The sequence below is a fragment of the Sceloporus occidentalis genome, unplaced genomic scaffold, assembly GCF_023333645.1.
Source record: "Sceloporus occidentalis isolate IW3139 unplaced genomic scaffold, rSceOcc1.0.p SCAF_3, whole genome shotgun sequence".
Classification (NCBI taxonomy): domain Eukaryota; kingdom Metazoa; phylum Chordata; class Lepidosauria; order Squamata; family Phrynosomatidae; genus Sceloporus; species Sceloporus occidentalis.
The window spans coordinates 30,871,825-30,990,825 of record NW_028316983.1 but is presented as its reverse complement, the minus strand read 5'-3'; the positions used below and the strand labels follow the sequence as shown (position 1 = coordinate 30,990,825).

The window sequence follows — 119,001 nt, the reverse complement described above, 5'->3', positions numbered from 1 at the left end:
GGTCTGCAGTTGATTTGACTAGCCTACGAAGAATCTAGTAACCTGAATTTCCATGGTGGCTACAGAAGAAGAAAAATATTTTGGTGGTTTGTTTTTATTTTTTAGTAAACTACTTTCTACCAAGCAGGCTGGCAGAATAGAAGCAACACTTCAGAGTGGTCTTATCTTTCTCTACAGCCATTTCAAAACCACAAGGACTAGCAGAAGACCAATGGCACAATCTTATTTACTTGGCCACTGGCTTACATGGAACTCCCATCACTCAAAGTGATTTGTGAAATAACAGAGCTGAGTTAACCAAGAAAACATAGAATTTCTAAGGACATAGACACCACAAAGCATTTATTTCTTGAATTCTTCAACCATTTCTTACAAACATTTTGTGAGGAGGAGGGCTTCCCTTACTATACAATGTTCATTCACACACTCCCAAATGTAGCCTTAAGTCTTAACCAGGTACCAGTAATTGTGGCCTTCTAGAAGTTGCTGAACTGCAATTCCCATTATCCTTTGGCTATGCTGGCCAGGGCTTATGAAACTGCAATTCAACAACATCTGGAGGGTTGCTCAGTCTCTTACAACATGGCTTGCTTATTTATTTATTTATTTATTTATTTATTTATTTATTTATTTCAGACTACCTTGCCCTACCTGACCATACTGTGTTCCAAAACCACTAACAACCCCTCCTATAAGCTTTAATTTCCTCTGCCACACCTGTGTCCCTGTACCCCATCACTCTCTTCTACAAAAATGACAAGCAACAACCTGCCAAAATTACATACCTATGCATGCCACCCTCAGGTCCAGCAGTTATTTTCTCTTTAGATGTCACTTATTTTGTTTCTACTATCACAATTTTTGTCATTTTTTTTTCACTCCCCACAAACTGAATAGTTAGCAATATTTTTCACATGGCAGCTAAAGCTATATGAGCAACATGGTGTCAGTGGTTGCATGGGGAAACAAATCCAGGTTGGCTAGAGAAGAGAAGTGGCTTCAGTTCATTAAGGCCAAGGGTACAAATGTCCAGGCATAGGTGACTTTCAACAGGCCATTAAAGTTACCTCTTAAAAGAACAATCCTTTCTCCTTGCAATTTTGTAAATAAATATAGTCCAAAGATCAGTATTTGTGTATGCCTGCCATAAACCAGGGAAAATGGTGGATCTCTTAGGTATGAAGGAACTAGTGGGCCCAGTATCTTGTTTAGTCCTCGCACAGCTTTGCTACTGCAATTCCTGGCTTATAGAGTTCCCAAAACTTCAAAAAGTGCAATCACCAGCTGCCCTCAAAGAGGTGGGACACCTCTAATTTTACGGATGATGTTTGCCAGTCGCTTGGCTAGGCCTCCTCTGTTAGGTTCTTCCACTTGGAAGGTTCTGGTCAGCAAGTTATAGAAGGAGCCATAACATACAGCTACCACAGTGCAAGTCAGGCAGATGACATTGTATGGCATACTGAAGTCTGGTGTTGGCAGGTTTACTAGCAGCGGTTCCGTGTACAGACGCACAAAGTAGCTTGAGCCCTCAGAGGAAGGAAACCTGGCAGGTCAAAGGGAGAAGGATAATATCAGCTGAGGCTTTAGAGTCAGATACTGTTGTGGTGCAATCCTGCAGTTGTATCATTTCAAATGGCACATTTGGAGATCATGTGGGAGAAACAGAACGCCATTTGTTTGAAAAGCAGCTTCCAACTAAAACTGCCAGACTAAATTTGCAAATGGAAAGTTATGATATGCAAGTGCTTTTCAAAGAAGCAACACTTACCTTCCACTGTGCCACATCAATAACTGAACTGATCCTCAGTCTCAGGCAATTTCTGCTATGTATAACTCCATGAAATACTGTATTTCCCCAAATTTTAGCTTATATAAATATACATAGGTTAGAAGACACAAGGACATATTCACTATTAAAGAGTACAAGATGTTTTATTAGTACTCTGGAAATACTAGTTACACAATGAGCACCATGAGTTCAAGCAATGTTTAGGCCAGGAGTGAGAGACCTCCAGCCCTGAGGCCTAATCCACTACAGAGATGCCCAGAATACATAGCCTGTAGAGTATTGGGGTATCGCCATCTTGTCCCCAGAAAAGAAATTGTGTGTTATCTCCAATCAATGATTTGAGAATAATGATCAAAGATAGCACCGGTTATGTAACGTGCTCACTTCACCCCAGCATTGCGAATGTGCATGTAGGGGGAGAGGGATAACACTCAGCAGATCTTGCAGAACTACTGTCTGTCAGTAAAGACCAATCTGGGCAATACTGTCAGGTAGTATGACCTCAAATATAGGCAGCTTCATTGGAACCCCAGAACAGTATCAATTCCATGCAAGGTATTTTTTGCCATCCATCCCTTATCCCTTTTAAATGCACTCACAATGAAGCAAAGAGTGGACTTAGCTCTTCCTCTTCTTCTTTCATTGCAATGACACTTGGCACCAGGGAACTCAGGACAGATGAACTACAGTTCGAGAGAGGGAAAGAAGCTGAATACAATCTTTGCACCTTTTGAGATTAGAAACAATTAAGAGTCCCAAGATAGCACAGCCAGACCCAATGGAAACAAACTCAGACAGTGTCTGGCTAAGGAATACTGCAGCTTTACCTTACATAAAAGCCATGGTTGGGGTCAGGAGTGTATTCTGTCCACTTCAGCAAGGCTCTCTCAAACTGGATGGTGATCTTTGTGACAGAATTTGCTGGCAGCTGGATCAACATCTCCAGAAGATGGGGCCGCTGCCGATCTTTAGCAGGCTGATAGTGGATATAACCTAGCATCAAAGACATGTGATCATCACACAACACTTTGTCAAATACATAAATAAAAGGCTTCCTGGATGTTTGAGTAACACTCTTACACAGCCCTGGCTGACCTCCCAGCATCTCTACAGTGACTTTAAGCAAGAAGGATGAACTCTGAGCATAGCAAATTTCTCTGCCAGTCTGTTTTTTCTTGTTTGGAATATCAACTCTTGTGGACTCAGATTAAGCACAGTCAAGAACAGAAAAACAAACTGAGGTCATAATCTGCCTGTTTATCTGATGTGACAGAATCCCTCTTCAGTTTGGCCCTAGTTCCAGCCTTTCACTTCCTATCACTTATTTTCTCCTTTTACCCTCAATAGCTCTCCCTTAATCTGGTATTCAGGCCTCAAGATGAAGACTATACTGGACAAATGACGATGTTGATCAATGGGTTCAATGTGGTAAAGTGTGAGCAGTCTTCCCTTCTCAGTCTTAAATATAAACAGTCAGACACAGTTGTAGAAAATAACAGTATTACATAACAATTAAGTTAAACATGAAATCCCTGAACTCTTTCCACATTCCCAGCTCCCCAAACCCTATTAGGATCTTTATTCTGTCTTTGACTGCCTTAACTAACCCTTTTTCATCATGCTCCTTTGTGACTCTTTAACAGACCAGCCCATATGTCCTTTCTTCCACAGCCCCTGCTTCACAGCATTCCATGATCTATAGTTGGCTGGCTCTAACCAGGCTTGCCCAACCTCTCACTTTACACTTGAGGGTAAACTAGTTGAACTCGCTGGCTTCCAAATAAGTCACTATAGGAGTACACGCCCAGCCGCAACCCTATGCACACCTACACTTATGAAACATGGACCTCAGATTTAAACATACCAGGTCTCAGAGCCAACGTCAGCATGCTACAGAAAGGCTGGGAGAGGAACATGCTTGTGCAGTTCTATCCTCATACACTATGGCTTCCAAAATGTTTGGTTGTAACAAACACATTTGTTCCACTCAGTCCAGATCTCAATGTCCAAATATCCATGGAGAGCTACCACATGGACAGTGACCAATCAAAGGTAACAAAGAGTCTACAGTGACACATGTGCACTATTTGCTTCTACAAAGCAAAATGCCTTTCTTTCCACCAGCAGCATGGCATGAGAAGGCACACATTAGAGAGGCTAAATCTTACTTGGTTTATTTTCCTTTCCTTTTGTGATAATGGTCAGTGTGTGGATGTAGAGCCTCAGATACCAGGGCACTGTCTCCAGCAGCAAAACAGGGAAAGCTCGGTATGGGTGTGTGTTATAGACAAGGGTGCTGATTTCTCCTGTCTGAAGGCCATAGCCACTCACATAGCGTTGAGTGTGGAGCACAGGTGCTGGCAGATCCACTGCAAGGAGAAGATGAAAAAGTGGATTAGAATTCAAGCTGCAGCAGCAGTATCCAACCCAATGCCCTGAGAGCACTCGTCAGAGAATTTCTGGACAGAAGGACAGTTCTTGTCACCTATTGTGATATTAAAATGAAGGCTGATCCTACTTTGCAGGGAAGATCCAATAGTGTACTACTATTGATGGTTATCTACTTCCTTTGCACACTCTCACAATCTGTTAGAGATAGCCAAGAAACCTTCTGGCAGATCTTCAGATAGTACAGTGGGTTGGGAGGAGGATGAGGGGGGGGGAGACTCCTGTAGTTGGTAGAAGTATGGGGTTGGATCCTGGCACTCACAACCATCTTGAGGTCGTTTCCATTTTAAGTGCACATTGAGGCTGCGAGAACCATTGAAGAGTAAGGGATTCAGAAGGTCATAGACTGCATAGGTCCTCCTCTCTCCTTGGACAGATGCTTCATGTACAGACAAAGGAGCTGGGGAAACCTCCATAAGTTCTTTCTCCTGAAAACATAAGAGAAACCACCATTAGTAATAATACTAATATATATATAATATAGATTTATTTGTATCCCGCCCCATCACAGGGAATCCAGGTGGCTAACAACAGTAAAAGTATAGTGGACCCTTGTTATACACTGGGATTTGGTTCCAAGATCCCCTGTGGATAACAAAATCCGTGTATGCTCAAGTCTCATTAAATATAATGACATAGCAAAATGGTGTCCCTTAAAAAAAATGGAATATCAAGGTTTGATATTTGAAATTTATACTTTTTTTGAACATTTTCAAGCTATGGATGCTTGAATCTGTGTATTAAAAATCAGTGTATAAGAAGGGCCAACTGTAATCATAAAGACAGCAAACCCAGTAACATATAATCCACACTAAAAGGTACAATATAGATATTTTAGACTACAATTCTCATACTTCCCAGCTAGCACAGCAAATTGTATGGGATTATAAGAATTGTAGTTGAAAAGCTCTGGAAAATATCAAATGCCTACCCATATCCTACATGTTCAAATGGTCTCTCAATATGAATACTCAGCACTCAGTGCAGCTTTCATCAGGGCTCTTTCACTTAAATAGAAGTCAAAGTAAAACCCATTTCAGGACATGGCTACAATGGAGAATGCACATGTATACCAGCTAGCAAAATTCTGATTAAATAGTAAAGACAGCAATGGCCAAAGAAATAAACTAAAGCATTATTGAAAAAACTGCATTAAATACCAGGAAGGTACCTAAAGAAGATAAGTTAACACCAGACAATAAGATTGTTTAACTTAATGGAAGTGAGATAATAAATGGGTGGAAAAGAAGAGGTTGAAAGATCCCTAAGCATAACCTCAGAGAGGTTAGGAAAGGTGGGTAAGAGATGAGGTGCATTCCAGTTACTAGAATCTACTTAACAATACTGCTGCTACTCTCTCTAAGCTATCTTTAATTCTTTAAGTGATGAGTACTCTTCCATTCCCAGCAAGTTATGCTATGGAAACAATAAATGAAACTCAGTAGAAAGTGTATTTGAATGCCTTCTCTTATCATGGATGGTCTAGTCTTACTAGAAGAATATGGTTGAAAATGAAAGTTTACCTGGCCTCTACTGGAAATGTCAACATAAACTTTGCTTTGAGACGCCAGAGGACATGCTTCAGTAAGAGTACGAGAGAAAATCTTAAAGAGGGACCAATCTGCAGGGAAACATAAAAGTCTGTTAAGAGATGACTAAAGAGCAACAAAAGCAGCCATTCTCAATATTAGAGGGCAAACTCATTTACCTTTCTTTCCATGGCCACTAGCAAAAGAATCAAAGACAACAGTGAGAGTTTGTCTGAGTTCCCATGACACAGTGAGGCAAGAGGCATCCTAAAAGTAAAAACAGAAATATGAAGTGTATTCAAATGTTAAAAAATAACAACAGTTTCTATATTGCAATGCCATTCCCCGAAAGAGAAGAACATATTTTCCTGTTCTAAAAAATCTGCTAGCTATGGCAAAATATACACAAATGTACATAACTGAGGTTCTGGGTTTTTTTTAACCTTAAGACATGCTCAACACAGGAAAACAAAACAAAACATCAGATAGCTTAAAGATGGTTTGGGAGAGTTGATGAGAAGGATGCAAAAAACTATCATTTTCTCCCACTTTTGCAATTTTTAAACTTTAAGTTCTTTCCATTCTTGACAGAAATACATTTGAAAATGCTGGTAAATTCTTCAAAAATCAGTTCAAACAAAGTTCTCCTGCATTTGCAGCAGACACGTTCAACAGGTACCATGTTCCAGCCTGAAATAGATAAAGTATTCTCAGCAACATTTTAGCATGTTTTACCAGCCTGCCATATAGAGGGCAAAGAAGAGGAAACTTGGGGAGTGGTAGCAACCAGCACCAATATAGATTACTACAGAGGAATTCAACCCCAAATTGCTGTTTGGTCCTAGACAGACAAATATATTTGTTTTAGTTTTCCCACTTTTTTAAAACACAAGTTTCTTCCATTATGAATATGAACAAACCTCTGAATGTTGGTAATTATTTATAGAAATATACTGAAAATTCTCACTCATCTCAACTTAAACCTTTGCATCCTTGAAAGAAATGCAGATCGTCATTCTGGAAGATGGATCCATTAGCTCCATGCCATGATCCCACTTGCCAAAGTACCCATATCATCCATAGTTATAAGGGAAGCAGTTTATAAGAGACTAAGCATCCACAGTTAATAAGTGAAGTCAGTTTTGGAGATCTTGTCCCCAGCTCTTCCAAGCTATTGATGTACTAAGGACAGCCAGACTCACCCTGCAAATGGGTCGGATGTGTACAGCCTGGGAGTGATAGCTGCTGTGAAACAAGCGCTCAGCCTTCAACAAAACTGCCAGGCCAGCCTAGGGAAAAAAGGAAGGGAAATGACTTAACTGCTACCCTATAGAATTCAAGCCTAGGAACTATGCAGTCAGTGATAACTATTTGTCTCAATGTCTAACTACTTGCTTCAGATATGAAGGAATAACTCTGAGCCCACAGTTGAACGTGTCCAAATGTATTTTTCCCCAGGATAAAAATGGGAGGGGGGAGTTACACTATGTGGTGGTTCAAGGTACCATATCCACAAGATGTGGCCCTCACCTTGGAGCTGCATGGCAGCAATTTTTTCCAGGGGGTGAGGTTCTCAGTGCATACAACTTCACGGGGCAGCACAGCATACCGTAGGAATCGATGATCTGTCACTAAGTGAAAGAACAAAAGGATGAGACTACTGATAGCCAGTTATGTGTCACTTAACAGCTCTCTCAAAGCACTTGAATGATTCCAACCTCTATTGGGGGGGGGGGGGAATGGAGTCTGACTAGCTCCCAGTAATGCAAAGGAGCACCTGTGTTTATTTGCAGAGATCAAAGAAACATGAAAGCATCACAAATTCAAATAAACTGGTGCAAGGTTTATGACAGCAAAAACATGGAGAAATATTTCTATTCCATCACATATAAAATGGTGGGTGAAAGTTTTGGAAATGTTAAACACTAACAAGACTTTCAGAGTTTATCAGCAACAGCAAAGAAAAATTGGGGAGGAGGGGATTGACTGGTCACCTTTTTTTCTATTAAGTTAAATTACCACTTCGATATTTAATCACTTTTTGATCTTCAAAATGTTGTAGCAATCTTAACAAAATTATGATCATAGATATATTTACAAATACTTACAAGATTATGCTCCTTATAGATTGCTAAAGCATTTTTTTTGTAAATACAGTTTAGTTATCTCATGTTTTGGTATTAATCCTTTTGTACTACCAGTGCCAATCTAATGAAAGGAAAGGAAATATAAGTTTGAACCCACGATTGCTAACAAGTCAACATAATAAAAAATAAAATAAATAATAAATAAATTTTTTATTTATATCCCACCCCTTTGAGGTCAATCGGGGCGGCTAACAATAATAAAATACAATACAATATATACAAAAACTTCCCTCTCCCCCCCTTAAAAAGTTATTAAATCACTTATAATTAAAACCAACAAATTAAACAACATAACACATACACACCATTACAAAACAGACAAAAACAAAACAGCAAACTGTGGCAGCAATCCACTCAAATTTCCAGAGAGGACCTTAGGGACTGTCATGAGAAGAGGGTTCTTGAGGGTGGGATTATCTATCCAGGAAAGGCCTGCCGGAAGAGATCCATCTTGACAGCCTTTATAAAGCCGTCTAAAGATGTCAGTTGACGGATCTCGTCCGGCAGGTCGTTCCACAATCTGGGGGCGACAACAGAAAAAGCCCTCTGGGAGGTAGCCGAAAGCCTAGATCTTTGAGGCTGCAGCAAATTCCTCCCAGAGGACTGGAGTGTGCGGGGAGGATTATATGGGAGGAGGCGGTCCCTGAGATAGTTTGGACCCAAGCCATTTAGGGCTTTAAAGGTGATAACCAACACCTTGTACTGGGCCCGGAAACTAATAGGCAGCCAGTGGAGGGACTTTAATACCGGAGTAATATGGTCCCTCCTCGATGTTCCTGACACTACTCTGGCCGCCATATTCTGCACTAATTGCAGTTTCCGAATCAAGCACAAGGGTAGCCCCATGTAGAGCGCATTACAGAAATCTAGACATGAGGTTACCAGCGCGTGTACAATAGTCTCGAGATCCCTTACTTCCAGAAAAGGGCGCAGTTGGCGTATCAGCCGAAGCTGATAACAGGTGCTCTTGACTGTCGCATTTACCTGATTTGTCATCAGGAGCGACGAGTCAAGGAGCACCCCCAGACTGCGAACACAGTCACTGGAGGAGAGTGTGACCCCATCCAGGACTGGGGATTGCAACCCAATTCTTGGTTTCGGGGCTGCTACCATGAGCACCTCCATCTTGTCCGCATTCAGTTTCAATCTGTTTTTCCTCATCCAGCCCATTACTGCCCGAAGACATTCACTGAGAGAAGAGACGCCATCAGAATTCGAGGCCGACGAACGAGACATGGAGAAATAGATCTGGGTGTCATCAGCGTACTGATAACACCCAGCTCCATAACTCTGAATAATCTCACCCAGCGGCTTCATATAGATGTTAAATAACATCGGGGACAGTATAGCACCCTGTGGAACCCCACGGGTGAGCTCCCTTTTACTGGAGCAGCTGTCCCCGAGCAGCACCCTCTGGGACCTGCCCGAGAGGAAGGACCGGAACCACTGCAATGCAGTGCCTCCGATACCTAACCCCCTCAGCCGGTCCAAGAGGATGCCATGATCTATTGTGTCGAAAGCCGCTGAGAGGTCTAGGAGCACCAACAAGGTCACACTACCCCTGTCGATGCTCAGACGCAGATCGTCGGTCAAGGCAACCACGGCAGTCTCAACCCCAAAGCCTGTCCTGAAGCCAGTTTGAAATGGGTTGCCCTGGTGCTGTATGATTCAATCTTACTGACAGTCAGATGACCTGCTTTCCTCTGAAGGTAGTTCCTGAATAGTTTATATTGTGAATTATCTTAATATTAGATCAAATTTTTAAATAAATAAATAAATAAATAAATAAATAAAATCCACTGAAGGACATGATGAAATGCAACTTCTAGAAATCTAGAAATCAACTGAAGAATCATACTGAGGATGGAGCAAGCTTATTTTCTGATGCTCTGTAATGCTCTGGAGACTAGGACACGGAGCGGTGGATTCAAGCTACAGGAAAAGAGATTCTACCTAAACATTACGAAGAACTTCTTGATGGTAAGAGCTGATCAACAATGAAAGGCACTGCCTCAGAATGTGGTGGAATCTGCTTGTTTGGAGGTTTTTAAACAGAGGCTGGATGGCCATCTGTCAGAAGTGCTTTGATTTTGTCTTCTTGCATGGCAGGCAGTTGGACTGGATGGCCCTTTTGGTCTCTTCCAAATCTATGATTCTGTGTCCTGCCTCAACTATGAACACACTAGGTCTGAATATGTAATATTTGGCCCACTAGATGTTTTGGAATACAAGTCCCACACTTTCAGCACAGACTGACATAAAACAGATTGTTAAGAATTACTAAATGAGTGTACAAGAAGCACTGACATCAGTAAGAAAACACAAGCACAAACAAGTCACCAAAGTTTTGATAACAGTTTTGTCTCCTCTACTTGCTGGTTGTTTATTGGCTCCTTTTTAAATATATATTTTAACTTGGCATTGTTATGTATTAAGGGCATGTATATTTATGCTAGGTTGAATTTTTAAATGTTTTGTTGCTGTACAGAAATTGCACTATTGTAGCATCTGTTGTTGTTGTGTGCCTTCAAGTCGTTTCTGACTTATGGTGTCCCTAAGGCAACCCTATCACGGGGTTTTCTTGGCAAGAGTTGTTCAGAGGTGGTTTCCCATTGCCTTCCCCTGAGGCTGACAGGCTGTGACTTGCCCAAGGTCACCCAACGGGAATCAAACTCTGGTCTTCAGAGTCATAGTCCAGCACCCAAACAACTATGCCAAGCTGGCTCTCACTGTAGTGTTAGGGGATTTTAATTATACTATCAGAAACAAATACAATATAAGGAAACTTTTTATTTATTAGTTAAAAATCAGAAATAAATTCTCAGTTATTTGTATTCAAATACCTTGTTATGATTTTGTCTGAAGAGATTTCTTTAATTAGCTAACACATTGTAAACCACTTAGGGCATGCTTAAGAGGATTGATAAGCAGTATAGGAATGTACTTGCTATTGCTACTGCTATTGAATGTGTTTTTGAGTAATGGTGATATCAGATAATGTGTTATTTTCATTTATATGATACTGAATAAAAATAATATAAAAAAGAAATAGCACTATTGTTATGTTTTAAATGATACTTGATGACTCCAATACTTTGTTTTTATAGTGTGTCTTGTTAAATATACAGATAAATAAGATGAATACAGTTTCTTACCATTTGCTAGTCCCAAGGGTTTGAAGGATGCTGTTGGAGTAACAGTGTTGGTGGAATCAATGAAGTTCAAGGAGGCACAGAATATCCCTGAGAGGATATTACTAAGGTCTTTCCAAGCTTTGTCAACACTAGATGAGAGAAAATATAGCATAAGCAGTTACATATGTTCGGGGGGGGGGGGGGGGGGGAGAGAGAGAGGATTGCCTGAAACTTACAAGACGTCTTTTATCATCCCTTTTGAAACTAAAATCCAAAACACACTGAAGAAATAATCCACTTTGAGACCACTTTAACTGCCCTGGCTCAATGCTAGGGAATTCTGCGAACTGTAGTTTTATGAGACATTTAGCCTTCCTTGTCAAGAGAGCTCTGGTGCCACAATAAACTACAATTCCCAAGATTCCCTAGCACTGAGGCAGTGCAGTTAAAGCACTCTAAACTGGGTTATTGCTGCAGTGTGTTTTGGACCTACAGTATATCTGTTTTAAAGTTTAAGATGTGGTTTAGGCTGAATACATTTCAGGTGCCACTGCGTATCTCAGAAAAAGCAATATATAAAGGCTGAAGAATAAATGGAAAATGTGGGTTCCATTCTCATTTGACTACTACATATCACGAGAGTGCTACACATTCACAGTGCTGATATGCAAAGATTACCCAATCTTGTTAAGTGCTATGCAACAGCCAATGGATCATCTATGCCAACCTTTCTGACCCTGGTGCCCTTAAGGTGTGTTGGACTACCACCCCACATCATCCCCAGTTAACACAAATTGGTTGGAGATTATGGGAATTGCAGCCCAAAACATCTGAAGGGTATTGGATTAGGGAAGGCTATTGTACTGTATTGTAAACAATAAGCCATGAGGCAGAAGTTTTCCAGCCCTTCTGGAGGCTGTCTCTAAGACAACCTGTTTGCCACATCCTGTTCTTAGAAGCATTTATGTGGACCCCGAGACCTCTGCTGGACACCTTAAGGCTTTCCCAACACAAAAATTGAGGAACTATCCTAGAAAAAAAAATCAGAAACGCAAGAAACAAAAAATGCCCAAAAACCTAAACTGGGAGTGACTTTCATTTAGGGTTCTGCTGGGCGTAATGCACTATGGATGCCGGCCGTAAAAGCCTTCAACTTCAAATTGTTTTCTTCTTTTATCAGTCTTCCAAAATACATTTTTCCTCCTAGTCCGCATATGTTACAGGTCAGGAAATGGGGAGCAGGAGCCAAAGTCTAACAACCTTGTATGACTGCCCGTTATTGAGAAAGAGGGCCCATTAAAGAAACAAACAGCAGCTCAGGCACTTACTCAGTGACAGAGTCTTGAAACCAGACCCAGAGCTCAGCCCCAGCAGGAGCCTGCAAGTAAGGCTGCCCCCAGCTCCGCGTACGCCAGAAGCCTTGAGTGAGAGAGAGGTGCAACTCACGCACAGAATATTTGGAAATGAGCTGTCCCAGGGCTTTGGGGAACAACCGGTAATGAGAAACTGTAGAAAAGGGAAGAAGAAGAGCAGAAGTTAAAACAGAATCCCTTGGCCTCCAACCTCATCTGCCCCAACACCCAACCCACTACTCCACCCAAAGACCCTAGACAAGTATCTTTTTGGGATTACAACATCTAGTATCCTCAGCCACTACAGTCACGATACTAAATAAGGGATTATCTCGCAAAAAATCACTTTTCCAAGCCCTGAGTCCTTCCCATCATGCAGTCCAATTCCATGCTCCAGGTAGGATAAGCCTTACTACATTCCCACTGACACTCCTGCAAGCCAGGGGACAGGAATCATGTAGTCCTTCAGATGCTGCTAACTGAAACTCCCAGCATTCCTCACCATTGGCTAGGCTGGGTAGAGGTGCTTGGACTTCCAGTCCAACAGCATCTGCAGGGTTACATGATTCCCATCCATGCACCAAACTGACCAGGTCAGTACGCCTTCTTCGACTTTGTGCATTGTTCCTTGGTACAGGGTTCTCTTAGGAGAACATAATAACCCTAAAAGTAGTTCACAAATAATGTTAAACTAGAAGTGAGACTCTGGCCCTCTAGATGTTTTTGGACGGAGAAACCCACAACCCCTTACAATTGGATACACCCACTAGAGCTTGGGAGTTGACGTATCAACATCTAGAGGATGAGATAGTCCTATCTCTATTCCCAAAGATGAGAACTAACATTAGTCTGGTCTAAATGAATTCTATGGATTTCTTATTTCCAATTACCAATAAACACATTTGGGAATTATTCTGTAAAACAGATATTATCACACAGCATTTTGAACTGCAATATCAACAAATGAAGAGATTGTAGACAGTGTGTTTGAGAGCAAGGGGGTGATCCTTTGTATATGTACTTGGAAGTAAATCTGATTGCATTCAAGATTCAATAGGATATTACTCAATACTACAGTGCAAGGTAGTTCTGTTGACATCCCAACAGAGATCTGTTGTTCCTTAGCTTTGTATTATTATTATTATTATTATTATTATTATTATTATTATTATTATCCCACCTTTCTTCCAAAATTGAGACTCAGGGAGGCTTAAATATTAAGTTGTTTCAGACTTATTCCCAAGCATGCCAATGTGAAGACTGCACAGAAATGCCTCCAGGTAAGAGTGCCAGCATGGCACAGTGGTTTGAGTATTGGGCTATGACTCTGGAGAGCAGGGTTCAATTCCCAGTTCGGTCATAAAACCCACTGGGTGACCATGGGCAAGTAACACTCTCTCAGCCTCCAGAGAAGGCCATCGCAAACCTCCTCTGAAGAAACTTGCCAAGAAAATGCTATGACAGGTTCACCTTAGGGTCCCCATAAGTCTGAAACAACTTGAAGGCACACAACACACAAGACAACATACTATAGCAGTTACAGCAGAAACCTATCAACCATCAGATGTTGTTGGAACCAATACCCATCAACATGATTAACAGTGATAATGCTGCCCATGTCCATCCATCATCCACCTCACCATATGACAGGTTTTAATAACCTGTTGGCTTCCATGTGGACTGGCTCTGAATTCCCATCATCCCCTGTTGGAGGAAACCAGGTTAAAGAACGATGATCTTTTTATTGAGGACATATCTGTGGCTATTTCCTTGTGTGCATGTGTGTGTATTTAAGTCTCTCTGTCCACAGACAGAAGGCAAGGAGGAACTTAAGCCCAATATTCCCCTATTTATTCAAGTTAAAGCTCCATACAGAGAGAAACTTCCCTTCCCTTAACAAAACATATGAAAATGACAGAAGTGTGTTGGTGAGTTTTAAACAGGAATTTGGGGGGAGCCAGCTTCAAGCCTCTGCTAAAATTGATTTGTATGATTTTGTATGTTATTCTGCTTTAGGTGAATCTATCTCATGGGGTTGTTGTGAACTCACTGAAATAAAGCAAAAGGTTTTAGTTTAGCAAGTGCAAGAATGACACCCCATTTCCCACAATAAGTCTGCTGCACAATAGCTGTATGCTCCACCAACTCATTCACATTACAGTGTTATAGCACTATTATTCCACTTTAATTGGCATGGTTCCACACTACGGGATCCTGTGACTGGCAGTTTAAGGAGTGGCATATACAGGTCTTAGCCAGAGGGCTCCAGTGCCCCCGAATTACAAATCCCAAGGGCCCTTTCACACTAAGCCATTATAGCATTCTGATTCCAGTGGCTGCATCCTGTGAAATCCTTGAATTTGCAGTCTGTGCCTTGTGTGCCTTCAAGTCACCTGTTGACTTATGGTGACCCCATGAACAGGGTTTTCTTAGGCAAGGAATCACAGGTGTTTTCGCCGATTCCTCCTCTGAAATATAGCCTACAGCACTTGGCATTCATTGGCGGTCTCCCATCCACATACTAACTGACTGACTCTCCTTAGCTTACAAGGTCAAAGGGGATTTAGTGCCTTTAGGTTATTTAGGTCTGGATTTGCAGTTTGGAGAGTGGAGACCAGGATTCGAATACCAGCTTGGCCATGAAACCCATTGGGTAACCTTGAACCACAGAATCATAGAGTTGGAAGAGACCACAAGGCCCATCCAGTCCAACCCCATTCTGCCATGCAGGAAATCACAATCAAAATGGCCATCCAGCCGCTGTTTAAAGACCTCCAAGTAAGGAGGCTCTACCACTTTCTAAGGGAGTGTGTTCCACTGTAAAGCAGCTCTCTGTCAAAAGGTTCCTCCTAATGTTGAGATGGAATCTATTTCCTGTAGCTTTGAATCCATTGTTCCGGGTCCTGTTCTCTGGAGCAGCAGAAAACAAGCTTCCTCCCTCCTCAATATGACATCCCTTCAAATATTTAAACAGGGCTATCATATCACCTCTTAACCTTCTCTTCTCCAGACTAAACATCCCCAGCTCCCTGAGTCATTCCTCATAGGACATGGTTTCCAGACCCTTCACCATTTGAGTCGCCCTCCTTTGGACACGCTCGTTTCTCAATGTCCTTTTTGAATTGTGGTGAGAGCTCCAACTGCCTGCCTGAAGAAGACAAGCCCTCCCTTGTATTGTTTTTAAATTGTATGGGTGGGTTTTTGTATTGTTGGGCCATGTATTGGTTTTGATGGTGTTTTTGTAAACCGCTGTGATCTACAAGGAATAGCGGTCTAGAAATAAAATTTCATTCATTCATTCATTCATTCATTCACAGAACTGGACACAGTATTCCAGGTGGGGCCTGACCAGAGCAGAATAGAGTGGCACAATTACTTCCCTTGATCTAGACACTATACTTTTATTGATGCAGCCTAACATCGCATTGGTCTTTTTAGCTGCAGCATCGCACTGCTGACCCACTTGGACTCCCAGAGCCGTGTCTCCTTCAGCCAGGTGTCGCCCTTCCTATATCTGTGCATTTCATTTTTTCTTCCTAAGTTTCTTACATTTCTCCCTGTCGAGGTTCATTTTGTTAGTTTTGGCCCAGCTTTCTAATCTAGTAAAGCGGAATCATAGCGCTATAACTGCGCGGTGTGGACGCTCACCGCCCTCGCGCTGCAGGTCCGAGTCCCAGCGAGTCCGGAACTGGAAGGTGGCGGCCAGATCCCCGGAGGGAAGCGGGCTGAGCAGCAGCTCCTCTCGCAGGGAATCCGGGGAAGCCGCCTCCAGGACCCTCAGAACTGAAACCAGCAGCAGCGTCGCCTTGGCCGCCTCCATCTTCCTGTGCCCAAGCTCCGCCCACCACCGGCTCCTGCTAGCCAATGGCGGACGAGAACAAAGCGGACCAAACCCCCTTAAGCCCCGCCTCTGCTCTCCCAACAGCCAATGGGAAGGGGCTTTTCCTGAGAGTCAATCGGAGCCACCAGAGATAAGAAAAATGTAGACGAATACCTCCATCTCTGGATAGGAATATTCCGGGTCCATAGTGGAGAAGTCATTGGTGAAAGACTGAAGAGGTTATCTTCACTGAGGAAACAATCCAGTTTGATACCGTTTCAACTCAGTGCCATGGAACTGTTGTGGCACCAGAATTCTTCTGTGGAATTCTGGAAGTTGTAGTGTGTTGTGACACCAGAGCTCTCCTTTGGAATTCTGGGAACTGATGTTTTGTGAGCTATTTAGCCTCCTCTGTCAGAGAGCTCTGGTGCCACAGCCAACCACAGTTCCCAGAACTCCATAGCAGTGAGCCAGGACAGTTAAAGCAGTGTCAAATGGGATTATTTCTGCAGTGCAGGTGAAGCCTGTAGGATGCTAGCCTTGGGGGGCAAACTTTTAATCTTGGAAGCAAGGGATGCACATTTCATGCATCTTGTCTCTGGTAAAAGAACAGGTGTTCTGTCCTATTATCTGTAGTAGGAAGAAGGCCCATGAGGATGTACACCTTGTTTACAAGGCAGATAGATAGGGCTTGTGAAATGCACCTGGAAATACTCTTAGGTTTAGAAAGATGGCATGAGTCCCCTCTTCAGCTGCATCCACACTGGAGAAATAAACCCGGTTTGGCACTGCTTTAACTGGCCTGGCTCAAGGCTATGGAATTCTGGGAGTTGGAGCAAAGCTCTGCTCTGGGCCCACAACCAACTCCAACTCCCAGAATTCCATAGCCTTGAGCCAGGCCAGTTAAAGTGGTGCCTGTGCCCAGAAACAAACTGGTAAGAAACCATTGCAGCACTTCACTTTGTGTTTAACAGCTGATGCTCCAAATCAGATCCCTGTTCCAGGCAAACACTTCTTGGCCCCAAGGAAAGGCTTTGTGAAACCTTAGGAGTTGAACACATGATGGCCAGATCATCATTAATTGCGGCAATGAAAATAAAAAGCAACAATAGTGCTGTATGTCTCTATAGTTTCACATAGCCATGCAATCACACAATTAAAAATAATAGTGCAATGGTGTTTCACACACATCCATAAATGAGTTGTTAGCATATCGCAAGTGATCATTTTGCGCATGCGTGGTTTCGCAAATCCTCTTCCCAGCCACACAGAAAGAAGACCGCAAAATAAAATTTAATACTCCAGCACAGTGTTTTAATCCAGTGTTAACTAAATTGTTTGCTCCATAGCTCAAGAAAAGACTGAAATCCACTGCAAAACTAATCCTGGCAATGAGAATGGATTGCGACCACCTCAATGCATTCTGGGTATCTCTAGTTGCTTTTGCAATAGCAGTAATGAAGTGCAATTAACTTTCACACTATCAAAATTGCGCTTCATTCCTGCTATCGAGTTCCCTGTGAAAGGTTTGTTGTTGGAGCATTGCGGGTTATTCACTGGAGATTGTGTGCAATGTTGTGTGAAAATCTTCCTTGCACTTGCACGATTTAGTCAGGATACTCTTTTTTCTTCCCTCTTTTTCCCCTGTGTGATAAAGTCCTTAGATTTCTGTGGAGTCAAGAGTGCCAAACCGGGAACATGTCTTCATCAGCACTTTTAAAAAATTATTTTCTCTCTGTCGGTAACATTTATGTGCTAGGCTGATATATTGTCTCAGCAGACCTCTCTAGGACATGCATTTAACTAAGAATACCCAGGTTCTCTTGAATAGTACAACAGGTGGTTCCAAGGCTGCTCAAGTGACACTATGAGACTTGCCAAAGACATCCAGGGTCAAATACACAGAATAGTTTATAATTTTGGAAAGTCTTTTCCTGGCAATAGCAAATGTTTATCTGTGATGGATCCAGGCTGGAGAATCTATGCCTGAAAGAAGTGGAAATAACATGAGGTACACTAAGGTAGGTCAGAGGTGTCCCATGTGATTGAAAGAATGAACAAGAAAATGAAGTCAGAAACTCATGTTAATCCAGAGAAAAAGAGAAGAGATGCGAAGATTCAGGACAGTGATGGCGAACTTATGGCACACGTGCCAAAGGAGGCAGTCAGAGCCCTCTCTGTGGGCACATGTGCCGTTGCCCCAGCACAGAGTTTGCCAGAATTTGTTACTAAAAAGCCAGAGGGACACAGAACTTTGCAATAAATAAATGGGTTTTGGGTTGCAGTTTGTGCACTTGGCCTCTAAAAGGTTCACCATCACTGGTTCAGGATAACAAAAGAAACACCTTTTCAGTGTTTGGGATTCCAGTGTTGGGAACAAATATGCAAAGTTTTGAGTAACACACAGTACTCAGACTGAATGGTTAAACAGAATTTGAGAACAAATGCATCCAAATAGTTCTAGATATGTGCTAATTTTGTCCTTGCATACCCACAGCCTTAAACTGGGAGAGTTAGAAGATACAGATGCAATTCTAAATATATTTACAAAGCATTCTATTGGTTTCAGTGGAGTTTATGTAGCACTGCAGCCTTAGGTCCTGTCCTCACAGGCCAATAAAATGTCCTTGCCCTGTTCCCATGGCAGCCAGTCCAGACAATGCAGGGGTCAAACCCTAGTTCTGGTACAAACTATCCAGACAACATTTGGCCAGTTCAACACCATACCCAAGGTTTAAAACCCTTATAACATTTTGTTTCTTAAAAAAAAAACCTTTTACCCTGGATCCTCCCAGAAGATCCTGCTGCTGCTGCTGCAGGTGTCATGCTCTGAGGTGCTCAGCCATGTGATTGACATTGGGTGCCTCATTCTGACCTCAGAGCAAGTGACTTGCACCACGGCAGTAGCAGCAGACAGTACAGTGGGACATGCATGCGAACAGCCCAGCCTTGCAACAGATTGCTCACTGTAACAGAAATGTCAGAGCAGAATACTCTGAGCTGCTCCCAAAGTATTCTGACCCACGCAGGCACGATTTGAATTAGCTTAAGCCTTAAAGCAAGGGTTGGATATAAAGCAGGAGTCATTCCATTTCAACTACCTCTCTCTTCAGCTATGGCCATGGGCCATACTGCCTACGAGTTTATCACATGGGAGGGAATCAGCCAAATCCCATGCAGAAATGGGATTTAAATCCACAAAAGCAGGATCCTTTTCAAATGCATTGAGCATTAATCCTACATTAACCCACACAGAAAGTGGATAAAATCGGCCACTTTTTACTTTTGGGAAAATCCTGAAAGTAAAAAGCAGCCGATTTTGTCCACTTTCTGTGCGGGTTAATGTCGGATTAATGCTCAATGACCCCAATGTGTCTGAAAACAATCCTGCTTTTGTGGGATATTGCTGGAACTTAAATCCAGTTTCTGCACGGGATTTGGGTACTTAGCCTACTATTTGATAAACTCCTATAACTTACTTATAGTCCAACAACATCTGGAGAGCCACACATTCTTCACCCTAGGGTTAAATCTAGACCATTTGCTTAGATGTTAAGAAAGACCTCTGCTGTGAGTGTGCTTTCCAGTTCTCCACAATTTATTAAAACAAAAGAAAACACAGTCATGCTGGATTATGAGAAAAGAAAAGGAAAATCTACAGTTCAGCAATACCTTTATCAGGACAAAAAAGAAAGTTCAGAAAAATGTGCAGGTGTATAAGTTATCCAGACCTTTATTTTTTGTACTACATAGCCTGTTAGAAGATCCTGGAGAGTTTGGGGCTCTCAGACTGCCCCAAAGGGATGGGCTGGAGGTGCCTACTTACCCTCTCGAGGGACGCTGTAGCAGCCAAACTGTGCAGCATCCCTCCGGACCAAAAAGAACCCAGAAAAACCGGGTTCTGTTTGACACATGGGGATGACGTCATCAGTGCACCATTGGTGCACTGTAACATGTCCATGATGCAAGCATGGCACCCGGAGGTGTGGATGTGGCACCGCAATCGCGTCATGCATGCGCGCCATGTATGGATGGTGCCATGTAAAGATGGCACCAGCCATACTTGTTAGGTTCTGGAGCATGCAGACGCTGCGCACTCTGGAATCCTAAAATTGGCCCCAGGCCGCCACAAACCCATGGTCTGTTCTGGGCCTTTGAAATCTTGCACATGTTTTGTGGTATTCTGGCTAATCTAAAGTATTGCCCAAATGTGGATTTTTACTTAATTTTTCCCCCCACTAGAGGGCAAGCATGACCATCTTGTAGATCTCAGTTTAGACCTGTACTGTAATGAAATGTTCAACAGTGCATCAAACTAGTTTTATGTTACATACGTAAGCATAGCAGCCTTCATTTGAAGTAGCTAAGCTTTCCACAGTGGTGCACATAGATATTTTAGATGATTGACTTAATGGTCCCATGGGAGAGCACTTGTCTTTAAAATGTACTATTTCCTTTATGTCAAAATGGGGGGAAACCACCAGACCAGCTACATCAGGGGTAGGCAACCTGCGGCCCACGGGCCGGATGCGGCCCGTCGAGGCCTTGGGACCAGCCCCAGCCCGGTCCTGCCGCCGATTGCCGCCGGGGCCTTTGGCGTCTCACGCAAGGGGCATGGTGGGGCAATTGTCTATAGAAGCCTCAGAAACATGCATTTATCTTAACATTTTTAAAAAAATCAGCAATTTTATCCGCGTGTCCTCCATTTTTTATTTAAAAAGTACCCTCCTCTTGAAAGTTTTGTCCTACATTTGTCCAGGCTTATTTATTTATTTAATTTTTTAAAAATTATTTAATTATTTATATTTTTGGCTTCGGCCCCCGAGTTGTCTGAGGGACAGCAACCCGGCCCCCGGCTCAAAAGTGTTGCCTACCCCTGAGCTACATGATAAGACAGCTGTTCTTTTTGCTAAGAGAGGTGTGAAATAGAACCCCTGTAGATATGAAGGGCTGACTGTATCTGCAAAAATCTAGATTATACAGTACAGTCTTTCTGGATAGTCTCATTATAGCCATAACATCATTAAACGGAAATACAGACCGAACAAGTGTACTTTATTAATTAATTTCTGTTGACAAAATCTGATGCTGTACCCATGAGTGGTTTTCCCAGTTCAAATAATTTCTCCAGAAGGTTTTGCAGACTTTGCACTTTACTGTTCTAGCAAGCACAGATTTCTTTTGACTGGGCCCTAATCCACAGGGTTTATACCCCTAGTATCAGAAAATGTTTCTTCCACTCTTATCTTTGGGCTAGGCTAGACAAAACAGTGGTCACCAAAGCCAAAGCCTGTCATCTAGAATCTCCTCAGAAGGACTTACCTATGTCTTGATGTTACAGTGTTGTATACATCCCACCTTCATTCCATTACATCTCTTCTGATGGTGTAAGGGAATGCAGGCTATCATGATGTCAGGAAACGCATAGGTTCTACCAAGTGGTATGTAGTGTGCAACAACCATATGTTTAGAATGATATCTATATTGATCTTCTGTTTGCTGTGCCAACTTTTATTTTCCTGCCCTGTGCTCTCATTTATATCCAGTGATGTTATTATGATAACGCATAACTTCTATCATGAATTTTCATCCTTTTAGAAGGTTAAAATGCAGTACTTTGATTCTACTTGTGCAGGCTGCTCTAAAAACCGTTACACTAGTTGTACACAACCCTCATTAACCATAGGCAGTACAGTCAGTGGTAGGGGATGATGGAAGTTGCCAGCCAACAAGGTGTTATACTTAGTCTATACTGTCTAGCTGTATCTCTCCAGGATTTCAAGCAGGAAACTTTTCCCCTTAAAATGCCAGGGATTGTACTTAGATCCTTTTGCGTGCAAAGCACCATCACTGAGTTACAACCACATCCCCAAAACCTGTTAGCCTTCTCTCTTCCTCCTCTGCAATCCTCCACTCTGATAATTCTGATGAAAAACTCTCTTCCGTATATGGGATATTCTCCCAATGAACTCACCACCTTTACAGTAAATATTTTTCTCAGGACTCTGGTAAGAATAGAAGAGTTTAAATTTCTCTTCTGCACTAATCTGATTGTTAATTGTTACTCTTTTGATAACCAGATGCACAAGAGGACAGGATTCCTTCTCAAGAAAGGGGAATCCAAATAAACATAAGGAAAAACTTCCTAATAGTAAGTGTAATAGTAACATTAGAACTGACCACCTCCAAAGATAGTGGACTCTTTGTTGGCCACATTCCCACTTACAAATAAATCACTTTGCGATCCGAATCAATGGATCAGTTCAGCAGCGGAGTGTGATTTGCCCCATTGCATTTTCTTGCTGCAAAGTAAAATAAAATAACCCATTTGTGGTTCACATTGATGAATGAATCAATTCAAAATGGACCCGCTCCAGCCGACCAAAGGGCAAATTTAAATCAATTCCGATCCACATCTGGTTCACACTTGGGCAGAATCGATTTATCCAAAAAGATGCGGAAAAAATCAGCATCAAAAAGATGCAGGTTAAATGGGTCTAGCCCATGGCCTCCCTCCCCGAATCACTTCAGTGATTCGGTTCAAGTGTGAACCAGGGTCATTTAAACTGCTTCAAATCGATTTGCGAACCAGTTTAAAATGTAGTGGGAATGAGGTCTTTGTTGGATTTTAAAACAGATGTTACATGACTATCTCTCAGGGATGCTTTAGTGCTAGATTCTAGCACTAACAAAGGGCTAGGCTAAAGATCCCTTGGGATCATAAAATGATGCACCATTCATAGTAATGTGGAAGAAGGAATTTCAGCAGGTATCCATCTCCCATGCATATGGCCACTTTAATTTAGCACCAAGTCAACCTTAGCTCTTAGCAGCCATTGTTGTTGTGTGCTTTCAAGTCATTTCTGACCCATGGCAACCCTAAGGCAGTGAGCATGTGACCCAAGGTCACTCAGTGGGTTTATGTGGCTGAGCCCAAATTTGAACCCTGGTTTCCAGAGTCCTAATCCAATGTTCAAACCACTACACCATGCTGGATCTCTTAGCAGCACTTGTGTAATGGTATTGCCAATTACTACTCTTACAAACAGTTACTTATTTTTTTCCTGTACATCACTGCCATTTGACCCAACTTTTTAACCATGCACTATATAGAGCTGTCTAACAGAGAATAGCATTTTATGCATCAGAACAGGTGGACACTAGCTCATGAAAGTTTACATCCTGACAAATAAATGTATTTGTCTTTGTGATTCTACAAGGCCCTGTTACTTTCCTATGGGGGTGGGGGGGCGGGGGACAGCAGGCTAAATGCTTAAATGAAGTTCCTGTTATAAGAGCTCTGATGCAAATCCAGACTGTTTTCTTTTCTTTGCAGTGCAGCAGTTGATCCTTTTCGCACTTGTATTTTTCCACTGGCTTCCTCATTGTTTAGGGTGGGTTGTCTCCCTGGCTGCCAAATTTCTCTCTCTGAACTCCTTCCCCACCCACCTGTTAGTCCCCTGAGTCACTTCCTTTTTTTCAGTCCTGCTTTTTCTGTTCAACCTTTCACTGGAAAGCAATTTACTATTGCTGTGTTTGCAAGCAGACTGGGAAAGAGCATGACTCATTTGCACCTGGATGGAAGCACTGATGCTAGAGTTTGCAGCCGGGACCCAAGAGGGCAGATTGATGTGTTGAGTCAGTGGCTATGCCAGGGAGCTTCCCAGGAACAGGGCCGCCCAAAATTATTTATAAACCTGGTTCCTTTTATTTTATTTTATTTTTCTTGAGATTATTCCACTCTTTCTGTCACAATAGTTTTTTTTTTCCATTTGAAATAGTGTTGCCACCTGCCTGGTTGAAACAAAATGGAGGTTTTCAAGTAGCCCCAGGGCTACCACGTTCTAATTTTTCAGTATGGGAGGGAAAGCACACAAACTACATTGGTATCATGCATTAAAATTGTGTTTACATCTGTTTTCCCCTGTATGCACACATAAATTTTAATCAGTCATGGCTCCCAACACAGGCCAGCCCAGCAAAGTAAATGTATGATGATCTACATCATGAGGAATATGTGTCCTCTAAGTCTTGGTTGCATCCCATCATTCCTTCACAATTAGCTATTGTGAACTAGATGGAAATTGTAATCCATCATCTGGAAGGCCATACATCCCCTAGCCATGATCTAAACAGTTTGCTTTCTGCTTAATAAATTTGTAGTGTTTGAAGTTACCCTATTTTACACTTGTGCATGTTAAAACAGCCTCTGACTTGAGCTTAGAATCATAACAGACGATGGAGAAAGTCAGTGTCTCTCACCCTCTGTTACATATCCATAAACCGACATAATTTCATGTCTCAAAGCTGACTTGATTATGAACAAAGTAGATTTTGTTGAGTGCTGTTAATGATTATTTTGATACAGTATTGCAAAGATGCTGTTCCTATATCATCTCTCTCTAGGATAGGTTAGGTGCTTCCATCTATGCTTTAAATACCTTAAATTATGGTGCAGTTTCTTAACTTTAAGGTTCATGGCTTTGGTTTGCCTTTTGGAGTTGGTGCTGCATGCACATTGGGACATTAGTATCAACTGCAATTTGGTTCCAGGACCCCCTGTGAGTATTAGAATCCATGGATGCTCAAGTCCCATTAAATACAATGGTTTAGCGAAATTGTGTCCTTTCTATAAAATAGCAAGATCAAGGTTTGCTTTTTGGATTTAAATCTTTTTGTAATATTTTCAAGCCATGGATGGTTGAATCTGTGGATATGGAGGGCCAGCTGTACTAATTAGGATCATGCCAAATTGTACATGTAACAAATTATACATGTAACGAGTAGTGTTGCCAACCCAGATGCCATTCAGAGGAGGGTTAATTTGGGGCACTTTGACTATGTTTCAATGTTTGAGTGATCAATAAATGTTACAGCTGCAGGTAAGTGGCAGTATTTCATCCACAGCAATTTCACAGTGAGGTTATCAACAGATAAAAGCAATTAGATATTCAGACTTTCCGATGGAGATTTTACTGTTTGATTGCCATGCTCATTCATAGAATGTTACCAGAACAGAGTTCCAGACAACAACATTTTCCATTTGTGGACCTCTCATGTTTTCCTACGACTTCTTCCATTTTCTTTCTTACTAGTTAAAATGAAGGGGGAATTGGAACAACTGTGTAATATAATTTTTACCGTTAGTGCTGGAAGCTGCCTTTCAGGAAACACCCAATCAATTACAGGAATAACAAAATTCTCCATCTCCCATCAACCACTGGCCCTGCTGTCTGGGGCTAATGAGGGTTAGAGTCCAATAACACCTGGAGAGCTGCAGACTCCCAAATCCTGGATTAATAGTCTCCATCGCATATGCAAGCCATCATAGTTTAGTGTGGTTTGAGTATTGGGCTAGAATTTTGGAAGAGCAAGATTTGAATCCCTGCTCAGCCATGTGAACCCACTGGGTGACCTTGGGAAAATCATACTCTCTCCGCCTCTGAGGAGGGCAATGTCAAACCTCCTCAAAACAAATGTTGCCAAGAAAACTCACAATTTGGACCGAAGCAACTTGAAGGCACACAACTCCTCCTCCTCACATTTCCTTCCTGGATTTGATTTTATTTGTTGGTGTGCTTTTGCTTGTTTGGTGAAAATGGACATTTGAGGATCTGAGTATTGGCATCAATGTTCCATGATGGCAAGAAAGATCCTGGGGCATATATTATAATGCAGAAATCTTCAAGTCCCCGCATGGTGAGAAAAACAGAGAAACTACTTGGTTTGGCAATGAATCTGGGAAATCCTCATTGCTGCTGATTGAACATAGTACCTTAAGTTATGCAATTTGTTTTACCAAAGTGCTATAGCCCCTCCATACACTGCCATGTCTTTATGATGTTTCCCTTCATGTGTGCCTAATGAACATTCTGCATGAATTAGTATCAGATTTGACCATTTACATTTTAAAACTCTTTGAAAGTAAGAATGTTTACAATTAGTGCTGAAAGAACTTCACTTACATTGTTTCAGAAATACTTTCAAAATTCATGTAAAATGGATCAGTATTACTGTGGCCAGACAGTAGAAGAGGGAGGCTAAGGGGAAGAGGTGGGAGCTTGCTCCATAAATTCATGCTAAAGAAGTGAGTTCCACCAGAAATTCTCTTGATCCCACACTTTTGGCCACTACACTATAAGTAAAGGGACTTGTGTTTGGGCAGCTAAAAACTTGTCAGATGGCAATATAAAGCTACAGTATTCTTTTACTAAAATATTAACCTGTCAGTCCTGTACAAACTTTGTGATCTACCAAGCTGAATGCAATCCACATGCTATGTAGAGCTTATAAGGGGGTTGATGATCCATCTATTCAGTGATCCGATGACAACAGCAATATTGATTTTTTTTTTGTTATAGTGATATTCCACGTTTCTTCTGAGAACATCCATAGTTATTCTTCTCCCCTCATCAAAACAATGCTGTAAGACAGATCAGACCAGGAGAGAGCTACTAGCTCAAAGTCACCCAAAGCATTTCACCTCAGAGGAGACTTATACCTGGATCTACTAAGTTCCAATCCAGCTCTCTAACTACTATACCACACGATTTTCATGAGAGATGATAGGAGGCATAGTTGATATGGATTGCATTCAACTTGGTGAGTCAGAAGCAATACAAGTCCCTTCCAAAAAGACATGTTACTATGGCACCACTTGACTGAAATCCATTTTTCTTTTCATCAAGCCATTCTTAGGTTTTGTACCTTCCTGACATGTACTGCATGCTTGCAATGTGATAATGCAGAATCAGATGAAAGAGCAAGTAAACCAAAATCTTTCCCTCAACTCCCAGTACTGCCCCAACCCAAGTTCCTAGGCCTGTGATATAGTTTAGCCATCTTGCCTTCATCCTTACTAGCCCCAAGGCTTCATTGGTTCTTTCTCAATAAAACACAGCAACACGGTTGCTTGTTTTGGAAAGGAATATAATTATCTATTATGTTACAGTTAAACATTTGTCATGTATGTATGTATGTGTGTGTGCGTTTTGGGATTCAGGAGACTGCAAGTTTGCATGAAGATCTTGCATGAAACAGCTGCAGCTGGGCCTACAGCAAACTTGAACCACCAGGGTGAGTGAAGCAGGGGTGTTAGCCATGAAAGCTTGGAGAGTTAGATTTGTGTGTGTACACACGAGATAATTTTTTGCAGTCCCCTTACTTCACCCTGTTCTCCCCTTGCTTCTTGCTTTCCCCATGCACTGACTATTCTGCAGAGGGAAAGGCTTCTTTCTAATCCTCCCCAGCTAGAACCATTGGGATAGAGGGAGCTTCAGTGGGGTTTACTCAGTGGGAGTCAAAGAGCCAGCCAGACATTTTCACTCAGCATTCTCATGCTGGCAGGGTCCATGTGATGGGGTAGATGCAGAGCATGGCCAAAGAATAACACCCCTTTGCCCTGCTAGCTTTTGATCTCCTGTTCTTCAGGGCCATCTTGCTGTAGCTCTTCCTCATCTGATTGTACCACGGGGGTCTCAGCCCCTTCCTCACTGGTATCCAGGCTGTTCAGGTCTGTAGAGGCTGAAGATGTAGACGAGATCCTGGATTTGACCTCACCAGTACTGGGCACTTGCAGGGATATTTCTTCTTGGTAATGGTTGGAATCTGGCCAAGGAGAGAGGCAAGAAAGGGAACAAACATCTGATGAGTATGCTAGCACTTTGCTGCCCCTTCTGCTCTGATGACCTACTGGTTAGCCAAGCTAGGCTGTCCTATCCCTGCACCTTCTATTATGTTGCAGAAGGAAATGTAAGCACTGCTGCAGCTTTTCGATGGTACTTAGACCCTGCTGGCAACTGCAAGTGGTTAATCGACAAATATATCACGCTATTAATAAAAAATGCTAATGTTCCAACATTTTTTTACTGTTACTGCAGCACTAAGTAGTACTATTCCACATGCACACCACCCCTGTACTTTCTCATTATTTTTTGCATGCACATTCCTTGCAAAGCTATCTTAAACACAGCAGAAATAGCCACACCTGTGTTGACATTTTAGTTCAAATGTGATTCGGTCATGGAAGTTTTTCTAAAGCTTAATTCAATCACAGAAGAATTCCATAGTCCATTCTAGGACATCATTTGCCAAGCTGGTTCCACCATATGTTTTGGACTACAACCCCCAGCTTTCCTGACCACAAGTCATGCTGCCAGGTGTTATTGGGTGTTGATGTTTAAAAAAAAAATCTGGAAGGCACCAAGTTGGAGAAGGCTGCTTCGGGTGATGCCCACATAATAATATATTAGAAGGCATTGTACAGTTAGCTGTTCATATATGCAGGGATTCCATTCCAGACTCCCCTACAGATAATAAAAAATGTGGGACCTCAAGTCCTATTGTTCCCAGTAGTGACACAGCTATGTACATGCACTGCCATTGGGGTGAATGTAGTGGGGCAATCCACGGATGCTCAAATCCATGGATGGCAAGCCCGCAGATAACTGTAATCCACATCTAAGATCAGATGCACACATCAGACAGGTTGTGCAATTAAAGGTATTGAGACTATTGTTCCTTAAAGCCACTATGTAAAGGAGGGTAAGCACTTTGTGGCCCTCAAGGATGATCCTGCATGGCAACTTCCATCATTCTTCCAGTATTGGTTATGCTGGCTAAGGCAGATGGGAGTTGCCGTACAAAATTTTGAGAACCTATCTAAGCATCAAAGAATAAAATGGAGGTGCAACACATTTTCACATGGATGCCTGGATAAATCTTTGTCTAATCAAAAGAGTCATATATAGTAGTATCTTTTTTATTTGACCATATCTGACTTAATTTAAAATATTATAAAAATATTTAGATATTTTCCAGATGTTGCACTGCACAGAGCTTCTTTATACAGAGAATATACACAGAAAATTGTAATTAGAGAAGCAGCCCTATCTGGGCCTCTGTGTTTTCTCCTACCCCCATGCCCACCCATTGCTCAGAACTTAGTGATTTTTTCCCTTTTATCTGTCCCAGTGACTAGGACATGTCAAATTTCTAAGAGTGTCTTGCTCAGCAGGTTGACTTCATTTTGCACTGTGCAATTTACAGGTATGGAACTGGCAGAAGTAGTAACAGGATTATTACATGACTATCTTGGCATAGCTACAGGCACAGAAGGAAAGGGGGGGGTCTGCTGCTCTATACACATATATTGCTTGTCTGTGGGGTTTGCTGCATACCACACAATCTCATCTGTGTAGAGAATTCAGCTGTATAAGACAAACTCAAGAAGAAGGAAAAGAAAACAATTTTCTGCCCTTCTGATATGGATGTATAATATCCAAATATGTGCAGGATATCTTGCACACTACAATGTTTGCATACCCAGTGATCCAGAAGTGATTCTACAATAGTTTCCATAGCTCCTTGATATCCCCACTCCACAGTTATTATGCTCCAAGCCTGTTTACCCATGTACAATCTAAAGCCCTACTCTTTTCTTCTCTTACTTCACTCATTGCCAAAATAATAGAAAGATATTTGAAAATTTGCATTTGAAAAGGAGAATGAAGTTCAATGGAAGACATGAAATTTCACTGAATTTACATATTCCTTCTTAGCTGTTGTGTTGATGTTATCGTGGCACAGAACATGCCACCTCAAGGTGCCATATGGTGCATATAGCTCAAAATGTTGTGTAATAACTGTCCCCTGTGTTGCTGATGATCCAGGCTGCTAATGAATCATTAGCAACAGAAAGCACTGCCTGTGCGACACAGTAACCCACTGAGATTGGGCAGGTTGAGTCAATGACCCAGTAACCCTTCCACCAAGAGCAAGGTTGCCTCTTTGGCCAGAAGATGCCCTTTTTGAAACCCTGGCCTCATATCATTATACAAACCACGTGCCTTGCATTCTTTCTCCATGTTTGGCAACGGGTGCTTTTTGTGCATGGCTTGTGAATAACGCAGCTTGGAGAGCTCATCAGTGAGGCTATTTAACTGGAATGCAGGAGGCTCTTCTGGTAAAGCATTTGAATCACACTCAGCCTGAATCACTAACAGGCTTTTCTTGCTTTTCTGTTGGCCTTTCCCTGGACACAGCAGCAAGCCTCCCAGAATAAGAATGACCATAGTGGGGATGAAGTTTTAAGTTCTTACATATATCTCTTTTTGCACATCTTAGAGCATGCACAGATTCAAAACATTCATGTAGTAATGCTGGATGTCCAGTGATAAGGTATCAACTTATGTGTCCAAAATAATAAGCACTGGCTAGATGATGGAATGGTACTTTTGTTTCTTTGCATTTCATTGTTATTTTAATGCTTTCTTTTTATGGGATCAAACATCCTTTCTCTTGGTTGGGGTGGTGCGAAAGGTGGTGCCTTTAACTCAGTGGGTGGAATTTCCAGCCTTTTCCTCCCAGTTTGGCCCAACATTGTGCAGTGATATTCGTATCCATGCAGTAACATTAACTGAGTTCACAAAGTGATGGAAGACATGACCTGAGTCTCTCCTTGTTGAAGAATAAGTTTGATTTGAAGTAAACAGAGTTGATATTTACAGACTAGTAAATTCAGGGAAAGGGAGACAAAATCCAGTACCTTGCTGATATGATTGAACAGAATAACCTAACACCTGTTTTTGTACCAAACACTAGAGCTTGTTTGGTATGACATAAGGTGATTATACTCTTCATGGCACAGGAATTAAGCATTATCACTAGCTAATATCTGGTAATGTATGTGTGTGTTGGGTGCCCTCAAGTAGTTTCTGACTTATGGCAACTCTAAGGCGAACTTATTATCCTAATATTTCTTAGATTGTACGCCATAGGCAGGTTTACTCTTATATATTTATTGTAATTATGTACAGCGCTGTGCAAATCTACAGCGCTATATAAACAACAACAACAACAACAACATATCATGGGGTTTTCCTGGCATTATTAGTGGCACAAAAATGTTAGACAAGAGAAATCTAGTGAACACTGTTTGCTATAAGCCCATCACCAGTAGCCAGGTAACTGGGGACTCACCACTGGCCAGGAGAGGCTCAGAAGGGCTACTCTTTGTTCCTCTTTTTTGTTACAACAATTATTTTAATTTCATGTGTTACATTTATAAGCCCCCTTCAATGAGCACCAGGCATTCTACTTAGCTGTCCTTCCCCACTTCATCCTGACAACAACATCATCTGAGTAGTTGGCCTAAGTAAGGTTTTTCACTGAATTTAATAGATATGTAGAAGCTAAAACCTGCAGTCTCTAGTGTTTCAGTCCAGCACTCTAGCTCTTACACCATGCTCACTATCAATGTTAATTGCTGCTTCTTTTCTGAAAGTCCTATATATTTCTAGAGTTTAGAAGGGAGGTGTTACAACTAACAAATTTATACACAATGCACTATGGGAGAAGAGTAAGAAAAAGACGATGAGGGTTCAATCCGCTACTTAGTGCAAGTCACATTCTTTCAGACTGGGAAGGCAATCCGAAACCTCCTCTGAATAAATCTTGCCAAAAAAGACTCTAAAAATGATAGGGTAGCTATAAGTCAGAGTTGACTTGAAGGCACACAACAACAACAACCAAAGCCACCTTGAATCCCATTTTGGGGAAAAGGCAGGATATAAATTCAGTACATACATACATACCTAAAATGTAATAATATATAGCATTTTTATTTCTTTTCTATTTCCATTTTAGGTGTAAAAAGTAACATTAACACATTCCTTCAAAAACTTGGGAGGGAATTCCAATTTTCTATTTTAAAAACATATATTTATGTAAAAAATGGAAAAGATATGTGTTAGCAACACATTACTTCATTAAAAAGTAACAGATAGTACTAATGTACAACTTCATAAAAATAACACCCCATGTTCTACATCACTGTTTATTCGAGAGGAGAAGGGGAGGTAACAAGAAAGCATCACTGTCTAGCACTGTCTAGTAATAAGCTTATAGTTGCTAGGCAGCAAACTCCATGTGATTTCCATTATAAGAAGGATAAACAGAGCTTTGCATTTGTCCATTCACACTTAGCACATCAGACTGAGAAGGCACACAGGGCTCTGCTATGGTGAGATATGTTGCATTTCTTCACAGGCATGCAAACTAGCACATGCAAATCTGTGTTTTCTTTAAAACGTGGGTAATGCATTTCCTCTCCTTTCCAGAAACAGTCATGGTGCCCCTCCTGCCTAAGTTGCAAGAAACATCACTTACAGTTCCCTGCAACTAGACTCCTGGTTCCAAAGAAGGGAAGGGCAGGTTGCATACCTGTTCACCGTAGTTCTTTGACTGGTCATCTTTGAACGCACACCATTGGGTTATCCTGCATCTGTGTAGCGCATATTCCACAAAAAAGCTTTCCTAGCTATTGTAGAAGATTCTAAAGATGCACTGCACAGGCATATTTGAGTCACAGAGACCATGGCAAACCTATTAAATACTGGGACAAGAGGAGGTCCCAGTGCACCAGAGATGGGCAACCTGTGGCCCTAGTGCTAATTTCATGAGGTCTTCAGGTTAAAGTCCCAAACCCAATGTGATGAGGAGGAAGAAAGAGAGGGGGGATTTGGCTGGATTCAGTTTGGAGAGGGGGCAGGTGGCAGGTGAAGACTTATTATTTCTGTGTCAGGTAAAGACTTATTCTGGCAGATTGTTGAAGGGGAAAGGGCCTTCCATAATGTACTCTACTTTCTATTTGTTGTTTTCTTCTTAATGCTTATGTTTGGTTTTAATTGTAATGCTTATGCTCAGTTTTAAGTTTATTAATTACATTTTAAATTTTTGTATTATTATTATTATTAAACTTTATTTATAATGAGGTGATTTTTTAGCTATCTAATTGTTGCATGGCACTTTAAGTTCTAAACTTGGGGAAAACGCAGGATATAAATAAATATAAGTACTGTATAATAATTAAAAATCTCTCCCTTCAGGCTTTTATGTTCCCTCTGAACTTGGTTGCAATCCTCGTGTTAAATGGGGGTAGTGATGAAAGGAAGATGGAATTTGCCCCAACAATACACTATTGTGACCTATCACTGTTATAATGTAATGTATCTTGGCAGTGGCTTGGTCTTGAATGTACATCTAAGATCCATTAGGCTTACAAAATACCTGTTCATGGTGAAGATGAAATAGTACAAGAACTAGTCTGAAGGTATGGATGAAAACATCTTTCATTTTTGGATTCTTCTTTCATTATGACAATGTAGAATTTCATGGTGAGTGCTTGCACTTCAAAATATACCACTGCACCACTGTTCAGAATATTAATATGTTTTGTTAAGAGACCAAATGGTGAGCCAGTGGCATGGGAACCGTGCTTCCCTTTCTTTGCTGGCCACTGCATCCAGTCTGGCATTTTCACTTGCTCAGAAGATTATAAGTGATGGTTCCTTAAACCCATTCATTAACACATAGCTCCCCACTGCTCAAGTACATAAGAACAAGCAGACCTGACACGCAAAACACTATAATCCCCCACCCATAATGTGGCCATTCTGGCTTGGACATTCTGGCAGCTATAGCCCTGAAATGTTACTTTTTAATTAATTAATTAATTAATTAACCAAAATGATCCATGGGAATATCTGCAACACCCAAGTTTGGAATAAACAACCAGAATAATCCACTGATGAAATAGTCAATCACATTTGGTGCTTAGTCTGTCATCAGTTCTTGTTCAGATATGTTCAAATCAGTGTGGAGAGCATCAGAAATGAACAAGAGTTACTTTTAACAAACTTAGGATGGAAAGGTTTTGGAAAAGGGAAAAAAGGACTGGGGAGAACAGGACTAGTGATAGGCAACACAAAGTGATCCAAGCCAAATAAAGTGAGGCATGGAGATAAAACAACAGGAAAAGGGAGGGGAAAGTGCCATTGCTATATACTAGTAGCAGAGTGTGAGTTGATCATGTGCTGGTTTTTAAATTAACACAGTGACATGTGATGGCTTCTGGGTTTAAAGTAATTGATTTCAGGCATTTGGATTTCTCAGCCAGACATGAGAACTTATATATCAAAAGCCAATCAATTGATTTCATTTTAACATGCAACTCATAAAGGCTTCTGTCTTCTGCTTGGTCATTTGATAATATGCCTTGCAAGCGAGGATTATTCTGCCTACATTATGCATCCATCTAAGAGGCAACAACAATCTCACTTGAAATATCAATTCTGACTCTTTTTGTGCCATAGCATTTCACTACAAAGCAGAATAGAGCATTCATTGTTTGCTGTCAAGCAAAATAGTCTTTTGTGCAGATGAAAATACATAGGTACAATACATAGATACAAGCATCAGTTCCAGACATAAAGCTCTTCATGGGGTTTTGTTTTTCTCTGTCACACAAATGGAAGAAAGACCAGTGCCACAGACTTGAGGATCTGATCCATGCAACACATCAGTCATAATCTAAAATTAGGCACATTTTGGTTACCTGTGTTTCTAGCCTTTGCTCATTGCTGGAGAAGAAAATCTGAATGCAGGTAGGATCTATCACAAGCATAGAAATTAAAGGTGGCATTAGGCAGTAATTCTAGTAGTAAAGGTGTTCAGTTTCTGTCTAGCCAAGTCCTGGTTGGGATTTCTAGCTCTTTTCTTTCATATAGAGCTGTACTGCAAAAAGTCCCACAAAGATCTGGATGTATCTAGAAGCTGATGGGAATGGATATGGGAATTGCTCATACCTGGCAAAAGAGTGGGTACATTGTTGTTGTCCTCTGTCCCACAGCTAAGGAACACATCCACAGTGTCTTGGTCTGAGAGGTCCATCATGTCCATCTGTTCCAGCATGTCCACATTCACCTCCATGGAGGAAATGCTGCCCAAGGGAGCTGGCAAAGACAGGAAAACCATCAGATGCCATGCAGCAAGATGAATATTCATTACCTACTAGAATATACAACACCAGATGTCCATGTGATAAATATTTACCCTTGCCAATCTAGAATTGGATTATCATGTGTCTATTTCCTAAACAAACAAAACCTCAAAAGCATGCAAAAGTAATACAGAACCGCCATGCAAGTGGAACAAAACTTTCCCATAGTCTCATGCACTGTGTATTTCAGAGCCTGAGACAGTTACTTTTTTTTATTACAACTCCCAGAATCTGTCAACAGGTATGCTGGGTAATGAGTTCTGAAACTTGTACAATGGGATCTTGATATCTGCTGGGGCTTGGTTCCAGAACCCTCCGTGGATAACAAAATCTGTGGATGCTAAAGTCCCATTAAATACAGTGGTGTAGTGAAATGATGTCCCTTATATTAAAAAGCAAAATCAAGGTTTTCTTTTTGGAATTAATTTTTTTTTTAAAAAAAAAATATTTTCAACCAGTAGATGGTTGAATCTGTGGATAAAGAATCCATGGATACAGAGAACTGACTGTAGTCCAAAAAAAGAGTAACCTTTATACACTTTGGTCTATAGTACCTTTAGCATCACTTACGTCTCCTGTGTTCTATCTGCAGATGGGATACTGGGAAGAAGAAATCAACATCATGCTGGAAAACCTCCTCAAAGAATCTCTGCCTCTCACGTAGTTTGAGCTGTTGTTGCTGCAGCTGCTCTGCATCGAGTCCCCGCTGCCCATTTTCCATGTCGGCTACAAAAGGAACCAGAGAAAAGAAAAGTTTAGGCAGAGAACAGAGGAAATCAGAATCAGCATCTTTTCAGCTTCTCTGAAAGATTGTATCTCCTTATATGAGTTGGCACAACTCATTGAGATCATTGAGAGAGGGCTTTCTCTCTCAAAGGGATGTTTGGTAAGGCACATCTGGTAAGGACATGGAAAAGAGCCTTCTTGGTGGCTACTCCTGAGTAAATCCCTGGCCATTGAACTAGGGATTCCAGCTTGGATTTGACCTCACAACAACCACTGTTTTCTTTTGTTATGATAAAAAATATTAAGTAAGTTATAATTCTGATATTGTTTAATTGTGTTTTAAGGGAGGTAGGAATGGATGGTCTTGGGAATGTACAATTTTAATGTTGTAAGCCACCCCGATTGCGTTACATAGAGGAGTGGGATATAAATAAATTATTATTATTATTATTACTACTACTACTACTACTCCTAGGTTATGGAAATCCTTCCCACAGGAGATTCAATTGTCCCCTTCACTGCTCTTTCAGCCAGCAGAGAAATACTTTTTTATTTAGACAGACCTTTAGCTCTTGTCTCATGTGGCAGGTGGTTATTGTTTTTTAATGTGATGTGTTGTGCTTTTTTTCTTTTTTGTTATGTTGTGCTTTTAATAGATTTTAAAAAATGTTTGGGGTTAAATGAGGTTAAATGCCAGTACTGCAACCACAGCATTTTGAGTTCAGTCCCAGAGGGATCCAGGTTGAGTCAGACTTCCATCCTTTCATAGGTCAGTAAAATGAGTACCCAGCTTGTTGGGGTGAATTGGCTTACAGATTGTAAACCACCTAGAGAGTCCTGAGTTCACTATGAAGTGGTATAGAAATGTAAATGCTATTGCTTTCTCCCATCTGTAAGGAAGTATCATAATAAAATAAAAAGAGAAATTTTATTTATATTTTCCCACCTCTCCCAGATGGATCGAGGCTGGATTACAAGCCGATAAAATATACAATTCACAACAGTAAAATACAATAACAATTTACAAATAATTTCTTTAAAACAAGTTCTGTCATAAAGCAAGGGAGGAATAGAGATATACAATCTTGGTCAAAAGTGGAATTATATTTTTTATACTAGGTCAGGTCAGTAAGCTTGCCGGAAGAGATCCGTCTTAACTGCCCTCCTGAAAGCATCCAAGGATTTCCTCATCATGCCATTGTTTCTTCAAAGCAGCAATGATAGCTTGTCCAGACAGCAGCTATCCATATTGTCCATATCCAGAACAAGATTACTCGGGTACAGATGTAATAGAATGATACCCTCCATTCTTGAACAAATAGTATAAGCAGCATATAGAGCAGACAGAAGATTATAGCAGTGTTAGAGGCACTCTGATGATGGCTAGGAAAAGTATGGCATATAGGCTGGATGTAGCTTGCAACACACTTTTGTGGCCCTTAGCCATCTGATCCCTCAAAGCTCCCAAAAACCCAAATTTGTGGTGGTGATGATGGGGGGAGTGTTGATTAATCAGCAGAAAAGGATCTGTCACTGATTTAAGAAGGCTCCAGAAATGAGAAATATTTTTCATACTCTACTTCAAAGCCTCAAAGATTGCCTGGATGAACCCAGAAATAGCATGCTTATATATACCCTTGGTGTAGTTGCTGAGAATGACCTCTGACTGTAATTTTCATCAGGGTTTTTTTTGTTGTTGTTGAGGGGGTGTGTGTCCAAAATGCAGTGGTGTGGCCTGCTATGAGTGTGCGGCAGTGGAAACTGAGTTTTGCTGCAGTTGTCCACTCATCTAAGCCATCCTGTGAACCAACAGACAATAAGATTCACCCTCATCTCCCTGTCATGCCGCTGGCACAGTGCACCTCCTTCCTACCAGAGGTGAGAGAAATTTAATCTCCTCCCTCATAATATGAGTGCCTCACCTTCTACCTCTATTGACCAACCCATGAAACTAAAAACAAACAACGGTAGTAGATATTTTAATATTTGCATTCCAATGCTGAAGTGCATGCCAAAAAGAGACAAGTAAAGAAATATTAAAACATTTAATCATGCCATGCTTCAAGGCTGAGCAGAAGAGTTAAGTGTTGCCAGATATCTGGTGAGATCTCTTTCCAAGTCCTTTGATCTCCGTTCTGCTTCAGCAAAGTTTCTGTTAATTAATTTGCAGCATTGCTGAGATATTTATTCTAAGGAGTTCTGCTTGGAACTAGCAACTCAGGTTCTGCTTGGCTTAAGATGCTGAATGAAACTGCTTGATCAAAACAAAGAGTCATCTCCTCCGTAAGCAAATTGAGCTTACACAGGAGCTTGAGCTGTGCCGAAAAGCTTTTCACTATGACATAGCACCAGAGACAACTTATTGCCACCAATGTAAGTTCTGGGAATTGACTATAATAAATAATTAATAAACTAAGCAACTTAGTTTCAAAGGAAATGGAGATCCACCCTTGGATACCTAGGAGAAAATAGAAAGACTGGCATGTCTGCTTGTTTCCTAGGTTTTTAATGAAAAATAATCCGTTCATATTTGCCTCAAGTCCTACAGTCCGTCCACTCATTTGAACAAGCAAATAGATAACCAAGTTTCTGCCTGCTTTTCTAAAGCATTCTTTTAATTCCTTCCACAAGGCAGAACTGCAAGATTGCCATAATATGGAAAAGTACCTGTTTTCATCAGGAAGCACAGCAAGCCCAGTTTGTAATGAATAGGATGGGGACAGAAGTGGAGGTGAATCCCCAGGCAATGATCAAAGCAACAGAGGAGAATGAGGAACAAGACAGAGTAGCCCCTGGACCACAAACAATACAATGCCCTCTAGGCATCAAAAGCACCTCACCACCTCCCACTCAGTAATGAAACTAGTATAAGGAAAATGTGATTACTGAGCTGGGCAGTGCCATAACCAAGGAAACCAAACAAACAGGGAAAATTCTAATTGTTTCTGTGTCAAGCTGAGCAGGCTGGTCTGTTGCTTCAAGGCAACCTTCTGCCATGGAGTCATGAGTCAAGATTATAGATAAAGCAGAGTCTTTCTATTGGGACCAAGTTATTCACTCCAGGTTCCATAATGAATCCAGGAGATCATGTAGCAGCTACTTAACTGAGCCACTGGACTCAGATAGGGCTTGTGCTATCTTAATACAAATCAGTCAGCTAACAATCATACAACTTTCCTATATCAGAAACTACACCAAGGGTATATACAAGCATGCCATTGTTGTGTGCCTTTAAATAATTTCTGGCTTAAGGTGACCTATCTCCAGGTTTTCTTGGCAAGATTACTTTCAGAGGGGATTTGTCCTTGCTTTCCTCTGAAGCTCAGAGAGTGTCACTTGCCTAAGGTCACTCAGTGACTTTCTATGGCTGAATGACAATGCGAACCCACAGTCATAGTCCAATGCTCAAACCATGTTGTCTCCCATATATAGAGGCATAACTCACTTAACAAAGTGTTTTTACATCTGTTCAGCTCCCACCTTTTCTTCCTCATCCTCTGTTTAGCTGGAAATTTTTTTCAGCATTATCAGCACTGGGTAGATAGTGAAGGAGGGCTGCAGAAAAACAGACTTTTAGTGTCAGGTACAGTAAACCATACAAAAAGTCTGAGCTGGGAAAGAATGGGATTCTGCACTGTCTGATTTTACTGCAGCCATGTGTGCCTGCCTACAACAGACAAGATAAACAGCAGCTGCCAACAGGATCCCTTAATAAACATGTGAACAGCAAAACAGAGAAAAGGGAAGAGTGGATATGCCTTCCTCTGAAACTCCCTCCAGCATGTTAAAAATCAGAGATGTATAAGTATGGCCATACACAGAAACCATATGAAAAATAAGAGACTGGTGAAAGAAGCCATCCCTGGATGCATTTTTCAAGAAACTTTCAAGCAGTCTTTAGAAGGGTCAAAATGTTTATATTTACTTCTGCAAGGCTTACCTGACCTAGTTGTTCCTTTTATATGTGTATAATGTTACTTTTGAAGAAAAACTGTGCTGAAACATGCTGAACTGCTCTTCTTCCTTGTAGTGCAGGAACCTATCCCTATTCATTCCATGTTATTTCTGCCTTTAGTACTATATTTTCTATTCAAGAGGTAATGCTTACGGATGCATCCACTTTTAAAACTGAGGCATGTACTAAATTTTAAACCGAGATATGTACTAAATTAGATGGAGCAGAGAAGCAAAAAGCTGGTATATGTGAGCAGGAGGGGGATGAGTTAAATTCAAAATGCAAAATGGAACAAGAAGAATGAAGTGAACAAGGAGGACAAGGAAAAATGGCATTTGGTTCCAGGACCCCCCATGGAAACCAAAATATGTGAATACTCTAGTCCAATTAAATAAAAAGGCATTGTAAAATGGTGTCCCTTATACAAAATGGCAAAATCAAGATTTACTGTTGATTCGAAGGCTTTCAGGGCCGGCATCTATAGTTTTTTGTGGGGTTTTCGTGCTATGTGGCCATGTTCTAGAAGAGTTTTCTCTTCATTCGCTGAAGATGCCAGCCACAGATGCTGGCGAAACATCAGGAAGAAACTTTTCTAGAACATGGCCATATAGTCCCAAAACCCCACAAAAAACTCAAGATTTACTTTTTGGAATTTATATTTGTTATTGAATATTTTCAAGCTGTGGATGACTGAATCCATGGATAATGAATCCGTGGAAACAGCAGAGCATCTACCATGTGGAACAAATGTGATACAGAAAGAATTTAATCTCTCTTGCTTATTTTCTCAGACTCTAGTTTCCTAGAGCTAGTAACAGGAATTTACTCTTTTGGATTGCAGCTCCTAGAATTCCCCAGGAGGCATGGAACTGTAGTTCAAAAAAAGAACTTTCCCAAGCTCTGGTAATAATGCCCAATCATATATCATGCAATACATCCAGCATATTTCAAATCAAGAAATTATGGAACATAATGATGGAGTGGTCAGTAAGAGAATGCATGAATTGCATGGAGAAGGTCCCAAGCTTAGTCTCTGGTATCTTCACTATAAAAATATCAAGTGATGGAAAAACTTATTTCCAAGACACAGCAGGTCATCTAATAATCCAAACAGACTAAGGATTGGAAGAAGGTAGATATGGCTGTATTAATAAACCTTATGGTGATTTATGGCTTCCAAATGTTTAACAATAGCAGCAATACAATGAACCTCCTCTCCTGCCCCCTGTCCTGCCAAACTCTGTGTTTATGTATGTAGAGAGATCTTGTAGCTCCTTTGAGACTAACTGAAAGAAAGAAGTTAGCAGCATGAGTTTTTATAGACTTTCTCAGATGCATTTAGTTATGCATCTAAATAAGTAGACTTAAGTCTATGAAAGCTCATGCTGCCAACTTCTTTCTTTCAGTTAGTGTCAAAGCTGCTACAGGATCTCTCTACATATTGATTCTACAACATGGCTGTATACAGCATGGCTGTAGGTGTGTGTGTGTGTGTTCCTTCAAGTTCCCTGTTGACTTATGATACTTAGGTTACCAAGCATGGATTTGTGTGTGGAAGAACAGGGTTTCATTAAGTTCTGGTTTTTAAAAGAACTCAGAATGTTTTAATTATCTTTGGTAACAGGTTCTGGTTTATGGATCTCAAAGTGCTAATTGAAAAGAAAAGTAGTTCTTACAAATCTGAAGTCTACTTACTCTTGGAATATAGGCTAAATCAGAGGAAGAGAACTCTTTCTGCCCCCCTCCACGTTGGAATTTAAATTTCAGCTCCCCAAAACCATAGTAGTGTGGCTAATGGCAAGGAATAAGCAGGCTATGGTCCAAAATATCTGTAAGGCCAAAGATCTCCCACCCCTGGGACTAGTGAAATTCATGTGGCTGCAGTACAAAGCAAAGCTTTCTCTAGTGGATCATCTATCATGTGGAATTATCTCCCATCAAGCAGGATCCCAGGGTGCATCTACACTGCAGAATTAATGCAGTTTGACACCACTTCAACTGCCATGGCTCAATGCTATGGAATTCTGGGATTTGTAGTTTTGTGTGGTATTTAGCCGTCTCTGTCAAAGGGCTCTGGTGTCACCACAAACTACAAATCCTAGTATACCACAGGATGCAGCTATGGCAGTTAATGCAGTGCCAAACTGCATTAATTCTTCAGTGTGGCAGCAGCCCCCATGTTTGGCATTTTTGCCACACCTGAGCATTTTCATGATTATCTTCCTTCATTGCTTTTTTCATGTTATTGGTTTTTTCCAATGTTATCATTATTTTAATAATTGGCATTATTAACTGTTCTAAAATAATTAAAGTGACAAAATAACAAGCTAATGTAAAGGCTTCCTCCTATATTTCTACTTCCAACCAATGATGGACAGGATTGCTCAGTGTAGTGAGCTGATATGGTTTCCTGCCTCTCCAACCAGCGCTGATTCTCTTCATTCCAGCAAAGCCCTGATGATCACTGGAATCCATTACTAACAGGCTAGACCAGTCAGCTGCCTAGCCCAGTTTTCTCACAGAAAGTGCCCAGCAATTAAAAGCAGGAGCAAACAAATGATGAAAGAAGTTGACGAAGGGGATTTAGATTGCTTCGATAACAGTCCTGCTTCCCTAGTCTAAACATTACTGGTAGGGTTGTTTGATTTTACAAAACCATCAAATGATGAAAACCAGCAAGGTCTTTTTTGCGGCTTTAGTCCCAAAACTGTTGATAAAGATAATAATAATTTTTTTTAAAAAACCTTTCACTTCCCACAGAGATCTAGTTCCAGAGTAGTTTCATGGTTTGGACCAAAAAAGAGAGAGAGAGAGAGAGACAGGGAGGAGTCCTATAATTTTTCCCAGCTGGGTGCATATTCTCTTTTTTTCTTGAAAAAATAATCTGAGCCAAGGTAACTGAAATTCTTCTCTAGAAAAGCTAGATTGTGCAATGCACAAGGCACATAGATTTTGCAAAATTTACTCCATTTCCACCAGCTGTGAGGAAAGAAACAAAGGCTCCATTCCCACTGGCCCATTTAACGTGGGTGGAACTGGGTAGATCCGGATGCCCCTCCCCCAAATCTCTCCATTAGCAAGTGCCCACTAGATTTGAGGGGCATTTTAACCCGAATGCCTTATCGGGTTTAACTTGAAGGCACCTGCTGTCAATCAAGCGATCATCATAGGTGACATTTGCAGGGACATCGGAAGTGTGCTTCCCCCCTCCTTTTTTTTAAAGAGCCATGCACAAAATGCCCCAAGGTGCGCAGATTTTGTCAAAATTTAAAATCTCTTGTGTGTGTGTGTGTGTGTTGTGGGCATTTGGGTCAGTGCAGGTTATGATCTGCCCTTGGCCCCATTTTCAACCCCAAAATGCAAGCTAATGCATCCTGTATCCCCCACTCCTTGCCACCCCAGAATACCTCATACACAGGTAGTAGTAGTAGTAATAATAATAATAATAATAATAATAATAATTTCCTCACCTCGGAAATGCCAGAAAAGGATGCGATTGCCATGCATTCTTTTTTGCTTTTAAAAGCAACTCAGGGCTAGCCCTGAAGAGACAGTAGCAAAAGCATGTATCATTTTGCCAGTTGCCTAATTTACAAGAGCAACAAATGTAACATTCGAATTGTAGGATTGATTCGCAAAGGAAAAAAGTCTAGCCCATTTGCAACATTTCCCCTTTGCTGGAAGCCAGCAAATAGAAGGGAAAGTGAACAAGCAGCTAGCCATGTTCTATCTATCTATATATCTGCCTCAAGAAAAAAAAGCATGTGCATATTTTGTCAAAAATAATTTTAAAAAATAAAAAAGGGGGGGGAAGGTGCCTGATGGGAGCTCCGTTTGTGCCCTGCCTTTGACCTGACCTGACCTGACCCTTTTCCTCCTGCTAAAGGAGCTTTGCCATTGCCTTCCACTGAGGCTGAGAGAGAGTCACCTGTCAGTTCCAACTGACCCATGGAATCAATTGGGAATAAAAGGGAAATGCAGCGCAGGCATTCTGACTGTAGCATCCTCATACAATAATAATAATAATAATAATAATAATAATAATAATAATAATAATCCAGGAGCAAGAGGAAATAAAGCACAAGCAAGCACACAGATATGTCACCCAAAAAATCATGCGCATAAATTGTCAAAAATAAAAGCCTGATTTTACAGCCTGATTTCCCTACATCCCTCCTCCGGCTTGGCCCCGCAGCCCAATTTCCCTTGGCATTCCTCCTCCTCCTCTTTCCTTCCGACCCTCCCCTCCCCTCCCAAGCTGCCCTGGCTCCTTCATCCTCCTCCTCCTGCTCCGTTAGAGAATGCCCTCCATGGCTCCCTTCTTCCCACAGCTCCTCCCTCCTCCTCCTCCTCCTCCTCCTCCATCACTTTCTCCACTCCCCCCTGCCCTCCCTCTTACAGCCCTTTGCAGCCCAAAAGTCACCCTGATTTCCCCTTTTGCCTCCTCTCAGCCTCCTGTCTTTCGGCTCTTTCCTCCTCTTCCTCTTCCTCCCCCTCCCCTCGGATGAGGGGAGGGAATGCTCTGACCTCTGCCTGCCCTCCGACCCTAATCCCTCCCTGAATTTGCCCTGATCATGATTGAGGGCAAGTTCATATTTTGCGGAACCCGGGTCTTTTCAGAAAAGACAGATTTTAGCCTGATTCTGGATACCTCAGGGTAAGGGGCATTTCCTTGTGCAAGCCTCGACATGGATTGTGAAAGAATTGGGCCCAATATGAACTTCACATGCAAATTTCGAATCCTCAACCGGGTTAAATGGTAGTCTGAATGGGCCCAAAGTGAGATGAAGGCACCAAAGCCTCCCCACCAGACAACCAAAAAATATAGACCACATCCATGGCTTCAGAAACATCACCAGACATCACTACCCTTCAGATGTAAGATTAACTTTGTAGTGGAAAGGACTAGAAACTTGCCTTTTAAAATATAAATGACAACAACTACACAGTATTCCATTAAAAAGATACTCCATTCTGAAATTAACAATTCCTGAGACTTTTTTCCCCTAATCCTTTCTGAAAGCAGGGCATGCCAAGATAATGTTTGACTGCCTAGCATTTTCCCCAAAACTCTTATTATGTCTTAATTTTAAAACCACTCTGTTTATTCTAACTGCTGCCTAGTCTCAGAACCATACTTATTTTTTGTTTATTTATTTGACATTACCTATGTGGATATGCCACACTCTCACAGAAGGTTACTGGGTCACCTCACACTACTTTGCAAAGGACAATGATCCCTTTGAAGGTATTCTCTAAATCTATTTAAGCTCCTCTCAGAGCAGAGAGCCTTTCAAAGATAAAAAACAAAACCATAAGAAGGGAGACAGGGATCTGGACATCTCCAGCTGGGTTGCTTGCAATGTACTATATTACTATTTAAACTAGAGCAATGTGTTCTACATATGCCTGTACATCTATGCATATAAACTGAAGTTTTTATATTAATATGCAGAATGGTTTTAAAAATACAATGGGTCCTAGATATCTGCTAGGGTTTGCTTCCAGAACACCCCATGGATACAAAAATCAGGTCCCATTATATACTATGGGATAGTAAAATGGTGTCCCTTATATAAAATGGCAAAATCAAGGTTTGCTTTTTGGATTTTTTAAAATATATATATATTTTCAAGCAGTGGATTGAATGGATTGGATCTGTGGATGCAGAATCCATGGATAAGGAGGGCTGACACAACAGAGGTTGGAAGTAATGTATTACAAAAAATTGTTTCCAATTGCCCCCAAGTAGACTTTGACTGATAGAGACACCTCTGTCCTTATCTGCTCTACACAGGTCCTGCAGGCCCAGGACTGTGGCTTCTTTGAGTCTATCCATCTGATATGTGGACACCCTTTCTTTTTACTGCCCTCCACCTTTCCTAGCATTTTTGCCTTTTCTACTGAGTTATTCCTTCTCATGATATGTCTGAAGTATGACAGTCTCAATTTGGAAATCTTGGCTCCCTCTGAAAGTTCAGGCCTGATCCATTCTAGGACCCATTTGTCAGTATCATCAGTACTCTTCTCCTGAATCACATCTCCAGTTAATTGATCCACCTTTTGTCAGCTTTCCTCTTCATCCAACTCTCACATCCTTACATGTTGGGCAATACAATTGTTTGAACTATCCTAACTTCACTGTTCAGTTTTATGTCTTTACACTTTATGATCTTGTTTACTTCCTGCATAGTTGCCCTGCCCAAGCAGTCATCTTCTAATTTCTTGACTGCAACCTCTGTTCTGATGAATGATTTAGCAAGGTAGGGGAACTTTTTTTTACTATTTCTATTTCTTTGTCATCTAAATGGAATTTATGTAAATTTTCCATTGTGATTATTTTTGTTTTCTTAATGTTCAACATTAAGCCCATCTTGGTACTTTCTTCTTTTACTTTCTTTAATAACTGTTCCAAGTCTTTGTTGTTTTCAGCTAGTAGTATGGCATCGTCTGCATATCTTAGATTGTTTTATTACTTCCTCATAAATAATTTTTTTCCTGAAATTTCTTGTTAATGTGCTTCCAAGCCAACTCCAACTTATAATGATTCTTTAATAGGGTTTGCTTGGCTGAGGAGGTTTGTCAATGCCTTCCTTTAAATCTGAGAGTATGTGCCTTGCCCAAGATCACACAGTGGATTTGCTCAGCTGAGCAGGGATTCTCAAATCATTATATCTTGCTCGCTCATTCTCTGAAATTACTAAGGAATAACACACCTATGTTACAACTGAAATGTAACTTGGGATAAACTTCACTTCTTTTAACTGTAACTATATTTGTAGTTATTTTGAAAATTACAGAGTAACTGTGGCCTCACACTTAAACATGTTTCTGGGATAGTCTGATAACTTGCAGCATTCTGATATTGTAAAAAAAAAAAAGTTATAGCTATGTACTTTCTTTTAATTTTATTTATTATTCATAATAGTAATATTTATTTTTAGCCCACCTCTCCCTATGGATTGAGGTGAGTTACAATATAAAAAGGATGTTTTGAATAACATGAAGAGAAATGTTGCCATAATTCTGTAACTCAGGTGCACACCTTCAAGCCACCTGTTATCATTCATGGCAACCCCATGAATTTAGAAACTGGGGCCGTGTGTGACTCTAACTAATTACTTTTTAAAAATAGCTCCAAGTTCATTGCTGAAGTAGCCCCCATGATTTCATACACATTGCTGGATATCATCCACCACAGGTTGTTTCAGATGGGACAGCAGCCTAGCACATCAAATGCTCAGGTTCATCCCTGCAACAAGTACAGTAAGGGGGTGTTCCCACTTGGCAGATAAAACGGATTATATTGGCGCGATTCTGATTCGGATTATGTTCCGGGAATAATTCAAATTTTTTCCATCGTTTCCATTACCAAAAGGGGCAAATTACCTCAATTCATTTAGACCCTGTTTTCGTTCCCATTTATTTTAAATCGCTTTATTTTAAAGTGGATTAACTTGCTCCCCATTCCCATTTGTGTTCACAAGCTGTCAATCAAGCGCATAGGCTTCAGACGTCACAAGTCTAGGGGTTTTTTATTTTTAGGGCAGCCAATGAAAATTGGCTGCATCCAAGGCTCTTCTGTTGTGTCTCCCCAGACTAGAAGGAGGCTTGGCAAATCGGATCAAGGAGGAGAAGGCAGTGGGCTTCATTATTGGGGAGAGAATCTTTGGAAAAGAGAGAAGATAAGGCTCGATCCCCCCCCCCCTCAGATCCCTGGACATCCAGGCTTTCCATTCCTCAAAATCACTTTGCCTTCCCCATTGCTCCCTGGGCTGTCTGGGGGGGGCGATCAAGCAGGCATGTCCTGCAAAGCCCATCTGCTGCTCAGGCGCTCAGGTAGGCAGAGGTGAAAAAAGAATAGTTTAAAATGGTGTTCAATGGGTCTCCTCACACATCGGTCTATGAATGTGGAGCAGAAGGGAGGTTGCAATCCACCAGGGGAAAGTCTATGCGAATTGAAGAAAATGGCACTGGCAATGCAGATAGAGAACAAAAAGGTGACACCCCCTGGCCAGCCCCTTGAGCACTGCTCTTCCCATCTCCAGGTTCCCAAATCAGACACCCTTTCATTCCCATTTGGATACCGCGAATCGTACCCCGGTTTCAAAAATAACCCACGTTATAACCTACAATTTTTTAAAACCGGTTTATAGGTGTCTAATTTGAATTATACGATATAATTCGATTTTGAATCGAATTGCAGTGGAAACGATTCCAGGGCATTGAGGAACTAATTTGGGCATCAGTGGTAATGACACCTCTTAATTCGCTTCATGATCCGCTTTATAGGCAAGTGGGAACGCAACCTAAGAATACTGCTCTTTCGCTGCTGAATAACCACAGCCACTTATATTAACCCTTTTTCCAAATCTAGGATTAAAAGTCTGGGTTTCAGCTCAGAAGCAATTGCTTCCAGACACGCTTCAACCCTGGCACCTGCAATTAATCCCAACTCTTATTCCATGATTAGATAATCCTATATTAGCACACAACACAGCTCAGAGCTGCTCCTTCTGTCCCTCGTCCTTAGCAGACCAAATCCAACCACTGAGGAAACATACCAAGACTACAGGCCATAGAAAAGGGGAGGCATCTGGACAAAGAGAGATGGGACTGGTTGGTACCATGATTGTGTCAGTACATGCCAAAGCTTGCACAAAACATCTTATGTTAGGAGCCGGAATCAAAAAGATGTGTTGGGACTTTTTCCCCAGATAAATTAACTGGCCTGCTGATAAATTCCCCTGATGAGATTTCATTAGCCATCTGGGCAGCTGGCCATAAGTACTGAATTGCTATTATGTAACCCATGCAAATAACCATAGGGTTAGATGAACAGCTGACAACGGGTCCCAGTTACCCCATGACTGCAGTGAGGGTCAGAGACAGTGTCGTCTCACTTCCCACTTCCCTTCTTTTTTGTTTACTACCCTTGCCATTTATCTTGGGCCAGATGGGAAGCACAGAGGCTGTAGATGTACATTTCATCTTTGCTGAGACAGGACCAGAAAAGAAGAGAGCGTACCATTCCCCTTCTCCCCGTGTGACTTATGGTCTTACGCTTGCACTGCCGGGTGCTACGATTGCCTCATTGGGATGGCATGTTCCCCACGACTGTTACGCATTCCTGTACAATGCTGGTCCTTGTGTGCTAAAATCTGTCTTTAAGGAGAGGCGGGGAGGGGACAGAAATACCTGCTGCTTAGGATTTTCTTTCCCATGGCTTCCAACCAATGGGGCCCCAGCCCCATGTACATTGACACAGCTGGGGGAAATGCAGTACCACTTCTCCCTTGAGCTGACATCCCACCATGCAGCCACTTGGATTCTAAGAGCATCAAATGGCCACCAAGCTCCCTACTGCCTGTTAATCCTTCCAGCTTTTGCTCCTAACTCATTAGCCATTACACACTGAAGTTTGGGTCTGAATGTAAGCAAGGAAATTGCAAGGAAGGGCTAGGGTTGGAAATGAGGCCTTGGGATTCTAATTCCTCTATTCATTGTTTGTCTGCAAAAAATTTACAAAGGGGACAAAGATGAAAGCTGGTGACATGAACAACTGCTTCACCTGTTTCCAAGGGAAGAAGGGCACCAAACTCAGATAACAGAAAGGTCAGTGTCAACCATTTCTAATAAATAATCATACTCCTGGGTGTATGTGTGCTATACACAGCTTCTTGTTTGTTTCATTCAATTTTAATCCTACCATTCCATTGAGAGCCAGTATGTGCAGTGCTTTGAGTGTTAGACTATGATGCTGGAGACCAGGATTCAAAGCCTTTGTCAGCCATGGAAACCCACAGAGTGACTTACAAGTTACATTTTCTCACCCTCAGAGGAGGTCAATGGCAAATCCCCTCTGAACAAATCTGACCAAGGAAACCCCGTCTTAGGGTTGTTGTAAGTGAGAAACAACTGGAAGAAACACAACTACAACATCCTTCCTCCACAGAGCTCAGGGTGGAACAAATGGTTCTCCTTGCTTCTTTTATCTTCACAACAGTCCTGTGAGGTGGACTAGGGTGATGGATGGTGGGACTGGCCTGGGGTCATTCGATGGGTTTCATGGCAGAGTGGAGATTTGATCTCAGGATTCTTTGGCCCTTTTCTAATCTACTAACCACAACCATAACAACAATGGACAGTAACCATTGCCTGCACCTCCTCCCAGCTCCAGTGTTAGATAACTGGGCTCCACAGCAGTTAGGACATTCCAATATTTTGTTGGACTGCATTTCCACTCAGCCCCACCCATCCTGGCCAGCGGTAATCAGGAGTAGGGCTTCATTAACAGCAGGAAGGCCATGAGTTCCCCAGCCCTGAATTGAACTCTTACTATGAATGCAGATCTCCCTGGTGGGATACATTGCTGACCCAAACCTTTAAAAACTGGAAGTTGTTAATTTATTAGATCAAGTTGGCTACTGTCCACAAAAGCTTATGATATAATACTACCTGATGGCCTTTTAAGGCCTCACAAAGCTCTTTGTTGTTTTTCTTGGAATTTGTTATCTGGCTATTGTTATCTGGCAATCATGTATCACTAATAATAAGTCATTCAAGATGGTTTCATCATTCCCCTGCTTGGTACACTCCCCACAATTTAAAATACACCGAACAAATGGAATCACCAGCTTTTTTTACATTAACATTCCAGGCAGAACAAAATGGCATATTGTCTTGTGGAAGGTTCAGTGAACAGAGGGATGGAGCTAGACACACAAGTTCAAATCCCACTTAAGGCATAGGTTGTGTTCTACAAATATTTTTTCTCTTGGTTTCCCATCTGTAAAGTAGTAGTAACAATGACTTACTAAGATAAGGCCTATATCGTGGTAAGGCCTATAAAGGAAGATGATGACACACGGAAGGTTTGCAACAAAGATTAGAAGTCACCTGGGGCCAAGTTCAAATGTCCATTCAATCTTGGTTGGTTATAGGTTGTAAAAATCACTAAGCCCATCTATGCAAGACACTTTACAGAGATTAAAAGTTCTATATAAATTGTAAAAGGGATGAAGATGGCTTTCCAGTAGTGTACAGATTCAGCCCTCAAAATCCCTTATCCCTGATATGAATGCTAAATTCAAAAGTTCAGAAATGTTCCTTTTTGTACTACAAATCCCAGACTCCCTCAGCCAGCATGGCCACTACCCATGATGGCTGGAGATTCTGGTAGCTCAGACAAGAGAAATGTTTCCAAACTCTGCTAAATTATACTTAGCCTTATAAAGGTCAGGCTCTTCTTTCATACAGAGGGCCATGCAAATGCACCTTCCAATGCTATTGTCCGCAAAGGAACTTATCTTCAGCAGCCTAGTGCTTCTGAAGAAGGAGGTTCTTTTGAGATATCATGACTTTTTATTTTCAAAAGTAACCCTGAGCACAGGGCCTTATAGCCCTACATTTCCCCCCTTCCCCTTCCTGAAGAAAATAGTCAACAACAGAAATGAGGAGTGGGAAGACCTGTACAGAAGTAGTGTACTAAGAACAAAGAACAGGATTAACCCAGAGTTCAAGGGGGGTGAGTGAGATGCCTAGATTCTTTGTGTAGCATTAACACCAGTAAGTAATGCCCTATTTTGGCCAAGCGTTGACAGGATTGTCTGGTTGCATTTCCGCTGGGAGTGGTAGCATTTGTCATTTCTTCCTTGTCCTGCTGGATCCTGAATACAAACACCCTCTGTGCACCAGGCAGTGTGAATGAAAGAATGAGGCAGAGGGGGAGGCTTGTTAATGTAGGCAGAAATCCAAGAGAAGAAGGGTAAGGCTTTTCTTCATTTTCAAGGCTCTTAAAGCTCCCAACTGCTTAAAGGGCAAACGATGCTGAAGGAGCCCTGGGGGCTAAGAAAGAGTCCCAAGTGCAGATACAGAGAACAGAGGTATAACACTTCGGGTGCTGCAAAGGCTGCAGATTCTGTGGTTGGTTAGGAAAAATGATGAACCACATTTGGCTATCTAGCCTATGGTTCATAGGTTGCCCACCCAGCCACAGTATAAAACAAAATGCTTGCATGTGTGCAAAAGCAAACTATTTCTCAGGCTCCATTACTGTTGCCAGAGCAACCTTTTGGAGCATCATAAAACATAACTGTTTATGCTCTTTGCTGCTCATAATGGCACTTCAGATCCCTGCTCAGCTGTGGAAACCCATTTGCTGACCTTATCACATAGGGAAAATCGGGGGTTTAAACACCAATTATCGCGTGAAAATTGCACAATCATGATTTCCTTTCGCACCAGTAGATATAACAGCATCCAAAACAACATTGCCAGAATGAACCTTACAGGATTGCAGTTCTGAGTCTAGTGATACATTGATGAAGCCTTCCTCAATTTAAGAATCTCTAGATATCCTGAACTACAACTCCCATCATTTCTAGCCCCAACTATTATAGATAGTGATACTGGGAGTTGTAGTGCAATGCATCCAGAGGACACCTGGTTAGGAAAGGTGTGCCAGTGCATTTCAAGTTCTGAAGGAATTTTTAAAAAAATAAACACAAACAAACCTCCACACACTCCACTTTAGTAATCTTTAAAATTATCCTATAAATAGATTATTATTCCCATACTACAGATGGAAACAACAGTAGTTTGTTTAATGGTCACTTTTCATGTTCATAGCCAAGGTGAAATTTAGGCTTTTAGTTCATATTCTTAGCTTCTAATACTACAATATCATACAGAGATTAGGATCTCTGCCAAAGACTGTGAAAGTGGTATTCCCATGGTTCTGCACAAGCAAAAGAGTTCAATATGCAAATTCTGTACTAAGGAGAGAGAAATTCTGTAACATATAAGTGTTGCACAGATTTCTTCTTTTGCATAAATTTATGCTATCTATGCTGTTCATCAGGAGGTGCAAGAGCTAAACCACACACTGAAGATCCAGTATGCAACTGTGGAAATATTGCTATGGCCTACCTCAGGCTCCCAAAACTGTCCAAGACATTAAGATATTTTCAAGTTATATTTAAAATAAAAAGAAGAAACAAAGAAAAGTTTTTATATGTTTTAATTACGATCTCTTGAAGAAGCCCTAGTGACCTCTCAAGGAACCTTAAGGTTTCAGGGAACACTGCCTGAGAAATCCTGATCTAAGCAGTACAAATGTTATTTGTCATTTGGAGGAGCATCTTATAAAGCTTCGGCTAGGTTTATTTAACTCATTTAATTCCAGTTGTTAATTTCATCACAGGGTTCATAATTTATATCATGAAAAGCATGAAAACCAAACCCTATTTGATTTTATTCTGCACTTGGATGGTAGTTGGAAAGACCAGTTCCTCGGAGAATATGCAGAATGCACTACCATCATTGCCTGAAATATGCACTTGGACTTACAGTAAATGGCACAGGCTTCCATCTAGGCTCAGATACCCTTTTTCTTTAAGTACTGTATTTAGACTACTGGTTTAATCCACTGTAAGGCTGTTCCGGTGCCCTGTAGGAGACCTTCAAGAGAGCAACAAGATACTGGAAATATCTCCCAAAAAGGAATTTGTTCAAAAAGGAATTCTAATCCACAGCTAAGGCGAGAATATTCCTTATGGATTTATTGTTCATGGGAGAAGCACGGCCCTTTTAAGGTTGAACTAGGCAGGGATAGTGATGACTCTGCTCTGCCTGGACAAAACATAACACACAGACTCTGACCTGGTTTGTTGTCCTTGATGTTCTGGGAGACTCTTGCCCTCACGCCTCATCCTTGCTAATGCGCTCGTGGTTTTATCCTACTCGTCATTCTATATAAAGTAACTCCTGGCCCTGTAAATAGCAGGGTCTTATGATGTAGTCTCTGCTGGGGAGAGAGAGTTGGGGAGAGGGGGAAATATTTTTAGCTCTGAGACTCGAGGGATTTGAGGATTGGCTAGCCTAGCTTTTATTATGAATTTGTGACAGAGAGAGGGTCACAGGGTGCCACCTCCTCACCCCGTTCTCTTTCCTTCCAACTCTCTGCCAAAACCACTGCCTCTCTTGGCTTCTGTGCCTCCTGCACTTCCTTTCACGGTGGTTTGGATTATTTTATGCTTTTGCTGCAGCCTCATATCCCAAAGGAAGGCTGCGGGAAGCGTTTCGATGGGAGTCTTTTTGATGAATTCTCTCTCTCTCTGGTTTCAGGCCAGTTCATTCTTGGAGGCTTTTGTATCTAATGATCTGCTTCTCCATCATTCCCATGGAGGAGGAGGAGGAGGAGGAGGAGGAGGAGGAGGAGGAGGAGGAGGAGGAGGAGGAGGAGGAGGAGAGTTTTTAGGAAGACTGTTGCTCAGCCATGTTTCTCTAGGGAACAATACAGACTAGATTCCTCAGGATCAGTGCTACCGTATTACTCTTTATAACCTATTCTTCAAGAAAAGGGCTTTAAACCTGAACAGAGAGAACTGTCAGCATAGATTCCATCCCACTTCAGTTAATAAAGAATGGCTGCTCATCTCTCAGATATTACTTTAACAGCCACAGTGGACTAGTGCCAAACTAGAATGCTGTTAAATGCATCTTTGGATTTTACGAACAGTTAAATAGACAATTCAGATATATTCTTCCTGGGGAAAAAATATCAAAAATATTTAGTATCAGGGATAGTGTGTATGTGGGGGATGCATCAATGAAGGAAATGAAATATATCATACTTACGAAGACAGGCATTGCATGGGTTCCTTGTGGCAAAGGAAGTTGACAATGAGCAAAATGTTGTGTGCAGTGTGAATGACTGTATCCACACTGCAGAAATAATCTGGGTTTGACTCTGCCTTAATTGATTTGGCTCAAGCTATGGAATTTTGAGAACTGGACCTGGTGGTGGCCCCAGAGCAGAAATCCCAGAATTCCATAGCATTGAGCAAGCCAGTTAAAGCGGATTATTTCTGCAGTGTGGATGCAGCCACTGGGAGCCATATGAATATGGCAGAACTGATAAAAGAATGCACATGAAGCAAAGGTGATGGTTCAGAAGAAAGAGTGTCCACAAGGCAAATGGAAAAGCATTCATTCCACCTGTCATCTCTTCACGGGGGTGGGCAAGCATCTTGTCATCACCACTTATTTATATGTATTTATTTAAGTGTTAATGGATTTATTTGGTGATGGTAATGGAAGCCGCACCACTCCAGAGCAGACCCTGGCAACAGCTTCTGTACAGACCAAGAGCCGAGCAACATAAAATCCTTGTCATCTTGAGGAAGCTGGGAGGGGAAAAGACATGTAGATAAATTATGGGGATTAGGCAGAACAAGAACAGAATGGGCCTACCTCCTTAACCTTTGTTTTTTGAGCTGCTGAAATTTCTGAAATTAGGAAGAGTAAGGTAACTGCATCAGGTGGTAGTGGGAGCCCCCTGGCCAGTTCCCTCTCTTGGAAGACAGAGCTGTATGTGCCACATGTCCTGTTCCACAAGCATGCTGTCCCCAGTTGAGGTGGTGGAAGATATTACCCCACTGAGAGTGTTGACATTAAGAGTAAATTGCTGGTCTCACTGGCTTCTCTACCTGGAATGGAGGAGATTCCATTTTGTTCATGCTTCAGGCACTAACATGTCTTGTGCTGGGATGGGTTGTAGAGGAAGGTATGGTTTGGCTAAAATGGAGAGTAGGACTTGTGTAGCTTGTTTAGAACCTCCTTGCCTTTCCCTCATCAAGATTCAAGAACTGTCCTAAAGGAAATAGCGATCTACAGCTTGGTGCATGTGAATCCAGACATACATACATCCCAAGGTCCACCTTCTCCCACATTGTCAGAGCTATAGACCTTTCCTCGCTGGAAAGAAATGCTTTCAAAATGTGCTTTAATGGTGACAGGGCAGTGATGGCCAGCCTTATCATTAGGCAAAGTGACTGAAATGCCTCAAGCAGGACATGGTGGGTGGGACAGGAACACACACACACACACACTTTTCCTCCTGCAAGGGTTGTTCAACAGTGGAATAAATAGCCTTGGAAGGTGGCAGACTCTCCATCTTTGGAGGTCTTTAAACAATTTGGATGGGATGTTTTAGTTGTGAATTCCTACCAAACAAAGGGTTGGACCTTCTGGTCTCTTACAGCTCTAAGATTCCATGATTCCTAAGTATGCAGTTATTTTCTTTTCTTGGAAAACACAGATATATCTGCCACAGGGATGAGTCTGCCACCGCCTCCCAAAAACAAGTCTGCTGTCTCAAATACGATGGAAAGAAAACACAATCTCCCCACAAATGTTGAAATAATATTTAAACAAGAGATCATTTAGCATCTTTATATTGGTGAAGGAGTGCCATTTTGTCTTTTGCCTCAGGTGTCAAAATATCTTGGGCTGGTCCCCTGGATGTTGCCAAGAAATGACAAAACTGTACAGATGCAGGTGCAGGCAGAGGCTTCTCTGTAAGTCTTCACAGACATATACGAGGGGTGCGAAATTGCTGAGATTTACCGAGCTTTAATTACAGAAAGGTGGGGTAGTGATATGAATGCTGGACTGTGACTCTGAAGGCCAGGGTTCGATTCCCAGCTTGGTCATGAAACCTGCTGGGTGGCCTTGGGCAAGTCACGCTTTCTCAGCCTTAGGGGAAGGCAGTGGCACACCTCCTCTGAACAAATCTTGTCAAGAAAACCCTATGATAGGGTCGGGTAGGGTCGCCATAAGTCACAAATGACCTGAACATACACAACACACAAAAGGAATGAAGTGCAAAGCTGTGTGTGTGCTTGTAAGGTGAAGCCATACAAAATAGATGTTTTTAAAAGAGAGAGAGAGATCATGAATTCAGGCCTCTGAGTCAGTTCAGCTTGGCAAGAGAAAAGAATGCTGTGGGCTGCTGTTTGCATGACATTCAATACTAATGGGGTGACTACAGTTACAAGACAATGGTGAGGATGGTTCCCAGCTGTTGCTCATTACAAAGAGGTGTGAAGCCTCTGAGCTCTGCCTAGAGCAGCTTCTACACAGTAGCTGAAGTGAGCGCCATATTCCAGCTGCTTCGCCCATGTTTCTCCTCAGCAAGATCAGGAAGGTGATGATTTAGACTGGGATTAAAATAATACAGTTGTCTGTCTCTGTGTGTGTGTTTTCAATGGAGAGATGCTGGCATGACTTGAATTCTAATCAGATGCAAAGGCCCCTCACAAGTGTCCAAGGTGGGACCTGAGTGTTGGGAGGGCCCATCTGTTCTGTTCAATCCATAGATGGGGCAGGAGGGAAAATCCAGAGTGGGGTTAGAAAGATGCTCCCTCTCCAGGTGATCAGACCTCCTCCTCTTCCAGAACATATCCTACATTTCAGCCTTCTGTCCAGGAGGAATTCCAAAAGGTCCTCCATTCTGTGCATGACTCAGAAGCATGAATTTGTATTTCTGTGAGTGTTTTTAGCTTTTATTTGGTTATCTCCTACATTGTTCTAGAATGCCCTACATGTTGTGGTGCTCCTGAGAGTCGCGTGGGCCTCCCCTCCTCAATCAGTTGGTGGATGTGGATAATGTAAACGCTTCAACCCATTTCACAGAAATAAACTGAAGACAGGGAGGGAGGGAAGAAGGGAGGGGGAAACACAAGCAGGTTTGTGCCCTATCCCCCTCCCACCATCCAAACAGCTGTTCTTGAGTCCCAACCAGGGTGATGAGATGTCCTCCTTTTCCAGGACATGTCCTGCAGTCCAATCTCCTGTCCAGGAGGAATCCCTATAATGCCCTCTATTTTGAGTATCAATAAGAAGCATGAATTTTCGTTTCCATGAGTGTTTGTAGCTTTTCTTTGGTTATGTCCTCCCTTTTTCTGGAATGTCCTACATTTCGGGGTGCCTTGCCCACCTTTGCGGTTAGGACATCTAGTCACTCTGGTCCAGAGCAAGCAGATGCCCTCCTTTTCCAGGACATGTCCCACCTTCCAAACTTCTGTCCAGGAGGAAATTCATAATGTTCTCCATTTTAAGAATCACTAAGATGCATGATTTATATTTCTATGAGTGTTTTGAGCTTTTCTTTGCTCAGGTCCTCCATTTTTCTTAGAATTCCCTACATTTTGCAGTGCCTTGTCCTCTTTTGCAGTTAGGACAGGGTGACAAGATGTCCTAATCACAAAGGAGGACAAGGCCCTGCAAAATGTAGGACATACAAGAAAAATATAGGAGATGACCACATGAAACCTCAAAACTCTCATATCAATGCAAATACATTCTTCCTAGCCCTGCTCCAAATGGAAGACCTTTTGGACTTCCTCCTGGACAGGTGGTTGAAATGTAGGACAAGTCCTGGAAAAGGAGGACGTCTGGCTACCCTGAGCCAGGGTGACCAGATGTTCTCACTTTCAAGGAGGTCAAAGCACCGCAAAATGTAGGACATTCAAGAAAAGGGGGGAACATGACCAAAGAAAAGCTGCAAATCCTCATAGAAATAGAAATCAATGCTTCTTACTCCTGTTTCAAATGGAGGACCTTTTGGAATCCCTCCTGGACAGGAGACTGAAATGGAGGGCAGGTCTTGGAAAACAGAGGATAGATGTCCTACCTGCAAAGGAGGGCAAGGCACTTCGGAAAGATAGGACATTCCAGAAAAAAGGGAGGACACGGGCAAAGAAAAGCTCCAAAATCCTCATAATAGAAACAGATATCCATGCTTCTGAGTCCTGCTCCAAATGGAGGACATGATGGAATCCCTCCTGGCTAGGAGGTTGAAATGGAGGACATGTCCTGGAAAAGGAGGACGCCTAAGATGTCCCAACTCCAAATGGAGAGTATTATGGAATTCCTCCTGGGCAGAAGGTTGGAAGGTAGGACCTGTCCTGGAAAAGGAGGACGTCTGCTCGCTGTGCACCAGAGTGACTATTTTTTGCATGCACATTCTTATTTCCTTTTTCTTATATAACATAGAAATCAAATCGATCCGTCCACAAATCAACTGATTCTACTGATCTTACCTTCCTTTTTTTTTCCCCCATGGAGACGAGAGTGACTAGCTGCCCTAACTGCAAAGGAGGGCAGGGGCACCGCAAAATTGTAGGACATTCCAGAAAAGGGAGGACATGAGCCAAGATTTTTTTAAAAACTGGAAACCTTCACATCATAAAGGCAAACCTATGCTGCTTAGGGGTACTCAGAAGGTGATGGGATTCCTCCTGGACAGGAGGCTGAAAATAGAGGACTGGTCCTGGAAAAGGAGGACGTGCTTGGTTTTAACCCACCCCCTTACCGGGAGTAGATCCAGATCTGGTCCCCCTTCCCCTGATCTCAATCCCTGACCAAAGGGGAGACTTACAGGGCAGCCTCCTGCTGTGACCATGAGCTTCAGCAGGGCTGGACATGGCCTCCAGAGGGGAGTCTTCCTCTGTCCCGAAGGATCAGCCCCTCAGAGGCCAGCAGCCCTCCTTCTCCCCATCTTCTTCTTCTGCCCAGGGAGTGGTCCAGAGCCCAGACTGGCCAGGAGATGCCTCTCCCTCTCTGCCTGTCTCTCTTCTGGCTCAGATGGCAGAGGAGTCCAAGCAAAAGCAGAGCAGTACCAAGTGCTGGAACCGCAGGGGAGGAAAGGCTGTACCACTGCCAAGCTCCAGGGCTGAGCAGGAGGAGGAGGAGGAGAAGGAGGAGGGTGCGGACCACACCAGGGTGACACCCTCAAGGGCTGAGTGTGTGTGTCTCTGTGTGACACCACTGCTCCTCAAACACCTGCCTTTGGGCAGAAGCTGGATGTTTATTTTTATTTCAAAAAATAAATGAAAAATTTATCAAGAGATCACAGAATTGTAGAGTTGGAATAGACCCTAAGGGCCTCCCAGTCCAACCCTATTCTACCATGCAGGAACTCTCCATCAAAGCATCCCCGACAGATGGCCATCCAGCCTCTGTTTAAAGACCTCCAAGGAGGGAGACTCCACTACACTCCAAGGAAGGAGTGTGTTCCACTGTCGAACAGCCCTTATTGTCAGGATGGAAGTTCCTCCTAATGTTGAGGTGGAATCTCTGTTCCTGGAGCTTGCATCCATTGTTCCAGATCCTGTTCTCTGGAGAAGCAGAAAACAAGTTTGCTCCCTCCTCAAAGCTCCTTCTTTTTCCAGACATGTTCTCCATTTCAACCTTCTGTCCAGGAGGAAATTCAAAAGGCCCTCCATTTTGAGCAGAACTAGGCAGCATGGATTTCTATTTATATGGGTGCATTTAGCTTTTTTGTGGTCCTCCATTTTCCTTGACCGTCCTACATTCCATAGTGCCCTGGTGTCCTTTGGGTTGGTGTCACCCTTTGCGGTAACTCATAGTGCCCCCCCCCCCGGGTTGACCTCCTTCATTTCACAACATACAGAATTCTTAGCAACGCTCTCTTTTTTTGCACTAATTTTACTCATAAATCATACATGCATTTTTAAAGTATGCTTACAAAGAAAAGAAACAGACGGGAAGGGAAGGGAAAGTACAACATATTCCAAGTTCTCTCTGTTCCCTGCTTCTCCTTTCTGTTTCTCTTCCTTGTAACCAGACTTTTAACATGCAAATTGAAGTAGGCATATACATTGGTATAAGCTGGCCACAGTTCCAAAAATATGTTTTCTAGGATATCTGTAAAATACAGATTTATGCATAGCTAAAGCAGTAAGAGAGCCAGTGTGGTGTAACGGTTTGACTGTTAAACCAGGACATTGAGAGACCCGGGTTTGTATCCTGACTGCTCTAACCTACTGGGTGATCTTGGGCAAGTCACATCTCAGAGGAAGGCAAGCCCAAACCTCCTCTGAACAAATCTTGCCAAGAAAACCCTGTGATAGGTTTGCCTCAGGGTCACCATAAGTCAGAAACGACTTGAAGCACACAACAACAACAACAAAGCAGTAAGATCTTCAGAGTGACCGCTGAATGGTATACAGTGAGTGCTTACCTTTCCAATCTATCTCACAATGACTGATGAATCAAGTTTCAACTGCCAGTCTGCTCCATATGTGCACATGGGAATTGTAAGGATCTGCTCCTTTGCTTTAGGCAGCAAAATATCTCACCAAAGCTCTGCTTATTATTATTTGGAATAGGATAAAACAGAATAAATATAAGATTATATAGTATAAATAACACAGCCTCTAATGCACCAACAGAGAAATGAAAAAGGGTGGACTATTTAGTAGTTAGTTCTCTATCGCCTCCCAGCCTACAAGTGCTCCCAAGGCAATGAACAAATAAAAGCCAATTAAAACAACCCTGAGATAGAAATGTTTTAAAAACACATGAAAATACTATTTACAAAACTCCTAAAACCAGTCTAAAAACAATCTTGGAATTTTTGAAACAGTTTTGAAACAGCTAAAACAATAATTTCAAGACACAATGAAGATTATCGCACTGGGGTTAAAATGTTCCCCAGTGCATTCTAACGGGGGCGAGCACGGAGCGTGATGGGAACCCAATGGGGCCCAGAACGCTAGTTTACTGCCCAGTGGAACGCCACCGCCGCCGCGCATTCCCATCGGGCTCCAGGGGACGCCATTTCTGGGGACGCTTTGAAACTGTCCCCAGAAATGGTGTCCCCTGGAATCTGATGGGAACCTGATGGGAACGCTTGGCGGCAGTAGCGGCGTTCCACTGTGCAGTAAACTAGAATTCTGAGCCCCTTCGGGTTCCCGTCACGCTCCATGTTCGCCCCCGTTAGAATGCACTGGGGAACGTTTTAACCCCAGTGCGATAATCTCTGTCATGCAGTACCGTACTGTTTTGGCTGCTTGTCGGAAGCTAAAAGAGATGAGGCCAGCCTAACTTCCTTGGGTAGGGAGTTCCACAAATAAGGCTCTACAACAGAGAAAACCCTCTTGTGTGCACCCACCAACCTAACTGCAAGAGTGTTGGGGTATACAACAGGGCTTCCTCTGAAGATCTCAAATGTCTGGCAGGCCCATATGAAAGGAGGCAATCTTTCAGAAATCTTGGCTTCATGCCATTTAGGGCTTCATAGACAGCTAGCATGGTATAGTGGTTTAAGAACTGGGCTAGAACTCTGCAGACCAGGATTTGATTCCTTGCAGAGCCATGGAAACCCACTGAGTGATCTTGGACAAGTCACACACTCTAGGCCTCAGAAAACCCCTTGGTGCCTCAAGGTCACCATAAGTCTGAAACAACTTGGAGGCATACAACAAGAACAACAACAACAACAAGGCTAGTATCTTAAATTGAGTTCAAAAGCAAATTGTAAGCCAGTATAGTTCTTGTAGGATTAGTGTTATATGATGAAATTCATGGGGTCGCCATACGTCAAGAGGCAACATGTAGGCATGTATACACACACAAAGGGCACTGCTGACACCAGTTTGGCTGCTGCATTTTGCACTAGAGGCAGCTTCCAAACACTTTTCAAGGGCAGCCCCACATAGAATCATAGAATCATAGAATCATAGAATCATAGAGTTGGAAGAGACCACTAGGGCCATCCAGTCCAACCCCCTGCCATGCAGGAAATCCAATTCAAAGCATCCCTGACAGATGGCCATCCAGCCTCTGTTTAAAGACCTCCAAGGAAGGAGACTCTATCACCCTCCGAGGGAGTGCATTCCACTGTCGAACAGCCCTTACTGTCAGGAAGTTCCTCCTAATGTTCAGGTGGAATCTCTTTTCCTGTAGCTTGCATCCATTGTTCCGGGTCCTGTTCTCTGGAGCAGCAGAGAACAAGCTTGCTCCCTCTTCAATATGACATCCTTTCAAATATTTAAACAGGGCTATCATATCACCTCTTAACCTTCTTTTCTCCAGGCTAAACATCCCCAGCTCCCTAAGTCGTTCCTCATAGCGCATGGTTTCCAGACCCTTCGCCATTTTTGTCGCCCTCCTTTGGACACGCTCCAGTTTCTCAATGTCCTTTCTGAATTGTGGTGCCCAGAACTGGACACAATATTCTAGGTGGGGCCTGACCAGAGCAGAATACAGTGGCACTATTACTTCTCTTGATCTAGACACTATACTTCTATTGATGCAGCCTAAAATAGCATTGGCCTTTTTAGCTGCCGCATCACACTGTTCACTCATGTTCAACTTGTGGTCTACTTGGACTCCTAGATCCCTTTCACACGTAGTTTCATTCAGCCAGGTGTCACCCATCCTATATCTGTGCATTTTATTTTTCCGCCCTAAGTGCAATACCTTACATTTCTCTGTGTTGAATTTCATTTTGTTAGCCTTGGCCCAGCTTTCTAGTCTATTCAGGTCATTTTGAATCTTGATCCTGTCCTCTGGGGTATTAGCTATTCCCCCTAATTTGGTGTCATCTGCAAATTTGATAAGTATGCTCCCAACTCTGTCATCCAGGTCATTGATAAAGATGTTGAATAGCACTGGGCCCAGGACAGAGCCCTGTGGGACCCCACTGGTCACTTCTCTCCAGCATGAAAAGGAGCCATTGTTGAGCACCCTTTGGGTTCGGCCGGTCAACCAATTACAGATCCATTTAACAGTTCCTTTGTCTAGCCCACATTTTACAAGCTTGTTTGCAAGAATGTCATGAGAAACCTTGTCAAAGGCCTTACTGAAATCAAGATATACTATATCCACAGCATTCCCTTCATCTACCAAGCTGGTAATTTTATCAAAGAAAGAGATTAGGTTTGTCTGGCATGACTTGTTTCTCTGAAACCCATGTTGACTTTTTGTGATTATGGCATTGCCTTCTAGATGTTCACAGACTCTCTGTTTAATGATCTGCTCCAGAATCTTTCCTGGTATTGATGTCAGACTAACTGGACGATAATTGTTGGGATCCTCTTTTTTCCCCTTTTTGAAGATGGGGACAACGTTTGCCCTTCGCCAGTCTGCTGGGATCTCTCCTGTTCTCCAGGAGTTTTCAAAGATTATTGCCAATGGCTCCGATATTACATTTGCCAGTTCTTTTAATACCCTTGGATGGAGTTCATCTGGTCACGGAGACTTAAATTCATTTAGATTAACAAGGTGTTCCTCTACTATCTCTTTACTTATTCTGTGCTGAAATTCCCCTATTCTGTCCTCTGCTCCATTATCCTCAGGTTGAGCACCCTTTGCCTTTTCTGAGAAGACTGAGGCAAAGAAGGTGTTGAGTAATTCTGCCTTTTCTCTGTCTTCTGTTAGCATTTTGCCATCTTCTCCATGCAGTGACCCTACCGTTTCCTTCTTCTTCCTTTTGCTGCGGACATATCCAAAAAAGCCCTTTTTATTGTTCTTAACCTCTCTAGCAAGCCTGAGTTCATTCTGCGCTTTAGCTTTTCTGACTTTACCCCTACACATGCCTGCTATTTCTTTGAATTCCTTTTTTGTGATTTCCCCCTTTTTCCATTTCTTATACATGTTCCGTTTCAAACTTAGCTCAGTTGAAAGTTCCTTAGTCATCCATCCTGGTTTCTTGAGACACCTCCCGTTTTTCTTTCTCACTGGAACTGTTTGAAATTGTGCCTTCAGTATCTCTCTTTTGAGAAACTCCCATCCATCCTGAACTCCTTTATCTTTTAGTATTTCTGACCATGGAATCGCCCTCAATACTTCTCTAAGTTTACTGAAATTCGCTCTCCTAAAGTCTAGGATGCGTGTCTGACTATGCCTGGCTTCTTCTTTCCACTGTATTACAAACTCCAGGAGAACATGGTCACTTCCACCTAATGATCCCACCACTTGCACCTCATTAACCAAGTCATCCTTGTTGGTTAGGATCAGATCCAAAATAGCTGACCCCCTTGTTGCCTCTTCCACCTTTTGGACCATGAAATTGTCTTCCAGGCAAGTGAGGAATTTGCTAGACCTTGAGGATTTTGCTGAGTTTGACTTCCAGCAAATATCAGGATAGTTGAAGTCGCCCATCACTACTACATCTCTCCTTTCTGAGTGTGTGGTCATCTGTTCTAGAAAGGCATCATCCAATTCCTCAGTCTGACTTGGGGGTCTGTAGTAGACTCCCACTGTAACATCCTTGTTGTTTCCCTCCCCTTTGCAATACATAGAGTGTATTGCAGTAGTCTAATGGAAAGGTAACTAAGGCATGAGCCATTGGGGGTAGTTCTGTCTTCCTCAACAAAGGGTGCAGCTTGCACACCAACCGAAGCTGCACAAAGATGCTCCTGGTCACTGCAGCAACCTAATTTTCCAGGAGCAGTGCTGGGTCCAAAAAACACTCCAAGCTATAAACTTGATCATTCAGAAGTAGAGCAACCACATCGAAAACAGGCTGCGATCCCAATCCCTGGTTGGTTTTCCAGCTGACCAGTTGAACTTCTGTCTTGTCTGGATTAAGCCTAAGGGCCTTTTCTCACTGAGCTCAGAAGTAGGGTGAGTGTGCATTGGCCAGTGTGTATTCACGTTATATTGCGCTGTATTTTCACACCTGGGTCGCCTTCCAAATCGAGGGGTTGCGGAGTCGGTCCGAATCGGGGGTAATTAGTGTGATGCATATTCAGGCAAAGTGAGGCGAGTGCAGATTGGATTACCACACCAGCCCAATACAATGTGTATTGACCGATTCGCATTGGCAGCCTTGCACATGCTCTGTGGGGCTCTGAACGGGTCGCGGCCTTTTAAACTTCTGGGGTGAAGAAGGAGGTCACTGTTTTGCATGTTATATCGTGAGAATTGCTGCACACACACACACACACACATATACACAACAAAAAAGAGCGCATACGCCCAAGTTATAACGCGACAATAATAATGTAATAAAAACGCGAAATGCTTATTCCCCCCCCTCCACAAAAGGCTTCAGCCTTATCTCGGCCAATGGAAAAATCGCTCCCCAGCCCCGGCGGTTCTCCTGAAAGCAGAAAGGGCCACTGGGAGGAAATTCCAGCGCAGCATCATGGGAAATTTGTAACCCAGTGGTCTTGTGCTGGTCTTCAGGAGGATCAGCAGATTGGATTTACACACCGGCCCAAACAGCAGAGGTTTCGAACTGACCATCAATGCGGATCCCGTCAATCCACTAATTTGGCGGACTCGCCAAAACGAGGAGCCAGCTGGCTTCAGTTCAGAACCCCTGCAGAAGGAGGACACAAGGGGCCCCCATGGAAAGCAACCAGGTGTGAAAATACAGCGCGATATAACTTGAATACGCATCGGCCAATGCGCACTCACCCTACTTCTGAGCTCAAAAAATCCCAGTGTGAAAAGGACCTTTGTTCACCTCAAATTTAAACTAGTTCCTCACCCCCACTTCCTTTTTTTCAGCATGCAGTATAGATATAGATGCATGCAGCATATGTAAACCTCTGTTCTTTTATTCAATCTGTTCATAGATCCAGCAAGACTGGGAAAAAGCTGTTAACATAGCAAAGAAGGAATCCATGCTGTAATCTCTTCTGCATTTGTAAAAGAGTTGAAGAGAGGGGCTAACCTTTTACCTTCACACCTCATTACAGAGAGCACTCGGGCATGGAGGGCACATACTGCAGTAGAAATGGCAAAACCAAGGTCACTTTGCCAATGTGATTATGACACTGATGATGAATTCTTAGTGTGGCTCAAAATGTACAGGGCATTAGGGTGATACTGTAAGCAAGATTCTAAGCAGCCAAAATTTTCAGCTGTTCAGAACACTGGGAATCTATTGTTATATAATCTACCATCTAATGCCTCTCCTGTGCACAGAACTCCCATAGTAGACATCCTATTCCCAAAATGCATTTATTATGAAATGATTTGATCAGCTTTGTTCTATTATTAACTCTTCTGAAGTGCTTTTGCACACTGTGAATAATTAATTTATAGGATTTTGTGCCACAGGATATGTGGTTAGTTATGGCCACTAATTTAGCTGGTTTTCAAAAGGGATTAGACAAATGCATAAAGGAAAAGTCTATCAATGGCTTTTATTCCTCATGGCTCCATGGAATCTGCTTATCCAGAGGCCTGAGAGGGAGTTGGCCAGGCAAGTCCAGTTCCATCAGGACTAGCCTGGAAGAAGGAAGAGCCCTCCCTCCAATCCATCTGCCTTGGTCCAGGCCTTAGAGGGAGAGAAGAACCACTGGACCTCATCCCCTTTCCCTCCATCATACCCTTCTCCTTTTGTTTCGTGTCTTTTAGACTGTAAGCCTGAGGGCAGGGAACTGTCTGATTAAAAATAATATTGTAAGCTGCCCTGAGAATCATTAGGGCTGAAGGGCGGGATATAAATACCTAAATAAATAAATAAATAAATTATGCCACTAGATACTATCTGCTGAGGGTGGCATTGGACAGCATGGGAAGGCTCAGGCCTCCATACTTCCTGTGCTAAAGTTGGCAGAAGATAAACATGTTTGGGGAAAGGGAGTTCCATAGTGAAGGTGCCACTACCAAGCAAGCCTTGTCCCTGACAGTCATTTATTTACTCCTTCCCTTGCAAAAAGTGGGATCACTTCTTGGGGTATTCTGATTCCAGGCCAAATGGCCAAAGCTATTGGGAGCCAATGCCACATAGTGGTGGCAACGTCAGACCAGGAATGAGAAGACTCAGGTTCTTATTCTCACTCAGTCATAATGTTGCTGAGTCGGCTTAGCCAACATCTCTGAGCCTGACCTACTTCACAGGGATGTTGTGAGATTAAAATGCAAGAGAGGAGAACCAAGTCTGCTCTCCTAGAGAAAACACAAGACATAAAAAGCTGCTGAAATGTATTGGAAAGGACTGCCATGAGTTATATGTGATGCATTGTGAGAAGAAGCCTCTGTGAAAATGGAAGCTGCAATTGCAAACACTCCCCGGAATTCAGAATGAGCATCTCAAGGCTTGGAAGTCAGCGTGGCATAGTGGTTTGAGCATTGGACTACAACACTGAAGACCCGGCTTTGATTCCCAGCTCAGCCATTTATTATTATTATTATTATTATTATTATTATTATTATTATTATAGTTTATTTATATAGTGCTGTAGATTTACACAGCGCTGTACATACAAATAATAAAATTGATGAAAATGAAACCTGCCAATGGCATACATTCTACAAAATACATATAAAACAATAGGTAATGGTACAAGATAGAATTAGATAAAATAATCAGGCAACAATTAAAAACATCAATATCAAATATCAAATCAAATATCAGATAAATAATCACACAATGCCTTGGAACGCTTCCTTGAACAGTATGGTCTTCAACTCAGTTTTAAAACTGGTCAAAGAAATGATGACCCGTGTTCGTGGGGGAAGGAGATTCCAGGAGTGAGGGGCAGCAATTGAGAAGGGATGAATCTGGGATGGGCATTGGAGATCCTAGGCTGGGACAGCAGACCCTGACTACTAGAACAGAGGGTATGAGTGGGAATGTGAGGAGAAAGAAGTTCAGATAAATAAGGTGGGGCCAGCCCATGCAGGGCTTTAAACGTCAACAACAAAAGCTTATACTGAATATGGAAGGGGAAGGGAGCCAGTGAAGGGATGATAATAGAGGAGAAACATGGTCAAAGCGGCGAGCGGATGTAATAATGCATGCAGCTGAATGCTGGACAGAAATTAAAGGATGAAGATGAGAGAGAGGAAATCCTGCCAGAAGGAGGTTACAATAATCTAGTCAGGAGACCACTAGAGCGTGGACCAGGGTCTTGGCAGTGGAGGTCGAGAGAAATGGACAGATTTTAGCAATATTGTAAAGACAGAATCTACAGGCCTTGGCTGTGGCCTGGATCTTGGGGACAGACAGAGAAGAATAAAAAATGAAACCAAGATTGCAGGCTTCCTGGACCAGTCAAATAGAGATGTTGTCAACAGAAACAGAAAAGGAATATTGAAGGGTGGACTTAGGTGGAAAACCATGAAAACCCACTGAGTGATCTTGGCCAAGTCACACATTCTCAGCTGCAGAAAACCGCATAATAGGGTTGCCTTAGGGTTGCCATAAGTCTAAAACAACTTAGAGGCACACAACAACAACAATGTCAATGCCAGCATCTTAAATTGATCTTGGAAGCAAATTGGAAGGCAGTGCAGTTCTTGTAGGGCTGGTGTTATATGGTGACATTCATGGGGTCACCATACATCAACAGGCAACTTGTAGGCATGTACACACACACACACAAAGGGCACTGACACCAGTCTGTCTGCTGTATGTTGCACTAGATGCACCTTTGAAACACTTTTCAAGGACAGTCCTACATAGAATGTATTGCAGTGTTCTAATGGAGAGCTAACTAAGGCATGAACCACTGGGGGCAGTTCTGTCTTCCCAACAAAGGGTGCAGTTGGCACACCAACTGAAGCTGGGCAAAGATGCTCCTGGTCACTTTTCCAGGAACAGTGTTGGGTCCACGAACATCCCCAAGCTACAAACCTGATCTTTCAGAGGTAGAGCAACCCCATACAGAACAGGTTGTGATCCCGATCCCTGGTTGGTTTTTAAGACTCAGTCTATTCACCTAAAACTGGGTTCAGATCTGGACTCAGCCATGTGAACTGACTGGGTGACCTTGGGTAACTCACACTTTCTCAGCTTCAGAGGACAGCAATGGCAAACCCCCTCTGAATGAAACTTGCTGAGAAAACCCCATGATAGGTTCCCTTTAGGTTAGTTATAAATCAGAAACAACTTGAAGACACTAAGCAACAATAATCCCAAGATTTATGTTGATTCCAGAGAGCAGTTGCAGAATAAAAATCCACCCATTCACTCCTGCCTTTCTTCTGCCTGCACCATGCCTATCATTTCTACCTCTGTTGTTCAAGTGGGTTTGTGGCTGTTTCACTGGGAAAGCCAGTGGAAAGATGGACTTAACAGTTGCCAAGAAACCACTGCTTATGCTCTTCCACTGTGTCCCCAAAGCAAAACTAGACTGCCTGATGGAATTGGGGAGGGAGTGTAAGTGTGGGAGAGGAAAGATAAAGAGAAGTGAATGCTTGGATCCTCACCATGCCCATGGAAGTACTTTCCTCTCTTCATCTCCCCTGATGAGATGAAAGCTCAACAGCTAAATTCAGCTAAAAGGGATTGAGAAACTGATTTCACATTTAGTGTGCTTCCTTCCTCATTCAGATCACGTATTTTTTATTTAAAAAATAGATAAAAATATCCCCCATTTGTCTTAGCTCTAGCTCAGCTTGAGTATGAAAGGACTCAGCAGATTTTTCACACACACACACACACACACACACACACACACACACACACAGCATCCAGACATTTCCCAGAAAAAGTTACTTTTTTGGACTACAACTCAAAATATGGGAGAACAACATGATACTGTTCAGGGAGTTGTAGTATAAAAAAGTAACTTCTCCAGGCTCTGTTCCATCCCTTTCCATCATCTTAATACTAAATAGCAAACAAAGCTGTAGAACAGAAAGGGGATGGGATAACCATGCCCACCTCCAGGTGTGAGAGAGGCACATAATACTAGGGCTGGTTATACCACTAGATAGAGGAAGGAAACTGACACAAAATGTTGTAAAGATCTGCACATGCCATATGGCCTGTTGTGAATCCTCTATTGTGCAGTTGAAGATATTCCCTTATTAACTGGAGGTACAATTTACACAATTGTTTCTCCCTACCCCCCCTTTATTGGGGCAACTGCTATGGCATGTGACTTCCATCTTCTGAACATCTGTAGGATCAGTCAATTTTGACTGTCGAGACTGCCCATTTACTTGTCCAGGCCTTGGTTATTTCATGACTGGACTATTGTAATAGCATACCAGCAGGGTCGCCTTCCTGCTTTCTTACTCCTCTGGTTTTAATCCAGAACAGTGCTATCCAGGTTGTTTTAAATCTCCCCAAATACTCACATGTCTCTTCCTCTTGTAGATCCCTGCAATGGCTTCCAGTTCAGGCCAGGGCTCATTATAAGCTTTTGGTCCCAGTATTTAAGGCCCTGCGGTTTAACCTCCTCCCCATATTTGGCAGCTTGGCTAGCATGGTATGTACCATCTATGAATTTAAGATCTTCACACAAAGGATTATTGGCTGTCCCACCAAAACGTACAGCTCTGTCAAGGCTGTGAGCCTTTCAGGATCTGGCCCCGTGTTTTTGGAACAGCTTTCCTTTGCACCTCCAGCTGGAGGAGGACCTGATCTTCTTTTGCAAAGGGTTGAAGACCTTCCTCTTTGACTTGCTGGATTAAGTTGCTGAGCATGGCCGAGATGAGCAGTGACTGAGGAAGATTTTGTTTGTTTTGTTTTAGCATATTATATTATTTTAGTATTTTAGAATTTTATAGTGTGGTGTTTTATTGTTCGCTTTTTATTCTATATGTTTCGATGTACCACCTTTTGGTGGAAAAGGTGTTATAAATAAGCATTATTTTTATTTTTATTACATAAGAAATAAGAAATGAGGAGGGGGAGCTATCTTGTCCTTCACCCCACAAAGCAAAATATCTTGGGTTAGCACATTTCTGTTGCTGATGTTGTCCTGATCTTGCTCTCCCCATTTTCTGCCTCCTCTCTTTCCATACTGTTGTCACTTTGAATGTCTGGCATGTATTCACACATCACTTTCACCCTGTGGGACTCCAGCCAAAAATCAGGCATTGGCTGCTCACTTCTTATGCTGCCAATACAGCTAATCAGGAAATGGGAGATGCAAGTTACACAAGCCAGCTAGAAAACTGAAGGACTGAGCCAGAAAAGCAGGTGTCTGTGGAAGGCCAATGGCACTCCATATCTTACTATATAAACCCCAGCCATTGCTGCAGCTGTTCCATAACCAAATCAAGTTTTTTTCTGCTCAAATAAATCACTGCTGGCTTTTTAAGGGCTACCTGAGGCCAGAGGGAGAAAGCACAAAGCAATGGAAAGACAAAAAGGAGGAACTGCAGCAGAACAAAGGGTCTTGGGGGGTTAGTAATAGGTCAGAAAAGAAGAAGATCAATATCAACACAGGGGAAAGCTGCCAGAATCTGAGGTGTGCTGTAGCAGAACATTTCCCCCAAGAAGTGTTGTAGTGGAACTAGGGCTTTCAGGGTCAAAATGCTGGGACATTTTTCTTAGAAGAGACAAGAACGTCACAGGTTTCTCTGACTCCTCTAAGTTTAGATGCCAGCCGCGTCTCAGTGAAGGTGGTGGAGGAGTGGAAATGAAATTTCAACCATCAATACATTGTTGTGAGATCTTTCTCTTTGTGTGTGTGTGTGTGGGCACTCATTCATGCAAACACACACAGACAGATAGATCAGGTTATGGATGCTTCATTGCTCTGGGGGTCGGAACCTCACCGTGAGTTGTGGCTCTTCAGATGTACCTGGATTCTAACTCCTATCATCCCTGACTTGGTCATGCTGGATGAGGCGATGGCAGCTAGTGTTCAAAAATAGCTGGAGGGGCCACAATTCTTCTAGCTTTCTCCTGCTTATTTGGCTGCATATTTCCCGAGCTGCCCTGCTTGTCTTATCATCTTATCTGTCACTTTCAATTCATGCTGCCGCTCTGATTTTGAACTTCTGTGTGTCAGTGGACTTGTTCCTTCCTCCTTATTCATCACCATAATCTAGAGACACTGAGATGGATCCATTCCAAGTCAGTCATAATTGGAGGTTACCACTGAAATCAATGGGGCAGGCTACTCCTCAGTGAAGTCTTATTGATTTCAGTGGGTCTCCTCTACATATGAGTAAAACTTTATATGCCTTTGCTGATCCAATATATCTGAATTTGGGCCTGAAAATCCAAGGAAAATGAGGAATTATGGAAGGTAAGTTCTAAGCAAGCAGAGTTTGTTTTATTGCACAACATTGTCCTGGATCATAAGGCACATCTGCTTAGGCATCAGTCATATAGCTCTCAATTTCTTGGCTTTGGGGAGCTTGAGCGAAGATGAGATATAAGAGACTGGCCTTAATTGGCAGGGCTCTGTGTCCCAATGGCATACATATGTCTATAGCATGCGAACAAAATGGAGATGCTGAGAAACCATGAGTACATCCAGACAATATAGTGGTGAAAGGGCTGGGCAGAGCCATCTAAGGAAGGAAGGAGGATCTCCTGATTAATCCAGTTTGGGCCTATTTTGGTCTTACTGAATTTACATGCAAAGCAATCAGAGAGATTGTTTTTGAAATCCTGCAGAGAAGCATGCCAAGAATCTTCCTCTTAGCCAAGAAGGAACATTTTAAAGAAAGAAAAGCAGTTAGCATCAGCCCCCACTGCAGGTTCCAAAGGTCAAATCAAAACTAGATTTTTCCTGGAGTGGCTTTTTATCAAAGAAATTGAAATGCTGATGTAAACATGTTTATTTTTATATTGGTCAAGTGCTGATGTCTCTACCGATAGTAATCTGATTTGTAAAGATAAATGTTATCATTATGGCTGTAAACATACAGTTTTCCTAATGATTTACAGTAATTTTATTGTTACCTTGTTTGGCCAGGTGAATTACTCTGGTGGTTCTTTCCTTTTCTGAACTTTCTGTTTCTGAACACACTATCAAGATCTTTCAGCTGGATATTTCACAATGATTATTGTTTACCAAAGGCACCATATCCTGTCTGTTCTTTGAAGCTAAACAGGATCAGCTATGGTTAGTACTCAGACGGGGGACCACCAATACATATCAAGTGATGTAGGCTATATTTCAGAGGAAGGAACTGGCAAAACCACCCCTGAGTATTCCTTGTCTAAGAAAACCTTATGAAATTTATGGGGTTGCCATAGGGTGACAGGTGACTTGAAGGTACTGATTTGCACCATTTCATTCAGGCAATGCTTTTAATGTAATTTGCTTGATAAACTAGTGATTTTTCTATCTGTAGATTTGGTGTGTGTGTGGGAGTAGCAACCCTGGCCAGCTGCCTAAAGATATATGTCCCTATCTATGGAGAATGTGAAGGCAGAAAAGGGAACAGCAAAAAGGATCTGCCTGGCTGGTCTTTTGCCTTGGGAGAAAACATTCTATATGTAGATGAATGCCTATCTAAACACACACACACACACCAAATGGGGAGAAATATATTCTCAGTGTAGAAGCAGGAAGAACAAGGTGGGAGGAATCATAGAATAGAATCATAGAGTTGGAAGAGACCACAAAGGCCATTCACTCCAACTCCCCAGCCATGCAGGAAATCACAGTCAAAGCACTCCCAACAGATGAAAAGCCTTCAAAGAAGGAGACTCCACCACATTCTGAGGCAGCATATTCTACTGTTGAACATCTCTTACTATCAGAAAGTTCTTTCTAGTGTTTAGGTGGAATCTCTTTTCCTGTAGCTTGAATCCATTGCTCCATATCATGGGATGATATCAGACAGGAGGAATGTCTCCCAATTTTGGGGAAAAAAAGAAAGTAGGACCAATTAGAAAATGAACACTATTACGCGAATGGTTGTCAAATGCACAGAAGAACACAGCGCTCACCCCAAAGCCAAAGTAGTGCGAATGCAAAAGAAGTTATATGAGTACATACCCTTTGTAGTCTAGAGTTCGAATTAGCATCCCTGCACATGTGCAGTGAGGGCAGAATCAGATCGTGACCTTTTAACACTTCCGGCGGGGCTTGCCTCCGATTCCTGTGATTTTTCCTTGTTTCACGTTATTTGATCATTCATTACTCTTTATTTCACGGTATTATGCAATTCACATTACTTGTTTATTCATTACCCTTATTTCATGTTACTTAGGCAATTCACGTTATTTACTCATTCATAACCCTTTATTTTACGTTATTTAGGCAATGCACTTCATTTGTGCATTCATTCCCCCCATTTCACATTATTTAGGCAATTCACCAACTCAAAATCAGTCCAAAGCAACCTTGTACTTGGTTTGAGCATTGGACTATGACTTTAGAAGGAGGGATGGAATCCCACTGTGTAACCTGGTGCAAGTCACACTCTCTCAGCCTCCTCAGAAAATGGCAATGGCAAACCCCATCTGAATAAACCTGCCAAAAAACCCCAAAAAGCGGGGTGGGGGACTCCAGATGGTTGTGTGTGTGCCTTTAAGTCTCCAGCTATGGGGGGAATGAAGGAGTCCCTCCCATTTGGGAGAGCTTTGCTGCAGTGAGGTTGTGGGGGGCCTGGGTCCTCTTTTCATTTGGGGGTCCCATTGAAGGCAATGGCGCTGCCATCTTGCATGAGTCAAAGGAGAAGTGGGAAAGGGGAGGAGAAGCTGGGCAGGAACCAGAGCTGGCGACTAAGGCTACATCCACACTGGAGAAATAACCCAGTGTGGCACCACTTTAACTCTTTGTGGTTCAAGGCTATGGAATTCTGGGAGTTGGAGTTGGTTGTGAGCCCAGAGCGATGCCCCTGAGGAGACCCCCCATTCCCCAGGCTGCCCCACTCCATCCTCCCCCAAAGGAGGAGGAATGGGGGAAGAAGAAGAACTCTTTGGGGCTTATACAAAAGAGGAGGGGTTTCTCTCTTTTTGAAGCATCCCTGGCCCTGGAGGGAGGGTGGCAAAAAGGTCCCTGAGGGGCACAAGGGGCCAGAAGCAGGGCAAGCCCCAAGCCCCCCATTTTGGGCAGAGAGAGCTTGCAGGACGTTTCATGGAGAGCCACTCGTTCCTGTCAAAAACAGCTGCTTTTCCTCCTGGCTGCCAAGGAAGACCTAGGAGCCCCAGAAGCCAAAACAAAACAGAGGATCATGGGAATTGATGTGGGGCGGGGGGTGGGGGAATACCAGGGCCACAGCAGACATGTATAGTATATCACACAAAACTACATCGCACTGAATGCAAAGTAGCCTGGGAATAGGATTTGTGAATTTCCTAGTTCACCAAATTTACTTAAGTGTGGATTGATGCATGATTGAGTTTGGAGCGTGTTTGGAATGCCATTGAATGCGTCTCATAACCTTTAGTGCAATAACGTGAATACCCATGATTGGATTATACTTCTAATTTCAGTCATGTGATAACGACCATAGTGTCTGGAGCAGTAGAAAACAAGCTTGCAGCCATCTTCAATATGACATCCTTTCAAATATTTAAACATGGCTATCATGTCACCTTCTAACCTTCTTTTCCCCAGGCCTAACATACCCAGCTCCCTAATCCGTTCTTCATAGGGCATGGTTTCCAGACTTTTTTTGATTAAGTGGGATATAAATAAATATTATTATTATTTTCACTATTTTGCCACCCTCCTCTGGACACTTGTCAATATCCTTCTTGAACAGTGAACACAATATTCCAGGTGAGATCTGTCTACAGCAGAACAGAGTGGTACTATTACTCCCCTTGAAAGAAAGCATTAGTAAACCTGGCTCTCTCCAAATGTGTTAGAGTATATCTGCCATCATGCTCATCCAGCCAGCCCAGTGGGGGTGGAAGATGATGTGATAGGAAAAGCTATTCAGCACATCTGGATGGTGTCAAGCTGAGGAAAGTTGGGTTAACACTTTTCCATGCTGTCAGCAACAACATGAAAGCTGGACAGAGAAGAAAGCTGACAGGAGAAGGATCAATTCATGTGAAATTCGCTGCTGGAGCAGAATTCTATAGAAACTATGGACTTCCAGGAATAAATGGTACTAATCGGAGGCCAAATCAAGCCTGAACTAGAAGTCAAAATGACTATCATACTTTGGACAGATCATGAAACATAAGAGATCATGCTTAGTAAAATGAAAGGCAGTAATAGAAAGAGAAAGCAATATTACAGAGGCGTTTATCACACTGAGGTTATTGAAGCTAAGATCAGGGGTGACTGCGGGTCGAATGATGTGAATTGATGTTATAACGTGACTGTTTTATCACACCTGGTTGCCCTTCTGAATTGAGGGGGAATCGAATCCAAGGCAAGTCACTTGATGTGGATTCAAGCAAAGCGGAGTGAGTGCAAATTGTATTACCACACCGGTACATACCATGCGGATTCATCGATTCGAATTGGGACCCTTGCACATGCTCAGTGGGGCTCTGAAGGCATCCTGAACCTTTGCACTTCCGGGGTGAAGAAGGGAGCCTGGCTCCACTTTCACGTGAATGACAGCTTCACCTTTCTTCCTCCCTTCTATTTTCCCATCCCTGGCAGCCAAATTCAAAGGGGTCCTCCGTGTCAGAGCCCCCATCCATTTCAGCCACATCGACATCTGTCCTCTTGTCATTCTCCTCATCTACATCTCTCCTTCCCTTTGTAACAGTTGCCTTCTCTTAGGTTGCATCCACACTGGGGAGATAATCTGGTTTAACTCCACTTTAACTGTCCTGGCTCAGTGCTATGGAATTCTGGGAACTGTAGTGTCCTGAGACATTGAGCCTTCTCTGCCAGAGAGCTCTAGTGCCTCAGCAAACTAATAACTTAAATTATTATTATTATTAAAATTAATTATTAATATTATTAATATTATTATTTTAAAATAATAAATCATTATTATTTTAAAAATACATTATTATTATTATTATGGGACTTGGAGTTTGTTGTGGGGTCCTTGGCTCAAGGCTATGGAATTCTGGGAGTTCCATCTCTCCCTCCAGCCTCCTGTTTCTTTCCCTTCAGATCTGTCATCTGGACCTACCCTCCATTCCTAGGCTCACGTGAATGATAGGGAATGTCACCTATCTCTAAATGCCCCCTGCTTCATCCGAATGTATCACCCACTGGCAAGATTATTGTTATTGTTATTGTTATTGTTATTTTGCAGTGAAAGAATTTTATTATTATTATTAATAATAATAAATTTCTTTCACTGCAAAATAATCAGTGTAGAAACTGCAGTTCCACTTGGAAGTAAATCCTGCCTCCACCTTGGCCCCACTTTGGAGGACGTCCTGCCCCCACCCCCAAAGAGTCCTTTAGAAACTTTACTAACCCCACTCTCTTTCTTTGCCCCCTCTTTCCCCCCCTCTCCCCCCCAATCTCCCCCCTCCTCGCCAGCATGTCTCCTGTCTACGTTAAAATGTGAAGGCATTCATTCAGGGGGGAGCACCGGAAGCAAATGGTGCAAAATTGCAGCACAGCATAATGGGAAATTTGCAGCCCAGGGGTTTTGCGGTGGTGTTCCAGAGCACAAGCAAATTGGAATTCCACACCAGCCCAATCAGCAGTGAATTCGAACTGAGCCTCAATGCGAATTCCGTCAACTCACTTTTTAGCGGACTCCCCAAAATGAGGAGCCAGTAAGGGTTCAGTTCGGAAGCCCCATGGAAGCCCCGCACAAAGAGCTCCCATTGAACGGAACCAGGTGTGAAAATACTTTAACATCAAATTCGCATCTCTCGATTCACATTCGCCCTGAATCTGAGCTGGAAAAACCCCGTTTGATAAATGCCAGATGGAGAAATTCAGCCAAGGAAGCCACAGCACTAAGTCTGCAAGACCTGAGCAGAGTTGTAGATAACTGGGGCTTTATGAGGTCTTTCATTCACAGGGTCACTATAAATCAAAGATGACTTGAAACAAAGGAGGAGGAGAAGAAGGAGAAGGACAAAGTATAAACAAACTAAGGAGAATGGAATTCGTGGGAGGATGCATGTGATTTGGGGAATAAAAATAGTCAGTAAGGGAAACCTTGAGCAACCCCCTTGTCCTATCTGATTCCTTTGCTCAAATTATTATAGGGATGGGCAGAGTGCAGCCCTTGAAATGATGCTGGAATGCTGTTCCCATTATTTCTTATCATTGGCTGTGCAGTCCAGGGATGTTGCAGTATGGATGTCTGGGGGGCTGCATTCTGTCTACTTCCAGTTTTTAGGCTTTTATCTTGAGTCCAATGTGAATACCTTCCTAGCAGTTTTCAGGAGTCAATAAAAGCAGTAACATTCTGTCCATGCTGACAGGGAGATTCCGGGGCCTGTAGTCATAAAGAATTTGGAACACTGTTAAGCAAAAGCAGAATAGGATTCACTTTGGCTGGTGCCTAAAACAGCAGAAATTATGTCAAGTGAACATGTCTTCGTCAATGTGCACAATGACAAGTAGGGATGAAGATGTTGCTTGCTGCAAAGTAGACAATGTTGCTCATTGTCCTCTTCATCTTCACATCTTCATCTTCATCTAGTTAGCCAGAAAGGTCCACTGGACTTGGTTACTTATGGGACAAGATTGAATCAATGCAGTTGAAAGCCAGGTAGGTGCTGTAAAAATAGACACGAGATAAAGGTGAATACTGCAATATGATCATTTGTAGCACTGTAGTGTGCGTCTATGTGTGTTGTGTGCTTTCAAGCAATTTCTGACTGATGGCGATCCTAAGGCGAACCTATCATGGGTTTTTCTTGGCAAGAGTTCTTCAGAGGAGGTTTGCCATTACCCTCCCCTTAGGCTGAGAGCATGTGACTTGCCCAAGGTCCCCAGTGGGATTCATGGCTGAGCTGGAAATCGAACCCTGGTTTCCATAGTGGTAGTCCAACATGCAGACAATGATAAAATATGGTATGAGATAGACTCTAGTTTAGGTACTTTCCTATCATCTCCTGTAAATGTAAAACTAGAACTTACAGTATACCAGAGTTTTGTGTTTTCAAAATGGAGAATCAAACATTATTGCTTTCCCTTTTCCCAGCAAGCATAGCTGCTAGTCTGGATGAAATCAGACTAGTTCATATCACTTGGATGAACCCCATATCACTTGGATTAACCCCATTTGAGTCTGCTGTACCGTCCTCATTACAGTTGAATACATCTTCTTGCCAGTTTTCTTTTCAGTAACATCCTGCCTGATGAAGAGATCCAAAGATCTTGAAAGCATGTACACCTTTTTGTGTTTTTATAGTTGGCCTTATAAAGGTGTTATCACAATACAGGCTCTGGATAGTTTCCTTTTCTCTTTGTGCTATGGTTAAAAGGACAAAACAAATGCTGATGTGAAGCATGGTAATGATTTTGTACATATCCCTCCAGTGAAAGAAGTGCACATGTAAAGTTGTCTAGCCTATCTGTGCCATTGTGGTTTTAGTCATGAGAACCCATTATCCCCATTAAATCTCAGTGACAAGGATCTACACTGAGGGGATTTGAATTGCGTGAGAATATCTAAATAACTCATGGGGCTGTGGTGGATAGCATAATAAAAACAACAGCACAAGGCATAGCAACAAGGGAAATGTTGGAGACAGTAGGAAAGAGACTGAAAGATAAAGCAATTTATGGAGCTTGACAGACTGCTCTGAAAGGGCAGGCTGGAGCCGCCCATTTTTGCTTCTGAAGGACACCACAGCAGCCAAACCATGTACCCTCCCTCCGCACCAAAAAGAACCCACTAAAAGCGGGTTCTTTTTGGTGCATGCGGCAGATGCCATGAGTGCACCATGTGGACGGGAGGCTGCTGTTATGGTGCTGCACCGCCTCCGTGCACTAGGGCTCAGAACCATGCGGTTGCTCCGCAATCCTGAGCCCTAAAATCAGCTCCAGACTGCCACTTTCCAGCAGTCTGTACCGGGCCTATGTTACCTCTAAATAAACTTACTGTATACCCACATTTGGAAGCCCAAACCATAGTTTTTGATCTTGATCATCCCAGCTCAAAAAGGATATCATAAAAATTAGAAATAGTGTTAGGAAAAAACAACCCAAATGCCCGAAGGGTGGAGCACTTTTCTTGTGTAGCAATGGTAAAATGTGGAGGGCTTTTTAGTTTTGGTGAGGAGAGAAGATAACTAAGGAGAGAAATGATGGAGTTTTACAAAGCCACAGAGAGTTCCCGTTGTTGTTGTGTGCCTTCAAGTAATTTATGATTTATGATGACTCTAAGTCAACTCTTCTCTTATTCTTGGCAAGATCTGTTCAGAGGGAGTTTGCCTTTGCCTTTCTTTGAGGGCATGTTGACTAACCCAAGGTCAACCAATGACATGTTCATGGCTGAGCAGGGATTTAAACCCTGGTCTCTAGAGTCGTAGTCTGATGCCCAAACCACTACACCACTCTGGCTCTTTTTATTAAAGTTTATTTATATCGCACCATAAGTGTTACATAGCGCTTTACATAATCATCAAAACAATAAAACTTGCATATGGCGAACAATCTAAAGCCCTAGATGAGAGCCAGTGTGGTGTAGTGGTTTGAGCATTGGACAGTGACTCTGGAGATTAGAGTTTGAATCCCATCTTGGCCATGAAAACTCAAGTCAGCTTCAGAGGATGGCAATGGCAAATCCCCTCAGAAACTAGCACACACAAAAGGGGATTGAGAGTGCTTCAGACTCCACTGCTCCACTACTCCACCCCATCCATTCCCTCTCCTGGAGGAAGGAGCAGTGGCATGCCATATGGCTTGACCAGAACCCCTTAAACTGGCCTTAAAGTCCTTGGTTGGTAAAAGATTAGGGTTCTCTTACCAGTAGGATGAGGATTCAACTACTTGTCCAATCAGCTTCTGAACATGGAGTGGGGCAGGGCACCTTTTTGTCCTTTGTCTCAGGCAGCAAAATGCCATGAGCTGATTCTAGCCAGTAGATACAGGCAAGAAAAAAGAAAGTGAGTTTTCATGTGACACACAAACACATTTTTGGAAGAATTTGCTGCCACATGAAGGAGTGGAGGCTCCTGGCTTAGGTAGCATTTCAAGGGACATTAGAGAAATTCATGGAGGACAAACCTAGTAATATCTATCAGTGGAACTGGCTTATAATGGCTGTGTGGGACTTTTGGGTTCAGAGGCAGTGAGCCCTTGAAGACCAGTTGATGAGGGATAAACAATGAGACCCCAATGTTATCCTCACACCCAGCTTTGGGGTGTGTGTGTGTGTTCCTAGTGGCATATGTATTGCTATTGGTGGAAACCAATGATGGCCAAATGTGCCCTCATAATAATTACCCTTTTTGATCCGCAGGGAGAGGCAGGAAATATAAATTATTATTATTATTATTATTATTATTATTATTATTATTAAGTTTATCATGCGGGACAGATTCTGTGCAAAAACTAAATTTACACTGGAAAAAACCACATAAGCGAGTAGATTTTCAGATGACGTCAGGGGCTGACCCAAACAGAAAGTTGACAAAACCCACAAAACTGGGTTGATTTTCACACAACATAAGGGTTACTAAATATTAACGCAACATTAACCCAAATGGAAAGTAGACAAAACCCGCTCCTTTTTACTTTTGGAAAATCCCAAAAGTAAAAAGGAGCAGGCTTTGTCGAGTTTCTGTTAGGGTTAATGTTGCGTTATTGGTTATTAACCCCAAAGTGTCTGAAAATCAACACAAGTGAATGGGGCTTGAGCATATGCGTTTTTTAGCTTACGCAGGGTGGTCCGGAATGGATCCCCCACGTAAGTCAAGGGTCCACTGTAATTTGTAAGCTGCCTTGAGTATTTAGTAAAATGGCCACCTGGGTATAAATATATAAGTAAGCAAATAAATGCATAAATAAATAAAACCAATAAAAACCACCTTGGGAGTGAATCCTCAGTGAGACTCACGTCTGAGTAAATATCGACGATTGCTCTGCAAATGTCCTTTGAGCATAAATGGCAGGGAGGTATTACAGTTGTTATTTTAACAAAGAAATTGATCACTACACTGAAAGCAGATAGTAAAAGGACTACTTTTGATTGACAACTTTGTGGAAACAGAAACAACCATGTGGTCCTCTCTTCCCTTCCCTTCCCTACCAGTGATTCCAGTGAGGGCATTGAACTGTGCAACATTGCCACCTGCTGACAAAACACAAAAAAGTACCCTGCGTTTTCAGCTGAGGTCTACTCATTGGCCTACTTAATAATGTTTTTAATCATACAATCAATTTATATAACAAAGACTCTTCCTGTTTGATCACCTCCTCCCTTTCCACCCTGTCCATTCTTATATGCAACAGTCACTCACTCTGCCTCTCCAGATTGGCCTTTTAACTGGGGATTGATTAATGATTGAATTGAAATATATACCTTCGTGGTCAGAAGGTACTCTCAAGATTTTACTGCTAAAATATCACAAAAATATTATATATCATCCGAGTGCATAGAGGAAGTCTGAACCACAAAGTAGCTACAGAGGCTAGCTGCTCTGATTTTGAAAATAAAACCTGACTTTATTTGATTTTGTGCATGTTTGTGTCTGATTTGCTTGGTTGTTTGTCTTTTCCTTACTCCATACTCTGAAAGGAGGAGATCAACTCCAGAAAGGATGCAAAGGGAACTTGTAGTACTGAGGCTAAAGGAGCTACAAGACCCTTTTGCATACTGATTTTCCAGACTAATGTGTCTATACCTTTGAATTCCAGAAGGGATGCTATAAATAAGAACGAAACAAAAATAAAACTCTGCATGACTATTGGTACTCTGGTTTTCTAAGCACATCCTTATCCCAGCCACCCCAGAAGTGGACCTAAACACTTCTGGGCTATTCTTTTGTGTGAAACCAAGGCTCATGGTATACTCTACAAAAAAGAAAAATAATAGCATTTTAAGTTACAATGTGTTAGGATTTGGTGATTGCATAACACATTGTAACTTAAAATGCTATTATTTTTCTTTTTTGTAGAGTATACCATGAGCCTTTGTTTCAGACAAAAGAATAGCCCATGTTTAGGTCCACTTCTGGGGTGGCTGGGATAAGGATGTGCTTAGGAAACCAGAGTACCAATGAGGTCCCTTCTTTCTCCTCCCCATTGTTCCTATATCATAATCCCCACACACCCAATATAACAGGGCTAGAAACTGTGCAACCCCTCTAGATCAGTGGTTCTCAACCTTCCTAATACTGTGACCCTTTAATACAGTTCCTCATGTTGTGGTGACCCCCAACCATTGAGTAGCACTGTCTCAGTTCCTAAGACCATTGGAAGTATGTGTTTTTCAATGGTCTTAGGCGACCCCTCTGAAAGGGTTGTTCGACCCGCAGGCTGAGAACCACTGCTCTAGATGTTGTTGAATTGCAGTTCCCAGTAGCCGTAGCCACCACAGACAATGGTGAGAACTGCTGGGAACTGAAGTTAAAGAACATCAGAAGGTTCATGCTCTTCCTACAGCTGTACTGGAACAGCTCCTGTCTACCCAGAGTAGTCTGAATTTTCTGATCCTTGTGGCCAAAACAAAAATGAAAAAAACTGATTTCCTTACAACATTTTTATTTTTGCCTATTGGACATATTTTTTTAAAATGTTGTTAGTCTGTTTTGCTAGACCAGTGGCATCACTGGGTGGGTGCAGGCCACCCCAGGTGACACTTTACAGAAGGGGTGACACCCTTGTGAGCTCCTCCTCCTGCTGTGGCTGAGGGGTGAGCGTACCCCTTGTGGCTTCATTGGCAGGCTGGCTGTTTCCCCAGGGAGGTTGCTGGGCTGGCGATGAAGCCATGAGGGGCAAGGCTGCTGCCGCCACCCCCAGAAGCTCTCCTCTGCACCGAGTATCTCCAATAGATGTCATTATAAATGTTATATATGTTATTATAATAAAATAAAATAAAAATCCCATAAGCATCTCTCCCCATCCTTGATTGTAAAACAGTAATAACAAGCTGACAAAATGTCCAGAGGAGGACAACCAAAATGATGAAAGGTATGAAAACCATGCCCTATAAGGAGCGACTTAGGGAGCTGGATATGTTTAGCCTGGGGATGAGAAGGTTAAGAGGGGACATGATAGCCATGTTTAAATATCTGAAGGAATGCCATAGTGAAGATAGAGCAAGTTTGTTTTCTGCAGCTCCAGCAATTAAGACCTGGAGCAATGGATTGAAACTACAGGAAAAGAGAATCCACCTCAACATTAGGAAGACCTTCCTGAGAGTAAGAGCTGATCAGCAATGGAATACGCTGCCTCAGAAGGTGATGGAGTCCCCTTCTTTGGAGGTTTTTAAATAGAGTCTGGATGGCCATTTTGTGTGTGTGTGTGTGTGTGTGTGTGTGTGTGTGTGTGTGTTTTGATTGTGTATTCCTGCATGGCAGAGGGTTGGACTGGGTGGCCCTTGAGGTCTCTTCCAACTCTTTGATTCCAGCTGCTGATTAACTAATTATGTATTTGCTGCCATTTCTGACAATTTAAACCTGCCCCTAAAGCAGCCTCCTCACTTGGCCTAACAGCAGGGCTGGCACTGCTCCCTTATTTAGTCCCTTTACTTCCCAGCTCCCTTGTCATAACTGGCACCTGGGCTGTGATGTCACAAAGAAATGATGTCACAGGATCTGTGTAGCTTAACATTACTGATGGCTCTCATCCCTAATGGCACTAGCATCTCAGAGCCAGAGGGAGCAGCCCACTTTCGCTCAGCTTATCTTGACAGTGCACTACAGGACCTACTGCTGATGCTCTTGTGGAATGACCTAAAATAATATGAAGGCCTTGGAAAAGAAGAAAGAATACCCCAAGGTGCCTCATATTTTATCATTTCAAATATTTTATAGGACTAATATATCCCACTTATTTCATTGCTTCGAGTTTTATTTTCATGCTCATATTATTTTATCCTAGGTTTAAATGGTTACATTTAATTATTCTCCCTTCTCTTAATGGGATTCTTGTAATCCTTTAAAATTATTGTTTTTGTGTGGTTGTTGTATTCAGTTTGATCTGATAGCACCCAAAAAACTTTCACTGCCTCCGCCCCTAAATTGTGGAATGGGCTGCCAGAAGAGATCCATTTTATTACCACTTTTGACGCTTTTAAGAAGGCAGTCAAGACGGAGCTCTTCCGGCAGGCCTACCCATCCGATCCTGTTTAAGATATCCATCCATCAATCCTTGACGATGATTCTGTACAATTCTACTGTTATAAAATTTTTGCATCATGATAAGTTAGCTTTTAATTGATATTATTATTGTTGATATGATGTACTGTATTGGATATGTTCTTTTTTATTGACTGGATTTGTATGTTTTTATTGGGCTGTAACCCCACCTCAATCCGCAGGGAGAGGCGGGGAAATATAAATTTATTTATTTGTTTGTTTGTTTCATTTGTGGGCTGTATCTGTGTCACCAGGACTTTTCACTATCTGTTATTCTGGTTAGAACTGTTGGAACAAGTAGTTGAACAATATGTGGAGGGCTGCATGATTTCCACACCTGCTCTGAACTTTGGCTGTCTTTGTAGGAGATGGGCTATTTAAGGATGGGCATTCGCCAATGGGAAAAGTCCTTTGGGTTTTCAGCTGATGCTAGACAGGACAAGCTGGTATTGGGTGCAGCCAGCTTGTAATATTGAAGGGTATTTGCAAGTTTTCTGTGGGTTTTCTGGGTATTTGTAAGATTCTTTCTACAGTAGTTCCATGTCTGTCTCTCAGTTTCTTTTTCTACAATCCATCTCTGCAGGCCATATGAAAGTAGGCCTTCCTAAAATTAGGCCAAAGATTAGATATAGCATGTAGCCACAGATATACTACCTCAGGTCTAGGCAGTTGTCAGAAGACCCATGCCTCTTCTCCTCCAAGTCCAGGTCAAGTGCATGTCTTGTGTAGAGCATGATATAATAATGATAGAAACAAGAGTGGGACAAGAGTGGTTGGGTACCCTTAAATACTGATGGGGGCTTTATTCTCATGAAGGCATATTGATTATCATGGCAGATATTTGCTGAGGTCCAAATCCAACTACCTCCAGCTTCTGAGGTGAGTAACTAGCAGGAATGGGTCTTATTGGTGGTGGTGGTCTTATTGGTAGAAGTTCATCCCCATGCCCACTTGTTTGCTGTCCACTTCAAGGATTTTAGATGCTAAGTAATTAATGAGACTGGACTGGGTAATTTATGTCTGTGATGTTTAAAGTATACACTGTTTGGTGGTATTATTAATACACTGGGATTTTATTTGGGCTGGATTCAGACTTAGTCATGCTCCAAGCATAACCACTGAATCCAATAGTACTTGACAAAATGGATCTTGATTAACATAAATCCCACTGATTTCAGCAGGTCCACTCTGAGCATGACTAAATTTGGATCAGACTATTTCTTTTAAAATTATGATGTAGATTGCCTGGAAAACCTTGGATTGGGAGGCATAATGAAAATATTTTAATTAAAAGACATGTTACAATAAACTTACACAATAAATGTACAGTCAAATCCAGTGTGAGTTCAATGGGATTTGGTTTCCAAGTAAGTGCATATGAGATTGTAGCCTCAGGGCATTCAGCAGAAATAAATAGATTATCTTGTCCTTTGGTCGCAAAGCTGAATTACCCATGTTGTAATATGTAGTTTTCTTTATAGCCCTCACCCCAAAAAGGTTTCAGGATACATGTTTTAACAATTATATGAGGAGACTTTTGTTCCTAAAGGGCTAATGTAACCTAAATAATATTTATATCTTGAAAACATCAGTACTACTTAGATATAATGTTATTTGTGTCTCATGTGGCTCACCCAGTTACAAACAACTGTGTGAAAAGACCTGTTAAACTCCACCTAGATTACTTACTTATTTACATAGATACATAGATACATACATATTTATTTTCTGCCCTCTGTCTTGAAATCATAAATCAGGGTAAAGATAATAAAAGTGACATTTTTTTTTACAAAACAGTATAAAACACTTGGTCTTAAAACAGCTTATTCATTTAAGAACATTTCTCTCTCACACATCATAATGAACTGCTACCCAGCCCAATTTCATATAAACTGGAAATTATTCAAAGGGCGTCACTCAAATAACCACTGATGCTTCCTGCACCACAGAGTTGGGAAAATCTACTTTGGAAGATGTTGCATTGACAGACCTGCTTTGCCATATAGAAAGTGTGTGATCATTTGTGGGTTTTTTTTTCTTTTCTCTTTTCCAGACCAACGATGGGGAGAGTGGTGTATCTCAGACAAACAATCTGGTTTACATAAGGACCAACTTGAAAAAAGTAAAATGCTATTCTGTTCTCTTTCCTAAGAGTTTAAATTGCATGACAAAGCCCATGACTAGCCAGAACAATTTGGAAGGATGCTGATTTCATTCTCAATGAATTGTTGTTAACTGCCATCAAGTTGACATTGGCCCAAAACACACAGGCCAAATAAAGGGACCTCTGGCAATCTCAGTTTAGTCAACTTGGCTTCTGGGGAGAGCTTGATTTGCGATAGCCCATTTATTTGTCTTTTGGGAAGTTCATGGTATCTGTAGAACTTTTTTCTAGCACCACATTTCAAATGAGTTGATTGTCTTCCTATCACCTTTCTTCACTGTCCAGCTTTCACAATGAAATGACATGGGCAATCCTTATTTTAGTATTCAGTGGTATAACTTGGCACTTCCGGGTCTTATGTAAATAATCTGTGGTCATTATTTTTGTTTTCTTAATGTTCAAGTGTAAACCTGTCTTTGCACTTCTTTGCTTGACTTTCTTCAATAATCATTCCAAGTCTTTGCTATTTTCTGCTAGTAGTTTAGTGCCATCTGCCTATCTTAAACTGTTGATGTTCCTTCTTCCAGTTTTCATGTCTCCTTCCTCCCAAACTAATCCTGCTTTACATATATGTTCAACATACAAGTTAAACAGAAAGGGTGATAAAATGCAGCCTTGCCTAATCCCTTGCCAATTGGAAACCATTCTGTTTCTCCATATTCTGTCCTGGCAGTAGCCTCTTGTCTTGAGTGCCCTGTTACATTTCAGGACAATCAAATGTTGCTGAATACCTATTTCTTTAAGAGCTACACATAACTTTTCATGATCTACACAATCTGAGCTCTTGGTTTAAATTTTTCAGATGTTGTGGAAAATACCTTTTCTTCCTTGTTGTTCTTATCATCTGTTTCTCTGCATTGATTATTATAAAAGTTCTTCTTGTCCCTGCACACAAATTTCTGAATTGTTGTATTCAGGGTTCTGACCCTATTTCTGTCACCCTTTATTTTTATTTCTCATCTGTGCTTAACTGCTTAAAGAATTTCATCTGTCATCCATTGAGGCATCTCTCTCTCTCTCTGGCTGCAAATAACGTCTTTTTGCATACCTCCATGACAATGTACCTGGCTTCAGTCCAGAATTCTTCTAGCTCTTGTCAATTAGGTTTAACAGTAGAAAGCTTATTTTTACGTTGCTTTTAAATTCTATGGACATGTTATTCAGGTTTTATTTTGGCATGATGGGTGGATTAGTGTTTTTCTTTAACTTTAATTTTTGAGATCATATATCCTGGTCTTGTGTTAACATACAATTATGCAGTCTAATAATTTCTGTATTGGCCATCTGGTGATGTCCATGTATATAGTTGACTCTTTGGTTCTATGAAGAAGGTTTTTGCGATGAACAAATAGTTGGCCTTGAAAAATCCAGTCATTCTCCTTTCTATTTCTTGATACTAGGCCAAATTTTCCTTCTTGGATCTTTCCATTTCTTCTTCTGACTCTTTAGTTGGAGCATAATCTTGGATTATGACTATACTGGGCCCATTCCCACTTACCAGAAAATCTGATTCCTGAAACTGGTTCTGAAAAAATGTAGTTCCCATTATGTTTGCGCCGGTTTCAGGAATCGGTTCAGGAATTGGCAAGTGTCAGGGGGAAGCTTGATTGCCCGGCCCATCTCTGGCCTCTCCTGGCTCCAAAATCCCCAGCCCAGCCTCCTTATTGGCTTCTTTGACCACTGACCAGGTCCCCTGTGGCCTTTTTTAAAAATTCCCGAGGGAATTGGAAGGAAATAGCAGAGAAGCTGGGAGAAAGTTGGGAAGGAGGTTGCAAGGTTTCTGGCTTCTCTGCGACCTCCTTCCAGCCTCCCCAGCCACGGGAAATTTGAAAAGAAAAAAAAAGGCACAGGGAAGCCGGTCAGAGGCCAAAGAAGTTGGTAAGGAGGCTGGGCTGGGGATTTGGCCGGGCGGCCAGTGGGAACCAGGGCAGAATTGAATCCGATTCGAATCCGCCTGGTTCCCACTTGGGCTGAATCGATTTATTTCTAAATAAATTGATTCAGCCCAAAAAACACCCCAAAAATGGGCAAAAATGGGCAAAAAGCATGGCCACTCTTTCTGAATCAATTTCTAAAATCGGATTCAGTGTGGAGGGTTTAAATGCAAAAATAGGATTCTACCAGAGGTCCTGAGCTCTTTCATGGCCAGTGATTTAGAAACAGAGATAATGCTACTATTTATTTCCAGGATTTATTTCCAGGATACTATGAACTAATGGTCATTTTCTGTGCTTGGACAGATCATGAAAAAGTTGGTTCTACTCAGAATATTCAAGAGTCAGAATCGCAGAATCAAGTGTCTCTGTGACTTAGCCCACAAATACCAGAAAATGCTAGCATTAATGGGACCTTTGAACATCTCAGCTTCCCCTGCAGGGTAAGTGACCGTAGACATTTGTGGTGTGTGTGTGTGTGTGTGTGTGTGAAAGGGAAAGCGAGGATGAAGATTGTCTATGGCCTAATCAGGGGTGGGGAAAGTGCAAGCTACATGAAACCTCATCGCCTTTTTGGCGCCTGAATCCATCCCTCAAGCCTTAAGACCTCCCCTTTTAGTTTTTTCCTCCTGAGTGATCTGTCACCCCTAAACATTCCAAAGCAGCTAAAATCCTTGGCAAAATATAGCAGTTTTGCTCCACCACAACCTTTTCTCCACTACACCTTGACTCCCCCTCAGAACCTCAACACACACAAAACAAGAAAATTATCCAAAAATGAAACTAGAAGGGATTCCATGTGTTTTTCCGTTACAGCCACAGTGCTACAGTACCGCCTGTTGGGATGTGGAAGATGTGAAAGATGGCCCCTGCCACCAGTGCTGTTCTCCATTAAATCCAGCTATTAGTCCCAACTACAGTAGACCAGTTAAAGCAATGAGTACCTAGATATGAGTTCCATCCATCCAATGGATCTACTTTAGTTAGGAGTAAAAATTTAGATTTAGGCCTAGGTTTTTGTTTTTATGAGACACTGAGAACAACTGAGGTGAAACTACACATTACCCTAACCACACACATCAGTGGTTCAAAGGTAATGACCTGAATAGACTAGAAAGCTGGGCCAAAGCTAACAAAATGAAATTCAACACAGAGAAATGTAAGGTATTGCACTTAGGGCGGAAAAATAAAATGCACAAATATAGGATGGGGGACACCTGGCTGAATGAAACTACGTGTGAAAGGGATCTAGGAGTCCAAGTAGACCACAAGTTGAACATGAGTCAACAGTGTGATGCGGCAGCTAAAAAGGCCAATGCAATTTTAGGCTGCATCAATAAAAGTATAGTGTCTAGATCAAGAGAAGTAATAGTGCCACTGTATTCTGCTTTGGTCAGGCCCCACCTAGAATATTGTGTCCAGTTCTGGGCGCCACAATTCAGAAAGGACATTGAGAAACTGGAGCGTGTCCAAAGGAGGGCGACAAAAATGATGAAGGGTCTAGAAACCATGCCCTATGAGGAACGACTTAGGGAGCTGGGGATGTTTAGCCTGGAGAAAAGAAGGTTAAGAGGTGATACGATAGCCCTGTTTAAATATTTGAAGGGATGTCATATTGAGGAGGGAACAAGCTTGTTTTCTTCTGCTCCAGAGAACAGAACCCGGAACAATGGAAGCAAGCTACAGGAAAAGAGATTCCACCTCAACATTAGGAGGAACTTCCTGACAGTAAGGGCTGTTCGACAGTGGAATGCACTCCCTCGGAGGGTGATAGAGTCTCCTTCCTTGGAGGTCTTTAAACAGAGGCTGGATGGCCATCTGTCAGGGATGCTTTGAATTGGATTTCCTGCATGGCAGGGGGTTGGACTGGATGGCCCTAGTGGTCTCTTCCAACTCTATGATTCTATGATTCTATGATTCTAATGAAGTAGTAATACTCTTCCAGTTTTACCAGACCTGCTTGTCTTAGCTGAAACTGATTCTTACTTACCAAAGACAGCCAGGCATGAGACCATAACCAAGTCCACATGTGAATAATAATAGTAACAGCCACTTGATCTCACTCTCCATTATGGGCTTTAGAAAGGTGAGAAGAAATAGAAAGATAACATAATGAATGTAGAAATCTGAGATTTTCCCAGTAAGTACAGGAACCTCTCCTCAGGAATAGAAATAATGAAAAGTGGCTTCTTGACTCAGAGGTGATAGCTTTTGTGACTTCAACAACAGTTGTTAGAGTAATCCTCTCAATCTGCTGGTATCTTTGAAAATGCCAATTTCATAAGCAATGCTACAAATTTCAAATATTTTCAGCCTTGTTAGTGAACACATAATAATATTCTGCCAACCTATCAGACAGATAAGAATATACAGACTTCAAAATGGCCCAAACCTGCCAGACCTGCAGTGGTTCACATCCCCCCCCCCCCAAAAAAAAAAACCACAAGAAAAAGATTTTAAAATTGGTTGAAAATCCACCAAAATGATAGCCAGAACTAATGTTGCATCATTTGAGGAGCACCAATACATGGGACATAAGGAATTGTGGGAGTTAAAGTCAAAAAGGAATTTTCCCAAGCACTGGTCTCTTACATGGTAGAGAGCAAAGGCAATGCTGATCCACCCACAAAACCTTTGTTCTGCTCATGTAACAGGATGAATGCCATCTCTGAAGATCCTCCAAAGCCTGTAGCAGATGTGGTTGCTGAGCCTGTTGTAGATGTTGCTGAGTCTGTCATAGACACTGAGAAGGTCACTATTGACAAGGAGATTGAGGCTACACCTTTGGCTGAGACATCCCTGGAGGCTTCATCTTCAGAACTACATGAAGCACTCACCTTGAAAGGCCTGCCTCAGCGGCTTCATATGCCTGCACCCAGGATGCTTTGTAGACCATCAGCTTTGAGATGGGTCAAACCCTGCTGCACTAGATCATGTAACAAGACTTTGGAGCATGTCATCACCATCCGTTATTCAAAATGTCCCAAACTGCTTCCTGTAAGCAAACCAATTTTAATTTCTCTTCTCTTGGGAGTGGGAAGGACACTTCTAGGAGCCCACATTTCTAGGGTGGACTGAGCCTGTGCAGTTGAGACTCCTTATGAAGTTTTGTTAATAGTCAAAGCACATTGGTGCAAGGCAATATTTCCCAGCTGCTCTGATTTGTGACAGTTCAGTTCCTCCAGAACTAAGTCAGAACATAGATCCAGAATTTGCAGGAAGCAGCTCAAGCTGCTATGGGTGGTAACTAGGTTTAATTCATTGCAGCTCAATGCTTGGGTTAATCAACCATAGGCAAGAAGCCCAGCAGCACTGGGTGCTTCCATAAACTGTTCAGCATTCTCATTCCCAATAAATGAACCAAACTGACATCAGGAAAAAGGGGTCTTTCCCCATCTTTAGTCTAACTACATTTAACTACAAGGCCTTCTGTGTGAAATAAGTGGTGAATAGCCTTATGACAGCATAAGGGTTGAGATGTTGTCAGTAGACCCAAGAAAGGTTGAAAGGACACTCTGCTGGGTTCCATGATGAGAAAGCTTGACAGCTTTTAGTCCTAAAGTTAAAGATGGAAAGAAAGAATAGAAGCGGTATACCTGCTAAATAGGGGGCATAAACAATGATAATGGTAACACAGCAATAGTAATCATGGGGTTTTTGAATAGTAATTTGAAAATTCTTGCCCTTGAGATTCTTCACTGATTTTTCTTTTTTCTTTTAAAGAAACTGGACTGACTGGACTGATGCTCATTTCAGATGTTCTGGAGATATCAAGAGAATCTTGAAGACTTGAATCTATTGAGTGTCCTATTGACTCATATTCCTGTAATAAAGGGGGTATTGAGCTTCCTTCAGATGCAAAACCTGTCTCTGTCTTACCAGAAAATTGAATGGGTGGGAGGAGAGGGAGATGAAGAGGAAACAGATACATTTAGGCCACATTCCCACTTACTGTTTAACCCGGTTCAAAATTCACTTTCACATCAGATGGATGAATTGATTCCTCGTGAGTGTCGTCCCCACTATGAAACAGGATCTTTTTAATACCGATTGTTATCGGGGGGGTTTCAAATGTGATTATTGTCCCCACTAGAATTTGTGCCACTTGATCCGTTCAATTTTTTAAAAATGCCAATCAAGCTAATTGCATTGCCATGTCATTGGTGATACGGCCAGGCATCATTTCGGCGACATAGCCATGCCTAATTTTGGTGACACAAGATCCTTTGTGGTGCCCCCCCCCCCAAATATTTTCCCTGTTTCCAATCACTTTTTAGCCTCGTGGAATGCCAGAAAGGGTTATTATAGGGAAGCCCTTGCTTGATTAGGTGGAAAGCCCTTGCCCGATTAGGAGCCTCAATGGGACGACAGAAGATCGTATTACCAATTCAATAAATTAAAAACAAACAAACTGAAAAACACATCACACACACCCTCCCACACACAATGGATTTCTTCCAAAAGAAAAGCAACTTTTACAGTGGAGAAAGGATCATGGCCAGATTCAGAAGGAATTGATCAGTGTAAAGACAGAAAATTAAGAAGCCACCACATGCACGGCAGACAAAGGGCAGCGTTCAAAAAACACAGAATTCAAGCAGCCGAAAGCTGGATGGCTCCCACCCCATGCCAATTCCTCTGCCATAGTCCCTCCTCTCCAGTGAGATGCAATTCTGATCCGAAGGTTGTTTCCACTCGTTGAGCATGCTTGGGATTCAGTTCTTCTCAAAAGAACCTCTTGAAAAAGTAGTGTCAAATAAGAGCAGGTTTCCTGCATTTACCCCACTTTTAAGGAACTCTATTGGATCAGAATCGGATTGAAACTGACTTCAAGTGGAAACAACAGACATATAACCAGGTTTGTAATTCGATTTAAATCATAGTTGGAATGATCCCTTTATTTGGAAACCTGACTACTGCAGATTGGCAACTTTCCCCATTTTGCACAGGAATACAACAATACAGCTGGTTTGGATCAGGTAGGAATAACAGTTGTTGCCCATGGTTACCAGTGAGGGTACTGCTGGAAATCCTTACAGAGGAGATTTTACCGGTGGCTTTCACCAAACCTCTGTCCCACTAGAGAGCAATCTGTTCCTAAGGAAATTAAAGCAGAATAGCTGGCCAAAACTCCAGTGGACTTACTAGTATTCCTTGATAAAATTATTAAAATGTCCATTGGAAATAAATTTAGAAGCAACATTTGTTTTGCTAAACACCAGGAAAGGTTTTAAACACACTGCAAGTGAGGGCAGCATACCGAGAAGACCTCTCATTACTGTCTCTAATTGTTAAACTAAGGAAGAAACTGAAAGTGTGGACAAAAGGGAAAGTATTAAGGTAAATGTGGAGTCTTAATAGTTGATGTAATACATTTGGACATCATCCCTATTTGTAGTTACCGTATCACTAGATTGCTATGGTCATATTCTACGACTCCTGGGGCTTGTACTTTGATGAGTCACTAGAACTGTCTGGCAGAAAATTCTTAATATGCCTCATCAAATTGCAAATCCCAGTATTCCATGGGAGGTTATCTTTGCATCTAAACTGGACTTCTAGCCCTCTAATTATGTAGTGTGAACGGGCCCAAAAACAAAATCTGAAAACCATCCAGTAAAATCCACAAAAGAAAAGGGAGGCACATCTCAAGATTCTAGAAAGTGATCTTTGGCCCAGTACAAACAGGCCCAAAAGGGCGGGCTGGGGCTGCTTTTCGTTGCTGCACAGCAGGAACAAATTACACGGCACTGCTGCACAGCAAAAAAGCTGCACTAAAAAGCGGCTCCTTTTTGCACTGCGGCAAGCAGCCTGCGGTGGTGTGAACATGTTGCTGCTGCACTGCTCCATTTGGACACAGCTCAGCAGCGACATCGTCACTATACGCGCTGTTTATATTTCGCTGCGCAGCTATCTATATGGGCGCTCTGTCCAAGGCAACCATAGCATGTGACAAGGCCGTCGTTTAGGGCCCATTTGTACCGGGCCTTTATTAGCCTGTGGATACTCTGAGGACCTCTTCAAGGGCCACTGAAAGTGAAGGCAACAGCAATTTCTGAACAAAGAACTTGAATACCATTAATGGAAGTAGATGATGTTAGAGTTCCTTGTCAAGAAATTTCTTCACTTGTAGTGGCCCCTGAAGAATGTCTGAACCTATCCACAGGCTGAAACACACTGTTGTTGTTGTTTAAAAAAGCTAATCAACCTCAGTTACACACTGCAGAAATAATCCGGTCTGATATAGCTTTAACGGCCCTAGCTTAATGCAATGGAATTCTGCTCTTCTGCACTCTGGGGCCACAACAAACTACAATTTCCATAATTCCATTTCACTGAGCTAGGACAGTTAAAGTGGTGTCAAACTGGATTATTTTTGCAGTGTGGATCCAGCTAAAGACAAGCTTCTAGTATCTTGAGATGTTTCTTCCTTTTCTCATGTGTGTATCACTCAGCAGCTATCTCTCATGTCCTTAAAGCAGGAATGGGCAACAGTGGTCCTCCAGATGTTTTTGGCTTACAACTCTCATAGGTAATGAAGAGGCCAAAAACATCTGATTGTCCATCCCTGCCAAAAATCAATAATATCAGTTTCACATTTTATACATACCTTGAATTGTCATCTATACAGTGGAATACTGATTATCAGAAAAGTTTGGAGAGGAATGCACTTTGAAAATTAGGATGGACACCCAGAGTGTATTCATCATCTTACTGATATCAGAACTACCAGTCTCTTTCTGCAAGCTCTTCTGCATTAAGGTTAAAAGGAATTAAGAAAAAGGAGTCAAAAACACAACAAAAATATATCCCACCTACCCACTTCCTTTGTACTCAGTTGTGAATCTTCAAGGAGCCATGTAGGTGGACCATCAACTCAAATTTTGCATTTTTAATTAAGTGATAAAAGAAAAGCCAAAAACGTCTGAGACTAAAATGTTACTGGATCTAAAATATGTATACAGCTGGGCCTCCACATTTGTGGCTTTGACTTTTTTGGCTTTATTTGAAGTTTTGATTAATACATTCTCTCTAGGAATCTCTAGGCTGTGAAGTCAAAGGCTTTCATGGCCGGCATCCATAGTTTTTTGTGGGTTTTTTGGGCTATGTGGCCACGTTCTAGAAGAGTTTCTTCCTGACGTTTTGCCAGCATCTGTGGCTGGCATCTTCAGAGAATGCTTGCCTGGAAAAAGTGGGTCTATATATACTGGGTGAGCCTGGGAATTCAGGAGTGATTTGCCTGTGTATTGTTCTGTGCTGATGGCAGGCCTCAGGCTGGGAGGCTAATGCAAAAGAGGATTAGTGTCTGCTAATTGGTGATCATTATCTACTGGGAAAGCCCCTGACTCTGAATGGTTTTCCATTTGCATTTGCTGAGTCCTTATTTTGCTATTCCTCAGGACTGGTACAGGGATGTAGCCAAGATTTTGGGAAGGGGGGGGTCCAGACTAAGTGCCACCATTTTGAGAGGCTAAGATCCCCCCCAAGACACAAAATGTAGGAAAAATGTAGCACGATAAAATGTAGGACAAATTGTAGGATGTTCAAAAATGGAGAACACACCCAACTAAAAACCAAAAACATTAATAAAAAGCAATATAAATTCACATTTCTCAGTCATGCTCAAAATGGAGAACATTTTGACATTCTTCCTGGATAGGAGGTTGGGATATAGCTTTGTGTTTTAGACTAGGAGGACTGTCCTGAGAGTAAGGGCTGTTCAACAGTGGAACACACTCCTTCCTCAGAGTGCAGCAGAGTCTCCTTCTTTGGAGGTCTTTAAGCAGAGGCTGGATGGCCATCTGTCAATGGGGATGTTTTGATTGAGAGTTCCTGCATGGCAGAATAAAGGGGTTGGACTGGGTGGCCCTTGCAGTCTCTTCCAACTCTACGATTCTATGACTCTGGAGACCAGGATTCGATGAAAATCTGATTCTCTCCAACAGAGAAGGCTAAATATCTTACATGGGGCACGTGTCGATGACGTGGCTCATGCATCATGTCCAAATGGTGTGACACACAAGGGACATCACAGCACTTGTCACACTCTCTCAGCCTTAAGGGAAGGTGAAGGCAAATCCCCAAAAACCATTGGGCAAGTCACATTCTCTCAGCCTCAGAGGATGGCAAAGTCAAACCCTCTCTGAACAAACCTCCCAAGAAAACCTCTTGAAGGTGCACATTCGCACACACCCAAGTCACCAAAGGCAGACTCTCTGAACAAACCAAGAAAACCCACTAGGAAGTAAGTCACACACTCTCAACCTCAAGGAAAGGCTGGCAAAGGCACATTCTCTGAACAAACCAGGATGTTTTGAAATTCCTCCTGGGCAGAAATGTAGGACGTGTCCTGGATAAAGGATGATGTCTGGTCACCCTGATAAAATGGAGGATGTTTTGACATTGCTCCTGGGCTGAAATGTGTGCTGTATCCTGGATAAAGGAGGATGTGTGTCATCCTACCAAAAATGGAAGACATTTTTACATTCATCCAGGCCAGAAGGTTGAAACATAGGACACGTCCTATAAAAGGAGGACATCTGCTCATCTTACAAAAAATGAGTACTTTTGAAATTCCTTCTGGGCAGAAGTCTGAAATGTAGGATGTGTCCTATAAAAGGAGGCCAGAAAAGAGCCAAGCCCCAATATCTGGACCCCAGAACATACTCTAACTCGCAGAATTCCATAGCCATGAGCCAGAATAGAGCCAAGCCTTGATATCTGGACCCCAGAACATACTCTAACTCGCAGAATTCCATAGCCATGAACCACAAAAGAGTTAAATTGCTGCCAAACCTGGTTATTTCGTCTGATGCAGCCTCTTGTCCCTCCCTCCCTCTCCTCCAGGGCTTTTTGGCTCCTCCCCCTCAGGCCCCGCAAAAAGTTTAGGGGCGGCACTTGTGTTCCTCCTGGCTTTGCCAGGGCTGGGAGGAGAGAAAAGGGTGCTTGTTGGAGCGTGCGCGTGCACGCTCGCAGGCCCAAACAAACACCAGAGCGCCACTTGCGCGCCTCCTGAAGCCCAGAGGAGAGCAAGAGCAAGTGCAAATTGTCCACGTGTCTGTGAATTTCAATGGCTTCCCTGTGCATCCTGACATGGTAGTGGTTGGCATGGTTCAGAATTTCAGTATTTTTCAAACAGTATTTTATGCCCAGGATGGTTTGTGGCATGTTCTGCTACTGCTGATTTTTCTATCTGGCCCAGTCTGCAGTGCTTCTCATGTTCCTTGATTCTTGGTTGCACACTACGTTTGGTGGTCCCTATGTAGACTTGTCCATAGCTGCATGGTATGCGGTAAAATCTCTAGGCTCTCCAGCATTACTTAACCATAGAGGTGTGCTGGAGAACATAGAAGTTTCTAGAGAAAACACTTCTCTAGTCATTTCTAGGTCCTCCAGCCAGTGGTGTTCCTAGGAGGGTGTGGGGGGGAGGTGGATGGACTGCACCAAGTGACACCCTAACGGGGGAGGAGGTGACATCACTGCTCTTCAAACACGTACCTTTTGGCAGAAGTGGGCTGTAGCTTTCACCTGCTTAAAGAGATGGTGGGAGTGGGTGATGCTCAGTGGGAGGAGAAAGGGGAGGCCCCTGGATTTTTTTTAAATTAAAAATTAAAATTAATTTTTTAAAAAATAAAAATTATTTTTAAAAAAATAAAAATTATTATTTTTTAAAATACTACATTTTAGCCAAATCTTCACTAAAATACATTTAGGTTGTGTGCATAACCTTGTAATTGGAAAGCATAATTTTAATTTTGCTAGTTGTTTAAATCACAACTATTAGCATTACATTCAGTGGTAGATTGGAATGATGATTGATGAGTAACATTAGTACAAAAAAGCATGACTAAGGATTCTGTATGGTGTGAAATGGGAGGTCAATGGGGGTAGTGACACCATGAGTTACCAGACCAGCTGACACCAATCCTAGGGATGCCACTGCCTCCCGCATAATTCTGTGGTCAACTCCTGGCAGATGTTGACCATAGAATTGCACTGGAGGACATGGAAATTCCGAGAGAGGTGTTTCCTCAGGGGCCATTCAGACTACCTTTCTGACTGAATTGTAACCCAGATTAAAATTCGAAAGTTCCCATTGGCACCGGTTTAAAGACATCAGAATTAGGATCTTGCACACCCAATCCAGGGCAAATCCCCCTTAGAGTGGTTTTTCCAAAAGTGGATTATTTCTAGTGTCTTTTAGGACATTTCTTCTCTGCTGCCGGCAAATGTGAACTTGGCCCCAGTCATGATCGGGTCAAGTTCAGGGGAGGGATTTAGGGCAGAGGGAGGGCAGGGGGTGGAACATGCCTCCCTTCTCGCACTGGTCGCTTTCCAAGAGGCATTTTCTTAAAAAAAAAAAATCTCTGTGTGTGACAGAATATGCAAATGCTTTTGCTACATATGTTTCCCTTTAATTTGGCAAATTGATATAATGTGTGAATGCTTTTACTACATATGTGTCTGTAAGGAGAGATGGCATTCTGGGGTGGCAATGGGAGGGAAAGCAAAGAAAAAGGATGCAAAGATGGCATTCTGAGGTGAGGTATTATTATTATTATTATTATTATTATTATTATTATGACAGATTATGCACATGCTTTGGGCTGGAAGGGAGGGGAAGAGGCTGACATCTGGGGGGGAGGCAAGGGCTTCGGAGGTGGCATTGGGCTGGAAGTGAAGTGAAGGGAAGAGGTTCCAAAGAGGAGGAAATGCTGGGCTGGAAGTGAATGGGAAGCTAGTGGATGGCATTCAGAGGGAGACTGTGGAAACCTATGACCTTGGGGGAGTCACACTCTCTCAGCCTCAGGGGAAAGGCAATGGCAAATCTCCTCGGAACCAATCTTGCCAAGAAAACCCCAGGATGGGGTCATTTTAGGGTTGCCATAATTTGTAATGACCCAGATACACACAACACACACACATACATACCTGGAGGTTTTTAAATTTGACAAGTTGACAGAATATGCCAACACTGCTGCCAGTTTTTATTTAAAAAAGGAGGGGGGAAAGAACCAATTCTGTTGGCCAATGGTTGTAGGATATTTCACCTTTGATGAAACTGGAAGTGAATTTGATTGACAACAAAGGAGGCTCCATTTTAAAGCGGTACTGCAAATGTGATCTTCAGAGGGACAAATTGCATCGATCAAGGTAAAGGGTAGTATGAACCTCTTTCCAGGCAGACTTGGTACCAGCTTAGCAATTCTGAACCCAATCTACCAAGGGCAAATGAGCAAGTGGGAATGGGGCCTCAGAATTTTTTTTAAAAGTGTTTTTTTTTTATTTGCGGTTTTCTCACATTCATGGGGGTCCTTTATCCCTAACTCCAGTGAATCTGGAGGGACCACAGTATATGTTAAGAAGGACTCTACCAGGCTGCCTGTTGTGGGAGAAATGCAACAAAATATTGGTAACTCTGGACATGGGTGTGGGTGGAGACTTGCACACAAAGCCACATGGAGGCTGTGTCTTCAAGACAACATCTGTGTCTTCAGCACCTCTGCAACATAATACCAAAGGCCAACATTTTACCTGAAATCCTATTACCTGTACTAAACCTACAACTAATGTAGACCTTTGAAATCATTAAGGACTTGGTTATTCAACACAAAAGTCAGTTTCCTTTGAATCCGTTGGCTGCAGGTAATGCAGGTTGTAGTCCAGTATGGCTAGACAGCAACAGTTTGGAGATGGCTGTTAAGTATTCCTGCTGCCACTCTGTTATCAGTTCCAGAAAAAAATGCACTTGCTTGCTTTCTGGAGTACAAGGAAAAGCCAGCAGATGGTGCTACATTTTTGAACTATGCAAAATGTAACCAAGTGATATGCCAAGGAAAGAAAATAACTTTTGTTTCACTTGATTTTTGCTAATGATTAGTTAATTATTATATATATCTTACATCTTTCCAGACAGTAGTACCAACTAACCATAAAGAGGAGTAAAATACAAGGTTAAAATATGTAAATATTGTGATGTATATGTCAATATATATATATATATATATATATATATGTGTGTGTGCATATATTGTTTTTGTTGTATGCATTGAAATTATTTCTGACAAGAGGGTTTGCCTGTGACTTCCTCTGAGGCTGAGAGAGATTGACCTGCCCAGGGTCACACAGTGGGTATTCATGCCCAAGTGGAGATTTAAATTCTCTAGCACTGAAACCAATGCTGGGTGTCTGTGTATGTGTGTGTAAATATACACATAAATACACAAAATAACAATATTTGTATGTGTATATATGCATACACACATGTACATATATAAATGAACACACATAATATTTTTAGAACTTTAGAAAGTTTTATGCTGCATATTATCAATTGTTGTTGACTGTCTTGTGGCACTATCCAGATTTTTGAGATTTTTCAAGGATTTGCCACAAGTAGGATTCCATTTTGAATGCTTTAGGCTGCCGTCCTGTGTATACAACTTACTTGAATTGAGTGAGATTTATATTTGAGTAAGTATGCACAGGATTGTTCTCCTGCAGTTTCAGAAAGTGACTGTTTTGGACTCCTGCTCCCAGACCCTCCAAGCCAACAGACTGGGTTAGTTAACTTTTCAGGGACTACTGCTGCCAGAATCGTGTGTGTGTGTCCTAGGAGCAGTAATCTAAAAAAGTAACTTTCCCACACTCTGTGGTCTGCCCATTTCCAGCTCAAGCACATGTTCTCCTTCTCCACACATCCTTTCTCTCTGCGTACCCCTACTTTCCCCTCCTGCAGCTAAACTCACAACCTCAAAATAAAAGCCCATTGGCAAGATCACCTAGGGTGCATCTAGACTGTAGAAATAATGCAGTTTGACACCACTTTATATGGTATAGCTTCATGCATGGCATAGTGGTGTGACTGTTGGATTAGAACTCTGGAGACCATGATTTGACTCAGCCATGAAACCCAAGGTGACCTTGGATGAATTACATGCTCTCAGCCTCAGAGGAGGCAATGACAAACCCTCTATGAACAAATCTTGCAAACAAACAAACAAACAAACAAACCATGCTAGATTTGCTTTAGGATCACCCTAAGTTGGAAATGACTCAAAGTCAAACAACACAAACACAGCTCCATCCTATAGAAACTTGGGATTTGTAGTTTTACAAGGTCTTTCGCTTTCTCTGCCAAAGAGTGCTGGCACATCACCAAACAACAAATGCCAGCATTCAGGAGGATGGAGCCATGGCAATTAAAGTGGTGTCAAACAGCATTATTTCTACAGTGTAGAGAAACAGCATAGCATGCTTGTTTGAGTGTTGGACTAGGACTCTGGAGACCAGGGTTCGATTCCCCACTCAGCCATAAAACCCACTGGGTGACCTTGGGCAAGTCATACTCTCTCAGCCTCAGATGATGGCCATGGCAAACCTCCTCTGAACACATCTGGCCAAGAAAACCCCATGATTGTTTTTGGGTTGGTGTAAGTCAGAAATGACTTGAAAGCACACAACAACCAGATGCCCCCAGACATCATGTAGTGGTTTGAGCTTTGGACGATGACTCTGGAGACCAGAGTTCAAATTCCCACTTGGCTATGGAAACCCACTGGGTGGCCTTAGGCTGCTCACATTCTCTCAGCCTCAGAGAGAGGCACTGGCAAAAAAACAAAACAGAACCCTTTCTCTGAATAAATCTTGCCAAGAACACCCTGTGATAGGCTTGCCTTAGGGCCTCCTAAGTGGGAAAGGACTTCAAGGCACACAACAACAACAAGATATGCATCCTTGGTGAATCCCCTTTCTTCTCATATATATAAGGTTTTAACCTTTTTTTTCTGACAGAGGGAGGAGTGAGTAACTGAATCTGGATTGCAGAGAGGTGGAGATGCTGAGCAAATGCATCCCTTCAAAGCCGAAGCGCAGCCAAGAGTTGGACAGTTCCAAGCTTGGCTTTGAAGCAAGGAGAAACAGCAACTCCAGGAAGGGAAGGCTGAGAAGAGGCAAGGGGGCTGTGTTCTCCTCTCCAGGGGGGATGATGGGGCATGCAGCTGAAGCCAGGAAGGAATCCAGCTGGAGTCCCTGAACTGGAGGGCAGAAGCAGGAGAAGGAAGAAGACGAGGAGGCAGAAGGGACTACTATGGGGCAGAGGTTGGGCACCATGACATTGCTCCTTGTCACTCTGGGTAAGTTTTGGGCAGGTGCCCAGCCGAGGAGGCATCTTTCTTTGGAGGAGATGGGACTGAGAGTCCTAAAGTCCAACCTTTAGAGTGGCCCATGTTCAAAGCCTGGAAAAGTTCCCCTCTTTTGGCTTTGCTGGCTGAGAGATTCTGGGAACTGCAATCCAAAAAAGGGAACTTTCCAGGCTTTCCAATATTTATACTACTAAAGCCTTTAAAAAAAATTCTAGAGGAAGCACACACTCCTCCTAAGGTAGTTTGCCTGATGTCCCTTATTATAAAGGATGCCTGTTATTTTATTTGAGTATTGGAAAGCTTGTCCCTTATTGGGCTGGCAAGTCTCCCTTATTATTAAGGAAGTCCTCTATTTGAGAGTTGGAAACTGTAATCCCCCAAAATAGGGGAACTTTTCAAAGCTTTCCAGTATTGATAGCACTTCCTTTTCTGCCAAAGGAGGCACACACTCCTCCTAAGGTAATGTTTCCTAACGTCCCTTATTATAAAGGATGCTTTTTATTTTATTTGAGTGTTGGAAACCTTGACCCTTATACAGCTGGCAAGTATCCCTTATTGTTAAGGATGTCCTCTATTTGAGGGTTGAAAACTGTAATCCAAAAAGGGGGAACCTTCTCAAGCTTTCCAGTATTGATGACACTTCTTTTTATTCCAGGGGAGGCACATGCCCTTCCTAAGGTAGGATTGCCTAGTGTCCATTATAATAGATGCCTTTTCTTTGAGCATCAGAAAGTTTGTCCCTTATAGGGTTGACAATTCTCCCTTATTATTAAGAATGTCCCCTATCTGAGAGATGCAAACTGTAATCCCAAAAAAGGGAATTTTCCTAAGTTTTCCAGTATTGATACCATGAATGCTTAGTTTTTATTCCAGAGGAAGCACATACTCTTCCTACTATAGTGTTTCCTTGTGTCCCTTATTATAAGGTATGCCTTTTATTTGAGTGTCATAAACCTTGTCCCTTATAGGGCTGGTAGATGTACCTTATTATTAAGGATGTCTTCTGTTCAAGGGTCACTTTCATGTAGACTGAAGGAGATAACAAAACTTCCTATTTTTTGGGCTGTGAGTCTCTCATAAAGACAGAAATGTCTGCATCATGGAAATTATGAATGGGGGCAATATGTTAATTTGACAGAGAAATGCATAGCAATGTTAACTGAAATCAATACTTTAAACTGGTAATAGGATGCAAACTTGTTAATAACTTCAGATTGAGTCTTTCTTATTCAGAATTCCAAAATCCAAAATATTCCAAAAACCAAAACTTTTTTTCCTGGGCAGCTGAGATAGTGACACCTTTGTTTTCTGATGGTTCAGTATACACATACTTTGTTTTGTGTAAAAAAAAAAACTGTTTAAAACCTTATGTATAAAATTACCTTCAGGCAAAGTATATAAGGTGTATATAACACACAAATGAATTTTGTGTTTAAAATTGGGTCCCATCTCCAAGATATCTCATAATGTACGTATATGTAAATACAGGTATTCTATTATTATTTTTTTTAAATCTGAAATCCAAAATACTTCTTGTCCCAAACATTTCAGATAAGGGACACTCAGCCTGTATGCCTGATTGTCAACCCTGGTAGTCACAAATTTTGGCTGTCCCTTATTGCTTATTTGAAAACCTGGCAACACACTTCCAGGCTGACACAGTTTCCATTTACAGCCCTGTTTGAACCTTCTTCAGCTGTATCAGGCTGAGATTCTACATCAGTTCAATGTGGTGTACAGTAAAAGCCTACCAGCAACGTTACCTTACGCAAACCCTATACTGAAGACCAATTTAGCACAACCAATGTGACTTAGTGTTTAATGAGCATGGCTGGCAATCCATCATTCAGTTGCAATCATTCAGTGTGATGTGTAATTCACAAAGGCAATGCATAATCACACACTACTTAGTGTGCTTTATTGTGTTAGTACATGCACAACTCCACTGGATTCAGCTGTTGTGCATTGTCCCCTGCAAATCATTTTGCATGTGTAGTGTGACATGTGTAAGTCACTCACAGGATACCAGTGGCATAAAATGGAAAAGTATGTAGAGAGGGGGTGAGATGAAGGAATCAAACAGCACCTTTGGGTCATAGAATCATAGCATTGGAGTCTAACTGATATACTTTAGCATGAGCTCTCCTAGATATCAAGCCTCTACTTCATACTATACTGATGGAACTGGAAGTGGAAAATAGACATTGACAAAAGCTCCTGCTGAAATAAACCAGTTGGTCTCAAAGGCACTACCAGATTCATTTTTGTCACACACACACTGATTCCGAATTTTCCCCATTCTTTTTGCTCTGATCATCCATAGAAATGGTGTAATGGTGACACTATTTGTCATGAAAGGGGCTGCTAATTGTTTTCCAGGCAGTGCTCCTGTGACCTAACAGCAGCCTAACAAATCAACATTTATTTTATTTGTTTCCCTTTTTCAGGGATTAAAATGATGGGGAAGGTTTCACTTCCTATAGTTATTAAAAGAGCTCAAGAGTCCAGATTTCTTGGGGGAGGGGGCAGTGAATCCTGCAGTCTCAGGCTAAATGTGTGTAGATTTAAATTAGTTGACAATTTGCAGAAAAAACATTATTACAAAATGTCATAGATTAAACCAAATTGATCAGCTTGCCTGTAAACACAAGACTCCAACTCAGAACAAATGTATGTCGCTTTTCCCTATGTGTGTGTGTATGCACACACATTCTTATATATACACGTACATACACACTACATGTTTAATTTGCCCCTTATCTGAAGAACTCAGGGCAGCATACTTCTTTTCCTCTTTCCTTATTTTACTGTCACAACCATTTGAGGTAATAGTATGCAAAAACATAGCCAGGTTAGTCTGTTTAAACATAACAAGATATAACTAACAGACTAACAGAAAAAGAAATTATCAAAGCCTAAGCTTTCATGGACTCCAGTCCACTTCATCCCATGCATCTGATGAAGTGGACTCGAGTCCATGAAAGCTTGTGCTAGATTTTTTCATTTTGCTGTGGACCAGGTTAGGATCTTTTGTTTAGAGAAAGTAGTGGCCCAAGGATGTCCAAGAAGCATCATTAACAAGCTTCTCATATTTATTAACACTTATCTCCTGGATGTCAGTACAAGAGATTCTGTCTGGTACTCCATGCTGGCTCTCCTGTAATTCCAATTCTATATATGTATGATGAGCCTTAGGGAATCTGTTGTCCTGTTGAAAGACACAGCTCCATCTCGAAAGAAATGTGCCTGGAAGAGCGTATCTTCCATAACAACCTTACATGAGTTCCTTTTCTGTTTACACAGGGTATCTGCTCAGGTCCCTAACTGCAGAAGCTCCATGTGAAACCATTTACCAGGATTTCTCTGACTGCATCTTAAAACTGGGGGAAAACATGGCCAGCTATGAGGAGGAAGAGGAAAAGAGCCAGGTGCAAGGATTGCTTCCTGTCTGTAGGTGAGCCAACTCTCTGACCTCTGTACTGCATGCACAGCAAACCATTACATACATGCATCACTGACACACCTTGCTATTAGATCAACAATTAGTTCTTCCTTGTTCGCATTCTTCTTGGTGAACTACTATATTAAATATTCTCCATGTTTATATTTATTCATTTGTTGTTGTTCTTATGTGCTTTCAAGTTGTTTCCAACTTATGACAACCCTAAGATGAACCTATCATAGAGTTTTCTTGGCGAAATTTGTTCAGAGGAGATTTGACTTTGATTTCCTCTGAGGCTGAGAAAGTGTAACTTGCCCAAACATCCAGTGGGTGAGTGGAGATTTGAATCCTGGTCATAGTCATGGTCCAATGCTGAAAGCACTACTGACTTGAACAAAATTTTCTATCTTTGGTGGGATACAGACCGCCCAAAAAGGGCAGTCTGTCGCAGCCCTGGTTTGCTGCGCAAGGGAGCCACAGCGGACAAACCACGCGGCTTCCTCGCGCAGCAAAAAGAATCTGCAAAAAGCGGGTTCTTTCTGCGACACTGTTATGACGTCACAAGGCATCAATGGCACACTTGCGGTATCACAAAGGTGCCGGGCGTGCGGACACTATGCATCTGTCAAGTCAAAATGGCGGAACCCGTATGTACAGGGCGCCACCATTTTGACGCCCTCTTCACGTGCGAGGGATGAGTTGCGTTTGGAAGCACCGCCCCTCACACATCACAACGGCGCCCCGTAGGGCCCGTCTATCCAGCGCCATAGTAAATTGATGGCAAATTGGTCCTGTGTCAAACAGAAGGTCAGCAAAAGAGTCTATCCATAGGCAATGCGTGTCCATTTCTTCATATTCAGGGGGATCCCAGCTAAAACTGAAGTCCTGCACTGAAAGACCAAGATCACTACTCATGTACTGTAGTATGGTAGAACCCAGATAGCATGAGGATGTAATCAGATGTGTGTTTGCTGAAGATGTGCTTGGCATTTCAGCTATAAAACAGGGGTTGGAATTACATTAAATGGGAAATATGATGGGGGAGGGGTCTGGAGAAAAACCTCCTTGCCTCACCTTGCCTTCCTGTACTCTGATACTTTAATACTGTACATCCCACCCCCAGCCTTGACCTCAGGGGGCTAGTTGTAACATTAGGTACATGAGGCAAGTGACTCAGATGGTAGATGGCTGCAGTGGCAGTCTCCTGGCTGTTTATTTTAAGTCACCATTTCTATCCCTTGAATGATGGGCTCCAATGTTCTCAAAGGGAGTCTCCCTGAGAGACTAGGAAGTTATGTTTCCTTTTGTTTGTTTCTGCTGCTTTAAAGGATAGGACCAGGTCTAATGGTTTTAAGTTACAGGAGGGTAGATTTTGATTGAACATTAAAAGAAACTTCCTTACAGTAAGAGTAGATCAGCAATGGAACCAATTGCCTAGGGAGGTTTTGGGGTCTCCTTCTTTGAACATCTTCAGAAAGATAGCTATCTCTTGGGGGTGCTTTAGTTGGAGTTCCTGTATTGATCAGGGGATAGTACTGGACAGTCCATAAGGCCCCTTCTAACTTTATAACTTTATGAGTCTATGATTATATGCCAGCTTCTTATGGCATAGCAGAGACAGATGTTCATCTGGTTACTTTGTCCTTTGCCTTGGGATGAACAGATCATACAATAATGAAGAGAAAAAGGGGTGTACAGACCTCACAAAATGCTTTACATAATCATAATCATAATGACAACTCACCTTTCTTTAAAATTCATTTCAAACCAAAACTAAACATGAGATCAAAATGTAATAAATATAGTGATACAACAACATTTAAGCACCAAAGTAAAATGCCCTGAGCTGTACAACCCTTGCTACAAAATAATCCGAATGGGCCATCATCCATTGTCCATGTATGTCTTGATATACATGTGAAAAAGATCTAGGAGACCCCAAGTTGAACACAAGCCAACAGTGTGATACAGCAGCCAAAACAGCCAATGCAATTCTAAGCTGCATCTATAGAAGTGTAGTGTCTAGATCAAGAGAAGTAATAGTGCCACTCTATTTTGCTTTACTCAGACCCCACCTGGAATATTGTGTCCAGTTCTGGGCAGCGCAATTCAAAAAGGTTGTTGACAAACTTGAGTGTGTCCAGAGGAGGGCGACTAAAATGGCAAAAGGTCTGGCAACCATGTCCTATGAGGAGTGGCTTAGGGAGCTGGGTATTTTAGCCTGGGAAAGATAAGGTTAAGATATGATATGATAGTCCTGTTTAGGTATTTGATGGGGTGTCATATTGAGAATGGAGCATGCTTGTTTTCTGCAGCTCCAGAGAATAGGACCTGGAGCAATGGATTCAAACTACAGGAAAAGAGATTCCACCTCAACATTAGGAGGAACTTCCTAACAGTAAGAGCTGTTCAACAGTGGAACAACCTCCCTTGGAGTGTGGTGGAGTCTCTTTTTTTTGGAAGTTTTTAAACTGAGGCTGGGTGGCTATCTGTCGGGAATGCTTTGATTGTGTCTTCCTGCATGGCAGGGGGGTTGGACTAGATGGTCCTTGAGGTCTCTTCCAACTTTATGATTTTATAAGTATTTTCACTAGAGAACAAGCTGTGCTAGAAGATTGTCATATGGGTAGGGTTGCCATCCCCGAGGACCTCCAAACCGAGAAAAATGTAGGACAAGGTTTTAAAATGTAGGACCTTTTTAAAAAAAAATCCTTGCCAGGAAATTAAAAAAAAAAAGGTCCTACATTTTAAAACCTTGTCCAAGGCCTCCCTGGGGCCTGGGAGACAGCCTCTCCCAAGCCCCAGCGAGGCCTTGGAGGACTCCGCAATCGCGGAGCCGCCTCCAGGGCCTCACTGGGGGGGGGGGAATCCTGGGGGCGGGACCAAACCAGGGCGGGACCGTGTGGACCCGCCCCAAACCAGGAAAGTCCCGCCCCCCAGGCGGGATATGGCAAGCCTACATATGGGTCACTGTGAGCAGAGAGTTCCAGAGAACAGGGCCCACTACAAAGTACTATCAGTTCATCTCACCTAAGAAAGAGAAGAGCACTGAGTGTTGAATCACACCTGCTATTGCAAAAAGCACCTCTGCTTAAGATAATAATATACTTCTCATAGCAGGCAGGGAAAGCAGCCATGTGGTTCAAGCATCTTTACATCACTATTGTGATATGAAAGCCATCCACAGGGAAGCTTCCATACCTTATGAGTAATGCATGGGTCATATGGGTGCTTTCCATGTCCACCCTTGAAACACATAATGATTAGAGGGAAAGCCCAGAATCCTCATGTGGCTTTATGCTACTGTAAATGTGTTACACACACACTTGCACTTTCTCAGTGGTTGTGCAAGCATGATATCCTGTGTAGGGTTGCACAAGCCCTATATTACTCTGTGGTAAACTGTTGCTCAAGATTAGAATCACTGCATAAGACCTTCAATGAGTACAGGCTTAGTAGTGGGTGGGGAGCTAGATAGAATTTTACCCAGTGTGGCTATGCCACAGTAGTCACAGTTGTACAAGTGCATTAACTGCAGGGTAGCTATGCTTGAGTAATTTTGCACCACACAATCTGTTTATAAGATCTTGGTCAGAGACTGCAGCTGCACTCATGTTTTGCTTGAGGGCTTCACATGGGCAATTGTTTGGCCACAGTGTGAACCAAGTGAAGGACTAGAGAGGCCTCTGGCTTGATCTGGCATGGTTCTTCTTATGTTCTCCTAAATCTTAGGACCATTTCACACTACATAGTTATAGCATTATGATTCTACTTTTAGCTACCATGTTAATATGTTATGAGCCCTGGGAATCCTGGTTTAAGGAGGAGTGATTAGAATTCTGAACCAGAGACCTCTAGCATTTTACCAGACTACAAACCCCAGAGATCCATGGGAAACCATAGTGTTAAAGTGGAATTATAGTGCTGTAATTTTATAGTATGAAAGGATTCTTTAATGAATAAAGTCTTTCCTTATAAAATGAGCCCCATCCTGTGGATTCTTGGGATTTGTAGTTTGCTGAGGTATTCTGTCTGGTCTTTCAGAGAGCTCTGGTGTTTCACCAAAGTACAAATCCCAGGATTCTGTAGGATAGTCATGGCAGTTAAAGTGGGGTTAAAGTGCTTCATTTCTGCAGTGTGGATACACCTCTCGTCCAACATACAAACCGCTACACCATGTAGGTCAGGTTACTTTTTCTACATTACTTGACAGTGGCTGTGATGCTTGTGGGATTCTGAAAGTTTTAGTTCCAAAAAAGTGTTTCTTCCTCAAGTTCTGTATCACTTCCTGATCTCTCAGAAGACTTATGTCTGCAACTTCCCATGAGACATTTGAGGTTCAGGCGAATTGCAACCATTTGTTTCCTCCTCATCTAATCAAGGCCAAGAGGAATGCAAAGCAGAAAAGCATCAAGGCTGTTGAAGTTCAGCTTGGAGCATATTTGGGTAAAGGGCCTGATTAAATGTGATCAAGGAAGAAAGAAGAAATGGAGAATTGGCTGTGATATATGGATGTCATTGAGGGGTCCATGTGTGAATATACTGGATTGAAAAGGGCAGAGGGTGAGTTAGGATATGTGGAAAGCAATTACAGAAAAATGGAGGGGGAAGGTAGGGATGAAACAGCCAGGCTGTAGAAGGAGAGCTGCCAAAATCAGAAAAGCAGAGGAGACTATAAATAAGAAACAGGAATGGGGAAGAAGACAAGTGAGATTAAGGGACAAAGACATATCTCATATTGCACAGTGAAGGATTAATGAAGAAGAGAAAAAGATGTCAAAGACGAAAAATAAGGTGAATCTCACTTGACAGACAGATGTTTGGAATCCAATCCTGAGGAAGGAAATAGTATCAACAACAAAAATGAAGAGTTGGTGTTGATTTAAAACTTTGGGTTTATTTTAAATCTTTTATGCACATTGTCTGTTTCAGCATTAGGTAACCTGATACCCTCCAGATGTTTAGGACTGCAACTTCCATAAGCCCCAGTAAGCATGCTCAGTGGTCAGAGATGGTGGGATCTGCATACTAAAACCTCTGTTGGGGTTCAGACTGCCCTTGCAACAGTCCTGTTAGCAGATCAGCATTATTATCCCTGATACTATATAATAAATAAATAATAAATTTTTTATTTATATTTTCCCGCCACTCCCTATGGATCGAGGCGGGATTACAGCCAGTATCAACTCACATTACATCACAATTACAATTAGATAAAATCAGCTCATATAATAACACTTCCCTTAAAAACACACAAATCACAATACAATTTAAAAAAGAGAACGTCCTGAGGTAGATATATATTTGGGGTGATTTTCTCTACAGAGGGTCAGGAGGGTACGCTTGCTGGAAGAGATAGGTTTTCAGCACCTTCTTAAAGGCATCCAGGGTGGGAATGAGGCGAATCTCTTCTGGGAGGTTATTCCAATACATAGGAGCCATAGCAGTAAATGCTCTTTGGTGCGTGGCTGTTAATCTCACTTTGGGGTGTTCAAGTAGGAGTTTTCCAGTTGTTCTGAGGGTGTGGGGCGGATTGTGTAGTGAGAGGCGTTCCCTCAAGTAACTTGGGCCCAAGCCATGTAGGGCTTTAAAGGTGATGACCAACACCTTTGTATATGGTGATGTGAGTTGGGAAAGAGTGATGAGGGAGTAACTTGCCAAGGGGCTACCTAGCAAGTTAATGGGAGATGCATATTTCAAACCAGAGACTTTCTAATTTGCAGCCCAGTTTCATAGCTGCTGTACTGCACATTTGTATTACTAAATTTTGGAATAGCCGTTTTGTGGACTGTAATTCCCAGGATTCATAGCCAGCATAACCAGTGGTCATGCTGGTTGAGAATTCTGGGAGGTGTTGTTCAGAAAGCAATTCTTCCAAGCTCTGTGCTTATCATGGAAAATGCTAAATGGCAAAGCTGATGATGAGCATACTGGTCCACCTTGACTGTGATACCACCAGCTCCTGATCAGCATAGTCATGATGTGCCAATATTATTGTGAAGCAAATTAAGGTACTATAAAGAATGGATGCTTTCAACTCTCAGGATTGAGTGAGCTCCTTAACAGCTATTTGAAAATGAAAATACATTTTATTTTCCCATGCTCAAACACCTACACAGGTTACAATTGGCTTTCCCTACCCTAGCTGCACCCCATCATATCCCACCCTACACCAACTTTCCTCAATCCAGTACCCTACATGTATGTTGGGCCACAGTTCCCATTACCTGTAAGGATAATATGGGTGGTAGTTCAACACATCTAGAAGGTGCTGGATTTAAGAGTGGTGCCCTGCAAACTTACTCTTGAGTTTTTGTTACCTTTCCTATGTTTCACATTCCTCATCTCTGCTTTTGTTCAAGGTTGCACATTGTAAGTTCTTGTGTGTACATGGGTTTTCTCAGCACTGACAATGAGCATTGTCCATCTTAACACACTTCTCATCAGAAAAAAATATAATGGTTCAATGGTAGATCAATGGATGGAGGTTAAGAGTCAAATCAGCCCATATTAAGTGATCTTGAGCATGTAACTTCTGTGAGTTTTATGCACCTGCTCTCTGCACAAGGCACATTTGCCTTATAGATTACATCTGATTTTAATTTTTGTCAGTGGGTTGAGGTTTCCAGGATCCATTTGATGTATTAACATATATTTACAAATATCTGTCCAGTTGTAAGACTTGAGTTCTGATTGCCCCAGTTTTCCAACTGGGAGAAAGACAAATCCAGGGCATACCTTGAACTGCCTTCCTTACTGCTGTCATATATATGAAACATAATGGTTTTGAATCCCTGCACCTTCTCTGCTAGTGAGAAAAGGCTGTTCAGTGACAGATATGGAGATCAGAATAATTGATGCCTCTGGAAGCAATGTACTATGCAATTGGTTGCCTTTGTTTATTGTTGGTTTTTACTCATGCAATAGTCCCTCAGGAGTCTGATAGGTCATGTGGCCATGGTCTGTCTTACTGAGCAGATGGAGACTGCAAAAAAGCAGAAACATTTAGAGAATTGCAGCTACCCAGTGGAAAGGTGCAATGAGTGAGGGTTAAAAAGCAAACTTCAGTGAAAACTGACACTTCTCATGTGTTGTTCTGCTTTCCTTTGCCTGAGGTCAAATAATTTTGAATTCTCCCCTGAGTGAATTGCTCCTTCTTGCTATCACACCACCTTGATGCAGGTTTCAAGGAGAAAGGCTCTGTTATAAGCCAAAAGCCAGTTAACCTAGTTTGGCACCAGCTTCTCTCATTATGATCTCAGGAGCTCATTTATTCTGCCACAATAGTTCTAGTTAATGAGCTCTTTGCAGCTGGCATTTGGATAAATGCTCTAAGTTAAAACAACAAGAAGCAAATGTGCTCTTTCATGATTGCACAGAGACAGCCCTGGAAAATGCTTCCTAGCCTGGCACATCTACAATGTTGGACTACATCTCCCATGTTCCCCAGCCAGCATCTCCTGATGGTAATTGCCATTGAACTTGGCTGGAGATGGAGGGAGGGGTTTGTAGTCCAACACAATCAAGTTGAGGAAGGCTGGTGTTAGGAAAATTTGCTTGCGTTCTATGTAACCAGTCTGATGGGGATTCAAACCTCCGTTTAAGCAAAATATGGAGCATTAAAACTGAGTATTTTTCTATGATGAGAAAGATTTCCACAAGTCTAGCATAAGAATTCAGTTTTCCACTAAATACTGTACCAATTACATGCCAAGTCAAGAAAATAAATGGGTCCTATCTTTCCCCCATTGCTCAAGTTGTTTAGATTTGGAATGCATGCACTGATTAGGTGGAAAATCCCAGTTTTATGAAGCATGTTGTCATTGTAGCCTGTTTTTACTGTCTGGGCATATTGATGACAACATATAATAAATTATGGATAAAGGACCCAGGGGTCAAATTGCCTTCAGGAAGGCCTTCCTTGAGTTGTATGCCAGCAGTGAGTATGTGCACCCTATTGTTTCACATACACTGTTCATACAATTGCTATGCACACTTTCACATACCTTCCATATCATTCAGTTTTTTATTCACCTTCCTTCTCTCTCTCTCTCTCTCTGCAGCTCTGTGTCACACACACCATTCACACCTGCGCAACATTCACGCCAGTTATACGTGTACTTGTTGTGTGCCCTCAAGTTGTTTGTAACTTATGGCGACCCTAAGGCGACCCTATCATGGGGTTTTCTTGGCAAGATTGGTTAAGATGAGGTTTGCCATTGCCTTCCTCTGAGGCTGAGAGACTGTGACTTGCCCAAGGTTTCAAACTTTGGTCTCCAGAGTCCTATTCCAACACTCAAAGCACTACACCATGCTTGCCCCCCCATATAAGACTATACCAACCACCTTCTTTGTTAATCCATGAAAATCAGTGCAGAGAGAGAGAGGACATCTCGTGACTAAACTACACATTTGTTGGGCGCCACAGTTCTTGACTTCAATCATCTTTTTCTGTAAGACAGACAGATTCACTCCAGGAAGGATGAGGCCAGACATTACACTGATTATATTCCCATGGGGAAAACATCCAGATGTCAGGGTTTACATCCTTCATATATAGACCATTTCTACCGATGGCTTATCTGCTTTTGTTTCATGGGAAAGAACTAACAGAATCCTCTTTCTCTTCCTGCTGCAGATATTGGGATGAGTTTCATACTTGTGCCATGACTGCCCTTTGGGAGTGCCAGAAGGAGGCAGTGACTATCTGGGAGATGTTAAAAATGGAATCTAGGAAGATCAAATTTGAAGGCAGCCTTTTCGACCTCTGTGCACCCAGCGACTCCCAGAATCTCAGTTCAGTGCAGTTTCCAACTACATCTCTATTATGCATCCCTCTTATGGTTACCTGGCTTAATTTATAAAAGGATCAGCAGTGCAATTCTGTTCAGGTGTATATATTCTTCTTTCCAGGTTTTCTGCTAAATACTGTAAAGGTTGTTTACTTGTTTAGTGTATGGTAAAATTTCCTGATCTTTCATTTGTCCAGTAACCTGGGCTATGACTAGGAAGTTTAATTTTGACTACCTAAAGCTGTACAGGGACTGCAGATTTAACCACCTACAATGTAGCTTGTATGGGAAATGAGAGCACAAAGTGGGCTCAGTGCCTTCTACAGCTTGGTCTGCTTGTTTGGATCTACCCTGGTGAAACTACTGCTTGTGTTGTATTGATTCTTTCCTCCCACATCCACAAAACACTTAATACATACTTATACACACTTGTGTGTAGATATATTGGACACCATCTTTCAACAGAAAACATAAGGAAACATGGACACCATCGTTCAACAGAAAACAAGGGAGCCACCTGAACTCTTAGAAACCATCAGTGCTGGATTTCTCCAGAGAAACAAAGTTATTTCAGTCCTGGAAGGTTCCCAAAAAATATCTGCTGTCACATTTATATGACAGCATTGCCGTACTAATCTGGCTACAGACTGCTGTTGCTGATCTATACAGTTGCATTTGAATAAACAAATGTTCACAGAGGTCCCATGATCCAAATAATCATGTATTCTTTAAAAAAAAAGGTTGCACTACCTTGGATTATAGCTGCAGATGGGTATCAATAAAAGATGGCTGATGAACTCTCTTTGGCTACCTGCAAAATGGAATGTTTGCACTTGCTTCTACTGGCATTTATGAAGAACCATCCTATATTGTCCTTTTCTCCCCAACAACTGGTTTTCTTCCTGCTTTTCCCAGGGATGATATGGAAATAAAGCGCTGTCAGTCCTGAAACTGAAGTGTTTAAGGAGAGAAAGGATGCCTTGCAATTTGGAGATGACATTCTTCTGCTGGAAGGTGGGGGGAGGTGGGAGGGGAGGAGAAGAGGGGATATTTTACCTTCATTAGTGGACCAGTTGTGTGTGGCTTATCTGTTGCTCTAAGACCTGTGTGAGTTCTCACGAAACTCTAATGTGGCATCAGCCAAGTTGACCAGCCCATCTACTGGAAGCAATCGTTATCTCAACTATTTGTCAAGCAGCACTTCCATCTCCACTTACTACATTTGCAATGAGTACAGTTGGCCCTCCACATTTGTGTCTTTGACTTTTGCAGATTTGATTATTTGCAGTTTTGATGAATATATTCGCTCTAGGAATCTCTAGGTCCTCCATCACAACTCTGCCAGATGTTGACCATAAAGTTGGGCTGGAGAACCTGGAAGTTTCTAGAGAAAATACTGCTGTAAGCAGCTGTAGGTCCTCAAGCATGATTCTATGATCAACCTCTGGTAGATGTTGACCATTGAGTTGCACTGGAGGACCTGGAGATTTATAGAGAGGTATTCTCTCAGGTAAAAAGAATGTTTTTTATTTGCTTTTTTTCACATTCATGGGAGACCTTCACCGCTAAGCCCACCAATGTGGAGGGACCACTGTACTTGATTCAGTCATATACCATCAGTCTAGTTGACTACTGCAGGATCTTAGGCAGAAGTTTTTAATGCAAGATGCCAGAACCAAACCTGGGATTTTGCACATCTCAACCCCTTTCACAATTTCCCAAGGTGTTTATTTCATATCTATTTTTTTAAAGCATGGGTGTGGCTAAAAGAGGACACAGCAGAGGCTTCCAGAACCGTTTACCTGTGTCCTGGGCACCCCTAAAATAAACTATACCTAATAATTAAAAAAAATGCATATTTGTTTTTTTGCATTTAATTTCTTCATATACCCTTCTTGTGGCTGCCATTGAAAAAAATCAGAAAATGTATCTAAGGCAAAAAATGAAGCAGTGAGAACATTTGCTTATACTTCATGTTCCATTGCCTAAATATCCTAAAGGCACCAGAACCTGCCTGATCTTGGAAGGTAAGCAAGGTCCACCCTGGTTAGTACTTGGATGGAAGACCACCAATGAATACCAGAAAAGGAAGGTACTGGTTTTCCTTGCCCTAAGAAAATTCTTTGGAATTCATGTGGTTGCCATAAGCTGACAGGATGCTTGAAGGCACATACAGTGAGCCCATGCCATAAACAGGCTCATTATAGGCGGTTTTCAGCTTACGCTGAAGCCACCCGGCAAAAGGGAGAATGGCATGCGCGCCCACACTGGGTGCACATAGCCACACAGCAAGCACGAGCCCCATTATATCCAATGGAGCTCAAGTATACACACTTATGTAGGGGAGTGTCTTTTGTGGGAGCCTGCTGGTAACTGGTAGAATATTATCAGTGCTGTGTTAATGATCTCTGTTGTACTGAACATAGAAGACAGAGAGAACTCATGTGGATATGAATATTCATTTAACAGATCCCACAGTACACAGTCATAGACCATAATACAATGGTTTCCTACCAATTATATCATCTCCCAATTTGTTTCAGGCTCAGTTCAAGATACCAATTTCTAGCTATGAAATTCTTAGCTATGCTGCGGAATCAAGATGTATGAAACCCATTGTCTCCATATGAACCTAATATGGACTCTAATTTATAATCTTTTTCAAAGGCCCTTTTACATGTCCCCACTTGCAAGAAATACAGCATTATATTGACATACATTCCATCTCCTTGATGTTGGTAGGTGACACAAAACAGAACCTTACTTCCTATCAAAGTCAGACTGACCCTATATTCTAGCTTCATGTAAGCCATAAAGATTGTTTAGTATAGTATTTGATGAGTTTAATTTTTATTTTGTCCTCTGCATGGTTTGAAGATAGCTTGCTTGTTCTTAATTTTACTGTTTTTTAAAATTATATACTGCCTTGGAAACCCTTTGGACAAAGAGGTCATATCAGCAGGTACCGCTTTTGATGTTTTGTAGTGTCATAATGATATATATTCCTAAAGTTATGTGAAAATGTTTCAGCATCATGATACACAAAATACTGAGTGGGAGAACATGTTACTTGTCTGCATAAGTTCCTTCAGTTTTCACCATATGGTGAAGAAATCCCCCAAAATTCTTGGGACTAAATACTACTGGGCATGCTGGTGAAAAGTGATGAGCACTGTAGTGCAAAACACATGAAGGATGCCACCATCACAAACAGTAAGCCCATAAAGGTCTCAACCCATGAAAGACTTCCGCCTAAGTCCTTGAAGAACCACAGGCTTCATGATTTGACAATAATGAGCTAAAGTGATTGAGCATGGGTAGCTTCAGATGGCATATATTGCCATAGCTTGGGAAAGTAATGACTTGGGAGTACGGCTCCCAGACCCT

The 119,001-nt window shown here is 42.1% G+C and overlaps 5 protein-coding genes across 11 annotated transcripts in view; 2 read left to right on the top strand and 3 right to left on the bottom strand.

Annotated features, from left to right (window-relative positions):
* Positions 1 to 307: 307 nt before the first annotated feature.
* PIGT (phosphatidylinositol glycan anchor biosynthesis class T) lies at positions 308 to 16,228 on the bottom strand. Its single transcript, XM_089513961.1, has 12 exons — positions 16,048 to 16,228; positions 12,376 to 12,553; positions 11,069 to 11,196; positions 7,297 to 7,397; positions 6,969 to 7,055; positions 5,946 to 6,033; positions 5,761 to 5,858; positions 4,500 to 4,665; positions 3,958 to 4,158; positions 2,617 to 2,782; positions 2,389 to 2,472; positions 308 to 1,543 (listed from the first exon to the last, which is right to left on the bottom strand). The coding sequence occupies exons 1-12, from the start codon at positions 16,217 to 16,219 to the stop codon at positions 1,291 to 1,293; spliced, it is 1,722 nt and encodes a 573-aa protein (XP_089370087.1). The 5' UTR covers positions 16,220 to 16,228; the 3' UTR covers positions 308 to 1,290.
* Positions 16,229 to 25,173: 8,945 nt separating this feature from the next.
* DBNDD2 (dysbindin domain containing 2) lies at positions 25,174 to 59,191 on the bottom strand. 7 transcript variants are annotated; one of them, XM_089513954.1, is made up of 7 exons: positions 58,964 to 59,191; positions 54,379 to 54,926; positions 53,401 to 53,545; positions 39,229 to 39,338; positions 35,628 to 35,783; positions 34,864 to 35,010; positions 25,174 to 27,826 (listed from the first exon to the last, which is right to left on the bottom strand). In XM_089513954.1, the coding sequence occupies exons 4-7, from the start codon at positions 39,275 to 39,277 to the stop codon at positions 27,624 to 27,626; spliced, it is 555 nt and encodes a 184-aa protein (XP_089370080.1). In that variant the 5' UTR covers positions 39,278 to 39,338; positions 53,401 to 53,545; positions 54,379 to 54,926; positions 58,964 to 59,191; the 3' UTR covers positions 25,174 to 27,623. The 7 variants fall into 7 exon arrangements, with proteins under 7 accessions (XP_089370080.1, XP_089370082.1, XP_089370081.1 ...); XM_089513956.1 differs by lacking the exon at positions 53,401 to 53,545; XM_089513955.1 differs by lacking the exon at positions 54,379 to 54,926.
* Positions 59,192 to 84,743: 25,552 nt separating this feature from the next.
* TP53TG5 (TP53 target 5) lies at positions 84,744 to 92,971 on the top strand. The gene is given in 5 exon segments (XM_089513334.1): positions 84,744 to 84,779; positions 87,192 to 87,260; positions 89,543 to 89,706; positions 91,891 to 92,233; positions 92,960 to 92,971. Coding segments are annotated over 5 exon segments (624 nt in total).
* A 10,180-nt stretch (positions 92,972 to 103,151) lies between these two features.
* LOC149315726 (neuritin-like) lies at positions 103,152 to 116,599 on the top strand. Its single transcript, XM_089518519.1, has 3 exons — positions 103,152 to 103,371; positions 106,684 to 106,834; positions 115,461 to 116,599. Exons 1-3 carry the CDS (start codon positions 103,326 to 103,328, stop codon positions 115,684 to 115,686), a joined length of 423 nt encoding a protein of 140 aa, XP_089374645.1. The 5' UTR covers positions 103,152 to 103,325; the 3' UTR covers positions 115,687 to 116,599.
* A 1,847-nt stretch (positions 116,600 to 118,446) lies between these two features.
* SYS1 (SYS1 golgi trafficking protein) overlaps positions 118,447 to 119,001 on the bottom strand; it is a 7,733-nt gene continuing 7,178 nt past the window's right edge. The window contains exon 4 of the mRNA XM_089513953.1: positions 118,447 to 119,001. This exon is cut by the window's right edge and continues 1,866 nt beyond it. The gene's annotated coding sequence lies outside the window, so the exon portion shown is untranslated.

What these genes read in the sequence shown, in the direction of transcription:
- PIGT (XM_089513961.1), bottom strand. Translation starts at nt 16,219, where the DNA reads ATGGAGGCGGCCAAGGCGACGCTGCTGCTGGTTTCAGTTCTGAGGGTC. An exon ending in TTTCAAGACTCTGTCACTGA is followed by an intron (nt 11,197 to 12,375) that starts GTAAGTGCCTGA and finishes TCTCTCATCTAG; the next exon opens with TGTTGACAAAGCTTGGAAAG. An exon ending in AGTCCACTCTTTGCTTCATT is followed by an intron (nt 1,544 to 2,388) that starts GTGAGTGCATTT and finishes TTGACCTGCCAG; the next exon opens with GTTTCCTTCCTCTGAGGGCT.
- DBNDD2 (XM_089513954.1), bottom strand. Translation starts at nt 39,277, where the DNA reads ATGAGGAAGAAAAGGTGGGAGCTGAACAGATGTAAAAACACTTTGTTA. An exon ending in ATGTAAAAACACTTTGTTAA is followed by an intron (nt 35,784 to 39,228) that starts GTGAGTTATGCC and finishes TTCCTTTTGTAG; the next exon opens with CCGACATGGAAAATGGGCAG. An exon ending in GCAGATAGAACACAGGAGAC is followed by an intron (nt 35,011 to 35,627) that starts GTAAGTGATGCT and finishes TGTCTTTGCCAG; the next exon opens with CTCCCTTGGGCAGCATTTCC.
- LOC149315726 (XM_089518519.1), top strand. Translation starts at nt 103,326, where the DNA reads ATGGGGCAGAGGTTGGGCACCATGACATTGCTCCTTGTCACTCTGG. An exon ending in ATTGCTCCTTGTCACTCTGG is followed by an intron (nt 103,372 to 106,683) that starts GTAAGTTTTGGG and finishes CTGTTTACACAG; the next exon opens with GGTATCTGCTCAGGTCCCTA. An exon ending in GGATTGCTTCCTGTCTGTAG is followed by an intron (nt 106,835 to 115,460) that starts GTGAGCCAACTC and finishes TTCCTGCTGCAG; the next exon opens with ATATTGGGATGAGTTTCATA.